This window comes from Lithobates pipiens, unplaced genomic scaffold, assembly GCF_037356315.1.
Source record: "Lithobates pipiens isolate NorthernLeopardFrog02 unplaced genomic scaffold, aLitPip1_a1.2 Scaffold_10, whole genome shotgun sequence".
NCBI lineage: Eukaryota > Metazoa > Chordata > Amphibia > Anura > Ranidae > Lithobates > Lithobates pipiens.
Window position 1 is genome coordinate 80,299,410 of NW_027507686.1, and position 133,988 is coordinate 80,433,397.

Consider the following 133,988-nt stretch of genomic DNA (forward strand, 5'->3'; position numbering starts at 1 on the left):
AGTCAACATTTTTTTCCCAGGGACAACAGAGGCCTGAAAAGGTCTGTCGAACAAAGAGAGGGGTTAGAGGGGGGAGGCGAGCCCAATCAACAAAAAAGAAAGAGGCCATAGGAACTGGGATCTTTAATCTAAGCAAACAGGAACTCACGGCTTCTGAAACCAAAATACTTGATAAGGGTTTGAAATTTGCTCCACCCAGATGTCTGAGCAAGTTCCAAACCTACATGGATGTACATAAGTTTGTCCGCAAATTGAATATAAAACGGTACATGATGGGTAACCCCATCAGAGAGAATACCACGAGAATAACGGAGTTTCAGCACTCCAACCTTTCAAATGCGTCCCTCTTTAATCCTCCAGGATCCCTTGCACCCAGTATTAAGGTATTTAGGGATGTGGTACTACGCGACCTGGAGGATATCAGGGTTAAGAAAGTCAAAATGCGTAGAGACTTGGAGATGGGCTTAGATACTTTGTGTAATAATAAGTCCCTGGTCATCAGACCGGCCGATAAAGGGGGGGGGATTGTGGTACTAGACCGATGCGATTACATGAAAGAGATGTATCGCATTTTGGAGGATAGTGAAACATACACTGTCCTTAATCGGGACCCAGTGGATAAGTACAAGAAGGAACTGGGTAGGATTGTGGAAGGAGGTCATCGGAGGGGCATTTTAAATGAAAAGGAAAAACTTTTTTTGATACCTTGTGCCCCCGTACACCTGTTATCTACTACCTCCCGAAGCTACACAAGAACCAAGTTTGCCCCCCGGGGCGACCTATTGTCAGTGGTATTGACTCGGTGACGTCCCGGGTGGGCAAATACATAGACCATTATTTGCAACCTTTGGTCCAAAAGGTCCCGTCGTATGTTAAAGATACTAAGCACATAATTAATCTTTTGTCTGGTATCACCCCTGGGGAAGGTCTATGGTTGGTTACGGCAGACGTTAATTCATTATACACCATCATCCCCCACTCTTTAGGAGTGGAGGCAGTGAGACTATTCTTGGAGAGGGGGTCGGGCCTTCCCTCACCCCAGATTGATTTCCTAATAGAACTCTTGGAATATGCGGCCGGACACAACTATTTCTGGTTCGACCAGCAATTTTACCGCCAGGACAGGGGCGTGGCCATGGGGGCAAAATATGCCCCTAGCCTGGCCAACCTGTTCATGGCCAAATGGGAGGAGGACGTCATCCATGCCCCTAGGAGGTCTGAGATAGTCCTGTGGGCAAGGTATATCGATGATGTACTCCTCCTTTGGGATGGAACAGAACCAGATTTGCGGTTGTTCATGGCCAGTCTAAATGAGAATAATAGAGGGATCAAATTAAGCTTTGAGGCCAGTCAGGATGAGGTCAATTTCCTTGATCTTAACATTAGGAGGGTTGGAGATGAGTTTATTACATCTACATATTTCAAATCTACCGATAGGAACTCGTACATCCCTACAGATAGTTGCCATTTTCAACCTTGGCTAAAAGCTGTTCCCCTGGGGCAATTTTTACGCCTCAGACGGAACTGTTCGGATATTGTAAAGTATGATGAACAGGCAGCGATTTTGGCAGGTAGATTTTTGGAAAAGGGATATGATCCCGTTTCCCTCGATGTAACAATAAAGACTGCTCGCACTAGAGATAGATCTTCATTATTGGTAGATAGACAAAACATCAGGGCTAATATACAGGGTGGTGTACCGTTTGTCACGACTTTCTCAGTCCAACATCGCGGTGTGAGAAACTTGATTCAAAAACATTGGCACTTACTCACTAGTGACCAGGTTTTGAATACAATGTTACCTGATAAACCTCAAATAATTTTTAAAGGGGCCTCTTCATTGGGGAGCAAGATTGCCCCTAGTGTACAAGACCCACCTAGGGCTAATAGATGTTTTTTTCAAAATCTAATTGGTTATTACAAGTGCAAAAACTGTCAGGTTTGCACCTTGAATTCATATAGGGGCTCTAAGATTTCTAGTATTGTATCCTCAAGCACTACTAGAACATATGAAATAGAGTCTTTTATTACTTGCTCTTCGGAGGCTGTGGTTTACCTTTTACAGTGCCCTTGTGGCCTCCAATATATAGGGCGGACCAAGAGGGCACTTCGCGTCAGGCTGAATGAACACATAGGCAACATCAGATGTGGGTTTGACAAACACCCTGTGTCCAGGCATTATGACCAAACACATAAGAGAGATCCATCAGGCACCCTATTTGTCGGTTTAGACAAATATAGGCCCCATTGGAGGGGTGGGTCCTTGGTTAGGGAAATATCCAAGCTTGAAATGGCCTGGATCCACAAATTAAAGACATATGCTCCGTTTGGCCTTAATGTGGACACCGATGTAAATGCCTTTATTAATAATTCTTGAGGTGACCCTTTCTGATGCAATGCTTTTTTACTGCGGTTTCTGTACTAGTTATTGTAAAATATTATTCTACTGTGCTTCTATTTTGTTGTTTTTTGGTACATGTTATTGTAGAATATATCCTTGTTTTTCTCCACTCTCTTTGGCCTCTGTTGGGTGGTAGGCCTAGCTTTGGGTTAGGCGGCCCTCTAGATGTGGGGATTCACGTTTAATTGTATTCCTCAACATTTGTTTGGGATGCCCAAGGCTAATCTCTGGGGCACATGTGAGGTAGTAAGGAATTGGAAATACATGTTTATGTTGCCCTATTTCCCAACTGAATTTGATGGACATGTGAATACATCAAGAAATACATTTTTTGGTGTATCTCTATACCAATTTGGGATACTTCACCTCATTTTATTCTTATTTTTATTTTATTGTTATTTTTTTATTTTATTCATTTTACATTTATATTTTTATTTTAGTTTATGCTCTATTCGGGACCTATACTCTGCCTTGTTTCTGGACACAGGAAAGGTAATTTAAAATAAGGGTAACTTGCTATGTCTCTCTTCCAATATGGCCATTACCTGGAAGTGAGGCTTGGTTCATAACCATATGACGTTCGTTGGGGAACGAGGCTTGGACCATAATCATAGGACGTTCGTTGGGGATATACATATACATATGACGTTCGTGGATCGAGAGTGAGGCTTGGCCCATGGTCATTGATTTCTAACGCTTATGTGACATCTAAGATGGCTGCTGACCCAAAGCGAGGCTTGGTTATGTTGTTGGTTATAAAAGGGGTGACGTCGCACGCCGCCCGTGCCCCTGGACGACGTAAATTATTACGAAACGCGTAGGGCGGTGCGAACGTGTCTACGTCACCCCAGTCGTGTTCGTTCTTTTTAGACCAGGAAGGACGGGTTGGTCTCTGCGTTGGCGTGTGTCCGGCCGGTGCACGCTTCTGTTTTGAACCTGCTTTTAAAGTCTTTTATGTAAGTGTATACGCTCGTTTTTTGCAAATTAAAATCATTGGTTTTACACTATCTGGAGCCTATGTTTTTCCCTATGTGATACCACGTTGAGTTGGGAGTGATATGTGGAGCAACAGCCATAGCCCTATTGCGTGAAAGATTCGGGATCGCCTGAGGGGGAACCGTTATCCGGATATCCTTTGATTGTTTTTGCCTGTGGTGACCCTCTGTAACGGGGGGTCGCTTGGCTCTGGTAAGGAGCCAATTCATTCATTCGGTGATGGGAAAAGCACATTACATTTCTGGAGAAGATTTTTAATTTGTGCACTTCTAATTCAGCTCTTTGAAGTTTTTCTTCACCGGTGTTTATTTACCATATGGACATTTCATAATATTTTGGTATATAATTATATGGACATTATATAGAGTGTTCTCAGAATACTTTTTGATAATTTATTTTATGTAAAAAAACAAAATAATTTTTTACTTTAGGGGTATATGCACAGAGATCTACACAATCTGTACTGCGTTTGGGTAATTCACATTATTGACACGTATCTGTGTCTCATTTTTGTATTTAATTTTATTTATTTGTACATATAATAGTATGCATTATATCTTTGAGGTGGTCTTAGAGACAATAAGATACTAAGACTCATATCGTGGGTTTGGCACATACACATACCCCATTCACTTTGGGCATTTGAGGTTAGCGCAGTTCTCTTTTTTTCTCTTCGTGGATTTAAACAACCAGATGCTACAGCCCTATTGACCAACTATTGTTTCTGGAATTAAAAAAAAATGGGATTTTTATATACAGCTTACCTGTAAAATCCTTTTCTTGAGAGTACATCACGGGACACAGGAGCTTCATTACATAGTGGGTTATATAGGCACCTCTGGTGATTGGACACTGGTTGACCCCAATTAAGGAGAATTCCTCCCCTATATAACCCCTCCCATATGGGAGGCACCTCAGTTTTGTAGCAAAGCAATAAGAAACCACGTAAAACCCAAGAGGGGCGGGAGCCCTGTGTCCTGTGATGTACTCTCAAGAAAAGGATTTTACAGGTAAGCTGTATATAAAAATCCCATTTTCTTGATCATACATCACGGGACACAGGAGCTTCATTACATAGTGGGATGTCCCAAAGCAATGCTCAGATTGAGGGGAGGGAGACACAGATCATAATTATAGACCGCCAGGGACCGGAGGACCTAAACTGCAGCCTGCAGTACGCTGCGCTCGAAGGCGATATTCTCTTGCCCTCTGACATCCACCTGATAGAATCTGGTGAATGTCTGGACTGATGACCAAGTTGCAGCCTTACAGATCTGAGCCAGGGAGGCCTGGTGATGCACTGCCCAAGAAGCACTTACAGACCTAGTAGAGTGTGCTTTCACTTGAAAAGGAGGAATCTTCCCCTTTACACTATAGGCCTGAGAAATAACCTGTCTAATCCACCTTGAGAGAGTGGATTTTGACGCAGCCTGGCCCTTCCTAGGGCCTTCCGGCAAAATAAATAAGCAATCCGTTTTCCTTATCTGAGCAGTTGCTTGAAGAAAAATACTGATTTCTCTAACCACATCCAAAGTGTGCAAAGATTCTTCTTCTGCGGACTGTGGGTCCGGAAAAAAGGATGGTAGGATTACGTCTTGATTCAAATGGAATCCCGAAACCACCTTAGGTAGAAAGGACCTGTTGGGACGCATGACCACCCGGTCCTTATGAATAATTAGATATGGCTCCTTGCTGGAAAGAGCTGCTAGCTCTGTAACTCTTCTAGCCGTGGATATGGCTACCAAGAAGACCAATTTTTTAGTCAGGAGAACTAATGAAGCCAGATGCAAAGGTTCAAATGGTTGCCCCTACAAAGCAGAGAGAACCAAATTCAGATCCCATGGGCATACCAGAGGTTTGACTGGCGGTCTTATCCGCATGGCCCCCTGGATGAAAGCCAGGGAATGCGATGCAAGTGGCTTTTGAAAAAACACTGACAGGGCCGAAATCTGCACCTTGATAGTGCTTATGACCAAATTCATTTCTAGGCCTGACTGGAGAAAGGCCAAGATCCTGCTAATGACATACTTTCTAGGATGCCATTTCCTGAGTTCACACCAGGAAACATATGCCCTCCAGATTTTGTAATAAATAAGCCTGGAGGCCGGCTTTCTGGCATTGACCAGAGTAGAAAGGACTGGCTCCGAAAGGCCACGGTTTCTCAGAATGTGGGTCTCAGCAGCCAAACCGTCAAATTCAGACTGCGTAAAGCAGGATGGTAGATTGGACCCTGTGAGAGCAGATCTGGCCGGAGAGGGAGGATCCATGGCCTGCTTACTGCCAACTTCATGATCTCTGCGTACCATGGTCGCCTGGGCCAAGCCAGGGCCACCCAAAGGACCGAATTTGTCTCCCTCTTGACTCTTCCCAGGAATCGCGACCAAAGCGGGCTCGGGGGGGAAGGCATAGATCAGATTGTACTGATCCCAGGGAATTGTCAGAGCATCTGACCCCTGAGCAAGTGTATCTCTTGTCCTTGACACAAAATTGTCCAGTTTCCTGTTGAACCTGGATGCAAACAGATCTACGTCTGGAGTACCCCACCTGTGACATATGTTCCGAAACACGTCGGGGTGCAGAGCCCATTCTCCTGGGCACAACTGCTGGCGGCTCAGAAAATCCGCCTGCCAATTTTCCACTTCTGGAATGAAGACTGCAGAAAGACACGAAACATGCTTTTCTGCCCAGACAATTATGCGATTCACCTCTTTTTGTGCCACCAGACTCCTGGTACTGCCCTGGTGATTGATATAAGCCACTGCTGTGGCATTGTCGGACTGAACCCAAACAGGGAGATGTCGTAGTCTGTAAGACCACTTTATGAGAGCCATATAAACTGCCCGGATCTCCAAGACATTTATGGGCAATAGCTTCTCGATCGCAGACCATTTCCCCTGCGAGCACGTCTCCTCCAACACTGCTCCCCAGCCTGTCAGGCTGGCATCTGTCGTGATGATCTTCCATGGAAGAGGAAGAAAAGTTTTGCCCTACAGCAAATTCTTGGTTTGTAACCACCAGATGAGACTCCTGCGTGCCCCTGGGGATAGACGCATAGGAAGATCCAAGGATTGGGGCTTCCTGTTCCAAGCCGCAAGGATGCATCTTTGCAGAGGCCTTGAGTGGAACTGGACGAATGGGATGGCCTCGAAGGAGGCGACCATTTTCCCTAACAGTCTCATGCACAATCGAAAGGGGGAAGATCTCCTGCCCAGAATTAGGCGCACCAGATCCCCAATGGCCAAGGCCTTTGGCCTTGGAAGAAACACCTTGCCCTGAGCGGTGTCGATGATCATACCCAGGTATTCCAACCTGGTAGCAGGCTGTAGGGATGACTTTTCTAGGTTTATGATCCAACCTAGGCGTTCCAGGTGCTCTAGCGTTCTGGTGACGCTGTGGTTCAGGAACGCTGCTTTTTGGTTTTCTCCATGAGAAGCAAATCATCTAGATAAGCCATGACGGCTATACCCTGAGCTCTTAGGTTTGCCAAGAGAGGGTCCAGAATCTTTGTGAAGAATCGGGGGGCCGTAGCAAGCCCGAACGGCAAGGCCACAAATTGGAAATGGCGCCGCTCTACTGCGAACCTTAGAAATTTTTGGTGTGCGGGAAAAATTGGCACATGGAGATATGCATCCTTGATGTCTATTGATGCCATAAACTCTCCCCCTTGCAGGGAGGAGACCACAGTGCGAATTGACTGCATTCGGAAGGACCGGATGTGTAAAAACCGGTTCAGAGCCTTCCAATCTAGGATAGGTCTGACACTTCCATTTGGCTTCGGAACGGTGAAGAGATTCGAGTAAAAGCCTGAACCCTGTTCTTTTGGGTCCACTTCTACTATCACCCCCTGGGATAGTAAGTGATCTAAGGCCAGAAATAGCGGTTTTTGCTTTACTGGATCCCTGGGGATCCTTGACCTTAGGAAACGAGAAGGTGGAATCTCCTGAAACTCTAGCCTGTAGCCCAGAGATACTGAAGAGATCACCCACTTGTCCCGGATCTCTTTCCGCCAGGCTCCTGTAAACCGCAGGAGCCTTCCCCCCACTCGGCCGAGCGGGGGCGCCCCTTCACAAGGAAGCTTTTGGGCTCTGCTTGGCAGGCTTTCACCCCCAAGTCTTTTTCTGTCCCTGGGCTCGGCCTTGAGCCTTTCCTGTAGAGGAGGGTTGAGAAGGCCGTCGCCACTGCTTAGAGCCTGATGCTCCGGGAGAGAGAGCACGCCTAAATGAAGGACGCTTGCTCCTTTTGACTGGAAGGAGAGTAGATTTACCTCCCGAAATTTTTTGGACGAATTTGTCTAATTCTTCTCCAAACAAACGTTCCCCTTTAAACGGGAACCCAATCAAATGCTTCTTGCATGACAGCTCAGCTGCCCAATTCTTTAGCCATAGGGCCCTTCGCATGTGTACCAACATGAGGGACAAACGTGATGCTTGTTGGACAGAATCCAAAATCGCATCAATCATGAAACACAGAATATGAGGCAGTTCTGCATAATTTTCTACTTCCTCACTGGGAAGGAGCCCAAGCATCTGCTTAACCTGTTCCTTGAGGAACTGACACAACCCCACGGCTGCGACTGTAGGTTGCACCACAGCGCCAGTCATGGAAAAGGAGGCTTTTAATAAAGTTTCCAGCTTTTTATTAGTTGGATCCTTAAATACGCGCATTATCCAAGGGACAAGTCAGGTTTTTATTCACGCAAGAAACAGCCGCATCAACAGATGGGACCCCCCACTTCTTGGTGAAACTTTCCTCCAGAGGATAATGCATAGAAAACTTTTTAGGAGGAGCAAACAGTTTATCGGGATGTCCCCAATCCTTATACAATTCATCCATTAAGGGATGAATTGGAAAGGAATAGGCAGCCTGTGGGGCTTTCCTGAGTCCCAGGGAAGAAACAGAGGACATAGCGACTTCAGCAGCAGGCATTCTGAATGTGGTACGCACCAATTCCGTATAATACTGCACCTGTTTTCTGAGCGCCTGGGAGGAGGGGACTCTCTCCTCTTCCTCCAATTCATCCGACTGCTCATGATCCCTGTCCCCAGACAGGGATCTCTCCTCATATTCAGAAGAATCATCTGAGAGAGGAATTTCAGCAGAGGGAGGGGATCTATCCCTTTTCCTGCTATCTTTCAGGGAGGCAGAAATAAAATTCATTATTCTCCCTTCAAAACCCTCCAATGTAGCCCTAAGGGAGTCCTCAGTGACATAAACCGGGGCTGGGACATTAGGAGAGGCTGCAAAACCTGACAGGGGCACTGACTCGTCTTGAGAGGCTGGCTCCAGTCTTGCAGGGGGGATGGTAACTTACAGGCACTTTTAGAACCCCTGGACCTAGGCGGTGATTTACCAGTGCCCTTGCTACCTCCCCCCGAGACCCTCTTACGAGGAGACATAGTCCTAAGCTACAAAGCAGAGGTACTAGTACAAGTGCAATCACTGTTGTGCTTAAAGTCTCACAATAAATATATATGCTTAAACTGCACAACCTGATGCTGAGCAGGTGTCTAATGTTTGCCTGGATCCAATCCCCACGGATGCTTACTGCCCACAGCTTCTGTGTCTCCACTTACAGCCCCCTGACGCTCTGGGCTTTTTAAAACTGCCGCCTGGTTCCTGCGCAGTACAGCGCCGTGCACACTGACGTGCACGGCTCACAACCACACTCCCCCCTCCTCCATTAGGCCGGGAACGCGCCCGAACCAGACAAATTCCAGCCTTCACCCATCACGGCGGGTAGTGTTAGCCAACCTTCAGGTTTATCTGGGGCCCTTTCTCGGAAGAGCCTCCTACCTGGACCATGTAAAAGACTCTGCCAGAAACTTTTGTGCGCTCTGTGTAAACAGTACACCAAGTCTGGTTTTCCCAGAGCCCAGTCTTCCAATGGAGAGGACTTACAGGCCAAACCTCGTTTCTTCGGCTGACGAGGCCCGGGTACCATACCATCTTGGGAGCCAAATATCGGCCCAAGGTATGGATCCGGTTTGTTGTAGCCCTTAGGCTAAAGTTTTACGTGACCAACCACCACAGACACTGGTGAAAAAACTGAGGTGCCTCCCATATAGGAGGGGTTATATAGGGGAGGAATTCTCCCTAATTGGGGTCAACCAGTGTTCAATCACCAGAGGTGCCTATATAACCCACTATGTAATGAAGCTTCTGTGTACCGTGATGTATGATCAAGAAAGTTGAATTTTATCCATACCATTTGGCCATGTATAATGTGTATAAGAAATCCCCCCACGAATCATTCACTATGATTGTGTAAGTCGACTTCATGAGCAACATTTTCCTGAACACATTCCACCCAGAGAAGAGACACCATTGTCCCCAACGTCCCCCCAACCAGGCCTATGTATCGGAGAATGCTTCAGACGTTATCACACATCCCTAAGTTATTAGTTCCCCTTATTTTTAACAGCCTGCCATTTCCCCCTTTCTAATATCTATGCAGATCATTTGCCTGCTGCCTCGATTGACCATGACTCTACCTTCCATGTTAAGACCCTGGCCTGTTTACGGACGATGCCTCTGCCTTCCATATGGATGGTTTCCAAATCACGTTTCTGCTTTCCACGTGCACTGACCTCAGCTTGTTAATCGACCATGTTTTTTGCCTGCTGCTTAGACTGATCTTTTGCCTTGCAACTGTAGTAGTGGAATGCAAGATAATACAGGGGTCTCACATATATGAGGGGCTTCAGCATAGTGTTCCGAGTAGAGAAAAACTGTTTTTGGCTTTCTCTGGGTTTTGTAATTCCCAGAACAGGGTCTGGAGACCTGAGTCTTCAAAGAGATTTGGGTGGGAGAAGTCTCTATGCCTGTCCCAATTCTTTCTTGACCAAGGCCCTAAGCTTGTTCTTTCCTGCTGATTGGACCAATACCTTGGCTGTACTGACCATATCTCTGCCTGCACTGACTATGGACAATATTCCTGCCTATGGACAATATTCCTGCCTGCTGCCTGGAAAATGCCTTTAGCTGTCACTGACCATGTCCCTGCCTACTGCCTGGACCTATGCTCTTCTATGTGGACCACTGCACTACAAAAACCACCGGTATTCATTTGTTTACCCTTTGCTCAGCAGAATGCATTTTGGGGTATAATTTGCACATGAACACATGCTATATGTTAGAAATATGAAGGGCCTTCAAAGGAAATTATGTGTGTAATTTATGTCCCTAGAACACCTGAGGTGCTCCTTGGATATTTTGGGGTGTCATTTTTGCTATGTGTTAGAAATATTGTATAAATTGACAATTTTGTGTAAAATAAAAATATGTTTTCATTTTCGTTCCACATTTTCCAAAAACTTGTCTAAAAAAAAAAAAAAAAAAAAAAAAAAAGACATGTTCAAAACACTCATAATGCCTCATTGAATATATGTTGGGGTGTTTTCTTTCCAAAATGGGGCTGTACCGGTTGATGATTTTGGAGTTTCACTATTTTCACGTAAAATAAATTTAAGGGTACTTTTAGTACGGCAGTTGTTGGGGTAATATTTTGTTGTGTAAATTTAGCCACTAGTTTATAGCATGGAAGGGTTCAGCAGTATAAAGATGAATTCATTACTTATTCAAAGAGCTGGACTAGCTGTAAAACAGCTAGCCAAACTGGACACATTACACAAGGAGAGGCTCCCTCTCAATATAATCTGCAGGTCTTGGTTATCTCAGCTAGTCTTTCTCTGTGTATTAAAAGTGCTTGATTCACAGAGCAGAGGCCTTTAAACATAAAAGGATTATTTCTGTTTTATCACCTTGTTTATTAAGGTCACAGTAACTATTACAAGCAATAAGAAAATAAAATAAAATAACCGAGACGGGTTTGGTAAAATTATTTTTATTTTTTAATGCATTCAGTTTTAATTCTTATCTCATCTTTGAGCCACAAAAACCTGTACTTGTCAGACCTACACGACCCACTGCAACAAGGAAGGTCCTTAAGGAACTCTTTCTTGGTAATTAAAATCTTGACATGTTCCCATTCATTTTTTTCCCATAATCATTATAAATGAGTATTCACAAACCCATTCCCTGCCTTGATCTGCCATATTGCTAATTACACCCAATCCAAGCTGAACACCTGCAGAGTACTGCCTAATAATCCATCCATGACACAGCCCTGCAGAATGTGATCTAGAAGCCACAGTATTCATGTACTGCACTGCTTCCCCCAGAAATGGGCATCTGCGCAGCTGATTTCTAGCATTAAGCACTCCAGTTCCTCTTCATCATCAGGGAATCGCTCTGTGACAGACTGGATAAGACCTGAAGGACTGCTGTCATACCGCAGGGCTTCTACAGCTGCCCCTGTAGAGAAAAATAAAAAATAGCATTTTTGTACTCACCATAAAAATTTTTTCTTAGATTGCATTGAGGAACACAAAGAGTCACATACTGCTTTATACAAGTATAAAGGAAGTAAAACAAAAACAACTAGGAACCAGAGCATGTATATGTACTGCAAGTCTCTGCAGTCATCATGCTGCATTATTTCTGACTTTTTTTTTTTTTTTTAAACTCTTACTTGCCTACCAACAAGTAGTGACATAGAACAATTCTGACAGCTGCAACATGGAGACAGTTGCAGCCAGAGGACTAGAGCTGCATAGAATTCTGTTTCTTTCTTGTCCATTGAGGGACACTGTATGTCATATACCTTTGGATTAAAAAAATACCTAAAGATTGGACACTGGCAAACAAAAAAATCTGTAGGTCAACTCAGGATAATCCTTCCTACTCCCCGTTTGTAGCAAGTGGTGCAAAGAGAAAGATCATAAAGATTTTTTGCTGGTACCTATCCATGGCAGCATACCCATGATAGAGCTCTGCCCCAGACTCATCCCTCAGGTGCAGTGAATAGCATAAATGACTAAGACATCCCAAGCATTCTGCTTTTTTCATTTGACCTCATGGTGAGCAAGATGTTCCTACATCTGCCTGGGTTCAGTCTCTCCTCGGCGCGGTCCCTGTCCTGGGGCTGCTAAATGCACTAATAAGGCTGGGAACCACTTCCATATGCCTTTTGGGGTCAGCAGGAGTCTCCTCACTAGGAGCATTTTTCTCTACCAAAATTTTAATATGGTATTAGGCTTTGATCAAGGCCAGGAGAGCAGCTCACTCACCTTCCTTTTTCTCCTTTCCCACTTTCTTGTACTTCTTCTTTCCAATTCTGTGGCAGACTCTGACCTATTTCAGCCATCGACTAGTAGCCTCCCTCTCCCCATGTCAAGGCAAACATCAAATTTCCAGAACAAAATTTTCCATAGCCACCTGGAACTACCCAATTCCAAGCACTTTGAATATAATTTTTTTACATTGAGCACAACAATTTTTGGATTTAAGACTAGCACACATGATTGCACCAAAATAAGGATTCAGAGCACCTCTCTTGTTACAACAAGAATGCCTGTTCCTTCTTTTTTTTAAACTTTAATTCTTTATTAAGATATTTATTTTGTTTACAAAATACATCAAAATTAAACATCCCCTCAGTCCCCCCATCCCCCCTCCCATCACCTTATCAGATAAGAATACAAAAAAAACAAGAATCGTTCATATCTTGGGTGGCCTAAGAGGGGATTGGTATCATGAGGGCCATCCTAGCTGATGTTCCATGTAATCTAGATTCCCATTCGATCACACTTCCCTCTCATCTCCATTCTCGCACTCTTCATTTGCCCTCTTACTTTAATGCCTATTGGGTCACTTTTCATCGTTAAAATATTTTTCCACACTATTATTATTCACATATCAATCCCTCTGGCTTCCCACCAAGGTTTCCACATCTTGTCATATTTCTTTAAAGTCCCTTGTTTTATATATAACGCTTTCTCTTTAAGAATTACCACATTCATGCTATTTATCCATTCTCTACCGAACGGAGGCGACACCGACAACCATCTTAGGGCAATCAGTTTTCTTGCCTGAAATAGGCATCTCAGAACCGCCGTCTGGCTGCTTCCCGGGTTTCCAACTCCTTCAACTAATCCCAGGAGACAATACATGCCTGTTCCTTCTTGATATAAAAGTCACATCAGAAACATAGAAAGTGTTGTCAGAAGGTCTCCATATCAGAAGACCTGATTAGAGAATATTCCCACAATGTAGGAAGAAAAAAAATCTATTTTGGAACAGTTGAATATAGCGCAAGAGAAAAGTGTTCACCAATGACAGGTGCCTCCTGAAGGTGGAGAGAGAACTCATTGAGAGTCCCAAAACTGAAAGATTAATTCATCAGTATAAAGACTACCTGATCCCCAGGGGCTAAAAATTCAATCAGAAACAAGACCTACCCCAGTGGATGCAGAGGCTGAGGTAGACTGAGAAGAGACTGGTGAAAAGGGGGAATTCTATAAAAAGTCACCAGGGCAAACACTATAGCTAACAATATGGAGAACATCTATGATGTATGGGCGACGCAGAAGTCAGAGTCCTGGTAGGTAGGAAAGTAATCAGTAAGTATTCATCCTAGATGACCACTCAAGTCAGAGGGTCCCTCTTGGGAGGGCCAGGGGTAGAAATTATTTCTCTATGGGTGATAACAATGGCCAGACTGAGTACAGCTCCTGAGACCGAAGTGTTGCAGAAACTAAAACAAGGGTCTTTTGGTTCAGAAGACCTAAAAAGAGCAGAGGTAGGTCTGCAAGTTTGTGCAGTGACACAATGAGGTAAAGAGTTAGGAACTGAAGAGAGTGCTGGCGGTGGAGGATTAGTCTATAAATCTGAAAAGGCACTACACCTGAATGTCCAAATGGAAAACTACTCTAGAGCCTGCAAGGATCAACAAACATCCCCCTACCTGGAAAAGTGGGGGTGCATCTTCTTGCTGAAGGCTTTCCTGACAGTCTAACAGGTTTCTTCTCCTGACCTTGTAGGTGGTTGGAGGACCAAGCTCTTAAAGGCCTAGTAGTCCCTTCTCCAGAACTAGGTGGGGAGAGGAAGGAGACTTTGACAACCTTTTTTTAGACCTCTAATACTGAGGCAGGTATACTGAATGTTCTGTTATCCAATGATATCCTTGATGTAGGTCTGAAGGGACTGGGTCACTCAAAAACCAAGCAGGACAGGTGCTCCTTGGATGCAATGTCCTTCCAGTACTTTAAACAAAGTGCTCTGTGCATTTGTATGACAGCAGACGTATACTAGAGACAAGTCTAGAGGTATCCAGCAGGCCATCTCCTCTGAATTGTTAGGCTTCAGGTGTTCCCCTCTTTCCTTTCTTTCCTTGGGGGGAGGTCTTGCTGTCTGGTACCTATGGTGTAACTGAGTTTAGATAAATTGTATTTTGTGTAGCAATTCGTTTTTACTTTTATTTTTATAATTGTAAGCCATTTCGTACAATATATTGTTACTAAAAATATTTTTCCATATAGAAGTATTGAACCCCAACTAAAAGGATATTCTCGTGTGGATGCATCTTTAGTATCGTCAGACAGTAAAACGATATCTAGTTTGTATTTTAGGGGAACCACTGGTAGTCCAACTTTTATGTCTGATGCTATATATGTACTGTAATATAGTGATATATATGTACCGTATATTAATAAATTTATTTTGTTAAAAAATGTATTTACGTGCCTTTAAAGTCCATCTTATCAAATATTGCAAATTCTATACCTGTTTGATAGATGCAACCAGGAAAGGATCCTCAGCTGCAGTGGAAAAATCTCTTTTGAGGGATCTTGACCATTCTGCCACAATTTGGCAATTTAAGGTCACAGCTAGAATAAGGTGAGGGACACAGTCTGCCAGTGAGAACTGGGGTTTAAAGAGGAATTGTTGTTGGTCTGTAGAAGTCTCAAATTAAGAATGCCCTCTACTGGTCAAATGGTTCCTCTATTAAGATGGGTCAATCGCAGATTTATGGTGGGTTTAGACCATTCCTTCCCAGACAGGAACAGATCCAGTAAATGCTCAGGGGGGTCCCTAGGCCCACTGTAGGGTTTTCAATCCCTATTCAAGAATACCTCAAAGAGCAGGTGTAACAGAATGTTTGCTGCAGCTGTAGGAGTTCTGAAAGACTGGAGACAACAGGCTGATTCAACAGATGCAGTGTCCTGCATCAATAGTGCCTGAGACAGTTTCCTGTAAATCTGAGAAAATGGCAGAAGACTGCAATTTATCAAACATAGTCATATCAGAAAGACACTAAGGTGACCCCCTAACAGAGTCAGATATGGTCCCTGCAACTGGTGGCCGGGCTACTTTTAAGAAAGATAGGAAACAATTTCTGCAGGGGAAGGCGCGGGAATGCAATTGTCTTTGCAGTCAGCACCAGCGGGGAACACAGTGGATTTGGCTGCAAAGTCTTGAGTGACTGCAGTACCCCAGAAAAAAACAGCAAAAGACTCACCTTCACCAGGCAGAGCCAAGGAGGACTTGGATGATGAGGCAGACCCTATATTTATAGGGCAACTGGATTACATATTGCAGACATGAGTGCCTTCAAAGGGCATAGAGAAAAGGAACCACTAGAGCACAGGTGTCAAACTGGCGGCCCCCAGCTGTTGTGGAACTACAAGTTTAGCTTGACACCCCTGCACTAAAGGAATGTGAGCTGAGATAATCTAGCAGTAATACTGTTCCCTCTGTCTAGCAGGGTCTGGGTACGGCAATCCATAGCTAGGCTGGGGAAAGGGCAGTTCAGAGAGCTGTTGTCGTAGAGACCAGCTCAAGCATCAATGAAGCAAGGAACCTTGACTGAAGAAAAAAATGCTAGCAAAAAATAAAATAAAACAAATAGGTTATACTTTTACAAGTTGAGCAGGGAAAATGTGTGCATCCTCTTAGGGCACTGACAAAATAACTGAGGAGAGAGGGAGAGAGGGAGGGAGAGAGAGAGAGAGAGAGAGAGAGAGAGAGAGAGAGAGAGAGAGAGAGAGAGAGAGAGAGAGAGAGAGAGAGAGAGAGAGAGAGAGAGAGAGAGAGAGAGAGAGAGAGAGAGAGAGAGAGAGAGAGAGAGAGAGGGAGAGAGAGGGAGAGAGAGGAGAGAGAGAGGGAGAGAGAGAGAGGGGGAGAGAGGGAGAGGGAGAGAGAGGGAGAGGGAGAGGGAGAGGGAGAGGGAGAGGGAGAGGGAGAGGGAGAGGGAGAGGGAGAGGGAGAGGGAGAGGGAGAGGGAGAGGGAGAGGGAGAGGGAGAGGGAGAGAGAGAGAGAGAGAGAGAGAGAGAGAGAGAGAGAGAGAGAGAGAGAGAGAGAGAGATCAGATTTGTCAGGCCGCAATGTCACAATCCAGCTAAAAATCTCAGATCGCCGCTATTACCAGTAAAAACAACACAAAATAAATAAAAAGTCCCTAAATCTTTCCCCTGTTTTGTAGACGCTATAACTTTTGCGCAAACCAATATACGCCTATTGCGTTTTTTTTAACCAAAAAATATGTAGCAGAATAACCGAATGAATACATTTTTTTATATATATTTTTTTGGCTATGTATTATAGTAGAAAGTAAAAAATATATATTTTTTTCCAAAATTGTCGCTCTTATTTATAGCGCAAAAAATAAAAACCGCAGAGGTGATCAAATGCCACCAGAGGAAAGCTCCATTTGTAGGAAAAAAGGACATAAATGTTGGTTGGGTACAATGTCGCGCGACCACGGAAATGTCAGTTATAACGATGCAGTGCTGTATCGCAAAAAATGGCCTGGTGTGGAAGGGGTTAAATCCTTCCAGAGTTGAAATGGTTAAAGGGCAAACCTGCTCAAAACGGACACCCCAGTTTTGGGCAGAAAAAAGTTGTTGAAGCAGGTGCTGAAGCCAGGAACTGTGATGGGCAGCTCTTGACACGGTGGTGCAGATAACAAGACTATGGGTATTATTAACATACTTTATTTTTTCATCTCACAACAGTAATTTGATATTTAGCTGATTGCAATGGCTGACTACACTTTATTCTATTTAATAAGCCTGCAGGCATTTCTATTGTGTCAAGGAGTTTACAGCCTTAGCATTACTCACCTGTCAACCGTGTGTTTATCTGAACAAATGATTTTCGCTCCTCTTTTCTTAAGATCACAATGTCTCGCAGTGTAAGAAACTGATAGGGTTTGGAGTCTGTAACTTTGGAGTATCCATCATACATCTCACGTGCCCTGTCTACATCGGCTGTGGATTTATATACCTATGAAAATCGGAGGCAATGTGGAATAATAGACATTAATATAGATGTAAACTAGAACCCATTTTATTTTAATTATATGCCTTTTTTATTTTAAAAAATATTAAAAACAACCACTGTGATAACTGGATACCACCAGTATACCAGAATATGTACAGTATTACTGTGTCACCAGGGAGATACCCAAAAGCTACTTGTGGCATTTCTGAGGTGGCATAAGAGACATGTCATCTGCCAGGTGGACAAAGTTTTTGAAGCTAATATAACTATAATGTGGGTAAAAAGGCAACAAATGGGACCATAGCAACATTTATATAGATTGCGTGGAGTTACAAAAGTATGCTGATGCTGAATATGTGAGATCTATCAGTATAGAAGGCGGCAATTGTATCAGCTGCTTTGTTGCTCCACGCAGGGTTTACTAAAGAGAAATAGACTTCACTTTGCAAGGGAGGTTGCGCCTGGCTAGGGAATAAGGTGAAGTTCTGCTGACCTTCATCATCCAATCGAGTGCAAGTAAAAATGCTGTTTTTTATTTTCCTTGCACATGATTGGGTATTCTTTGCATAGTTTAATGAAACTCTGTGAAAAACTCCCTTGCAAAATGCAGCTTCCCTTGAAAGGTCAACAGTCTTTTTTGCCATTTTGAAATCAACCCCACTGTGTTTACAAATTGTCTCAACAGCCCTCAATGCCTGCATCGTTGCTGCTTATACATCAGACTAATGCCAACATGCTCCTTTTGAACATATAAAATGCTCAAATGCAGATTTTGGGGTTGATATACTAAAACTGGAGTACAAAATATAGTGAAGCTCTGTATAGAAAACAATTAGCTTACAGGATTGTTGCCCACCCCTGATTTAAAGTGTTTTCAAATTGTGCATGTCTAGTTTGGTTCTGTATATAACAGAAAAAAAAGATAGATTTGGTGATTTTGTACACATATGCATGCAAATGGCTACTCTTTCTTGTATATATCCATTATAAAGGGGAACTGAACTACTGATACAGTATCTCACAAAAGTGAGTACACCCCTCACATTTTTGTAAATATTTTATTATATCTTTTCATGTGACAACACTGAAGAAATGACACTTTGCTACAATGTAAAGTAGTGAGTGTACAGCTTGTATAAATAAATAGTGTCAATTTGCTGTCCCCTCAAAATAACTCCACACAGCCATTAATGTCTAAACCAGTAGCAACAAAAGCGAGTACACCCCTAAGTGAAAATGTCCAAATTTGGACCAATTAGCCATTTCCCCTCCCCAGTGTCATGTGACTCTTTAGTGTTACAAGGTCTCAGGTGTAAATGGGGAGCAGGGGTGTTAAATTTGGTGTTATCGCTCTCACTCTCATACTGGTCACTGGAAGTTCAACATGGCACCTCATGGCAAAGAACTCTCTGAAGATCTGAAAAAATAATAATTGTTGCTCTACATAAAGATAGCCAAGACCCTGAAATTGAGCTGCAGCACAGTGGCCAAGACCATACAGTGGTTAACAGGACAGGTTCCACTCAGAACAGGCCTCGCCGTGGTCGGCCAAAAATGTTGAGTGCAGGTGCTCAGCATCATATCCAGAGGCTGTCTTTGGGAAATAGACATATAAGTGCTTCCAACATTGCTGCAGTGTTTGAAGGGGTGTGGGGTCAGCCTGTCAGTGCTCAGACCATATTCCATAAATTGCATTAAATTGGTCTGCATGGCTGTTGTCCCAGAAGGAAGCCTCTTCAAAAGATGATGCAGAAGAAAGCCCACAAACAGTTTGCTGAAGACAAGCAGACTAAGGACATGGATTACTGGATTCCTGTGATCTGATGAGACCAAGATAAAACCTATTCGGTTCAGATGGTGTCATGATAATGACCCCTAACACACCTATGATCACTGCCTTGATGAAGAAGCTGAGGGTAAAGGTGATGGACTGGCCAAGCACATCTCCAGAACTAAACCCTATTGAGCAGCTGTGGGGCATCCTCAAATGAAAGGTGGATGAGTCCAAGGTCTCTAACATCCACCAGCTTTGTGTTGTCGTCATAGAGGACTGGAAGAGGACTCCAGTGGCAACCTGTGAAGCTCTGGTGAACTAATCCCTTAACAAGATAGCCATGCGGATAATTCCTCGCCACATACGAACCAAATGAATGAAAGAGAAAAACCCCATAGCTGGAAAATATTTGAATGTGTTGACCCTTAATCCCCCTAAAATAAACAGCGCCTGCATAGGTAGACAAAGCTGAGTTTATACCTTAATCCAAACTACTGGACTATAGGGATAAGAAGAGCCCCTTCCAACCAACATCCAAAACTGTTCCTGTGGTGCAACTTACACTGCCTAACCACCTGCCAACTATATGATTTAGGAATTAGCCAACTTACCCCTGGAAAATGCCAGCATCCTCTGCTGAGAAGCAAGAGATAGGAATCCTAGTGCTATTACTAGAAACATTCTTCTGAGGATAGGAGAAATAAAGGAATCTAAAGAGACTTCCCCAGATGACTGCAGGTCAGCTACTGAAAGAGGATCTGTCTCCCATTGGGCCCAAAAAATACATCCAAGGCTTTTATTATTCCTCTTAGAAAGACCTTACAGCGGGGTTCAGTGAGCCCTGTCTGATGACCATCCTGGGGAATACAGGTGATGAAACCTTACTCTTCAACATGGGGACCAACAGATCCCACTGGCAATACATTGAATCCAAGAAAGAAAGTGGTCACGAATGACACACTCAGCTGTCCAGTGTAAGAAGCAGCAACTTATCATAGGAAGAGTGCCAAGGATCACGGCAGTTACATAGTAGGTGAGGTTGAAAAAAGTCCATCAAGTCCAACCTATGTGTGCGATTATATGAGAATATTACATTGTATATCCTTGTATGTTGCGGTCATTCCGATGCTTATCTAATAGTTTAAAAAACCTATTGATGCCTTCCACTGAAACCACCACCTGTGGAAGAGAATTCCACATCCTTGCCTACCTTACAGTAAAGAACCCTCTACGTAGTTTAAGGTTAAACGCCTTTTCTTCTAATTTTAATGAGAGGCAACGTGTCTTATTAAACTCCCTTCCACGAAAAAGTTTTATCCCTATTGTAGGGTCACCAGTATGGTATTTGTAAATTGAAATTATATCCCCTCTCAAGTGTCTCCAGAGAGAATAAGTTCAGTGCTCGCAACCTTTCTTCATAACTAATATCCTTCAGACCGTTTATTAGCTTTGTTGCCCTTCTTTGTACTCGCTCCATTTCTAGTACATCCTTCCTGAGGACTGGTGCCCAGAACTGGACAGCATGCTCCAGGTGAGGCTGAACCAAAGTCTTGCAGAGTGGGAGAATTATCAATTTATCCCTAGAGTTAATCCCCTTTTTAATGCATGTCAATATTCTGTTTGCTTTGTTGTTAGCAGCAGCTTGGCATTGCAGGCCATTGTTGAGCCTATCATCTACTAGGACCCCCAGGTCCCTTTCCATCCTAGATTCTCCCAAAGATTCACCTCCTAGTGAATAAATTGCATTCATAATTTTGCCACTCAAATGCATTATTTTACATTTTTCTACATTAAACCTCATTTGCCTTGTAGTTGCCCACCCCATTAATTTGTTCAGATCTTCTTGCAAGGTTTACACATCCTGGGCGGAAGTTATTTCCCTGCTTAGCTTAGTGTTGTTCGCAAATACAGAGTTTGAACTGTTTACCCCATCCTCCAGGTCGTTTATGAACAAATTAAACAGGATAGGGCCCAGCACAGAACCCTGGGGGACCCCACTTCCCACCCCTGACCATTCCAAGTATTCCCCATTTAACACCACCCTCTGAACTCACCCTTGTAGCCAGTTTTTAATCCATGTACTCACCCTATGGTCCATGCCAACGGACCTTACTTTGTACAGTAAACGTTTATGGGGAACTGTGTCAAATGCTTTTGTAAAATCCAGATACACCACGTCTACGGGCCTTCCTTTATCTAGATGGCAGATCACCCCCTCATAGAAGGTTAATAGATTGGTTTGGCAAAAATGGTTCTTAATGAATTCATGCCGATTACTGCTAATGATACCACTGTCCTTACTAAAATCTTGTATATAGTCCCTTATCCCCTCCAAGAGCTTGCATACTATTGATGTTTTGCTAACTGGTCTGCAATCCCCAGGGATGTATTTTGGTCCTTTTTTTAAATATTGGTGCTATATTGGCTTTTCTCAAATCTGCTGGTACCATTCCAATCAGTAGACTATCAGTAAAAATTAGGAACAATAAACCTTGCATAATATCATTTATAGAGGCAGAGTCCCTGCCTGCCCTGGTACCTCTATGCTTAACACCTCTCTTTCATTATTCCGCTATATTGTCACAAAGGTAACCAAACATACTTGGATAAAATGTGTATATGTTGAATGGTGTTGCGCTCCACACTTAATACAAATAAATAAATTGATATACGTATAAATCTATATATATAATACACAGATAGAATAACTACTAACACTTTCAAAATAGTGAATCATTGCCAACTCGGTAAAATCCAGTCGCATGCAATATAACGGTAAGGACCCTCTTAAATTAAAGTGCATCCAGGGACAGTAATCAATAAAGTGCATCCAGTGACAGCAATCAATGATTACTGTCACTGGATGCACTTTATTTTAAGAGGGTTATTACCGTTATATTGCATGCGACTGGATTTTACAGAGTTGGCACTGATTCACTATTTTGAAAGTGTTAGTAGTTATTCTATCTGTGTATTATATATTGATTTATACGTATATCAATTTATTTATTTGTATTAAGTGTGGAGCGCAACACCATTCAACATATACACAGCATACCTTCTTAGGGGAGTGTTTGAGCCCCTGCCGGTGTTTTAGCTGCAACCATACGTTTCTCTTTATTTGTTTAAATATTTTGGCGCAAGGAAAATTTATAATTACTATTATACTTGGATAAAATCTCCAAAAAAAAACCATATGGTTCAACCCTAATCTTTAGGAATGATTTTCCCTCCCGGGCCCCAATCGCTGGTACTCCAAGGGCGTTCAATATCTATGCCACCTGTGCAATGCCCAGGGTTTTAAAACCTTCTCCCAGCTACGCTTAGACTTTGACTTGCCAAGATCGTACCTCTTCTACTACTACCAGCTCAGACATGCGATCCACACACAGTTTGGCTCCCTGGACGACCCCACTGACTTGCCCCCGTTGAAAAAACGACTCAGACACCCAGACCCCACTAAACTAGTTTCCACCTACTATGCAGCCCTAATGTCTGACTTTAACCCCAGGTTTCATAAAGCACAAGCGAAATGGACATCTCTGGATATGTCTTTGATGGACGAAGACTGGCCAGAATTCAGAGATACATATAAAACCGCAGTTATTGCCTCCAGGGACCACATCATTCAGATCAAGATCTTTCATCAGACCCACCTCACCCCAGCCAGACTGCACAAGATGGGTCTCTTGCCCTCAGCTGCCTGTTTTCGCAGCTGTGGCCAGGAGGCCGACTTTCTACATTGCTTTTGGGCGTGCCCAATGGTCCAGGATTTCTGGAAAGAAGTGGGTGCTTTCACCTCACTGACGTTGGGTCTCCCAAATTTACTACACCCCAAGAATTGCCTTTTAGGCATCTTTGGTGATTGACCCATATCGTCCTAAGCCAAGAGACTGCTCCGCATACTCCATTTTTATGCTAAAAAAACTATTCTAATGTCCTGGAAGGGTGCACAGACCCCTCTGAAATCCTTCTGGATAAAACTTATTAATGATTCTATCCCACTTTATAAACTGACTTTTGAACTTAGAAAAAGGAACAAAACCTTTCAGTTAATTTGCGGTAGATTGTTGGCTAGTCCACTAACCCTATCCCAGGGCTGATTATACCACTCTCGGTTGTCCATTGATGTGCTGTGCCCCAAAGATTTTTAATACTTGGTTACACGCTCTTGCTCTGACTTGGTAGCATATTTGCACATTATACCATTATGCCTATGTTAAATCTTTTGCACCGATGTCTGTGTAATTTCCTATGATTGAGTATACTGCCTAAAATTGTATACCCCCTGTCCGACCAGACTGTCTGGCACTATTGCCGTTTTTTGTATTTTGTTGTTTGTGTTTTCTATGTTTGTTGTTTTGTCTAAAACCTAATAAAAAGTTCCCCAAGTACCCTCGGGTGCAAGCCATTTGGTCCCGGTGATTTATTAATGTTAAGTTTGCCAAGTGTATTTCTAATTCTGTCCTCTGTTAGCCATGAGGGTGCTTCCTGTGATGTGCCATGAGGACAAACACTGCAATTTTGGTTACTGAAGCCCCCCCGGATTCTCTCGTGAAGTCTGAGGAGAAGAACAAAATTCAATACCTTTGCCATCTCCCCATCCTTTGTAAGCAGATGTCCTTCCTCATTCTCTATGGGGCCAATATGGTCTGTCCTCCTTTTTTACTGTTTATATACTTAAAGAATAAATGCATAGGACCAACCTACAGAAGGATCTCCTGATTAATTCAGAATGGTCTATTCTTGAGAAAAATACTTAAGTTTTTTTTTTTTTATTCATACTTGCCTACCTTACCTCAGACCGATGCTGCAGCTGTTCCCCGCTGTCTCTACACTGAGAACTGAGCCATTGAACATTGCTCATGGCTCAGTTTTCACAGATCCGAGAGGTGAGTTGCTGACTGTCAGTCAGTGTCTCTCCTCTCTGCGTCTCCACGCTCATTGGAGTGCTGAGCTGTGGAGGGGCAGGGAGTGGCTGTCTCAGCAGCTCACTGAGACTGCCATCAATCAAGGCAGCTGGGGGATCCAGACTTGGGAAGTCGGGATGACGCTCAGCCTCGACTGATGGCAGTGACACTAGCGGAGAACGGACCGCTCTCTGCTGAAAACGGGTCACAGGAGTGCAAAACAAATTATACTCCTGTGACCCAGAGGAGAAGCCCAGCCTAAAAAGATCAGGCTGGACTTCTCCTTTAATTGCCAGAAAAGAGATTACTCCTGTCCCTTCCAGAGTGAGGGGAAGGTACAATCCCATTCCCCACCAGTGACTGCTCAAAAGTCTTTGGGGCGTTTTGGTAAAACAACATCTTGGTATCTTACCCAGGTTCCAGACTCCCTAACTGTGCTAAAAAGGAGGTCCGCCAACAACCCCAGAGAGGAGGGAACGGAAGAGTCTGCTACACATAAGAAAGGAGCCAAGTTTCTACAGGGAGTGGACTTTGTGAGTGAGGAATTGAGCTGAACAACCCCACTCAGTGACAACCTAAGGCTACCAACACTACAGTAGATACCTGGCAAAATGTCTCTAGATAAGGTTTGCAGATAATAGGAACTGCGCTAGCCACAAAATACCCAATATGATTAGGGTATATGAAAGTGCCAGACCCGCACTGTGGGTTTTAGTATGATGAACAGGCAGCGATTTTGGCAGGTAGATTCCTGGAAAAGGGATATGATCCCGTTTCCCTTGGTGAAACTATGGAGATTGCCCGGACTAGAGACAGACCCTCACTACTGGCAGACAGACAAAGTGCCAGGGCTGGCACACAGGGTGGTGTACCGTTTATCACGACTTTCTCAGTCCAGCACCGTGGTGTGAGAAATCTGATTCAGAAACATTGGCACTTACTTACTAGTGACCATGTTTTGAATCCAGTTCTGCCTGTTAAACCCCAAATAATTTTTAAAGGGGCCTCTTCACTGGGAAACAAAATTGCCCCCAGTGTACAAGACCCGCCTAAGGCCAATAGATGTTTTTTTCAAAATCTAGTTGGCTATTATAAATGTAAGAACTGTCAGGTCTGTACCCTGAATTCGTATAGGGGCTCTAAGATTTCAAGTATCGTATCTTCGAGCACCTCTAGGTCATATGACATAGAGTCCTTTATTACCTGCTCCTCGGAGGCTGTGGTTTACCTTCTACAGTGCCCCTGTGGCCTCCAGTATATTGGGCGGACCAAGAGGGCATTTCGGGTCAGGGTGAACGAACACATTGGCAATATCAGACGGGGGTTTGACAAACACCCTGTGTCCAGGCATTACGACCAGATACACAAGAGAGACCCATCAGGTACCCTATTTGTTGGCCTAGACAAATATAAGCCCCACTGGAGGGGAGGGTCCTTGGTTAGGGAGATATCCAAGCTCGAAATGGCCTGGATTCATAAATTAAAAATTTATACTCCGTTTGGCCTCAATGTGGACACCGATGTAAATGCCTTCATTAATAACTCATGAGGTGACCCGTTTGATGCAATGTTTCCCTACAACGTTTGTACTGTATTAGTTACTGTGAAAAACCACCTGTTTTCATTATTATTTTTTCTTGCTGTTTACTTTGGTGTTTATCACTGTAGAACATACTCTTGTGTGATAGGCCTGGCTTTGGGTCTGGCGGCCTTTTAGGTTACCGTTAGGTCTATCCCTCGACGTTGTTTGGGGCGTTCCAGAATAGTCCCTGGGGAATACGCGAGACAACAAGGCACTTTAAACACATGTCTATAGTAATCTCATTTTCTAACTGAATTTGATTGCTATATAAATACACCGGGTAAACGCACTATTTTTGAGGCACCTCTACACCTATTTGCCCATACGTAATGGGACCTGATGGCCGTATGAATGCACCAGGAAGCGTAGAATTTCTGATGCATTCTTGTTCCTATTTGGGATGCTTTATTCAATTTTTCTAATTCACTATTATTATCCTTTTTATCTTATTGATTTTTAATTTATTCTACCCCCCGGTTTCGGTGATCCACACTGTACCCTGTTTCGGGGTTCAGGAGGCGCACCGTAACGTGAAGACATTTGCCACGTCACTCTGCCGATAGGGCCAATACCTGGAAGCGAGGCTTGGCTTATGATCCTATAACTTTCATATGTAAACGAGGTTTGGCCCGCAACCATAGGACGTTCGTTGCGGATACGTACATCTGACGTTCGTGAGTGATAGTGAGGCTTGGCCTACGTTCCTTTGATTACTAATGTTTGTGACGTCTAAGATGGCCGCTGACCCAAAGTGAGGCTTGGTTAAATATATGGTTATAAAAGGGGTGACGTCGCACGCCGCCCGTGCCCCTGGACGACGTAAATTATTACGAAACGCGTAGGGCGGTGCGAACGTGTCGACGTCACCCCAAGTCGTGTTCGTTCTTTGTGGACCAGGAAGGACGGGTTGGTCTTTGCGTTGGCGTGTATCCGGCCGGTGCACGTCTTTGTTTTGAACCTGCTTTTAAAGTCTTTTATTTGGGAGTGAGTAACAGCCATAACCCCATCGCGTGGAAGATTCGTGATCATCTGAGGAGGAGGCGCTATCCGGATACCCTTTTGACTGCTACTGCTTGTGGTGACCCTCTGTAATGGGGGGTCGTCTGGATCTGGTAAGGAGCTGATTCATTCATTTCGGTGATGGGATAAGCACACCACATCTTTGGAGAAGATTTTCAATTCGTGTATTTGCAGTTTAGCCGTTTGGAACTTTTTTTTACTGCCGTACCTCATTTGAAGTTTTGTACCACTGGTGTTCATTCACTATATGGACATTTACTTTTTATTTTTATTTTAATTCAATTTTTCAATTTTTGATATATGACTGTATGGACATTACATAGAGTGTTTCTGAACACAGATTTACTATTTCTTCGATAGGTCATTTATGCTTAATAGTGAATATATATACTTTATATCCTTACCTTTATGGTTTAGGGGTTTATACACAGAGTTTGATACACATATATTGAGCTCGGGGAATTCACATTATTGATACACATTTATTTTTTTGTTTTTTGAATTCAATTGCACTTATCTGTATATGGTTTATACCACGCTTGGAGGTGGTCTTTTGAGACACTAGATACTAAAACCCACAGTGCGGGTCTGGCACTTTCATATACCCTAATCATATTGGGTATTTTGTGGCTAGCGCAGTTCTTTTTCTTTCTATTTCTGTTTGGTGTATTTTTGGTATACATTTGAATTGCAGCTTCCGTTCAACATCATTTGTTTTTTTTCCCGTAGCGCAGTTTTTCCCCTCTTTTCTCTTGCAGATAATAGGACCTTCAGTATTTAGTTTAACCAGCAAAGGGCACTAGAGTTAGTGCCGTGAGCAGGCTCGGAACTGCTGAAAGTCATTGGGAGTGTGGTCCCTACTAGAGAATAGATCAGTAAGGACTAATCTCTGTTGACTTTTAAAGGTCAATAGGTCCCTTAGGAGGGGTAAAAGACTGAGGAGGGTCAAGCCCTGCAAGTTGTACAATCTCTTGCGAGGGAAAAGCAATATCCTTGCTGGGAGCAGTGCAAGCTTGAGTGGGATACCAATCCAAAGCACAGGTTCCTACTAAAGTAGGAATCAGGGGGTCTTAAAATGCACAGAGCTGGAAAAAACAAACAAAGAGAAGACACACATGGAGTGCACAGTAATATCAAAAGGGTGAGGAGGGGCAGCTGGAGGAGGTGCCTGACTCAAGGATCAAATTTGGAGGCTACAGGGGAGAACTGAACAGTCAAATGCCTGGGAGGTAAACACACAGGATAAATCAGGATAAACAGCAACCACTTCCAGAAATTCGAGTGCACTTTCATGTCGAAGGCTAATCCGGGAAAAACGAAAAACTCTGGCTTTGAGTCCTGTGACTTGAGTGGGACGTAGACTGACTGCCTACGAGGTTCTACTGCTGTAGCAGATAAAGGAGAAGCATGAGTTTCTGCTGCCCCAAATACAGACCTCCTGTGTTGGAGGCAGGAGCACACTCCAGCCACTAGTGGCATTGTGAATTACAATGTCAATAGCAGATGAGAAGAGTCAACTTCCTTTGAAGGGAAACCAAGTGAGAGGTTAATTGAAATCATCATCGGTGTACCAGGCACATAGCTAAAGTGCCCTACCCATATGAACAGACATCATCCCCCGGTGGCACACATTTCTGTTACGTAAAACCTGGAACTAGGTAGGGAGTAGTATAACAGCCGTCAATAGAATTCCTAAAAGTAAGAACACTATCAACCCATTTATATGTATGCTTGTTAATATGGCTCACTGGAGTGTCTACAGTGTGCAATGACCACTTAGCAGCAGCAGGATAGTGCTTCCTCTAGGTGGAATGGAAGGAGAAAAAGCAAGGAGCACACTCAACACTTCACTACACTAATAACATAATTTGCTCAGGCCTATAAGTCTTCAATCTTACAATTATAAAACCAGCAGTGGTGCACAACAGTGCCACAGTGAGGTAGCTCCTGGTGTATAAGCCCAACCAGCCCTGCTCCCAAAGTGAGTCTTCAGATACAGTTCTCTTCTGAGACAGTCTCTGGTGTGTATTATTCCAGTTAAGGTTGAACTGGATAGACTTGTGTCTTTTTTCAACCTGACTAACTATGTAACCAGTGGCTGTGTTAAGGTTCTGGACCCAAATAGTGCTCTGCTGTGAACTAAGACAGTGCAAAAAAGGTATAGAGCATGCCAAAAGGCAGCACCCAGTGTCTGATGGTCAAATTTTAGGCTAGCCCTGCAATCTTCTAGCGTTCAGGGTATGACCTCCAAAAGTTGTTGCTAAGGACACACTAATACGGATATACGCTGTGAAAGACCATGAAAGTCTTCATGGAAGTCCTCAAAGAAAAAAAAAAAAACATGAAAACTGTAGATTTAAAAAGATTAAAATGATTTCTGAATTCTATTAAACATGTTTAGAATTTGGTTTACATCTACTTTACAAAATATTTATTGCAAGAACAGCAGACACAAGGCAGTTTTGCTACCAACAAAAATTAAACGTTAGCATATCCACAGAATTTCCCTGAACACACCTCTTAATTGCTGACTGGGAAACAACTGTTCAAGGAGTTTAGAAATCTGCCTTAGGCCGCGTACACACGGGCGGATTGTCTGCCCAACTAAGTTCGTCAGACAATCCGACAGACAGTCCGTTCAACTTTTGAATGAACGGACTTGACCACACACGATGAACAGACAGTCCGCTGAAAGCTTGCGCGATGACGTATACAGCACGTACGACGGGACTAGAAATACGACGTCCAATACACTGCAATGCAACCTTCGGCCGTGTAAATCCTTTCTGAGCATGCGCCATACTTAGTCCGTCCAACTTGCCTACACACGAGCGGACTGTCCGCTGAAACCAAATTCTTTTTCATACTGTGATAATATATACACACACCTGCAAACGCTGCAAAAATTTCTGGATTGCTGGTCGGCCCACACTCATAATCTTGCTTCTGTCCAGTGTCACCTGTGCATCTGGTCGTCCATCAACCCCAACTTTCTGGGTGAGAGTGACAAAATTTTCACCAGCTTCTAAGAGGACACGAAGAATGACAAATCGAGCCTGCATGTGAGCCTGGAAAAGTTAAACAAGCTGTGACATATATAATTTTCCTGATAGACACAGTTACCAGCAGTGGTGCTTGATTTAATATGTGTGCAGTAATGACCTTAAATCTAGCCATGCCACGCTTCCAGAACAATTACCATACCACTTATTTTACTGAAAAACAAGGACCTCTTTACAAAGGATAAGAGCACCAACCTCTCCCTATTTTATCTTTGCTTCATTTCTGAATTCAGACATGAAAAACTAGTAAAGACAAGAGGATCTAAAGGAACTAACTTATTCAGTACAATAATGCACTCTTATCAATTCTGCTGCAGCCTTCTGTTGGTATTGTGATTGCTGGCATCTTTGCTCTATGGCCATTGGTTGGCAACAAATAATTTAATTTCTGCACATGGACCTTGGAGTTACATCATCCGGGCACGTGGTTCCATTTGTGGCAGCTCATAGAAGCCAAGAGTATACACTACATCGTGCATAAACAGTTTTTTTGTCAAAATCTTTTTCTGTACTTCAAATGAAGGACACAACATAGATCTTGAAAATATATTTATACAATGAAAACAATGCAGCTAGGTTCCTTGTGGTAACATGGATGAGTCAGTCTCATAATTGAGGTCCCATTGGTTTAAGAAAGAGGTGGCCCACCCAAAACCCTGTGACCATGACGTCACTTCCAGAGCAATGTTTGTTCCACCACCAGGCAACTTCTGGTCGCCCCTTGCTCTCCAATGCTTTCACTGACATCTACAGGAACATAGCTGCTGTGGAATCAAGCCTGCCCTTCCTGTTTCCGGAGGAGCTGAGAGTCCTTCTGTGAGAAAATTCATCCCCAGCGGCTGACATATGTGTGTTTACACTTACATGCCTGTTATCACCATGTGTATTGTGTATGTTGCTAACTGTTTACTTAAATCAATGTTTTTAATAGCCACTAAACTCAGATGCGCTCTCTGCTGTCCATATCTGTTGCACTCAGGATTCTGCTAGTGAGATGTTTGTTTATAACTTCTGGGTCAGAACATATGTGGATGTATCTGGTGACTTGGCAGAAACTGTGGATACAGTTGCATTGGTCAGTGTTTATCCGTATGTTGAAGTGCACAGTTTGTCATCCCTGACAGATACTGTGGTATCTAAGAAGTTTGCATATGTGCTTGAATAGTCCATTGTTTGAGTAATGGGTGAAACAAATTGTAATTGAATGTAAAAAGGCAAGATTTTTTTTACTTAAAATACAAAAAGTTATACTTGCCTGCTCTGTGCAATAGCGGTGGAAGCTGTCTCCGTCGGGGGAAGACAGTGATTATTTATTGCTAGTGGCTATAGCAGCTGCAAGCGATAATAGCAAGTACAATCTGGCAGGCTGGTTGTACCCAAGTTGATTGGTCAACTTGGTACATTCAGCCTGCCCATACACTGTTTGAATCTCTGCTGGTACCTGCTGAATGAGCCGAGATTCAAACGGTCTATGGCCAGCCTCAGTCTACAGAAAAGTTTAAAGGAAGGTGGGACTTGGCTATGTTGTCTGGATCACAAAACTAGTTTAAAAAAAAAAATTAAATTTTCCAGTGACCCGTTTGTAGACAGCTCATTAGGGATTTTAGAAGGCTTTAGAGCAAAGCTGTAGCTTTTTGCTCATCAGTCTGGCTACTTCCTGGCTTCAGAGACTGAAGAAAAAGTGAATAAAAAAAGGGAATGAATGCTCTATAAAATGATCATGTGTGTAGCTGATTAGAACCAGACTGTTCAAAAATATGCATAATAGGAGTGAGTATATATATTAAGATGCATATATTAAGATGCCCCCTTTTATTTTAAGATAGGCAAATGTTACAAGCTGCCTGTGACTTTTCTGTGCTCTATTATGTGATTTTTTTTCCCCAGTAAGAATGTATTTACCTGTCTCCAACGCCCAGTCTCTGGTGTGTAGTATTCCAGTCCCATCAATCCAGCCCGCACCATGTTAAGCCAGTTAACATACAGAACATCTTTTGCCTCCTGAGATTCATGGCCGAATATCCTGTGGTTTGCACAAACGAGATTGTTAACAGATGGGTCTGTAGCTCTTCTCCAAGTGTGCCAGTTTATCGTATATTGACATTAAAGGGTTGATTTACTAAAACTGGGGAGTGAAAAATCTGGTGCAGCTGTGTATGGTAGCCAATCCACTTCTAACTTCAGCTTATTTAATTAAGCTTTAACAAAAAGAAAACTGGAAGCGGATTGGTATCTATGCAGAGCCGCACCAGATTTTGCACTCTGCAGTTTTAGTAATTCAACCCCTATATGCCCATTAAACCATGCTTCGAGCAAGTAAGAATTTGGCATTTTGCAGTAAGGACTGGCCAGAAAGGGATCAATGATGCAGTTGGTCAGCCTGAACATGTAGTGCAATATATTACAAATCAATTTCTGGCCTATTTCAACCAACACAATTATTTTTTTACATACAAATAGGATACACTATTTTATTTTAATGAACTTGTTCCACAGCTATTGTATTTCATCTCACCCTGCCAGAGCCATCTTGAATTGAAATTTTCCAAATTGAGTTGAATTGAATTGAATTTAGTTCCAAAAAGAATAGAGAATAGAGAATCCAAGAGAAATTGAGAAGGGTGCGGTGGAATACAATAGCTGTAAACCAGGTCTATAAAATAAAAATTATATATCCTATTTGTAAGTAAAAAAAATATTATGTTGGTTAAAATAGGCCAGAAATCTTAATTTTTTTGTATACAATAAACTTATGTATTTTAGGATTATTGTTGGTGCAAAATGTTTGGAGGCACCTTTACATGGTTATTTGTCGTGAGCATAAAAGCACGCTAAAGCTTAATCATGTGCAAGCAGTATATCAATGCGGTTGGAGTAGGGGTCACATTTAAACATTCACTGCAATGGTCCACTTTCTTACCGCAGCACCTCTTCATTGACACACAGAAAAAGGCCAACACACTCTGCTCTGCATTCCTCATAGCTAGAGGCAATTGTTGAGAATTTGCCATCCCAAGTTTCACCTGGTTTATACCAACTCTTTACCTGAAGGTAGAAACACAATATTAGGGACACAAAATAGGATATAGAAATTAAAGTGGTTGTAAAGGCTAACAATTTTTTTACCTTAAAGGGGTTGTAAAGGTTTGTTTTTTATTTTCTAAATAGGTTCCTTTAAGCTAGTGCATTGTTGGTTCACTTACCTTTTCCTTTGATTTCCCTTCTAAATTTTTTTTTTCTTAGTCTGAATTTCTGACTTCCTGTTTCTCCTCAGTAAACTTCACACCATCATCCGAGCGGTGTTTAGTCAGCCAGAACAGCTTACTGAGGAGGAACAGGAAGTGAGAAATTCAGACAAAGAAAACAAAGAGAAAAAATATTTAGAAGGGAAATCAAAGGAAAAGGTAAGTGAACCAACAATGCACTAGCTTAAATGAACCTATTTAGAAAATAAAAAACAAACCTTTACAACCCCTTTAATTCATTCTCTTCATTAAGGTAGAAAAACTTTTAGGTGCTGCTTCCCACCCTTCCCCCACCTAAAAACTCACCGAACCCAATCCGAGTCCAGCACTGTGCCCGAGAGAAGCAGAGCTGCGATCTCCCTCCTCAATGGACTCGTGAGAGCCACTGGCTTCTGCTGCTGTCGAATCCAGCGATGGGGGAGCAGGACCGAGCCGCATTGTGTGTAAAACACAACTACACACACACACACACACACACACACACAGGGCCAAAAGAGCTTTGGTCCTACTTCTGCTTTAATCAGGAAAGGAGGAACCTGGCCCTCGATCCCATAGGCCTGAGAAATGAGCTGACGACTTCACCTAGAAATAGTGGATTTAGAATCAGCCTGACCCTTACGAAAACTTTCAGGCAGAACAGGGAATAAGGCTGTCAAAGCTGTAGGCTTCAGATTTTGGCAAACAGCCCAAACATCCAAAGTATGAAGCACCTTCTATTTTGGATGCTTAAGAGTAGGACAAAAGTACGACAAGGCAATGTTCTTATTCAGGTGAAATGAAGAAACCATCTTAGGCAAGAAAGAGGGCAAAGGCCTCAACACCACCATATCCTGGTGAAGAACCAGAAAAGTTTCCTGGCCAAGCCTGAGATTTGTCTCTTCCCTCAAAGCAAATTACATCTCCAGATCAGACTGGAGAAAAGCTAGAAACTTCCCTTACAGCCAACTGTTGAGGATAGAGCTTAAGAATTTCAAACCAAGTGAAATAAGCTTTCCAAGTAAGTTATTACACCTTTTTGGGGGTTAAGCGCTAAGAAGGGTAGCAGAGCAGGCACCAGCAATAGGCAGGTCAGGCGGCTGCCTAGAGTGCCAGGGTAGGGAGGCAGCAAAATTCAGATCCAATACCTGTCTGTCCCTCCAGCAGGCAAACTAAAACTTCCACCCTGCGCCACATAGAAGAGAGGGCATGCCGCACAGCATGGAAGCATTCGTTTGGCTGCAGGGAATGGAATGCAGAGCTGGAGAAGGGATCCCAGTGGCCAGTGAGCAGAGGAGTGGCCGGCTGCAGAGGAGGGGCAGGAAGGACAGAGTGAGCGGCACGGTCTTGTGCGGAGAGAGAGCCCAGAGAGGAGGGCACTTTCAGAACCAGTGAGAGAACTCAGGGTAGGGGGTCGGCATCAGAGCAGCAGCATCACTGACACATAGGCGGCATGTGTGACTTGTTTTACTTCTGTCCCTACCTTGTGTCAATTAGAGCAGTGACGCTGAAGCCTCTCCCACACTGTTATCTGCATAGTTCTGCCTCCCAGCAGGAGGTTTGGCTGCTTCTTTACTTAAATGCAGCTAAAAGCTGATTGGTCTGCTGCTCTGTCACTCAGCTCTGTACCTGCCTTCTCTTCCAAGTCCAAGCTGTGCGAGAAGTACAATGTGCAGCTTGGAGAATGAAATGTCTGCTAGAGCAAGGGTGGGAAGAGTCAGCTCCCCCTCTTGTCACAGAGTTTACACTGAACCTAGTTTACCATCAATACTGAATATGTGCAGTAGAGAGAGTACAGCAATGTAACACGTGTGCAGTAGAGAGAGTACAGCAATATAACACTTGTGCAGTAGCGCGAGTACAGCAATTTCACACGTGTGCAGTAGAAAGTATACAGCAATGCAACACGTGTGCAATAGAAAGTGTACGGTAAAGTAACGTGTGCAGTAGAGAATACAGCAATGTAACGTGTGCATTAGAGAGAGTACAGCAATGTAATGTGTTTAGTAGAGAGAGTACAGCAATGTAACATGCGTGCAGTAGAGAGTACAGTAATGTAACGTGCGTAGTAGAGAGAGTACAGCAATGTAACGTGTGCAGTAGAGAGAGTACAGCAATGTAACTTGTGTAGTAGAGTACAGCAATGCAACATGGGTGCAGTAGAGAGTACAGCAATGTAACAAGTGCGTAGTCGAGAGAGTACAGCAATGTAACGTGTGTAGTAGAGTACAGCAATGGAACATGTGCGCAGTAGAGAGGGTACTGCAATGTAATGTGTGTGCAGCTGAAGTACAGCAATGTAACGTGCAGTAGAGAGAGAGTACAGCAATGCAATGTGTGTGCAGTGATGGAATATGCGTACAGGAAAGTACAGTGATGGAACATGGGGTTAGAGGTGTAAGGGGGGGCAACTTCTTGTCCCTCCTTGATAGCCGATTTATGCCATTGCAGTAGCACTGTCTAAATGCACCCTTACAGGGAGACCCTACAGAAAGACAAACCAGTGCAAGCGTAAGAGGGCCAGCCGAATCATCTGAAGTTCCTGGATGTTGATCAGCAACTCCCTCTGGTTCTCTGACAACCACGTTCTCTGAACCAGGTGGTTTCCCTAGGACACCTCCCCAGCCTGACAGGCTGTCTGTCATAGAGATTTTTTTTCATTAGAAGGAAGAATTTCCCTGCATCCAACATCTGCGTGTTGATATCCTCTGGTCTTGAGAGTCAGATGCATCGGCTGAGCCAGATTTAGCAAATTTTATACCTCTTTGTTTTATTTTAGCCTGTGCTTCCTGTAGAGCAATTCTACCTCCAACACCTCCCCAGTACACCTCTACCTCCAACGCCTCCCCCAGTACGCCTCTACCTCCAATGCCTCCCCCAGTACGCCTCTACCTCCAACGCCTCCCCCAGTACGCCTCTACCTCCAACGCCTCCCCCAGTACGCCTCTACCTCCAACGCCTCTCCCAGTAAGCCTCTACCTCCAACGCCTCCCACAGTACGCCTCTACCTCCAACACCTCCCCCAGTAAGCCTCTACCTCCAACGCCTCCCCCAGTACGCCTCTACCTCCAACGCCTCCCCCAGTACGCCTCTACCTCCAACGCCTCCCCCAAGTACACCTCTACCTCCAACGCCTCCCCCAAGTACACCTCTACCTCCAACGCCTCCCCCAAGTACACCTCTACCTCCAACGCCTCCCCCAAGTACACCTCTACCTCCAACAACTCCCCAGAACACATATACCTCCAACACTTCCCCCCAGTACACCTCTACCTCCAACGCATCCCCCAGTATACCTCCAACACCAACACATCCCCCAGTACACCTCTACCTCCAATTACTCTTCCCTACATATATCTGCCTCCCCCCAATCTGTGCTTTTAACGACCCCCCCCAGCACACCATCTTCTGACCTCCCCTCTCCAGAACACCTATGCCTCCAATCTCCCCCCCAATCCATCGCATTTATGCTTTCAATATTCTCCCCAATCCATCATACCTATGCCTCCAATTCCCCCCCGCCCAAATCTACCATACCTATGCCTCCAATTCCACCACGACTCCCCCCAAGCACACATCTTGTTTAATCCTCCATTGTACCAATACCTCCAGCACACTGTCATATTTACCATTTGGCAGCCATGGGGGTCAGTCATCACTGTGCACACTGAGGGCAGACCAAGGCAGTTTGAGCCTGCCAACCTAGGACAGCTCCATTACTTAGATGCACAGCAGAAGGGAGGCGGAGGGGGGCAGTCCCAGGCAGCTCTTTAATTCCTATTAAACAGGGGCAGGACCCAGGTCCCCAAACACTTTTTATGACAATACCATGCCTATAAGCCCTTTTTATAATAATAATCATTTTGATATAAGCACTTTTTTTGATATAGACTTTTAAAGGGTGTTCCGCGGCTTTCGAATTTGGCACGAACACCCAAAATAGTTTGCTGTTCGGTGAACAGCCAATGTTCGACTCGAACATAAAGCTCATCCCTGGTAAAAACACTTCAGAAAACATGATGGGCAATACAGGAACTCAAACTATAGCCCTGACTAAGCATTAATGGAGCGTGAAATGCATTAGCTGGATTTGCCGTATTTCTCATTATGTTTTGTGGAAATGTTTTTAACATGATGAATCATTAAATAGGAGGTGAATTTATTGGATGCACTGCCTACCATATTTGTAAGAGGGCACTAACCTGGAACCATATTTTGCTTTCTGAGCAGTGTTGGAAACTTGGCAGCACTGGCACATGTTTCTATTCTTGGAGGAGGGCAAAGGGCTGATGGCTGGAGTGGAGTGAAGGAGCAACACCTGGGTGTAAGCTTGCTAAGATTTCATTCTTGCACTTACCAGTCTGCATGGAGTCCCTGGTGCTCCCTTCCCCCCTCTCTTTTTTTTTTCCTCTTCCATCTACATTTTTTTTATTTATTTTTTTACATAGTATTCCCCAGTTACCTTCTTTCCTGTAAGGTAACAGTTTTTGCACTTTGACAAGACCCAACTATACAGCTTGACACTTGTATGTTTGTCAAATCTCTCTGCCTACACAATGTTTGTTGCATTTTTCTAAGAAACACTGTTTTCTTTTTCTTTTTTTTTTTCTTTTTATTGAAAATATAAAGATAACAATGACAAAGTGTCTTATGCTTGCATAAGTGCACAGGTAAACAGTAAGTCCAACATATAAGACAAATCAAAAACAGAGAGGGGGGAGAGGAAGTAGAGGGGAGGGAAGAAAGAGGAGGGGGGGGCCAGGATACTTCAGCACATTCAGTATATCCTCACATAAATTAACAATTATTTGCGGTACAAAACAGCAATCGTCACAATCAAATAGGCATAGGACAGTGAGAAGGAAATGTGGAAACTTAATTCCTTTAGAAGGGCATGAAATAGTGTGAACGGTCAATTTGAGCCTTAAACTCAGCGTAGGAGGTCAAAAATCAGAAGACTATATTAAGTAGCAGCATACAGTTTAGAGCGATACCACAGATCCCAAATCATAGAGAACTGAGGCATAGTGTCATGGACTATGGCTGTAAGCTTCTCCATACGGCCGATATGTTCTAGGTTCTGCAAGACTTGGGGGAAAGTGGGCGGAGTACATGATAGCCACCGTATAGGGATAGCTCTCTTAGCTGCTAACAAAATAAAGGTGGCGAGCTTCTGAGCATGTCTAGAGAGTCCAGGAATCGGTAACCCTAGTAGAAAATACAGAGGGTCTAATGGGAGGGAAATCTCAAACAAGTCTTGGATGAAGGATTGTATTGTAATCCAAAATGGGCGGATCAATGGGCATTCCCAGAAGATATGGAAATGGGAACCTATATCCCCTCGACATCTCCAGCACATCGCAGGGGTCTTGGGATCATATTTATTTAAAATTTCAGGCGTCTTATACCAAAAGAGCAGAATCTTGTAAGCCGTTTCCTTCTGTTCCACACAGCGGGATGTCTTAGAGACGGCTTCCCATATTCTCTGCCATTGTGGGAGTAGGATGGGATGTTCTAACACTTGCGACCACTTACGCATATATGAATGAGAAGATTCCGTAATGGGCACCGATTCATGGAGTATTCTATAAATGTCAGAGATTAAATGGGCCTGGTATGGGCCCTGAGCACATAAAAATTCAAATGGAGTTGGCTTGTCAAGACAGAGAGTGGGGGATTTAGAAGCAAAATAGTGTCTGATTTGCAGATAGGAGTGGAAGAGTTGTTTGGGAATTTGGTGCTGTTTCTGCAATTCCGCGAATGATAGAAGCCTCCTGGTGAGCGGATGCACTATATTGCGGAGTTGAAACAGACCAGCTTCGGACCAAGGAATCACTCTATCATATGCCAGGCTGTCTGGGATATCTGGATTAAACAGTATGTTTATCAAAGGAGGGCATTGGGAGGCCAGAGGAAACAACTTTAGGCATTTCCTCCAGATTTCCAAGGAAAACAGCATCGGGGCCAGACAAATGCTACGAAGTGGACCCATGGAGGTTTTAAGGTCTGCCCAAAGCATGGCACAGATGTGTGCAGGCCCGGTGATGCTCATCTCAATTTCAGCCCATACTGTAAGGGCTTTCCGGGATGACCAGGTAATAACTGGTTTAAGGTGTGTAGCATAGTAATATTTGATCAGATCTGGGGCTCCCAGACCTCCACGCCGTTTAGGAGCCAACATCACCGGACCTGCAACCCTATGTGCTCGATAATGCCAAATGAAGTTAAGAAAAGCTCTTTGAACAGCCTTAATTTGGGACATAGGGATTGGGATCGGAAGAGTATCAAAAAGATAGAGGAGTCTAGGCATCACTGACATTTTTAGGACATTAATACGGCCTAAAAGTGAGAGGGGAAGCGAATCCCATTGCTTCAAAAGCCTAGCAATGTCACGAAAAAGTGGGGGGTAGTTAGCCAAGTATAAGGTCGAATAGGAGGGAGTAATGTTAATCCCCAGGTATTTAATGGAGTCTGTGCACCAGTGAAAGGTATAGTTGTCTTGCAGTATGTTGAGAGCAGAAGAGTGAATGTGTATAGGTAAAGCTTCAGTTTTACTGGTGTTAATCTTGTACCCTGATATCGAGCTAAAGTCTTTCAGCAAGGACAAAAGGTTCGGAAGCGAGATATGGGGATTGGTCAATGTCAGGAGGATGTCGTCTGCAAATAGGGACATTTTATATTCCTTGTGGCGTAGGCATATCCCTCTAATGTCTGGGTGAACGCGGATGGCCTCCGCCAGAGGTTCCAGGCAGAGGATAAAAAGAAGAGGAGACAGGGGGCAGCCCGAAACACTGTTTTCAAGTTGTGAATGTCTCATGAAAAAAAAAAAAACTGTAAACATACAATATATAATCCCCTCTAGAAAGGATCTGCTATATGGGATCTGCTTCAAAAGTCTGACAATTTTGGTGACTAGATCTTTTGTATTCCACAATCATCAGGAACACAAATACATCAAAATTTAAGCATGTATTGGTATCTACTGCAAGAGGCATTCCCCTGCCTTGGCAGAATAATCAGTCACCACTGTGGCCCTACACCATCTTTTCAGCAGCTGATCCTTTGCCCATGTTAATTTTCATGCAGAGCACAGGAGTCACATACAATCTCTGTTTGCCCTAAAAAGACACACAATTTTATTTATTTTTCCTACTGGGTTTGTTTTCCCCTAACAATAAAGCAGACTTTTAATCCGCTTATAATGTGCTTTCTCTGGCTTCCACCCCAACTCGCATCAACATGCCAATTAAAGTGGATGTAAACCTGATTCATTAAATTTGAGCTGGGCACATATATCTGACATGTTTTCTTATCTCTCTTCAAAGCACTATGTCCCGTAGCTGTCTCCTGCTCCATTCTTCTGTTATTAGCATGATAACGTTTGACAAGTTCTCCATCAACTGAGATAAAACCAGCCTGAAATTTGTGTAGAGGAAGTTGCTATAAATAGATTAGAAAAAATAAATAAGCTGAGGCAGAGACTCTCGGAGCTGTTTCTGTGAATAATTTAGCTCTCTGCTAGATAAAAAATAAAAAGAAACTGCGCTAAGGTGAATCACAAATTGAATATTAATTGGTCTCAAAGGCCCAAGTTCAGCTGCGGCTTCACTGTATCACATAACTACAGAAATCAAACTAGAAAAAATAAATAAGCTGTGCTAAACCATACGTATACCAAGGTTAGGGCCTTGGTATACCATGCATATACTTCACAAATAATGTGACAAAAATTGTGAACTTTATCTTACCCCTAACATATGGGTAATAAAAAAAATCAAGCTTAATCATAAAACAGTGATCTAACAAAAAACTGTGTAATAAACACCCAGTGTATTAATTGAATATATTAATATATATAAAAAGAAAAAAATTGAAAAAAAAAAAAAAATCAGAAAAAAGTCCTTTCAAATCCAATTAAATGCAGATGAAGGGATGAAGTCCTCCAACAAGTGAATAGTGCTTGATCCACCACCATATATCGGGATAATCTTTTTATATAGATTTTCAATTAATACACTGGGTGTTTATTACACAGTTTTTTGTTAGATCACTGTTTTATGATTAAGCTTGATTTTTTATTACCCATATGTTAGGGGTAAGATAAAGTTCACAATTTTTGTCACATTATTTGTGAAGTATATGCATGGTATACCAAAGCCCTAGCCTTGGTATATGTATGGTTTAGCGCAGCTTATTTATTTTTTCTAGTTTGATTTCTGTAGTTATGTGATACAGTGAAGCCGCAGCTGAACTTGGGCCTTTGAGACCAATTAATATTCAATTTGTGATTCACCTTAGCGCAGTTTCTTTTTATTTTTTATCTAGCAGAGAGCTAAATTATTCACAGAAACAGCTCCGAGAGTCTCTGCCTATGTGGAATGAGGGTGTGAGCCTTTCCTCCAATCAGCTGTCTTGGCTGTGCGCCCAGACTTCACACTCAGTGCTGAACAGGAAGGGAAAGTCTCTAACACAATGTGAACTGTCTAAAGAATATATAAAGCTGAAGACAGCAGATATACATGTAAAACTTATGTAGGGAGATTTGTTTCATCTCTGTTTATCATCTGAAGCGGTTCACTTCACTGGGTATATGTGAGGGATTACAACCACTTTAAAGTTTTAAATAAAACATATCTTATTTTAGACCTAGTGGCATTACTGGATCTTTGAGGTTCTCTATACAATGCAGGCAGATCTTAGCTGGTGGGAAAGGGGGGGGGGGGGGGGGTGCTGGAAATAGGTTTCTGAAAACAGCACTCCTTTCATTGCACACATTTCAAGAGCTCTAAACCCTGATGCAAAAAAGTAAGTTAGCTCTTGGGAGGATTTATACAAATATAAAAGAGCCTTGATGTGCAGATATCAATCCTGATCCATATGCGATATTGAGCCTTCAATAAAATCCAATAAATGGAATGGGCCAGGGACAGTAAGGCTGGGGAGGAAAGAGCTAGACACGGTTGGACATCCACCAGCCCATAAACAAGGTGGGCCATATTCCACTTTCTGCAGTGAAATCCCAATTTCAGTACAAGAGATGAACCTGTACAACTGTGTAAGACTCAAGGCAAGGCTGGAGTTAAAGGGGTTGTAAAGGTAAATGTTTTTTCACCTTAATGCATTCTATGCATTAAGGTGAAAAAACATCTGACAGTCCCGGCGCCCCGAGCCCCCCCCCCGTTTTACTTACCTCACCCCTCGAAAATCCCACGCTCGCCCCGGTCGTCCTTTCCACCGTTCAGCCTGGCCGCTTATTGGCTGGAGTGGATGGATAGAAAGCAGCGCAGCCATTGGCTCGCGCTGCTGTCAATCACATCCGGGGGCGGTGCGTGTGATACAGCAAGCGGCTATAGCCGCCGGCTGTATCATGGGAGCGCGCCCGCAGATGCTTCTCACCATGCGAGGGAGCTCGCATGAACGTGAGAAGCATCTGCGGGAGAAAGCAGAGACAGCCGCCGAGGGACCCCAGAAGAGCAGGTAGGGGGCCACTCTGTGCAAAACGAGCTGCACAGTGGAGGTAAGTATAACATGTTTGTTATTTAAAAAAAAAAAAAAAAATCACTTTACAATCCCTTTAAGGTGTAACATTCACACAAACTAAAATTCAACTGCATTTAACATTTAAAAAAAACACGTCTCTCAAAACGTTATACTCACCAATTCCCCAGTTTCTGGGTTGATAACATGGTCTTTATCAAAGTTGAATCCTCCTTTTGCATCCTGCAAAATATCAAGCTTAAAATTTAACCCCGATTGCTCACATTTGGTTTGTTAAATGTACCATTTAGCCCTGGTTCACACTGGAGCATTTTGACATGCGATTTGACACGTTAAATCTGCGTCAATTGCCGTCAATGGCACTGTCCTAATTGGTGCGACTCCGAATCTGCGGCGCTGCACCAGTTTCAAAAAGTAGTTTCTGTACTACTTTTTGTGATTTCAGGCTGTGATTTACATTATACCTGCCATATTAAACCTGCCTGACCAAGTATAAAATAATAGGAATCAGTACATTTTGGCCTATAAAAGGGGAAAAATCCACCTCAGAACAGCCAGGGTAGGTGCCCCCTTAGGCCTAATGCACACTGGTTTCTTTTAAATGCTGTTTCTTCTAACAGGAGAGAATCAGCATTTTAAACTCACCTAAGCTGTTTTTTTTTCAAACCAGTTTAGGCGAGTTTAACAGTGTTTGGATGTCTATTTAATTAGCCAGAATTCTAATTTATTCTGGCTCCTGAAATAAATGCTGAAGTGCTAACTGCACCTAGCATTTAACAACGTTTAAACAGGCGGAAGTTACACTTACAAATGCAGTGTTCCAACTTACGAACAAACCTAGTCCTTATGGTGTTTGTAACTTAGGGACTGCCTGTGTGCGTATATATTTATTATAATTGAGGGGAACTGACAGATACTTCCTAGGATATGTCTATGCAGGCGCAGTAGAGAGCGGGAGGTGTAAACCCTTTATGCACGGTTTGACAATTTGTTATATAGTGGTCATATGGAGTTGGTAAGAGTCTTGTGTATTTGTTGTGTGGAGCACTCGCTGTTATGATTCCTTCCTGATAATATTACCATCACATGAAGCAGACTGTTGGGTGTCTCTCCTGATCAGCACTTTTGTACACACGGTCGGAATTTCCGACCACAAAATCCATTGGATTTTTTCCAACGACAAAATCCGTTGGATTTTTTCCGATGGATTTTGGCCCAAACTTGTCTAGCATACACATGGTTGCACAAAGTTGTCGGAAAATCCGATTGTTCTGAACGTGGTGACGTAGAACACGTACGACGGGACTATAAATGGGCCAGTAGCCAATAGCTTTCGTCTCGTAATTTTTTTTAAAAAATTCCGATCGTGTCTACACAGGATCGGAATTTATACGATCGGATTTTTTTGTCGGAAAATTTTAGATCCAGCTCTCAAACTTTGTGTGTCGGATTTTTGACACGATCGGATTTTCTGACAACACGTTCCGATCGCACATTTTCCATCAGAAAGTCCGACCGTGTGTACAGGGCATAACACTTTTCCTTCAGACTTTTATGGACATGATGAGTTGGCGATTTATGTTTTAATCAATCTTTTATATAAAATTTATAATTGGATGTACAATATATAGGATTATTGAAATTTCATGTTTATACGTTTGTTTCCCTATATATTGGATATGATATAATTTGTATTACATATTTTAACACTGCACTTTTTATTGCACATAAATTTGGTATCATAAATTTTAGTGCTGGAAGTTGATAGGTATTCTACCCGAGCATGGTGACTTTTCTCTTGATTCAGATTCCAGGGAAAATCGGAAGTTGGGCAGTAGAGAGGGGGTTTGATATGCTATAAATGCCTTCACATGGCTATTCACTAGAGAAGTCACAGGGTAGTTTATGCCATAGCGCTATACTTTGAGAGCACCCTGCAGCTAGCAGTACACAGAGGTCTAGAAAGTGCTAAAATGAAGACTCAGTGAGTGAAGGTCACATACCACACAAACCCACAAATTACCAGTCCAGTGGGGTACAAGTAGGGGTGCCCAAGCTATGTTGAGAAAATAAATACCCATGTGCTTCAACTGTATGGCTTTGTTAACAAAGTAAAAGTATTGGTAAAGACAAAACTTTTTTTATTCAGTTTTGAAAAGAGTGGAGAGGGATAAGAACCCCTGTCAGTTTTTATGGTGGTCTGTGCCCCTGTTAGGGAGATCTCACTCTAATTTTCTCAATTTACCATTATCATCGAAAGTAAAAGAAAGTCCCTAATTTTGTGTTGTCCTCAGAACAGTAATAGAGGGGGAATCTTCCAATGGGGACACTAGTTCTGATGACAGCCAGGGATTCCCTCTCATTTTCTGTTTTGGCTTTGGGACAGGAAGTGAAGGGAGTCCGATGGCTGAAGGTCACGATCCAATCTAGGCCCGCAATCTTCAGTCCAGCAGAGCTTATCGTGACTTCAACGCTGCTGTTGAGGATATCCTGATTTGAATAACTGCTGTGAAGAGATTAGCTGAAGAAGCAACCAAATAAAAATATCTATGGTGCAAAAAGTCTTGTATGAAGAGAAGAAATCATAAGAAAAATATATTGTTTTCCACAGCAAAGTTGAGGAAAATGCATTAAAACTTCTAGGACACTAGCAAAAACTTGGCATGACATTTTTTGTCTCCAAACCTCTTGTAAGCAACAGTATAACTCACACATTCAAAAAATAATATATAATCAAAAAAGACAATTTCATTTATTTTTTGTTGTTGTGAGCTCCCCTCAACCCCTGTGTGCAAATATGTTGTCAGGAGGGCAGAAGTGAGGGGAAATCTATTTAGTGGAGCCCCAGATAAAAGGAAGGGTTAGCATTCTATTCAACACTAAGAAAAAATGGCTTGACATATGCTTTCCATTCAGTATACATTTATATGTAGGCCATAACACTAAATACTTTAATACATGTGCAATGCAAAGAAACAGTGTAACATTTTGTAGCAGTTCCTACACGGATTTCAATACCAATTACAAATACAAATTTAAGCATAATTTTATCAAATATTTTAGGCGGTATATTGATAACAGGATTCATGTACTAGATGAACATATGTGGCGTGTGAGAGCATGAAGAATATGCCTATAGTCACATACCTGAACAAAAAGCTTCCCACTGCCATGACCGAGTAATTCATGCAGACCAACCTGAACTTCAAAAGATGGTCCACGATACTTGATGAAAACATCCTGTAAAGAAAAAAATACTCTGTCACCATCCAATTACATTGCGTAAAAAGGAGTGTGAAAGCAAAGAGCAGGGACTTCAATGTTTGGGCAATTTGTATTCCTATGAAAACTCAATAAAAAAAAAAAAAAAAGGAGCAGGGACTTGAAATGTATCTCTAGAGAATGTTTTTTTCCTTAAAGTGGAGTTCCACCCACTTTTGAGAGGTGGTCTTAAATGAAAGACCACCCCTTTTTCCTTCTATAGTACCTTTTTGGAAGTACTGAGGGTACGTCTGATCCAGCCGGTCATCCAGCCGAGGACGTCCCATCCTCTTCTGCGGTGAGCCCCCCGTTGTGTGTCCCAGAAGACAAGCTGGCCATTCACAAAGTGCTACGTATCTCACGCATGCGCAGTCAGAAACCGGCAGTGATGCTGCAAGGCTCCACTGCCGGTTTCCCTTAGTTGGCGCCTGCACCCTATCAGATGGATGGATGGAGCTTGGGGGCCCGAAATCGTGTGCTTCCTGGACAGGTCAAAATCAACGCATTTCGCAATAATCACTTCTTGTGCTGAAGGTTATTCTTGGTCATCATTTTCAACAAATATAAAAATTACCAAAAAACACTGCGCTATCTCTAGCAAACCAGCCGCGACACACTAAAAGTGGAAATCTTAGTAAGGTCAATTGTAAAAGAAAGTGCCGCGCTAAATAAAGTAATATAATGATGAATGTGCAAACATAGACCTCTACACAAAAATTACAAACATGTATACAATTATCAGGTGACCCCTATATCAGTTGAATATGTGTATATACATTATACGTGAAAAAACAATACAAAAAATAAAGGATTAGTGCAATGTCCATGCAAGGGATGAACAACAGTCCCCCACTTTCACGTGAAAAGTAAATGACGAAAGTCTTTCAGGAAATCCAAAAAAGTGCACAATACACCCTTGTGTGAATGCCACCACCTAGAACAAATTCAAAGCTTACCAGATGCCTTTGACCCAAACGGACATATGCCCGAAGGATCAAAACAGCTTTGATATAAATCGATTAGATGGTCTCCGAGGAAGAATGGAACCGACATAGTGTAATTCCGTAAAAAATTGAAATTTTACTAAAACAGTATCACACTTACATTTCTGTAGTTGACATAGCGCTTTTTCAAAATAGTCACAGCAGTGAGGTTCTCCCGACGCGCTTCGTCTCCTCGGACGTCGTAAGTGTGATACCGTTTTAATAAAATTAAACATTTTTACGGAATTACGGTATGTCGGTTCCATTCTTCTTTTCTGTATGATCGCTTTGGTGGAGTATGATCTGCTTCTCTAACTGGAGGATATTTTGCATCGAGTTTGGTTTTGCATTGAGTTTCTATACCAACTACTTCCATACCTCACGGTTCCTCGGAGACCATCTAATCGATTTATATCAAAGCTGTTTTGTTTCCTGAAAGATTTTCGTCATTTACTTTTCACGTGAAAGTGGGGGACTGTTGTTCATCCCTCGCATGGACATTGCACTAATCCTTATCAGAAGGACTCTGTCAATTTATTTTTTGTATTGTTTTGTATTTTTTTTTCACGTATAAGGTATATATATCACCCGATAATTGTATACAAGTTTGTAATTTTTGTGTAGAGGTCTATGTTTGCACATTCATCATTATATTACTTTATTTAGCGCGGCACTTTCTTTTACAATCATTTTCAACAGGGGGTGAGCTTACCTAACTATCTTGGACCTAATCTAGGATACATCTTGCATAGATTATTTGGTATCATCCTTATTGGGATCTGTATACTATTATGAGAGAGAGAGAGAGAGACTGAGGACTCAAGTTACTAAGAGTTGAGATTAAAAAGTAATTTTTTTTCAACATAATAAACATGTTCTACTTACCTGCTCTGTGCAGTGGTTTTGCACAGAGCAGCCCAGATCCTCCTCTTCGCGGGTCCCTGCTTGGCGCTCCTGGCCTCTCCCTCCTGCCGAGTGCCCACACAGCAAGCAGATTGCTATGGGGGCACCTGAGCCGAGCCACTGCTCTGTGTGTCCATTCAGACACTGCCGTCTCTCTCTCCTCATTGGCTCACTGACTTTGACTGACAGCAGCGGGAGCCAATGGTGCCAGCTGTTGTCTCAGCTAATGAGGAGGGAGAGTCCCGGACAGCCGATGCTCTCGTGCAACATTGCTGGATCGAGATGGGGCTCAGGTAAATATTAGGAGGGCTGCTAAATACATTAAGATAAAAAGCCTTCAGCCTTTAAAACCACTTTAACTGCTTGCCTCCTGCCCACAGTCAAATGGCGGAGGGGGGGTGCGGCCCTCGTTCTGGGATGACATCACATGACGTTGTCGCAGAACGGCTGCGCAGCGATCGCGACCACGCCGTGTTGCTAGGTCATGGCGCGACCCTGATCTCTGTAAAGAGCCGCGGCTCTTTAAACCATGTGGTCAGCTGTGTCCAATCATAGCCGGTCACATGTAAACACGGAAATGGCACTAATCATCTCCCATTGCCTCACACTGACAGAGTGTGTGGCAAGGAGAGCTGATCAGCGGCATCTCCTCTCAGGGGACATCTAGACGTGTAATCAGGGCACTGATCATCACTGCCCTGATTAAAATACAGCCCCACCAGTGCCAGCAATCAGTGTCCACCAGTGCCAGCAATCAGTGCCTATTAGTGATGCCAGTCAGTGCTGCCCATCAATGCCCATAACAGTGGCATATTAGATATAAAAAATTATATTTTTTTTTGTAAAAAATTTGAAAACAGTGATTAAATACCACCAAAAGAAAGCTCTATTTGTGTGAAAAAAAATTATAACAATTTCACATAGTTACAGTGTAGCATGACCGTGCAATTGTCATTCAAAGTGTGACAGTGCTGAAAACTGTAAACGAAAACGCCACACAGCTTTTGACAAGTCTTATCAAAAAAAAAAAAAAAAAAGTCAAATAGATCATGATGAACGCCACCCATACGAGAAAAAACTAATAAAACCTGCTGCTTGCCCACCCAACTACGCTCACGCTTAGCGTCCGCAGACTGATTGACAATGGATGTACATTGGGGGATATTTTTTATTTTATTAATGACTTGTGTTTGTTTCCAGGGCACAACTATTTTTTTTTAGTAGGGGTACTAGTAGAGCTTAGTCATTCACATAAGGGGGCAAGGATTTGGGGGCCCCTTTGTTAAAGAGGGCTTCCAAATTCTAACAGACTATACCCCTGCACCCTCTTGTGTTCATCAACATGTGGACAAAGTGCTTTGCCAGTGTGCCCTCCCGACAAAGTGCCAGCTCCATGTTAAGGGCACGTGGCCCCATATTACACCCCCCCCCCCTTCCTGGGCCGCATGCTTGGATAAGAGTTTGTTGTGGATTTTGGAGGGTGGGACCTTACACTATTTTTTCCTTTTCTTTTTTGGTGTTATGCACCCATCAAAATCCATACCAGACCTCAATAAATTGAAATGGATTGGTGGTGGGGGGGGGGGGGAAGAAGACGACAGCATGCGGTTTTAAAAAAATAAAAAAACTGTTTACTCTCAGCTTGTTTGTTTACATTCTACTCTCAGTGGATGAGTCAATGGTTGTTAAGAATATGGTGGGTGCCGGATCTTTAACAACCAGCAAGTAATTACCTATATTTGAATATTTATTATTATACAGGATTTACATAGCGCCAACAGTTTGCACAGCGCTTTACAACATGAGGGCAGACAGTAAACTTACAATACAAATCAATACAGGGGGTATCAGAGGGTGTGGCTAGACTTTTACATAGGATTATCTATTAATATGCAATATTTACAGAACATTTCTTAGGTTTGCTGTAAATACCGCATCATTTCTTTCCACAAACAAGTCTACTGGAATGCAGCTCGAACATGTCAAATGCAAGTTAAAAGGCAGTTAAATCAGCCCTATAAATTAATTCTGAATTATCTCAGAAGCATTTCACCCTGATATCTAACGCAAGCTGCATTTTCCCATTGACACAAGCCCTTACAAATTATATATATTAGCTCAATTCCTTTACTATATTATGATACTTTACAACATAGCTCATTCAGAAGCAAACCAAGAAAGCTTCCATTTAGCTTGTCACGAAAAGGGTCAACACAGAGGAATCAGGGGGAGAGGAGGCAGAAGCTGGAACATATTACAAGTTCCACCCTAAATATAGGTGGCATATTTATCATGTTCCAAAAGTGAACTTGGCCTTTATTACCACTTTAACTAGCGTAAACCAGAGGGAAGCGAGCCAGCGTCAACATTCAGCGAACCTCATCCTCACCATCAGAAGCTCTGGGGAATACGACTGACCCTTTGACTTCAAGCCCTGGGCAATCCTGCGTCACCTGCTCTTACAATGGACCAACTTCGGAAGAGCCCTTCAGCGTGGTTACAGTTCCGCAGATTCAATTCCAGGTCTGATCTGCCCCATGATGGCCAGACTCTATAGGGAACTGGCTGTCAGACAACACTTTTTGGGTACACCTACCATCTCCCTTGGGTATCCTTTAGGCCTCATGCACACAGGATGTTAGAAAAATGCCAGTAGAGTTAGCTGTAATGTGAGTTTTGCAGTGTGTCTGCAGTAGCGTTTTTTATTAAGAAAAACTAAACTCCCACAAAAGCTTATGGTTCAAAAACGCTCAAACACCAAAAAGCCGCATTGTTCAGCTTTTTTTCAGAGTTAGAGCATTTTTACAGCTGAACTACTCCTCTCAAAACCACTAGTTCTGGGTTTTTTCCAGGCAAAAAATGCTCCTGTCAAAAACACTAATGCCCCATACACACGGTTGGACATTCCAACCACAAAATCCGTCAGATTTTTTCCGACGGATTTTGGCCGAAACTAGTCTTGCATACACACGGTTGCACAAAGTTGTCGCAAAATCCGATCGTTCGGAACGAGGTGACGTACGACGGGACTACGTAGAGGCCAGCAGCCAATTTTTTTCTGAGCATGCGTGGCTTTGTTCGTCGGAATTCTCTACACACGATCGGAAAAAGATTGGATTTTGTTGTCGGAAAATTTTAAATCCATCTGGCAAACTTTTTCCGTCGGAAATTCTAAAAAAAAGTCTGATAGAGCCCACACACGATCGGATTTTCCAACAACATAATCCGATCTGACTTTTTCCGTCTAAATTTCCAACAGTCTGTATGGGGCATAACAGTCTATGTGTACATAGACACATAGGATAACATGCTGGGGAGTTTACTAGCTGCAGAAAAAAACACCTGAAGCCAGAAAAAGCAGCTGTAAAAACATTCAGTGTGCATGAGGCCTTATAATTTAGCTAGAGGGTCCACATCAGTATGTCACCTTACACAAAATACATACACATTTAAACATACAAATAAAAGCAGACCTCTGGACTGTTCCCCATTTGAAGTCAATATGTCTATATACTGCACCTTGTCTTCCTCTGATAAAAATGTTAGCTTTTCACGCTCAGTGATTGATCCAACTGATAAAACATTTCCCAAAGAGACGTTCTTAAATCCAACACTCTGCCTGATATCATCATCTGAAACAAAGAAAGAATAGCACCCATGACATTCAGCATATTATAACAAAACAAACCATGCCAAACTATGTGATTTTTTTTGTATAAATACACTCCTAATGCCGCGTACACACGACTGGGCTTTTCGGGGGACTAGGTCCGACGGACTTTCGGCAGAGTTCCGACGGACTTTCTGAACGAACGGACTTGGCCACACACAATGACACCAAAGTACAACGGATTTGAAAGTGATGGCGTACGACCAGACTAGAATAAGGACGTTTATAGCCAGTAGCCAATAGCTGCCCTAGCGTCGGTTTTTGTCCGTCGGACTAGCATACACACAAATGGATTTCTGGGTCCGGCGGAATTCCGGTGGGAAAATCTAAAACATGTTCTATTTCGGTCGTGTGTACGTGGCATAAATGTTAGAGAAATTTTAACTGTTAATTCTAAAATTATGTTATGTTTTAGGGCCTGGAAAAGAGGAGGGCTGTGTGTTAAAGGATAAGTTCGCTTTAAAAATAATTTTTTTTTGCAGGTAATAAAATGTCCATTTATTTTCTTAGGAGCCTGTAGAGCATATCAGGCTCCTGCAAGCTCTCAGTGCAGCTGTCTGCCTGTACCTCCCGTATAGACAAGACAGTTACTAAAGCCGGGGAGGAATCAATGAACTACGAGAGCGCTCACCAGCACCTTTGCAGTTCAATAAGGTACAAAAACAGCAACTGAATACAGAACACTGCATGGTACATGCAGTCTGTATAAAACAAAAACAAAACAAACAAAAAAATCCAGCATTTTCCTAAGAAAAAAAACAAACAAAAAAAAACAAAAACAAAACATAGCCCGTGACCAAGACAGCATTCTCCACATGCAAGGAGAATCCAGGATACAAACCCTCTCCAAATACAACAGACAGAGGCAACATAATGATACACTCCATACACTAGCTCTTATGATGAATGGAGAAAAGCAAAACTAATAGTTGGATAATCTAGGCGGTAAAAGGAAAACACATTTTTAATTCAAATGAATGGACAAAAAACTTTGCATAGTAAAGGAAGAACAAAGTCAGAGACAGTGAGAGGACCCCTTCATGCACACTTTATCAAACTTATGGGGTACACCTCTATTGGAATAAGTTGCTTTATAAAAGGTAAGAGACCTATTAACTAAAAATCTCCAAACTGCTGATTTCGGGGCTGCAGCCATGCTGTTTTTAAAATGGTATTAAACCCAAAAGTAAACATTTAAATTGCACTTTACCATTTCTTAAGTTTGATGCATTCATTTTCATTTTTAGACTTCCTTCCTTCTATTTTCACCTGGTGATCCAGTCTGCTTGTTGTTTTTCAAAAGAACAAGCTCTCCAGCAGAATGTATCAGTTATAAAGATGAGACAAACCATTTACCACCAACAGGGGTGTGTACAATGATCAACTTAATGTAAATGTAAAATTTTACAAGACGTTAAAGTGCTGTCTGGAGTTTGGCTTTAATTTATTAGTGGAACTAAATCCGCCAGTGTATCTAACACTCCTCTCCCCCCAGACTGACAATACTTCTATTCAAAGGTGCCCCCTGTGCTCTTTCATCCAGAGTGGAGGCTCTCTAATACAGGGGGTGTGTTACTGGCCAGATCAGCAGGAGGAAAAAAAAAAAAAAGACTAAAATAAGAAAACAAATGCAGCCACCACATCTAATTATTGTTAAGCTGTAATATATTACATTCATGGATTTGGGTTTAATACCACTTTAAATAGTGACATCGGGTGCAGGGAGACGATCCCTCACCCACTGTCACAGAGAGGGGGGGTGCTGAACATGTTACACCCCAAATAGGGATGTAACATGTTCAGAAAGGTGAACTTATCCTTTAGGGTCAATTGAAGAGTAAAGGGTAGGGGTTAAAACATGCTACAAAAGCAGGTTTTCAGCACTGAAAACCAACTTGCTATCAATTTCCGTCCATCTCGTATTCACCATATACTGCTCTGTGGTCTAAACAAAGCAGATACTGTTGGCAGAAGTTTAGAAACTCACAATTCGGTATGTTGATTCCAGCTGGGATGCCACTTCCACTGAATGTTACAACATCCAAGGAGGTGAAGTCTGGACGGAGGAAAGCATCCTTCTCATATGAAGATGGCCATGGAAGACTTGCCACAAGGCTCTCTGCTGCTGACACAAGCTGAGCAAAGCGAGCACTTACCAATTTGTTAACTACTGCTACAAAGCCTGTGAATACAGCAAAGTGTTTGTTACCAACAAGGAAGAAACAAATGAACGTTGCACAATAAAATTATACCCTTCCAAGTTTTAAGCCCTGTATTTACCAAAACATTGAATCAATATCCCATCCAAGTACTGATGTTAAACAAATCTATAGTGACAAGCAGACAGTCTAGGTACCTCTAGGCCCTTTTCATAAGTTTAGGAGATTGCATTTGCAAAAACTCACCTCTCATTCTACATTCATAAAAGTTAACATATTTTCATTCCTTGTGTCAGGTATTCTCCCCATGTTTCTCCTCATGTTCCTCACACCTGCCCTCATTTCCCCCAAAAAGGGCATGTTCACAAATACATAGGTGGAATAATTACTGTTCCAGCAATGCTATATAACAGCCATCATTGTATAGTCTCATTTTTTTTTTTATTAAAAATACCAAACATTATATACTTACCTACTCTGTGCAGTGGATTTGCACTGAGCGGCGCTTCTCGAGTCCCTCTTCGGTGCTCCTGGCCCCTTCCTCCTGATGAGTGTCTGAATGGACACAGGGAGCTGTGACTTGGCTCGGGTGCCCCCATAGCAAGCTGCTTCCTATGGGGGCACCCGAGCCAAGTCACAGCTCCCTGTGTCCATTCAGACACAGAGCCGCAACCTGGCCCCATGCCTTTCTCTCCTCATTGGCTGACTGACCAATGGCGCCACGCTGCTGTCTCAGCCAATGAGGAGGGGAGTCCAGAGCAGCCGAGACATTCCTGCAAAACCGCTGGATGTAGAGGGACCTCAGGTACATATCAGCGGGGCTGACGCACACAGAAGGCTTTTTATCTTAATGCATAAAGATAAACCTTCTGCTTTTAAAACCACATTAAATGGCCGACCATGGTCCAGATGCGGACACTTTCCCATCTGGACCTGCTGTTGCCCCATTTAGGAGTCATTTCCCCCAGCCGTCTCCACAGTCATTATCACCGCAGAGTGGAGAGCAGGTGGCAGGACAATTCAGGATTGAAAGTAGAAGGCCCAGTAGCACTGAACATAGGGTGGGAGCTGCCCAAGTTACCCAGCAGGTGATTGGTTGCTAGGTTGTAGGGCAGTCCTAGCAACCGATCACCAGCTTGTTAATATGAAAAGTTCACCCTGGCTGCTCCTTCTCTTGCCCTCTGTCCAGTGCTGCTGTGCCTCCCACCGTCAATCCAGAATTTTTCTGCCTCCTGATCACCACAAGGTAGGAGAGTGAAGGGGGGCAATGGACATATTTGGGGGGGGGGGGGTTGATATGAAGGGAGGCAGTGCTGTCTGTGTGGTCTCTTGACCTAATAGCAACAGAGACCCATTTTCAACTAAGTGGTCATATTGATCAGAGCTCCAATTTTTATTTTGTTTTTCTATAGAATGTATAAACATTTTTTAATTTTTTGTAATAAAGAGATTTAGTATCATTACGCAGAGATTATCCTTCTCTGGTACTAGTAAAGTCCGATCAATCTGTCCAAATTTTCAAATAAAAAAATCACCAATGTTCTACTAAACGGTATGTTATCCGGGGGCCCCTTTGCAAACTCACCTTCAAATTCTCCACGGGAACCGAATGGATCTCTATAGCTCTCAATGAACCCGATGTAACTGAAAAGAAAAATGTACTAATTTTCCAAGAAATACCTACTGTGGGTTAGAAGCTCACACTTATTTTTCTGTATAAAAGCAAGTTTACAGCTAAAGTCTAGGCAAAGCAAAAAACTAAACACACAGTCAAAATACACATTTGAGAATAGTTTTTGCCAAAGAATTTGTATTTTGCCCATCCAGGCCTCAATTTTCCTAGCCTAATAGCGAAGGAGCAGCAGTTCCCCCCTTTGCTTACATTAAAAAAACTCTCAATATGATCTCCAATACACCTAACTGAAATAAACAAATGTCAAAATGGCATACGTCAAGAGCTGCTCACACCAATACGTGCGATCACTGCCCTCTTCTCCTGTCAGCAAATTCTTTTGCCCACATATACATGCAGAGCAAATGATTGACTCCCAATTCTGCGATTCCTCCCCCAAGTCAGAGGGCTATAGTACAAGGGATTATAAGAGGCCGATATCAAGTCATATTCAGGTACTTAAAGCAAAACTAAAGTCCAGCTTTGAAAAACTGCAAGCAGACAGGCTTTTTATTGCAGAAGACACAGGCAATGTCTCTTCTGCAATAACAGAAACCTAGCTGTTGGCTTGCAATCTTCTCTGGAATGTACACTGAGCTGTGCTTGCACATTCTGGCACAGCGCCCAAGTGCCAGGATGACTGCACTTACAGGCATGTGCAAGAGTGATATCAGCCCTTGCCAGTTGCCAGCCAATGAAGATGGCATGTAAAAGAAGACAGATAGAAGATGCTAGCGCCAGCGAAGGATGTCAGACCATTGAAGGAGAGGGAAGTTTTATGGAGTTTTGCAATAAATAAGCTGCATTTAAAATAGATTTTTTTTTGTTGTTAATGAACACATAACTGCATTAATCAGTGTTTTTTTTATGAACTAAACACATATTTTTGCAAACATAGGTACCTGGTTGTGTTCTTTCTGCTGACTCCACACAAATTGTTACATGAACCTCATTTAGAGGTTCATGTAACATTCTCTGTGTGTGTTTTATTTTATAACGACCGTTTACTTTTGTAAATACCCCCCCTTTTTAAATTGTTCAGATTAAACCTTGTATCACATGGACTATGATCTGAATACTATTGTGAAGTTTGATACCATTTGGGTTCTACAAGTGAATCACTTTTTACCACCCAATATTGACCAGCTTCTTCACTTGTCATGCTTCCCACATTCTAACCCTCCTTGTCTCTCTTTTTATCTTTCCCTCTTTATTGTTGTACTTTCTTCCATGTCAAGAATATAACCATCACATCCTCACTTTCCAACCTCTAAATCGGGGTCTCCAAACTGTGGCCCATTGCTTGTCTTTATCTGGTGCTTGCGGCACTATTCCTCCAACTGACATAAAAGATGAGGCACTATTCCTCCCACTTACACCAACAATGGGGTACTATTCCTCCCACTGACACCAACAATGGGGTACTATTCCTCCCACTAACACCAACAATGAGGCACTATTCCTCCCACTGACACCAACAATGAGGCCCTATTCCTCCCACTGACACCAACAATGAGGCATTCCTCCCACTGACACCAATAATGGAATTTTATTTGACTCCCACTGACCACCAAGTCTTTAGCATTTTCTACTCCCACTGAACACAATCTGGCCTCCCTAAAATTTGAAGGGCAGTAAACTGGCCCTTTGTTTCAAAAGTTTGGAGACCCCTGCTCTAAAAAGTTAGCGATCTATATGGTCACATCACTGAGTGACCTATATTTCCACATCCTGTATGATTGAGACTAAATGTATTTAGATCATGGTATTGCCAATGAGACAGAACTACTCCACATTTTAACCTAGATGTATAATTTCTTAGAACACTCAAATAGCGTATAGACATTGACCTTGATGGTTTGTCATTGTTGTACTTTACGCGTAAACCCCTTGAAAACTTTTTTTTTTTTTTAAGAAAAACTATTTAAAAAACTTTTGTATTTGTTTTAATCAGGGAAATATGAAAAACTGCACATTCATATTTACAGCTTGCAGCCTGCAGGTTGTGAATTCAAGGCATAAAAAAATAGAGCTCTGCTGAGTTATTATGCTACTGCACCGTGAACCTGACCTTCAGTTTCAGCTCAATTCACAACGCACACAAGGTTAATAAGTCAGGCAGGAAACGCTCTGTCTAGCAATATGGCTTTTAACATCAAAAGAGTGACCAACCAAGTCTAGGCTTTCTTGTTAGAAAGCCCAGCAGCCGCTTTTAAAGTGTAAGGCTGGGTCCAACTTATTGTGAATTGGATGTGGGTTTTCCACATCCAATTTGCATAGCAGGAGATTGTGACCGGCTCTTTATGGAGCTAGTTCACACATCCCCGGAGTGGCTCCAATGTGAAATGCACAGGTGCCCTGTGTGTCTTTTGGACCGTTTCAGGTCCGAATTCAACCCAAAATTCGGGCTGAAATTGGACCTGAAATGGTGAATGGAGAAGCACCAGACTCCTGTTGTAAACTGCTGTGATCTCCAGAGTGAACCCAGCCTTAAAGGTAGTTTATTTGTGAAATACAGTTTTTATATAAAAACAAAAATGATGTATATAATCTGTTTACAAACTTCCAAACACTAAAACAAAATTAAAGTGTGAGTACTTAAAATCAAAAAAGTGTAGTTTTCTTTAAATTTTTAATAGAGTGGGAAAGGGTTAGAAGCTATGCAAAGTTTTTATTTAGGCCGGTGTCCCTGTTGATGAGATTCACTCCTTTATTTGTCCTGGTAAGGATTGTCAATGAAACAGAAAATAAGCGGAAACACTACATTTTAGAGTTGTCATGAGAGCAAGAAGTTAAGGGAAGTCATTCAATGGGAACACATTTTCTGATTAAAACTGTTGAAAATGCGAATTCCCCTCACCATGTGGACACTTCCTCTAACCCCCTGTTGTGTCTTCAAGACAAATACCTTGATAGGAATTTAACCCTTCCCGACTCTATCCAAAATAGAATGAAAACTTAGTTATACATATACTTTAAAAATTGCACAATTAACCAAAAGATGGCCTTTAATGACTATCTGTTACCTTTCAGCCCTCAGTCTACTTGGCCTTCAGGTACCCACCTCTCCACTATTGGTCCTTTGTCCTGCACCCAGTGCTTGGACCCTTCCTTATGAGCTTGGATGGATCCTTCCTGAAAACTGCGGCCATATTCATCCAGCATCTTTCTCTGGTTATCATTGGAAGCATAAGCCTAAGTATTTTGGATTAAAAAGAAAACATTAAATAATGAGGATTACAGAATCCAAATGACACACCAAAGTGTGCAGATGATTGAAAAGGTTCCAACCATGCTTGACAATCTTTATTTCCTGATTAAAGGTCTCTGTGAGGTCCCAAAATGTCTTTCTACGTGATCATGTAATAAAGAAGAAACAAGCTTGTCGGTGTGCAAACGACATCTTATCCATGTTATACACCATGACCAATCAGGAGTCATTGCAGCATCCCCTTAACTATTTGGTTATTTTCAGTATGGTGTGCAAAATTAATATACTTATTTCAAAGGGGGGGCACCATAAAGGAAGGAACCATTATGCTAGGCTAGCCAACTAAAGAGTCTGTTGCATTTTATTGAGATTATAAAAGAGTTTTGGGACTGGATTTCACAGTAGCCACAGACATTTTTCTTATAATCATATAACCATTTGTTTGGAAAAGGGTCACAAATAAATTTGGAAGCAATATAGTTGTACTTCTACAATATGTTGACAATTACAAAGCAATTTTTATTTAGTCTCAGTTTACATGTTAAATAATATCCTTTAAAGTTCCACACAGAAATGGTGATTACCTTTGCCTTTTCCAAGTTTTCCCTCACTCGAAGTAGTAAGGCAGAGTAATCGCCCCTTGTGACAACGATCTCATGGCCCTCAAACTCAAATGATCCCAAAAGGCTTGAAAGATCAGAAGACTTATCTGCAGTTCCTGGTTTGTGACAAAAGGATAATGTGAGTTTATACAAAGAAAATCTAGTACAGTACAAATAAAACACGTTAGTGATCCACACTATGCCTGGAAAAGTATTGATCAATTATGTATTATTTAAAGCAATGCTGCACCATGTTGGGAAATCTTGTAAATAAGAGGACTTCTATTCAGCAGTTAGACTAAACAATATAACTGTATTCATGAAACCCCTACCTTCTTTAGTAACAGATGCCAGTCGAACTTCATACTTAGTCCTGCCTCCTTCATCCTGAGTTTTAAATAGTCTAGTGTTGTAGGCACTAAGATTCTGGAGAGCAAAAGAAATATGAACAGAAGGAATTTTCAAAACCTTCCCACAGACAAATGGTAATGTGAGCTGGATTGTCAACAACTAATAAAACAAAAGCACAATTGTAACTGTATACCTTTGAGTCGAGGAACCTCTGAATCAGTTTTGCATCTTCTATAGTGCAATTTCCAGAGAAGTAAGTGGTAATTCCCTATGACAAATGAAAAACAAATATTACCATGCATCCTGGTTACACAGTCATTAAAAGGCTACTCCATGCAATGCAACACGGTTCGAAAGGGGAGAAAAGCCTCAAATGTAAGAAGAATTAGGAACTGAAAACTTGTTTGGTTCATTCTGGGACTGTGGCTCAATCTTCTACTAAAGATACTTTTTGGTGCACAGAAAACCATGTGTTAAATTTACCTCATGGGACAAGGAACTTACCGGTAACTCTATTTACAGTAGTCCAGGACAGTTCTGGAGACAAAGCTCTTCCCCCGGGACAGGAAATGCGTTACCCCACTAGAGGATAGGTCCAACATGGTAGTTTCACAAAAGGTGAAGAACCTGGACCAAATTTCCACTTTAAAAACCTATTCTGGTGTGGCACCAGCGTTCTCTACCCAGGAGGTAGACAAGGCTCTAGTTGAATGAGCCTTAATAAAGAGAAATGACTGGCTGCATATTTTGGTATGGTTTGCATATGTCCTGTCTGATCAATCTCGCTATAGAGGATTTAGAGGCTTGGGTCCCCTCATTGGCACCCACAGAGCAAACAAAAAGGACTTCCGATCTCCTGAAATGACCAGTAGTGTCCAGATAAGCTAGAAGACATCTCCGAACATATAATATCCTGAGATCTTTGAAAAGAAGAAGGCGTCTTACAAAGGCCTAAAAGGGTGAGGATAATAGCCTCAAGGACTAAGGATAGATCCCAGGCAAAACAAGTCCTAAGAACTACTGGTCTCATTCTAGAGACAGCTCTGAAAAATCTGGATATTGTTGGATCCTCCAACAGGGAGCATTGTAGAAAAAACACAGAGTTGCTGCCTATACTTCCAAAGTGCTGAGGGTTAGACCTTGCTCCATACCAGCTACCAAATCGCTGCAAAACATGAGACGAGTTGGGATTTTGCTGCGACTGTCACATGGCAAATCGCAATGCATGACACTGTTGCCCAAAAGAAGCTCACTTCCTTTCTGAGCGACAAATGTAGCATGTAGCGATTGCAATTGCAGAAAAATCGTGGCACGATTGGAGTGCCATTAGATGTAATGGCATCGCAAACACATCCCGCGTTTTGCATTAATTTAAAATCACGGACCGAAAAGCAGCTATTCCACTCCACTTGATCATGTGTGCATGGAGCCAGAGACTTTAAAATTTGTTCCTCAGAAACCACACCACCAGCTTTAAGGCTCTTACTCAGGGATGCAGAATTGGTGCTTAAGACAACAGGTCCTCCCTCAAAGGAAGGAATACCAGATAAACTGTGGCTTTGCCCTGAAGAAGGATAAAACACATCTCTTTGGCCAAAATGGTGTTATCAGGATGATATTTGTTCTTTCCTGCAGAAACTTCTGTATTCGTTTTGGCATTAGTCTGTATGGGGGAAAGCCATTTCTCTCTCTCTGTTTCCCTGATTTTTTTTTGGAGGCAAATAGATCTACTTCTGGCTGCCCCCCTAGATCTACCAGAAAAGGACACAACCTTTAGATTGAGGAACCAGACCATTTATCCTGCAACATCCGAAGAAGACTGTGTTCCTTTCTGGTGATTTGTTTAAAGAGGCCAGAGTGATTTCTGCCTAGTCCAGAATGTTATGAGCCATTCTTGGCAGGGCTGGACTTCTTGTACATCCCTGCTTGTTGATATAAAAACTATTGTGGCTATGATGTCTGAAAATGCCTGCTTTCATTGCCAGTGAGAACTAGGCAGAAACTAGCTAGGGATATACACTGCATAAATACTCCACTCCAATATTATCTCAATATTTATATGTAAGCTTTCAAAGTGGAACTTTACCCATAACACCCTGATATAAAATAATGTTCTTTAGCAAGGAACATATATTTTACAATAATAATTATGCCACCAAAAATTCATCTATGCTACAAATTGCCTCCAGCATTGCTCCTGTTTCTTCCTACTGGAGGCTGCCATTTTGCTGAAGCCAACAGCCCCTGAGCAGAAATAAATCATAGTGGAACTAAAACCACTGATTTAATGGTTTCAAAAAACAGCTACAGGAATGGAATGCCAGGATTACAGACTGTCATATTTGCTTGTTTCCGCAACTAAACAGTCAAACCATCAAATGGCTGGTGTAATAACTGATCACATGTGCAGTGCCATAGCAGTTGCAGATCAAACAGAATCAGCTTCCTTGGCTACAGCCAAGCATTGAAGGGTTTAATTCTGTTTTAAGGCAGACAGAAGATCGGCCACAACAAATTCAGCAGTGCCTTAAAACAAAGGGCAAATGAGCAGTGTATTACTAGATTTTAAAAAGTATAGGTACTGATTTTTTTTTATATTTTACATAGCTGAAGAGGTCCCCCAGTAGGGGCTGCTGAGTGTTGTGGTCCATCTATCACCCTGCCCAGGCAGGCACACTGTTCTCATTCACCCACAGGCAGAAAACCAGTCCTTGAACCCTGTTTTGTATTTTTACTGAGAGGAATAAACTTGGATTGGGATTGGATACTCATGAGATGCCCAAACTGATTACAGGAGATATATATATATATATATATATATATATATATATATATATATATATATATTGTAAGATTGGGGTTATCAGACTCCAACGGTAGGTGCGTTTTCCAGTGAGTACGCCAGTAGAAAACTGTATTTGGTAGCCCACTTTTATTTAAAAGCACAGGGAAGTTCACAAAGACATCAGTACCCATGCAGGGGGGTCCCACCATTAATGTATCTTGCACACTCAATACTTTAACCTCCTGGCTTACATTCTTCCCATATGGCTGATTCAGGCCTTTAGCCTAGGCTTTAGGTCTGCTCCTCCTACCAAAAAGAGTTTCCTAGAGTTAAGCTTTCTCCTAGCTCATTCCTAGCTCATTCCCGACCAGCGTCTTGCTGCTCTGTCACCAAGTACGTCTGCCTCCTGCAGACATGCATGCACCTCCGTGTGTCATGAGAAGGGTCCTGTCTGCACCCGTGCCCCAGGCTCAAAGTCACCATCCCACAGACTGGGGAGCTTCCCCCCAAGGCCACGACAGCCTAGCACTCCAGCTTCCTCCTGAACAACTCCTCCCTAGCTGGGCTGACCCTGGGTATTTAAGGAGGCCTGCCCCCTGCCAATCCAGATTAGGGATTGGTCAGGGCTCCTCAGGACACCCCAAGCAGCTCCACCTTCCCACCTCTCTTTCTAGGAAACAGAACATTCTGGAAAGAAGTGGTAGGTCTTGATGATGATGCCTGTGAGTCACCCAGCTATATTCTGAGTCACTCCCAACCCAGATCACAACACACCCAGGCTTGGCTGCCAGCCAAGCCTAGAAATTTACCTATATTTTACATAGGTACAGAGCATGGCTATTTAGGTCATGCACAAAATGGATGCAATGACCTCCCCAAACATTGAAACACAAGTATGTTTCCACGAGTCTACACACCCAAAATATCTTCCATTCCAAGAAATGTCTTTTTAACAAGACAGAGAAGAAAAAGGCACACACTATATTGCTAAACTTTATTCTGGTACTGACCTGGTCACCCAGTCCTAGCTGCCTCTCACGTGGTTCTAGTGAGTACATATGTTCTTCAACAATTTTCCAAATGCCTTCCATTCCCTCTGGATCCTTAGCAAAAGCATCACTTGCCCGTAGTAACTTCTCAAATTTATCCTGAGGGCAAAGAACAGTCAATCATACATTTAAAAAAAAATTTTTTTTTCATGGTCTGTGGAAAACTTGTGATTGTCATTAATGAAACAAGAACTTACTTTGGAGACGTTGGGGACAAACTTAGTATCCCCAAAGGACTTGTAGTTTCCCATGTTTGCAAAGAATCCAGCAGCATATACCAACAGAGCCTGTGGAATTAATGGTAAAAATATAAGTGAATACAAGACATACACTCGATATATATATATATATATTTATTATGTAAAAAAAATCCTCCCACTGGAGCAAAATGGATCTTGCTTTTTTTATTTTTATTTTACCCTCCCCTGGATCAACTGAAAAAATAGTATTGTGTATACGGAGGTTTTCTATTACAGGGAGTCCCCAGGCTACGAACATGATAGGTTCTGTAGGTTTGTTCATAAGTTTAATTTGCATGCAAGTTGAAACAGATACATTTTATTAAGTGCAACTCCAGGCAAAAAATATTTTTTTACCTTTTGGACAGTATCTGGAAGGGTTAACTGGCCATGCAGTGATGTGGGATTGCTGACAGGTCTGCCGGACAGTAGCTGCCAGCATGCAGTGAGCAGCAAGATGGCCCTCTGGCAGTTTCCAGGACCAGTGTGATATGACGCTGCCTCCAGTCTTAAGTATGAGTCAAGTGTAAGTCGGATGTTTAACTCTGGGATTGCCTGTAGTTCTTTTTTGTTTGGTTGAACTGAGGTCTGAATATACACCTGTTAGAGCTTGAAAAATGTCAGAACAGTGGGCCATGTGATGCCCTTGCAAATGTGTAATAAAGAAGCTGGATGCTGAAAAACCTAAAGATGCCAGCAGCCATGGTGGAATGGGTTCGGATAGGATAGGGAGGAAAACAATTGTGTTAGAGCTGCACCTTAAGAAGCAATCTTTTCCAAGATAAGACTTAGGTACTCCAGACAGTGTGAGCGATGGAGGGCTGATTTTGGAAAGTTGACTATGAAGCTAAAAATGTTTAAATTTACATGGAATGTCCTTTAAACATTGGCAGATACAGGTAACCTGTGACATGAATGCCCTGGGTTCGTAAAAGAGACAGAAGTGGGACAAGCGCGTTTGCGCATTTGATTTTGGGACTTTGAAAGGGTCTGGGCAGAAACTTTGAAAGCTGTTTTTCTGAAGGAAATAGTACAGCCATTTCTTGTGCTTGAAATTGATGCAAAGCGGTCTTTATATCTGCCTCTTTGATCTGAAGCTGGCAGGTTGGAAAGTAAAAAAAGCAAGGGAGGGTAGGGTCAGAAAGTCTATTTTGCACCCTTCTGAAATTACAGATTGCACACAGGGGTCCGGGATGTACGCGATACAGACTGGCTCAAAGGCCAACAGATGTCCCCCCAGTTCGAAGGTGGGCACCCTTCATTGTAGGGAGGATTTTTGGTAGTTCAAGGGTTGCAAAAAAGGAAGTGTTAAACCTTGGTCTAGAGGTTAATGCTTGGTGGCAACAGAAAGCCCTTTCTATGAGTAGAGGTAGAAGCTAAAGGAGTAGGAGGCTTAGGCTTTTTCTTGTGTAGTAGAAGTACTAGTTACTTACTTGATGAATTTCTGAATGTATTCCCCAGACATTCACCATCAAAAGCCATACACAGAAGAGGTTTCTTACAAGCATGTGCAGCAGACTTTTAGCCACAAAATCCTGCACATGTGCACAGAAATAAGAGCAGTTCTTGAGACTTGTCAAATTACATTGTTAAGAGCATCAAAACAAAACTACAGGGATAAAGGCATCAAATATAATTGTTCTGAGGCTGCATTCACACCTGAGCGTAGAGTTTTCAAGCAGAAAATTGCGTGAATTTACCGCAATTTTGTGTCGTTTTTACCGCGATTTGCTGCATTTTTTTACCGCGATTTTGTGCAGGGCAAAAGGTCACCAATGTTAAAAGAAGAAAAACGCCCAAATCTGCTCAATTCGAGTGACAAAAAAGGGTCTGGAACTTGTTTGAGCTTCAGGCATTCGGCTTCAGGTGACATGGAGTGGATATGTGAACCATCTCCATTGAGAATAATAGATTTTTTTTCCCCTCTAGCGTTTTGTAGCTTCAGGCTTCAAGCTACAAAACGCTCAGGTGTGAATGGGGTCTAAGAGTGCAGTGTCTTCAAAGAAAGGGTCCTGGTCTCTGTTCATGCTTTTTGACCAGTTAGAAGATAGTCTTGCAAATAGATATGGCAGCGATTGCCAGCTGCAGGGCTAGACCTGCAAGAGCAAATAAGGCCTTTAAAAGGGGCTTCAAAACACCTATCAAGAGAATCCTTAAATGAGAGAACACCCTCAACAGGACTCAAAGGTGTTTATTGGGAAAATAAATGTATCCCACTACTAGAATATCCTTTTCCCTAGTATATATGTCAGATAAAAAGCTTAAGATGGGTATAAATGTTTCCAGGACAAAGCCAGTCTTCATGAAGCGCATCTATGGGAAAAGTTTTTTTAGTTATAGCCAGTTTCTTAGTACCCATAGTGGTCTGTTTTAATTCTGGAAAATCAGATGCTGTTACAGTGGAGAGTATTTGGTGCAAAGCCATAGCTTGTACCTCATAAGCTTCATGGGAAGGAACATTCTCTGTTGCGTCTACTACAAACTTATTGTCCTTAGTACTTTCCTCCATATATTCAAGTAAAGAAGGTTATGCTTCTGAATCCTGAACACGGGCAGTGGAAATGGGAATGAGTAGTATTGTTGGCCTCTGGAAACTGAACAGAAAAACCAAATGTTTTTTCAAAAAATTCTGCTTTTGTCTGAGGGGCCACATGCTGCATGCCTGAGAGGAAGTCAAAGTCAGATGAGGGGAGCAGTATAATAAGACATTGCTCCATGACAAGGGAACAGCCATCACCCTGTGCCATGGTCTGTGTTTCCTGTAGGCGGTCTGCAGAACTCATGCTATTCAGGCATTTTTTTCAAGCTCCCTTGCACCTGTGATCTGCTATTGCTAGTGAGGGGACCCTCAGTGGCATATTCATGGTTTAGGAAAGGGTTTTGTGTGTCCAGAGAAGGAGCTGCTATAACCCAGGCACTGACTTCAAGTTCATGTGGCTGTGTCTCTGTAGAAGATGACCATGGGTATACAGCTTTACTGCACTCCTGTGCTGCCTTACCTCATTCTTCTAAGACTACTGCCACGTACACACGATCGGAATTCTCGTCGGAAAAAGCTCTGATGAAATTTGGCTCAAGCTGTCTTGCCTACACACAGTCACAACAAATTCCGATTGTTTATAATGCAGTGACGTACAACACGAATGACGGGACTAGAAAAAGGAAGTTCAATAGCCAGCAGCCAATAGCTTCTGTCTTGTAGTTGAATCTGAGATTGCGTGATTTTTGGCGTGTCGGAATTGCATACACACGATCGGAATTACCGATAGAAAGTTTTTCCGTCGGGAAAATTGAGAACATGCTATCAATTTTTGGCTGGCGGAAATTGGGACAGCTAAATTCTGATGGAGCATACAAACTGTCATATTTTCCAATGAAAAGCTCTCATCTGTCTTTTTCTGGCCGGAATTCCGATCGTGTGTACGTGGCATAAGTCCAGATAGGAGGAAACAATTGGCAATTTTAAAACTACTCACAGAGAGCCGTTAAAAGACAAATATACACGATAAAGTGAATAACACCCAAATTCTCTGCACACTAAACATAGTGTGCGCTATGCTCTGCAGATAGTGTCATATACAGGAAAACTTTTGTACTTTATCCACGACACTGGGCCTACAGTGGGGATCAAAAGTTTGGGCACCCCAGCTAAAAATGTGCATTAATGTGCATAACGAAGCCAAGGAAAGATGGAAAAATCTCCAAATGGCATCAAATTACAGATTAGACATTCTTATAATATGTCAAAAAAGTTCAATATTATTTCCATCATTTACACTTTCAAAATTACATAAAACAAAAAAAATGGCATCTGCAAAAGTTTGGGGACCCTGCAGAATTTATAGCATGCACTGCCCCTTTTGAAAAGCTGAGACCTGCCAGTGTCATGGATTGTTCTCAATCATCATCTGGTGATGTCAATCTCAAAGGTTTTAAATGGCCAGACTCATCTGACTTTGCCCCAACAATCAGTACCATGGGTTCTTCTAAGCAGTTGTCTAGATAACTGAAACTGAAAATAGTTGACGCTCACAAAGCTGGAGAAGGCTATAAGAAGATAGCAAAGCTTTTTCAGATGTCAATATCCTCTGTTCGGAATATAATTAAGAAATGGCAGTCATCAGGAACAGTGGAAGTTAAAGCAAGATCTGGAAGACCAAGAAAAATATCAGACAGAGCAGCTTGCAGAATTGTGAGAAAAGCAATTCAAAACCCACATTTGACTGCACGATCCCTCCAGAAAGATCTGGCAGACACTGGAGTTGTGGTACACTATTCCACTATAAAGAGATACTTGTACAAATATGGTCTTCATGGAAGAGTCATCAGAAGAAAACCTCTTCTACGTCCTCACCACAAAAATCAGCATTTGAACTTTGCAAATGAACATATAGACAAGCCTGAGGCATTTTGGAAACAAGTTCTGTGGACCGATGAGGTTAAAATAGAACTTTTTGGCCGGAATGAGCAAAGGTACATTTGGAGAAGAAAGGGCACAGAATTTAATGAAAAGAACCTCTGTCCAACTGTTAAGCATGGGAATGGATCAATCATGCTTTGGGGTTGTATTGCAGCCAGTGGCACAGGGAACATTTCACGAGTAGAAGGAAAAATGGATTCAATAAAATTTCAGCAAATTTTGGATGGTAACTTGATGCCATCTGTGAAAAGGCTGAAGTTAAAGAGAGGATGGCTTCTACAAATGGATAATGATCCTAAACACACCTCAAAATCCATGGGGGATTACATCAAGAGGTGTAAACTGAAGGTTTTGCCATGGCCTTCACAATCTCCTGACCTCAACGTTATTGAAAATCTATGGATAGACCTTAAAAGAGCAGTGCGTGACAGACAGCCCAGAAATCTCAAAGAACTGGAACACTTTTGTAAGGAAGAATGGGCAAAGATACCTCAAACAAGAATTGAAAGACTCTTGGCTGGCTACAAAAAGCGTTTACAAGCTGTGATACTTGCCAAAGGGGGCAGTACAAGATATTAACTCTGCAGGGTGCCCAAACTTTTGCAGATGCCATTTTTTTGTTTTCTGTAATTTTGAAAGTGTAAATGATGGAAATAAAATCTAACTTTTTTTGACATATTGTAAGAATGTCTAATCTATAATTTGATGCCATTTGGAGATTTTTCCATTTTTCCTTGGCTTCGTTATGCACATTAATACTCATTTTTACCTGGGGTGCCCAAACTTTCGATCCCCACTGTATTAAGGTCCATGTTTTGCCTGTCATGGTAGTCCTACCCCAAAAGGTGTCTTCAGAGTCTGGGAACCAGAAGAATAGACCTTGGCTCTGGACCTGTATAGAACCCTGCTGTTTCACACATACTGCTCTATACCAAGTTGAGTGCTTTATGCAAAATCCAGTGCCCAAAGCAAAAAAAAACAGGCCTGCCTCAAAGACACAACCAGGATAACCATGGAAGGATGTACACCGTTAAGTGGTACACAACAAGTGTAACAGATTTGGAAACTGGTAGGTAGCACAAGGTTATGCATTGTCAAATGTTGATAAAAGATTCAGATGAAGAAAACGTCTCTGGAGGAGAACAGGTCTATCACTTAAAATGGTTGTACCCTTACAAAACACTTTTTACTACAGATAAGCCTATAATAAGGCATACCTGTAGCTACTGTGGATATTTTCCACGCGCATGCCAATCACAGCGCCAGAGCCCGCAATACCCAGAAATAACTCTGGGAGACATGGTGCCGGGCAGAGCAGTGTGTCATAATGAACTTAGTACTAACTATGCATACTAGCTCCTTATGCTTATGCCTTTGTCTTGCGTTTTTTTTTTTTTTTTTTTTGCCTGTCAGGCCAATTCTGACATCTCTCTCCTACATGTAAAAAATCATATTTTTTTGCTAGAAAATTACATCGCACCCCCAAACATTATGTTTTTTTTAGCAGATACCCTCAAGAATAAAGTCATTACAACTGCAGGCATCATTTAGATATCAAGTCGTACACTCACTACTTTACATTGTAGCAAAGTGTCATTTCTTTAGTGTTGTCACATGAAAAGATATAATAAAATATTTACAAAAACGTGAGGGGTGTACTCGCTTTTGTGAGATACTGTATATGTGTAGATTATGACACCTGAAAATCAGTATTCATCGGTTGCGCAGTTGTCAGTATCTATAAACAAACATAAATTTGAGCCTCCTGATCTGTCCATTTTGGTGGATTGGCCAACAATCTCATGCCTACGGGCAGCTTCAGACAGCCCTGGTTGAGAGCTCTTGGGGATGAAAGTGATTTTACAGGATTTCACCTCAGGCAAAAAATTGAACTCCTTTGAAAATATATGTACCCCACTTCATTTTTTGAAAGCCACAGCTGCCTCATCTGTGCCCACCAGTGCCACATATATCAGTACCCACCAGTGCCCACCTATCAATGACCATCAGTGCAGCCTCATTAGCGCACATCAATGAAGGAGAAAAATTACCTGTTTTAAAAATTTTATAACAAATTATGAAACTTTTTTGGGGAGTTTTTTTTTTTTTAAATGTTCTGTCTTTTTAGCAAAAAACAAAAAAACAAAAACAGCAGAGATTAAATATCACCAAAAGAAAGCTCTATTTGTGTGAAAATTTTAATTTGTATAGAGCGTTGCAAGGCCGCGCAATTGTCATTCAAAGAGTGAGAGCACTGAAAGCTGAAAATTGGTCTGGGCAGGAAGAGGGTTTAAGTGCCCAGCAAGCAAAAGGTTAAAAAAAAAAAAAATAAATAAAAAAAAAAAAAACCTTCACAATCACTTTAAGTATTTGTATGCAGTCCTTATTTCCAATAGTGTGGATAGAATCCTTTCTTTGCTATATCTTTCGATATCTTACGAGAATTCGAGCAGAGTGACTAAATTGTTTCATAAATGGATGGAGGATATACCTGCCCTTGCTGAAGAAGAATGGGAGAAAGGGATCTAACATTATACATCCCATTGAGGATATTGGCTAGGGACAGATATAGTCAACTCATGTTTCTTCACAGAGCATACTATATTCCTCAGAGACTCCATATACCCAACTCAAACTGATAGATGCCCTAAGTGTGCTAATGAATTGGGTACATATCGTGTGGTCTTGCTCCTTCATCCAGCAGTTTTGGACAGAAGTGGTTACCACGATAAAATCAGTTGGAAGCTTGACTGTAGGTATGGACCCCATTAGCCTTCATCTGGGTACCTGTGATACTATTACACCAAATACACACAAGCGGTTGCTTATATTTTATGGCTTGTTTTATGCCAGGAAGGCCATCCTGATTAAATGGAAGAAGCCGGAGCCTCCCACGGTTTCGCAATAGAGAGCTATGATTGATTCTACCCTACCACTTTATAAACTTACATACATGAGCCACAAATGTCCCCAAAAAAATAGAAAAAATATGGGGTGATTGGGTTAAAGCGGGAGTCCGCGTTTTTTTTTTTTTAAAGCCAGCAGCTACAAATACTGCAGCTGCTGACTTTTAAAATAGTGACACTTACCCGCCCAGCGCACCCGCGATGTTGGCACTCGAAGCCGATCTCTCGATCGTCTCTCGGGTGCTGCCGCCGCCATCTTGGGTATGGGAATCAGGAAGTGGATCCTTTCGGCTTCATTTCCCGGTTCCCTACTGCGCATGCGCGAGTCGCGCTGCGCAATAAGGATAGTCCCCGCTGTCTCTGGGATCCATGTGTTTCCCAGCAGGCAGCGGGGGACTTTCGGAAAGGGGCGTAGATTCTGCGGAAAGGGGCGTGCCTTCTGCAGAATCTACGCCAGAAGTGGGTGCAGATACCTGTACTGTACAGGTACCTGCACCCCCCTCCCCCCTGAAAGGTGCCAATTGTGGCTCCGGAGGGGGGGGGGATTCCAATGAGCGGAAGGTCCACTTTAGGGTGGACCTCCGCTTTAAGAGTTAAAGATTTGCAAACGCAAGGACCTCTGACCAAAAAAGTGAATATATGAGGAAATAGAACTATACCTATCCATCCCCTTTATTAACACATCCCTGGCTCCCCCCACTTTTTGTACCCCCTTCCCTTTTCCCCCTATCCTACTCCTTTTCCCTTTCCCTCCCCCTCTCCTCTTACATTCCAGGGGTAAATGATAATGTTTATTTATTCCAGATAAAAGAAAGAACTGAACTACTAAGCTAGCGTAATTTGCTTACTGCTTTCCTATGAGAAACAAGTAGATCAATTTAATGACTTGCAAGAATATTGCATGTACATGTGTAGTAGTAAAAGGATCTCTGAAATAATGGCTGTTCCTAAATGTATTTTCATATATCCCTCAAGTTTGGTCAGGCATACCCATAAAGAAAAAAGTAAAGTCACAGAAATGATTGCTTAATCAGGCAGTGCACAACATTAGTATACCTGGAATTCATCCTCAGTTAGTCCCTGGGTGAGAGCCACTCCATGTAGCGCTGAAGCATCCTGAGCCCTGAAAATCCTATTCAGCAGAATATATATGGCTGGAGATTCCGGTGAAGTCTGAAACAAAACTATTAAACCACCATAAAACGAGGCTCGAGACATGAAATGGGTATAAAGCTTCTCCTCTGCTGAAAGGAGTGAGAAGGCCTCTTCACAATCCAACAAAGCAACTGGCAAATCGTTAGGGAGAACATATTGAGATGGGGGTACCATGTTGCTTGTAGATGTTCTTCCTGAAGTAAAGAAGGAATAATTATTGTAAGTACAATAAGTACATGGAAACATTTTTAAAGCTGAACTTCAGGAAGCCTAAAAATCTTCTCTTGCATTGTTGGCTGCACCTGCAGTGTAATGCCCTGTACACACGGTTGGACTTTTCCGACGGAAAATGTGCCAACCCGATCTTGCTGTCGGAAAATCCGATCGTGTGTGGGCTCCATCTGACTTTTTCCGTCGGAAATTCCGACACACAAAGTTTGAGAGCAGGATCTAAAATTTTCCGACAACAAAATCTGATTGTTTAAATTCCGATCGTGTGTAGACAATTCCGACGTACAAAGTGTCATGCATGCTCAGAATAAATTACGAGACAAAAGCTATTGGCTACTGCCCCTTTTATAGTCCCGTTGTACGTCATCGCGTTCTGAATGACTGGATTTTCCAACAACTGTATGCAAGACAAGTTTGGGCCAAAATCCGTCAGAAAAAATCTGACGTATTTTGTCATCGGAATGTCCGACCGTGTGTACAGGGCATAAGAGTTAACGATTTGTTTAGGTCAGGGTGATATGATAAAGCACTCTTCTCACATGCCGCACCCCCCATGGTAAAGCACTCCTACTTACCTGATCCTCTGCTCCTGCAGGCTGCCCTGCACCATTAGATCAGTCCCCACAGCTTCTCCTTCCCTATGCTCTGGCAGTCTAAGGTCTTCTTACATCATCCGGACTGATGCCAGGGATCATAGCCCTGTACTTTAAGTGAGGAAGAAGCAGGGCAATCCACTGCTAAAATGTGGTGCACTGACTACTAGGGCAGCAAAGGATCAGGTAAGTAAAAGTTCTTTTCACCCCCTTACACTGAAATGAGCAGTAAACCCTTGAAGTGCGGGTGCAGCCCCAATGCAAGGTAGAGTTTATTAGGTTTCATGGAGTTGGGACTTAAGGATTATTACAAATTTAAATAGGATTTCTTCTACTGAGTTTTTTGTTTTGCATTAGTAAACCATTGTTATATTTAACTAAAGCAAAAAAAAATAAAAAATCACATGGATCTGCCATTGTGTAGACTGGGCACATATTACAGTTTATTGAATGGAATCCTGCTTCTCATGTCTGGTCTTATTTTTGATTACAGAAACTCAGGCCGGCAAAACAACAAAAAAGATTCACTATACTATTTTCTTATAGGCAAGGCTATACTGAGCACCCTACAAATGACGAAATGAACATCACAAATTATGAAATGTGAAATTTCACAACAGGTTCAAAGAACAGTTTTGGGCGGTTTGTATAGTAAAAGAGTAAATATATTTTATTGCTATGGGGCAATACAGAAGGTCTATGATCATTCTTCTTTCAAAAGACTACTAAAATCTTCATATATACTATAGACTAGCAAAAATTTACCCATTACAGTTTGGGTAATTTTGTGTATAACATTATTGATTGTTCAATGGTTTTATTGAGGGCTTTTTTTTGTTTTTTGTTTTTAAACAGAAAGCAAACAAAAAAGGTACACCCAGGATTATACCCTGTACACACGGTCGGATTTTTTCAGACGGATTTTGGCCCAAACTTCTCTTGCATACACACGGTTGTCGGAAAATCCAATAGTTCTGAACACGGTGACGTAGAACACGTACGACGGGACTATAAAACGGGCCATTAGCCAATAGCTTTTGTCTCATAATTTATTCTGAGCATGAGTGGCACTTTGTCTGTCAGAATTGTCTACATACGATAGGAATTTAAACGTTCGGATTTTGTTGTTGGAAAATTTTATACCCTGCTCTCAAACTTTTGGTGTCGGAAATTCAGACGGAAAAAGCCTACACACGATCAGATTTTCCGGCAACAAGATCCAATCGCACATTTTCCATCGGAAAGTCTGACCGTGTGTACAGGGCATTATTAGTTGTACACAGATTCATAACAATCATAAAAGCAAAATCTGCTAAAATTACAAAAGGAATATATATTTTAGACCATACAGCAATATACAGATCAGTGTATTCTCGCGAGGTGATCCTTTGATACTAAAAGGATCCATATGTGTATGGTCTTTCACGGCTGGTAGAATAGGAAATGAACATAGATTCAAGATGGGCCTTGGGGTGCTCATATACAGTATCGTTTCTGGAGTGTTGCAAAGGGTTGGTAACTACAGAAGAAAAGGAAAAGAAAGGGAGAAAGGAAAAGCAATAGGAAAATGAAAATAAAAATAAAAATAAAAATAAAAAAAAGGAAAAGGAAAAGAAAGGAAAAAGAAAAGAAAGGAAAGGGAAAGAAAGAAAAAGGGAAAAGGAAATGGAAAGGAAAGGAGAGGGAAAATAAAAAAGGATTTTTTACAACAGCTTACCTGTAAAATCCTTTTCTTGGAGTACATCACGGGGGACACAGAGTGCCATAGTAATAACTATGTGGGTATATAGGCCACCTTTAGGTGATGGACACTGGCACGTCCTAAGACAGGAAGTTCACTCCCTATATAACCCCTTCCATTATTGGGAGTACTTCCGTTTTTGTAGCAAAGCAATATATGTGTATCCAAAGAGGGGAGGGACTTCTGTGTCCTGTGATGTGCGCCAAGAAAATTATTTTACAGGTAAGCTGTAATCCTGACAGGATAATTCTGCAATATGAATGTCCAGGCCCTCAGGGACAAGCGTGCTGCCAGAATCTCTAGAATATTGATGGGCAAGGTCCTTTCGGTTCTGAACCAAGTCCCCTGGGCAGTCGACTCTTCCAGGACTGCTCCCCAACCCAAAAGGCTGGCATCTGTTACCACTTTCCATGTAATTGGTATGAATGATCTCCCCTTCTGCAGATTCTTGGTTAACCACCAACTGAGGCTCTGGCGCACCCTCTGAGATAGATGCATTGGGAGGTCTAAGGCTGGGACCTTTTTGTTCCAAGCGGATAGGATGCTGTTTTGCAACAGTCTCGAATGAAACTGAGCATAGGAAACGGCTTTGAACGAAGCCACCATCTTCCCTAACAACCTCATTCAAAGGCGAACAGGAGGGTCCTTTTTTGCCCTGACGACCTGGACCAGCTCCTTTATGGCACTATGGTCAGACCTAAGTATTCTAGCCTTCTTAATGGTTTTAAGGAAGACTTCTCTAGGTTGAGGATCCAAACTAGGTTTTCCAGGTAGTTAACTGTGGTGACCACGCTTTTGTCTAAGCGGGCTACTGACCTGTCTATCAAGAGCAGGTTGTCTAGGTATGCAATAACTGTTATACCTTGAGCCCTTAGTCTCGCCAGAGGAGGGACCAAAACTTTTGTAAACACTCAGGGTGCAATGGCTAGACCGAAAGGCAAAGCTACAAACTGAAAATGGAGCTTTTCTATCTTGAAACGTAGATATTTTTGGTGAGCGGGGAACAAAGGCACATGCAGGTATGCATACTTGATGTCGATTGATGTCAGAAGCTCTCCTACTTGCAGGTTGGAGACTACTGACCTGATTGATTCCATGTGAAACGAGCGGACATTTAGGAATCGGCTCAGATCCTTGAGATATAAAATGGGTCTGACATCTCCATTTGATTTTGGCACCGTGAAGAGGTTTGAATAAAACCCCATCCCCTGCTCTTCCATGGGAACCTCCATGATATCACTCTTTGGAGACAAAAGCCGGTCTAATGCTTGAAAGAGTCTTCTTTCTCTCTGGATCTTTGGGGGTGTTTGATCTCAGAAAACGAGGAGACGGGAACTCCCGGAACTCTAGTTTGTAACCCAGAGCTACTGTGGAGACCATCCATCTGTCCCGAAACTTTTCCTGCCAGACTGTTAAGAACTGCAGAAGTCTCCCCCCCCCCCACTCGCGAATGGTGGGGCCCCTTCATAAAGAGGCCACAGAATTCTGCTTTGTAGTTTTCCTTCCCCAGGACTTTTTGTCCCTGGGGTTGACCCTGAGGTTTACCTCTTGAACCTGACGGTGGAGGCCATCGTGACTGCCTATAGGCTGACCCTGGAGAAAGAGTCCATTTAAATGAAGGACGTTTATTCCTTTCTGAATTGGCAAAAGGGTACTTTTTTCACTTGAAATTTTGTGGATGTATTTATCCAAATCCTTACCAAATAGCCGTTCACCGTGAAAAAGAAAACAAGCCAGGAGTTTTTTGCATGGTGCTTCATCTCACCATTTTTTCAAACATTAGATCCTACGCATATGTACAAATACAAGCGTAAGGCGTGAAGCCTGAAGAATAGAATCTCGAATAGCGTCAATAGCAAAACATAATGCCCTTGGCAGCTCGTGCCTGTTGATCAGGGATGACCTTGAGCACTTGTCTCAACTGGTCCTTCAGGGATTGACATACACCTATTGCCACCACTGCAGGTTGAGTTACAGTTCCTGCCAAAGAAAACAAGCTTTTTAACAGGAATTGCAATCTTTTATTGGTTGGATCCCTAAGCATTTGAGCATTGTCAAGGACAAGTTACATTTTTATTCACAGAGGAAATAGCAGCATCAATTGCTGCTTTACTCCACTTTTTTGTGAATTTTTCCTCCATAGGATAAAGTGTTGATAATTTTTCATGAGGGAGAAAATGCTTATCTGGGTGATCCCACTCAGAATACATAAGCTGTTCTAACAACGGATGGACAGGAAAAGCATGCATAGCTTGGGGAGGCTTTATGGAATCCAAAGAAGAAGCAGGTTTTTCAGCTGACTTATTTAAGGGTAGCTTAAATGTGGAGCGAACCATTTCTGTAAGCGATTGCACCAGCAATTTTTCAGATTGTGAAGCTGAAAAAGGTTATTCCACAATTGATTACTCAGAAGGGGAGTCAGACGCCTCACGATCCCCTGAGGGGGCCTCATCCTCCCCCATCCACCGATCCTCTATTTGAGGGTCCTGGATGGTAGAAGGGGACCTATTGCGTTTTCTCCAATGCTGGGAAGATGCAATTAGAGGAGTCAATATTTCCGCCAACCCCACCAAGGCTGGAGGAGAAAACTGCCTTAGTAATGTAGACATGGAAAATTAGAAATGGGCTATGGCGCTAAAACCCTGTGCATGTGCAGCTCTGTGCATACAAATATATGTGCATTGGGTATAACCATGCAATCAAAAATATTAATTATCTAATATATGTATAAAGTGCTAGTGCTGCAGTGACCTATATATATTCTGCTATTCATAAAAACTTAAGAAATTCAAAGTGAACATAAAATTACAAAAATGCAAAAAGTGCTACTTAAAATCTAAGCAATCCAAAATGTGCTAATCAATTAATCTCAGCAATCTTATAAAAAATCGTGCAAAATAATTTAGTCCCAAAGAACGTCCTTCAACACAGGAAAATTTTTCAGAATCGCATTCAGAAATCGCTGAAGAGTCGCATACTGCAGTATTTCAAGAGGTGGTAGTAAAGTAAAGTGACTAGTGCAAAAAGGCAATGTAGAGAGAAAACACTCATCCCCGATGCGCCACTCAGTGTTGTGGGAATGTGATTGCTCTCACCAGATCAAACACCCCCGTGGGGTTAAACGAGCCTTAACAGTATAAACCACTGTGCTGCTGCTTGGACACAAAACGTATGGCTCACCCTGATCAGCTTCCCATTGATCTTCAGGGAGAGGTGGCACTGCTGAGGTGAGATTATGTAACAGCAGAAAAAGTGGCCATTAACGCTCAGCTGCCAAACATGTCCATATACAATAAAAAAAGCAAACTGAGCGCAAAGATATATGTACCTCTATACACGAAACAATGTCTGTAAAGAACACAGTCACAGTTCCTTAGTCCATAGACTGAACAGATAACAAGTCCTAAAAGAAATGGTGGTGGGTTTCAGCTATCCCTAGAGAGAAGCCAGTTCTGTAATAGGAAGACAAGGGAATAAGAAGGAAGCGCCACCTAAATGCACTTAGGTGGCGCTTCCTTCTTGTTCCCTTGCCACACATGTCCATGGCAAACTGAGGTTGTGTGCTGAGAGTGTACTTACTGTACTGCGTACTCCCAGCACACTAACCAGGAATCCTGTATGATTCTTCACAGATATTTTAGGGAAATTTAGGGAGCAAATAAGAGAAATGTATTGTTAGCCCACGTACACACGGTCGGAGATTTTGCCAACCAAATCCGTCGGATTTTGCCCGTCGGATTTAGTCCGACGGATTGTGTCCGAAACTGTTGCATACACACGGTCGGGCCAAGTTGGCGAAAAATCCGATCTTTCAGAACGTGATGACGTAATTTCGTTACGATGGGACTACATTCAGCTACATTCAGGCTAGTAGCCAATAGCTTTGATGTAGGAATTTCATCTGAGCATGCGTGGCACTTGGTCCGATGAAAATGCTCTACACATGATCGGATTAGGTCCGTCCGGCCCAGTTGGTTGGGAAATATTTCCAACATGTTGGAAAATTGGGTCGGACGGAGATTCGGATGGAATCAGTCCGATGCATACCACACACAGTCGGATTATCTGACGACACGGTCCGATAAGACTCATTCCGACAGATTCTCCGACCGTGTGTACAAGGGCTTAGAGTTTTCATACACACATTTCAATCTGGTTTAAAGTCTCTGTACAGTTTTCCTTATTAGCAGTGAACTACAAAATTTTTGCTCTGCCTGGATATTTTTTACACAGATTTGTCTGATGTGTGCAGAATCACACAATTCAGGAATCCTGTATGAATCCTCACAGATATTTTAGGGAAATTGAAGAAAGGGTGCTGAAACACCCGATTTGCGAATCAGTTCTACCTTGTACAACAGCAACCATGCAAACACCACACAATTATCTACTTAGTCTGGGCAAAAGGCGGGTACTGCCAGTAACTGCGTGCCATGTATTGGGTAACTAGGAGTGTACTTAAAATTCACAAACACATTACTTGTTTCTGTTCAATCCATTTTTAAAGACTGGAAAACCTGGTACTACTCGATAGGCAACAAACAAGCTCAAACAGACTTTTCTCTAAAAATTGCAGATTGCAGTATCCAGTCTGCATATATGTAAAAGACATATTTCTCAACTCAATTTGGATTTTCACCTGCTTTCTGCTACCTCGTAGGTTTTTGAGGTACAGTCAACCACAATAACTTTTCTTGACTGTCTTGTCTTGCCTATTTGTCAGGAGTCTTAAACTCTTGCCGGTCACATAATTCATGTATGCGACTGCAGAAAAAGTAGGCTTTAAAGCTCAGCTACCACACATGTCCATGGCAGACTGAGGTTGTGTGCTGAGAGTGTACTTACTGTAACTGCGCAGAGAAAGAAATTTCTCCTCAGAAAAGTTGGGCCTTTTTAGGCTCAAGGAATAAGCAAAGGTCAGGCACAATAAACAGTGAATCAAGGGAGGTGCGCTGGGATCACCTGGCATGGACAAAGAGGGAAAGGGGCATATATCTCACAAGTAAGGTGCTATATGAATAAAATTACATATTAACCACTTACCACCCGGCCTATAGCAAAATGACGGCTGGGCAGTGGTACAGTTATCCTGACTGAGCGTCATATGACGTCCTTCAGGATAACAGCCAGAGCACGCCCATGGTGGCGATCGGGGGTGCGGTGTGTCAGTCTGATACACTGCTACACTGATCTCGGTAAAGAGCCTCCGACGGAGGCTCTTTACCACGTGATCAGCCGTGTCCAATCACGGCTGATCACAATGTAAACAGGAAAAGCCATTGGTCGGCTTTTCCTCACTCGCACCTGACAGACGCGAGTAGAGAGCCGATCAGCGGCTCTCCAGGCGGGGGAGGGGGGGGGGGTCTGCGCTGATTATTTATCAGCGGACCACCAGGGAAGCTGCCCGGACCACCAGGGAAGTGGGCAACATGTGGATGGCCAGGTATGTACCCCATGGCCATCCACATGTGCCCAATCTATGCCCACAAATGGGCACTGACTGGCACCATAAAGTAAGATACAATGACTAATGCCCAATTCCACCCATCAGTGCCACCCATAAGTACCCATCAGTACCGGCTACGAGTGCCCATCACTGCCACCTATTGGTGCCCATCAGTACTGCCTCATCAGTGCAAGTCAGTGCAGCCATATCAGTGCCCATCATTGAAGAAGAAAACGTACTTATTTTACAAAAAAAAATTAAAAAATAACAGAAACAAAAAGGAAAACTTGTTTGTTTTTTTTCACAATTTTCGTTTTTTTTATTTGTTGTGCAAAAAAAAAAAATAAAAAAAAATAAAAAAAAAATCGCAGGAGGTGATCAAATACCACCAAAAGAAAGCTCTATTTGTGGGAACAAAATGATAAAAAATTTGTTTGGGTAGTGTAGCATGATCGCGCAATTGTCATTCAAATTGCGACAGCGCTGAAAGCTCAAAAATTGGCTTGGGCGGGAAGGTGTCTAAGTGGTTAAAGATGAAAAAATCCTCAGCCTACGGAATAGCCTTTAGATCTTTTAACCACTTCCCACCATATAACAGTATGACGTGCGCAAAGTGGTTGCGTTATTCTGACGAACGTCATGTGGCGATCGGTGGTGCTGTGTAGAGGACTGAGGTTGTGTGCTGAGAGCGTACTTACTGTACTGCGTACTCTCACCACACTGACCAGGCTGTCGTCGACAGTTCTCAGTCATGCCACCTGATCATGTAACTGCTGAGAGCCAATCACAGCAGTCAGACGTTAGAGAAGCCATGCAGCCTCTTGGATATTAAAGTGCCTTTTTTATTCTGCTGTGATCTGACTTACTGGTGATCAGAAGTGGAATGTGACTTCGCCATCAGAGGCAAGTGAGACATACTGTCTTATGACACCCCGATTATGGCCACATTTCAATGAACCCTAGTGCCGTGGGAGCACAGCAGATAGGTCTGTTTGAGCTGAAGTAGCTCACAGACAGATTATTAGCCTAGGAAAATTTAAATAGTTGTAGGAATACTCCCTTCAACCTGTTAAGAGTGATATGCATGTTTTGCTTATTGTGCTTTTGTTAGATTGCTTAATGTCCTGTTAGAATGAAATGTTAAAAGTTTTGTGCTCTTGATCTTTGCAAGACACCCCACCCCTCTGGCTAGGCTCACACCATTGACCCAGAGAAAGGTGAATGCAAGTGGCAGAGAGACGGAGCGTTAAGGGTATTCTAATTTTTGCTCGCTTTAAGCTATAAAGCTCCTGTGTTGTTGAAAGGCATTGTCAGAGGCTCTACTTGAGTGTTGTACAGCCATTTCAACACAGAGTAGTGAGTAATTATTACAATACTAGGAACCGCTTGCATAATCACTCTTTTGGATCCAAAGGATGGGAAATACCCTAGGGTAAGGGGAAACTCCCAGACCCACCTAAGCCTTCTAGAAAGGTTCTTAGAGAAAGAAAATAGTTGTGTAAACTTGGTAAAATGTCAGAATCCACTCCAAAACCAAATCCTGAAACTGTAACATGTAAAGAGCATGTTGTATGAACATATGGGATTATTGAGTTAATGCATAGTTCCAACTCCTTTCCCAGATTGAGCAAACAATGAGTTTGATGTAAATTTGGCGAAGGGTCTGTGCCTGGGAGACAGGGAAGCTTTCCCATGGTTTGACCCAATCCAGAATGGGATAAAAAGTATATGATGGCGGAAGGATTAAACTGGTTAAAATATGCACTGAGATATGCACCTTCAGGACCATCCCAGGCAGATAAAAAAAAAAATCTAATAATAATAATCCTACTGCTCCACTCCCTGGGCCCCCTAATTATACACAGATATACCAACAATTACCTCCAGCATCACAGGTAATAGAGGATGAGGATGCTGCAGTTTTCTGACTACGTACAAATCGTCCTCGGCCCCAGCATCCCAGGACCCCGTCCGTACAGCGGGATGGGGTTCCCCAGCAATAGGTTCAGGCAGGTAGTTCTGCAGGAGCCACGGCCCCCTGGGTAAGGGATGAACAAATTGGAAGAGCCCAAGAAGGTATAGCAACATCCTCTACTGAGGGAGGGAGGGAGGAGCGGCAGCTAGCACAGAGGGGAGATTTGTTAGTCAGGTTCACTAGTTCTTGTGGTGTGGATGTGGTACTTTAATTAGGCCCAGTGCATCCACTCTCATCGATGGACCCAGTGCCTCTTCCCCATTGCATGCCGCATCCCATCTGCAGATTTAACAGCACCTTATATCATAGTTAGAAATTATGTTATGGTTAAACCAATGGACATGCAATACTGCATGGACATGATCAAGAATTCCCCAGATCCTAGAAAAAATCCTTCAGCTACTATAAACTATTTAAAGAGTGCTACAAAGGGTAGGCAGTGTTCTATAGAAAAAACGATCAAAAACAGCGCATCAAAAGGGACTAGTAGATTGATGTGAAAAAGACTTTAAAATGTCATTTATTAAATGTAAACAATGAACACAGACATCTGATCCCTGCAGGATCTAAAACACATAAAAAACACCAATCATAAAACGGACAGATGTTTGATAATGAAAAGCTCCTCAGATCTCTCAATTATAACTTTGGAAAGGTGAAAACCAAAGACCAATGTGCACAGCTATCGAATGCCTAATGAATGCAATCAATCATCTGAAAGAACCCAGAGCGTTGTATGAAAAGTCAGTGTAAACGAATGGAACAACGTTCCTAGGGACACTCACTTCATAGGTGTTCAATGGGCTGCAGAGCTGATGAGTCCAGTCTGATGACCGAGGGGGAGGTGTTTATTTCAGCTCCATCTGAAGCGTTCGGCTTGGAGGCAGAGGTGTAATGCTGCACGCTGGGTGGTAAGGATCAAGCTTAGTCACCAGATGATATCAGCTGTACACATAGGCAGCTTAGAGAATGCTGCACTGCTTGCAGCGCCGCTTGTCCGAGCGGCTGTGGATCACATGAGAGGCTTGTCACGTGGAAGGCTGTGAAGGGGAAGGTTGCTATGCCGACTCTCCTGCTTACATGTTTCGCGCTCCTGCGCTTTGTCAAAGCTGGAGCGGCATACAGCAACCAGAAAGATAAAGGCATCGGGTAGTGTGTAGGGGCGGGAACTGTCAGAGTCTCTCAGGTTAACCCCTAATGTGTCACTAAGCCTCCTGCAGTTAAAACCTTATTAGACAGGGGTCTGTGTCAGTGAAAGAACTGTTAGAAAACAGATCATTAGACAGATCCCCGTGAATATAACTATAATGAATACATCTAATAGGAAATGTGGATTGAAACATATGGTAGACACAGTGGTGTAGTGGTTAGCACTCTCACCTAGCAGCAAGTAGGACGCTGCCAATGAATAGACTGATCGATGGCTTGATTATGTCCTACAAGTTGATATAAGAAAAAAATCACAGACTCTATGATTAAGCTTGTGTAATATTCTATTTCACAACAAAGACCGTCACCAATCTTATGGACTTTACATGATCGTTTTTTTGTTTTTTATGATAATTGTCATGTGGAAGCTCTGATGTTTTTATGTGTGTATACATATAATTAATAGTATTACTTATAGTATTGTTTTTTTTTAAACAGATTCATATTCCATTCCACACCATTTTTATTCTCAGTTGTTTCCTTTTTCTTTTCCCCCCTTTTTTTCCCACCCCCTCCTTGTGCCCCCTCCCCCCCTTTTTTTTTTTGTTTTTTTTTTTCTCAATGGATCGCATTAATCGTTTACAATCTATATTTAACAAATTAGAAGAGTCAAGGGCAGACAGTACTATTGACGTGACATCTAAGTCCAGTTCCCCTAATAAGGACCTTCCACATACTGAAGCATTTGAAATACAAATGCGTAAGGCCTTTTTAAAACTCCAAGACGCCAAACAATATGAAAACGCACAATGGTGGGATTTAGCGTTTTTGCAGAAATACCTGGAACTAGGTATTACCCCTAGGGGTCTCCGGATAAAAAAATGTAGTTTTTTAGACGAAGACCTCTCTAAGGAATGGCAAATGATTTCGGAATTTTGCACCACCAAATGGATTAGAATATTAGTGCAACAACGAGAACGTAAACTTAGAATGGCAGAGGAATCAGTTAAAGCCAAAACTCAGGTTATTCAGGAGTTTAGTACATCTTGTCTCTTTTTGAAATGGATGGAAGTCCAGGACAAAAACATCAGGAAAGATGAGGATGCAATGATTCGCACAAAAACCAGTAAATTAGAGAGAGACATTGGCGATTATAGATCAGGCCACATCTTTGAGTGGAAGAAGAGAAACCCCACTCCCACCATGAACCGCATTCAACCACAGACAGGAATGGACCATGTATATACACCCCATAACACCATGGTCCTACACAATAATACTAGGACTAAATCTAAAAACCATAAGACAAGTAAGCCTCACAAAATTAAAAATTCCTCTAATAACACGGGAACCAATAGGACCAGTAGGCCCTATCATTCTAAATTTGAGCACCACAAGGTGACACGTGGTGCTCCTGATCCCCCCCGAGGCCCAAGCGATTACACAATCACCCATAAGAAGGATGGCGCTGACTGCAACCCCAATATAATAGCCAACCCTCTATTGGTTAGCACTTCGCCTACTGTTGCCCCATCCCCCTCTGGCCTATCCGATTAACCGGATGTTACTGAAAATAGACTACCCATTTTTTCGGTAGTCACATCAAATAAGTATAGCCCTCTGGTGAAAGATTTGGACAAGTACATTAAGGAAGGAGCTCGCCCTAGATCTAGTAACAAGACATGTGCACCCAATGAAAGTAAGGTAAAAGACAGTACTTCAGTGACACCTCCCAATTTTGAGGAAGGTTTTTTAGCCCTGTCTCCAAAGGGAGTCATTTTTACAAAAGAAAAGAGAAAACTAGAAGAGGTTGCAGAGGAGGACGTAAGCTTAAGGCAAAACAAAAAAGAAAGGGTGGAGACATAGTGGAAGAGAGTACCATAAAAATCTTCAACCTTTCATCACACACCCTTAATCCATATGAATTAGCATTATTGAAGAAAGGTCTAAGCTTTTCGCCATCCACTGGACCAAATAAATTTGGCCTCTTCAAAGATTTAAATAAATTTATTCGATCTCTTACCCTGAAAAGACATTTTGCAAAAAACAATTATTAATAACAACAAAAAAGGAGATTCAACACCTGAAATCGATAATATTGATATGAATGTCACCCCTCAGGATGACATTTTGAGAATTCTCGAAGACTTGTGGAGCGAGTGTCATATCTCAAGCCAAACACAATATCCCTTTACAGAACCAGCGATAATTCATACTCATCTGAAACCGGCGTCCACCTTTAACCCAACCCATTCTAAGGGCCCCTTTATTGAGACCTTTTATCAAGTGGTTTATAAAGAGTTTATTGAGTTATGTAATACAACCAATAACAAAAAACAAGCTAATCTAAATAAATTTGAACAACAGGCTCTTCAAAACCTTACCACCAACAAGAACATTGTGGTCAAACAAGCCGATAAAGGAGGGAGTCTAGTCGTGCAGGACATGGGCGACTACCTTGGCGAAGCCAATCGCCTGTTATCTGATACGACTACATATCAAAAACTTCAAACCGACCCCCTTCCAATTTACCAGCGTGATTTAATTACGTTGGTAGACAAAGCTCAAAAAGATGGGGTGTTAAATCCCCAAGAAAAACGATTCCTCCTCCCCAAAGTCTGCAGCACCCCTTACTTTTATCATCTCCCCAAGGTTCACAAGTCCCTTACTAACCCTCCGGGTAGACCAATAGTGGCCAGTACTAATAGTTTCACTAGCGGCCTTTCGGCCTATATAGATCACATCTTACAGCCATTGGTGGTGCAACTTCCTTCCTATATTAAGGACTCCAGTCAGGTGATTGAGGTTATGGAAAACTACAGATGGTCTGACGAATATATGTGGGCCTCTTTAGACGTCAACTCGCTTTATACTTCTATACCCCACGAAGTGGGACTGAATGCAATACAACACTTTTTGAGCATTGATGCAAGCATGAACTCAAAAACAGTCTGAATTTTTATTATTGAGCATAGAGTTCTGCTTGAAACATAACTACTTCACCTTTTTAGACCAATTTTTCCTCCAGCGCCAAGGTACAGCCATGGGAGCCAGTTTTGCCCCGGTATACGCGAACCTCACCATGGGCTTTTGGGAGGAACAAAAAATCTGGAGAAACAATCCTTTTGCTGAGTTTATCGTATTTTATGGTCGTTATATAGATGACATTCTGCTCATATGGAGTGGCGGAGTTGAGACTTTTTCCTCCTTCGTCACTTATTGTAACAACAATTCTATGGGTCTATCTTTCACATCGGTCATTGACCAAAACCATCTGGTCTTTTTGGACCTTGTACTTTCTCATAATGAGCATAGTGTCACCACTAGCAACCATATTAAACCCACGGCAGGCAACTCTTACCTTCATTATAAGAGTTGCCATCACCCTGCTTGGAAGAAAAATATTCCTAGCGGTCAGTTCCAAAGGTTACGCAGAAACTGTACCTCAACTGAGGACTACACACAACAAGGCCAGCAGATGGCAAAAAAATTCTTAGAAAAAGAATACCCAGATGATTTAGTTACACAGGCCTTTATGGAACACGCAACCAAGCATTCACCTACAAAAAAACGTCCCAAAAATTCCACTAATGACTATACTACAATTAGGTTTATTTCTACCTTTAACACACAATATAAATATATGTCTAAAATAATTCTTAAACATTACGATATCCTAAAGCTGGATCCGATTTTAGCACCACTCCTTCCGGTCAGACCCCAAATCACTTTTAGACGCTCTCGTACAATCAAAAATATTATTGCTCCCAATAAACTTACAAAATCCAATAGAAAGGATAATAATATATTCCCTGATATTAGGATGTACTTTGATAATAGATGTGGGATTTTTAAATGTCGTAAAAGAGGTTGTTATACTTGTCAGTCCATCCCTAACGGCCAATCCACCATCACTACACCCAAAGGAAAAACCTTTGAGATTAAACAATTCATCACGTGTTCTACTGAATACGTAATATATGTTTTACGTTGTCCCTGTGGCCTCCTTTATGTAGGCCGCACTATGCGGGCCCTACGAGTCAGGGTGGGGCGAACATCGCCGCCTGATTAAAGAGGGTTGCATTCAACACAGCGTGCCGCGCCATTTTCGCCATTGTCATGATAAAAACTTTAAAGAAATGGAGGTCCTTGCAATTGAGGCTATCCCCAAGGGTACCCTAACGGCCAACGAAAGATTCTCCCACCTTTGTCGCAGGGAGACCTTCTGGATATATCTTATGGGGTCTCTCTCGCCTGATGGCCTCAATGAAGACATTGACATCCTCAGCATAACTTCTTGATATAGGTTACTCAGATATAATCGCTACTCATCGTTCATGACCGCCACCCTACATTTTTTATAGAAAATATCTTCTCAGTTTTTTTTTTTTTTTTTTAGTTTTTTTTTTTATAAATAAATTTTTTTTTTATTATATATATATATATATATTCCATTATTTTTTGAAACTTTATTTTTTATTTCTTTATTATTATTATTATATTTTTTTTTTTATGATTATTTATAAAAAAAAATTATTTTTTTTTATATTTTTTCAGTTTTATTTTTATTTTAATTTTAAGTTTTTATTTTCATTTATTTTTTCATTTCTCTATTGTATCAATTTTTATATATATATATATATATATATATATATATATATATATATATATATATATATATATATATATATTTTTTTTTTTTATTTCATAATACTATTTTTATGAACGAAGAGTAGTTAACCACTTCAATACAGGGCACTTAAACACCTTCCTGCCCAGACCAATTTTGAGCTTTCAGCGCTGTCGCACTTTGAATGACAATTGCGCGGTCATGCTACACTGTACCCAAATGAAATTTTTATCATTTTTTTCCCACAAATAGAGCTTTCTTTTGGTGGTATTTGATCACCTCTACGGTTTTTATTTTTTGCGCTACAAATAAAAAAATACCGAAAATTTTGAAAAAAAAATGTTTTTTTTTGTTTCAGTTTCAAAACTTTGTAAATAAGTACGTTTTCTCCTTCACTGATGGGCACTGATGGGGCTACACTGATGGGCACTGATAAGGTGGCACTGATGGGCCCCAATGTGGCACCAATGAAGTGGCACTGATGGGCGGCACGGATGGGCGGCACGGATGGGCGACACGGATGGGCGACACGGATGGGCGACACGGATGGGCGACACGGACGGACACTGATAGGTGGCACAAATTGGCACTGATAGCTGGCACGGATGGGCGGCACGGATGGGCATGGATAGGCGGCACAGGTGGGCATGGATAGGCGGCACAGGTGGGCATAGATAGGTGGCACAGGTGGGCACTCATAGGCGGCACAGGTGGGCACTCATAGGCGGCACAGGTGGGCACTCATAGGCGGCACAGGTGGGCACTCATAGGCGGCACAGGTGGGCACTCATAGGCGGCACAGGTGGGCACTCATAGGCGGCACAGGTGGGCACTCATAGGCGGCATCGGTGTTATAGTAATGGATGCCAATCAGTGCCAAACAATAATGCATGCCAATCAGTGATGCCCATTGTGGCCACTGATTGGCATCCATTATGGGCACTGATTGGCACCCATTGTGCTGACTGGCACCCTGGTGGTCTAGGGAGAATTATGGATTTTTATTACCTTTTCCCTGGTGGTCTAGTGGTGTCCCTGGTGGTCCAGTGTGGGCATCCTCGGGGGGGCTGTGCTGATAATCGATCAGCACAGACCCCCCCCTGTCAGAGGAGCAGCCGATCGGCTCTCCTCTACTCGCGTCTGACAGACGCGAGTGAGGGAAAGCCGATCACCGGCTCTTCCCATTTACACTGTGATCAGCCGTGATTGGACACGGCTGATCACATGGTAAAGAGTCTCCGTCGGAGACTCTTTACCGAGATCGTAGTTGCCGGGTGTCAGACTGACACCCCGCAACAACGATCGCCGCGATGCGCGCCCCCGGGGGCGCGCAGCGGCTCATAATCCTAATCACGTCATATGACGTCCGGTTAGGATTATGAAACCACTTTGCCGCCGTCAATTTGTAATAGGGCGGGCGGCAAGTGGTTAATATATTTATTCCAACTATCCTATAGCAAAGGACTTAATAACATATCTAAAATATATCTTTTAAATAATTTGTTTTTTTGCCCTTGGTCTCCGCAATTTCCCCCCCCCCCCCCTTGGGTTTTTTTAACTTATAGTGTCCTTTTATCCATAGCACTCTTCTCCCTTCTGTATATCCTTTAATAATATACCTTTTTGATAACATTCTCATTCAAATATTTTTTTACTATAAATCACATAGTAGTTAGTTTTTTTCATAGTTGGTTGGGTTGAGTGTAGACACCAGTCCATCAGGTTCAACCTGAGTGTCTGCAGTTGGCCCTGTCCTTGTGCATTGGTCCCTGCCCTTAGGGAGCCCGCAATCCGGGGTCCCCATTTGTATACCATGGCCAATTTTTTTTTTTTTTTGCCAGAAGCTAATTGGCCTGCCTGCATGTCTTTGGATTGTGGGTGGAGACCGGAGTGCCCGGAGGAGACCCGCACAGGCACAGGGAGAACATGCAAGCTCCAGGCGGGTGGTGTCGTGGTTGGGATTCGAACCGGCATCCTACTTGCTGCTAGGTGAGAGTGCTAACCACTACACCACTGTGTCTACCATATGTTTCAATCCACATTTCCTATTAGATGTATTCATTATAGTTATATTCACGGGGATCTGTCTAATGATCTGTTTTCTAACAGTTCTTTCACTGACACAGACCCCTGTCTAATAAGGTTTTAACTGCAGGAGGCTAAGGCCGCGTACACACGGGCGGACTGTTCGCCCAACCTTGTCCGCTGAACAGTGTTTGGGCGGACAGTCCGCTCGTGTGTGGGCTTTCAGCAGACAGTTTCAGCGGACAGTTGGACGGACAAGGTCTTTCGGAAATTCCGAAAAACTGTCCGCTGAAACTGTGTTTGAGCGAACAGTCCGCCCGTGTGTGGGCCTGTCCGCTGTACTTTCGAAATGAGCGGACTGTTCCCGCTCGGAAAGTCCGCCCATTTCGAGCGCGTGTACAGGTAGGCGGGGCCCGCGAAGGAAACGTCGCGGGCTCCGCCGCCTGGAATGGGCTTAAAGGGGAACCCCAACGCCGAAAAAAATCGGCGTGGGGGTCCCCCCCAAGTCCACACCAGACCCTTGTCCGAGCACGCTACCCGGCCGGCCAGGAAAGGGGGGCGAGCGAGCGCGCCCCCCCTCCTGAGCCGTACCAGGCCGCGTGCCCTCAACATGGGGGGTGCCTTGGGGAAGGGGGGGCCGCGCGGCCCCCCCACCCCAAAGCACCTTGTCCCCATGTTGATGAGGACAAGGGCCTCTTCCCGACAACCCTGGCCGTTGGTTGTCGGGGTCTGCGGGCGGGGGGCTTATCGGAATCCGGGAGCCCCCTTTAAGAAGGGGGCCCCGGATACCGGCCCCCCACCCTATGTGAATGAGTATGGGGTACAATGTACCCCTACCCATTCACCTGTGAAATAAAGTACAATAAAACACACAACACAGAGAAAAAGTATTTTATTGCACAGCCGGGGGTCTTCCGTCTTCGGGGGTCTTCTCGCCGGACTCCTCCGCTATGTGTGTGTAGCTCTTTTGCTAGCGGAGGAGCCCGGCTTTCTTCCTCCCCGCCGCCGGCCTCTTCTCCCGACTTCGGGGGTCTTGTCCCCCTCTTCGGTTCTTCTGCCGGGCCACCGCGCCTGGTCCGGTGGCCCGGTCTTCTGTCGCCGTCTTCGGTTCTTCTGCCGGGCCACCGCGCCTTCTTGTAGCTCTTTTACAGGCGGTGGCCCGGTCTTCTGTCGCCGCTGTCGCCTTCCGTTCTTCTTCTTGTTCTTCTCCAGGAGATGTTGACACGTCGCTCCCTCCGGCCGGAATGCCAGAGCCGCCCTGCGCTGTGACTTATATAGTGACAATGGGGCGGGGTCACATGGTATATGTCACATGGGTTGGTCACATGGGGACTATGACATCGTAAGGGGGCGGGGTCACCATGTGACCAACCCATGTGACATATACCATGTGACCCCGCCCCATTGTCACTATATAAGTCACAGCGCAGGGCGGCTCTGGCATTCCGGCCGGAGGGAGCGACGTGTCAACATCTCCTGGAGAAGAACAAGAAGAACAAGAAGAAGAACGGAAGGCGACAGCGGCGACAGAAGACCGGGCCACCGCCTGTAAAAGAGCTACAAGAAGGCGCGGTGGCCCGGCAGAAGAACCGAAGACGGCGACAGAAGACCGGGCCACCGGACCAGGCGCGGTGGCCCGGCAGAAGAACCGAAGAGGGGGACAAGACCCCCGAAGTCGGGAGAAGAGGCCGGCGGCGGGGAGGAAGAAAGCCGGACTCCTCCGCTGGCAAAAGAGCTACACACACATAGCGGAGGAGTCCGGCGAGAAGACCCCCGAAGACGGAAGACCCCCGGCTGTGCAATAAAATACTTTTTCTCTGTGTTGTGTGTTTTATTGTACTTTATTTCACAGGTGAATGGGTAGGGGTACATTGTACCCCATACTCATTCACATAGGGTGGGGGGCCGGTATCCGGGGCCCCCTTCTTAAAGGGGGCTCCCGGATTCCGATAAGCCCCCCGCCCGCAGACCCCGACAACCAACGGCCAGGGTTGTCGGGAAGAGGCCCTTGTCCTCATCAACATGGGGACAAGGTGCTTTGGGGTGGGGGGGCCGCGCGGCCCCCCCTTCCCCAAGGCACCCCCCCATGTTGAGGGCACGCGGCCTGGTACGGCTCAGGAGGGGGGGGCGCGCTCGCTCGCCCCCCTTTCCTGGCCGGCCGGGTAGCGTGCTCGGACAAGGTTCTGGTGTGGACTTGGGGGGGACCCCCACGCCGATTTTTTTCGGCGTTGGGGTTCCCCTTTAAGCCCATTCCAGGCGGCGGAGCCCGCGACGTCTCCTTCGCGGGCCCCGCCTACCTGTACACGCGCTTGAAATGGGCGGATTTGCCTCCTCCTTACGTGGGCGAGTCCGTTCATTTCAAAAGTTGAGCGAACTGTTTGCCCAACCTTGTTCGTCAAACAGTCCGCTCGTGTGTGGGCAAGTCCGCTCATGCAAATTTTGAGCGGACTGTTTGACAAACTGTTTGCCGAACAAGGTTGGGCGAACAGTCCGCGCGTGTGTACGCGGCCTTAGTGACACATTAGGGGTTAACCTGAGAGACTCTGACAGTTCCCGCCCCTACACACTACCCGATGCCTTTATCTTTCTGGTTGCTGTATGCCGCTCCAGCTTTGACAAAGCGCAGGAGCGCGAAACATGTAAGCAGGAGAGTCGGCATAGCAACCTTCCCCTTCACAGCCTTCCACGTGACAAGCCTCTCATGTGATCCACAGCCGCTCGGACAAGTGGCGCTGCAAGCAGTGCAGCATTCTCTAAGCTACCTATGTGTACAGCTGATATCATCTGGTGACTAAGCTTGATCCTTACCACCCAGCGTGCAGCATTACACCTCTGCCTCCAAGCCGAACGCTTCAGATGGAGCTGAAATAAACACCTCCCCCTCGGTCATCAGACTGGACTCATCAGCTCTGCAGCCCATTGAACACCTATGAAGTGAGTGTCCCTAGGAACGTTGTTCCATTCGTTTACACTGACTTTTCATACAACGCTCTGGGTTCTTTCAGATGATTGACTGCATTCATTAGGCATTCGATAGCTGTGCACATTGGTCTTTGGTTTTCACCTTTCCAAAGTTATAATTGAGAGATCTGAGGAGCTTTTCATTATCAAACATCTGTCCGTTTTATGATTGGTGTTTTTTATGTGTTTTAGATCCTGCAGGGATCAGATGTCTGTGTTCATTGTTTACATTTAATAAATGACATTTTAAAGTCTTTTTCACATCAATCTACTAGTCCCTTTGATGCGCTGTTTTTGATCGTTTTTTCTGCTGCATCCATTTTTTGCCAAGTCCATAATGGGTTAACAGCCGCACATTGAGACCATCCACAGGACATTTATTTAAATAAACGAACATCCCACGAGATAGTCAAGCGCTCTTAAAGAGTCCAGTCATTTGTGCGCCAACTTTATATTGTTTTGTTTTACAGTGTTCTATAGAAGACTATAGACTAATTAAATATGGACTATTGGGAAATGACATGGAATCAGGATTGAGCTGGGATAATGTGGATAAATTAGACTTAATAGCACCAGGCGGTAGAGCAGCAGATTATCCTTTGTTAACAGATGCCCATGTTGAAGAAATGTGGAGGTAAGTTGAGGCAGAAATTAAAAGACTATTGTAGGATAAGAAATCAATTTCTACAGCCATTGACTTTATTAAAAGGATTAAAAAGGTGTAGGTGTAGAAAGAAGAAGCGGGAATGACTATGGCAGGTGATATGGGCATGATATACACACAGATCATTATGCAGGCATTTAAACTCTCTTGATTAAGCAGCTAGTTGCTAAATGGCCTGAGCTGGATACAAAGGGATTGGAGAAGGAAGTTATGTTAAAAGATTCCGCAGTTTGTTTAGATATTCCCAAAACTTCAAAGGCACAATTCCAGGGACTTCAGCATAATCCAGGGAAATTTGATAATTCCTGATATGGAAATAGAGGTGGGTACAGAGGAAATAGAAGAGGAGGTTCAGGAGATAGAAATTAGAGATGTTTCAATTGTGGGGAATTAGGACACTGGAGGAACCAATGCCCAAAGTCCAAGGGTGGTGCTTCAGGATATAATCCTGGAAACTACCCCCAACAAAGACAGCAACTCCAGGGTAATAATAAGCAGCATACCATTAAATACCCATTACAATGGCAGGGAAAACAATAGGGTTACCTGGAAGATAAACCCCTCATGCTCCCTCAGATATACTCTCAATATTCTGTTCAGCCAACAATACCGATAACAGTAGATGGCATAGTTCTCCATTTTCTAATAGACACAGGTGCAACCCGGTCCACCATGTGATCAGAATTAAATGAAGGGTACCTTTTAAGGGTGTGAACCTTATGTGGGAATAAATGGGGTATGGGCTTGTACCTGGGAAACCCCACTTTTTGAAGTAAACAACCCCCCTTATGGTACAGGTAACATTTTACAACATTCATTCAGAATTATCCCACACTGCCCTGTAAATTTACTTCAAAGGGACTTATTAGGCAAATTAGAAAGCAAAATAGGAGGTAGACCCTAATGGTGGCATACACATGGAATCACTGTATTGCTTCCTAGAAGCTGGTGAACTTGATGATATAAATCTTTAGGTATGGGCAAAGGACAAGTTAGACATAGGGTTCATTCCATGCACACCTTATAAAGCTACACTGAAGCCCTTCACTAACCCTGTGTACCAGAAACAATACCTTTTGTCACAAGAGAAAATAGAGGGAGTTGGGCCAATAATTGAGTCATTCTTAGAACAAGGTATATTAAGGCCTGTAATATCTCCCTACAACATACCAATAAATCCAGTGAAGAAGCCTGATGGCTCTTATAGATTTACCCAAGACCTTAGGACTATTAATAACTTGATAGTCCAAGTTGCACCAATTGTCCCAGATGTACTGTCATTGATTACCTCTATTCCCTGTACCACTCAGTATTAAACTGTGCTGGACTTGTCAAATACTTTTTCTTCTGTCTCAGTGGGCGAAGAGACACAACTACTATGGAGTTTCATATCTGATGGCCGCCAGCTTATCTGGCAGAGAATGCCTCAAGGCTAAATTGTCACTGGAGTGCAGTGGAGCTCGGGACGTTCGTTTAACTGCCGTGTAAAGGTCAATCATTGGGAACTTTTGACCATTTGGAGAGGAGGCTTATTCCGATGTGGGGACGTGGGGAGCTGGTGGGACCATGCCTTTTCCCCCCTTTCGGGGATCCCGTGTTGCCACATATAAGGGTCGCCATAGAGAGAAAGTCAGGAAGATCCTGTTGACGTGAACTCTATCCATCAGGCAATTGCCCAATGTGTGGTTTACCTGAGCTCCCGGAGTTATTTCAATATATCCTTACTCATTTTTTGGTGAGAGGTATTATATTTTGTATGGCAACAAGGAAATGTTGTAGCGAATCTATCCCTCTCTACGGGTTTTCTGGCTGTTTATGGACCAAGTTTTGGCTTGTGTGTATAATGGGATCTCTCGGGAACCTACTCTGTACTGGATTTGACCCACATGCCCCCCTTGTTGGAGTTATATACATCTAAAATGGATCATACTCTCTTGTGCATTTAGTAAAAGTAGTCTGTGTCCCTTTCCTGAAGAAGCCACATAGGTGAAACATGTCAAAAAAATGAGAACAGAATGGTTTATACATTAGAATGCTGTAACTTTTTGTCTCTTTGCAATAGGTTATATGTATAGGCCTATGTTAGTAGACATGTTTACAGGAGTTTTTTTGTCTTTTTTTTCTTTTTTAATTTTGTGCAAATAAAAAATCTTTTTGATATCATAATTGACTATTATGTGATATTTATACTATTTAGGTACCTTTAAAGTCCCGTATCTCCAAGCTTTTCTATTTACCTTCGACCAGTAACTTGTCTGTTAAATATGCTTCCCCAACTTAAGGCCCCATAGTTATTCTTAATGGAAAGTTAGGTGTTAAGGGTGTTAAGGGTGAAGAAGATTCCCCACCAGAAGAACATGACTATGTACAGGTTATTCATGAGGATACCACACCAACAGCAGACATGATGCAGGATCCCCAACCAGGTAGTATAGACATTTTTTGTAGATGGCTTGTGTACTATACCAAATGACAACACATACTTAAAGCGGAGTTCTACCCAAAAATTGAACTTCCATTTTAAATGTAGGTGACCCCCTTGACATGTAATTTTTTTTGGGCAGGGGGGCAGCGGATACCCTCTTTTTAGAGGCATCCAGCTCCCACTTCCTCCCAGGGCTCAGGAACAAAGGTCACCTCTCCCCCCTCCCTGCAATTTTCTGGGACATGTCACAGGTCCCAGAAGACTGGCCAGCCATTCACAGCACGCAGCGCGACTTGCGCATTTGCAGTGCATGCCTGGCTATGAAGCCACAGCCGGGCTCCCACATTTACAATGCTTGCACCGCAGAGAGGAGGGTGGAGAGGAGCAGGGTTTTGTTCACCTGCTTCGCTGGAACGTGAGACAGATGAGTGTCCGATTATTAAAAGTCAGATGCTCTCTTTTAAATGGATGGAACTCCGCTTTAACTGGGTATGCTGTAGTACAATTCTCAAACATTGTGTTGGAAGCCAAAGCCATTTCCCATTGTTCAGAACAAGTAGCAGAGTTGATTGCTTTAACTCGTGCATGTCAGTTATTTGAGTGACAAGATGTAAACATTTACACGGATTCTAAATATGCTTTCGGAATGGTACATGATTTGAAAATGTAGCAACTGATGGTAAGGGAATTTCACACGTGCCATTGGTAAATTATTTGTTAGAGGCCATACACAAACCCTGTTCTGTTGCAGTGATAAAATGTAAGGCACATACTAATTCTAATGACCCCGATGCCCTAGGTAATGCTTTGGCTAACAAAATGGCCAAAGAAGTAGTTGCTTTTGTTGCCCATGCAGGTTCCCTTGCCCCAAGAAATCCCATCTTTGTCCTTTCAGAGCCACCCACAATTCCAGAACACCAGGTTTTGAAAGATCTACAGTATACAGCCACTGAGGAAGATGTAGAATACTGAAAAAAAAAGTTTGCGGATGAAATACGGACATACATGCATTCCTATGGGATAGCGGGTGTCTGCGGATGAACATCCGCAGACACCCGCTATCGTCCGCTTCCGCAATTGTCCGATTCCGCAAACAGAGGAAAATCCTATTTTTCTATCCGTCTGCAGAGCGGATCGGATGAACACGGACAGACGGTCCGTGCTCATCTGATCCCCCATAGAGGAGAGCGGAGAGCCCTGTTATCCGCCGGCTCAGCGGGGGCAACGGAGCGATCCCCGCTGAGCAAGTGGATCATCACAGGGCGGATCATTACTGATCCGTCCCGCGTGAAAGGGGCCTAAGTGGCCGGAAGTTTTTGAAACCCATAAAGAGGACGCACTTAACCACTTCCCGACCAGCGCACGACGATGTACGTCGACAGAATGGCACGGGCAGGCATATTGGTGTACATGTACGTCCAATATTCGTTGCCGCCATGCCATCGGGAGCGCGCCGCCGGCGGCGTGCTCCCGCGCTGGTCGGGACCCCCGTGAGTCCGGTCGCGGGACCCGCGGACTCGATCGCCGCGGGCATCCCCGCGATCGTCTCACGGAGCGGCCGAATGGAGGAAATGCTGTATAAACAACATTTTCCCATTCTGCCTAGCAACTAGTGACGCTGATCTCTGCTCCATGTGATTGGAGCAGAGATCAGTGTACACTAAATGAAAGCCCAACCCCCCCACAGTTAGTAACACACCCCTAGGAACACTTAACCCCTACACTGCCACCCACTGGTTAACCCTTTCACTGCCAGTGTCATTTACACAGGAATCACTGCATTTATATAGCAGTAATTACTGTATAAATGACAATGGTCCCAAAAATGTGTCAAAAATGTCTGATAGGTCCCCGACAATGTCGCAGTCACAATAAAAAAAATCGCAGTTTGCCGCCATTACTAGTAAAAAAATAAATAATAAAAAATTATTAATAAAAATGCTATAAAACTATCCCTATTTTGTAAACGCTATAACTTTTGCGCAAACCAATCAATAATCGCTTATTGCGATTTTTTTTACCAAAAATATGTAGAATACGTATCGGCCTAAATTGAGGGAAAAAATTTTTTTTTTTATATATTTTTGGGGGATATTTATTATAACAAAAAGTAAAAAATAATGCGTTTTTTTCAAAATTGTCGCTCTATTTTTGTTTATAGCGCAAAAAATAAAAACCGCAGGGGTGATCAAATACCACCAAAAGAAAGCTCTATTTGTGGGAAAAAAAGGACGTCAATTTTGTTTGGGAGCCACGTCGCACGACCGCGCAATTGTCAGTTAAAGCGACGCAGTGCCGAATCGCAAAAAGTGGTCTGGTCTTTGACCAGCAAATTGGTCCGGTCTGAAAGTGGTTAAAGTAGCCAAAATTGTGTATAAAGAAATGATCCCAAGGGTTGCCCATTACCCATTGATTTGGACAAAGGTCCCACATTCAATTCTAAAATTTTTCAAAATATTGCTGAATTAATGGTGATTAATTGGAAGTTTCATATTCCATACCATCCTCAGAGTTCAGGGGTGGTGGAAAGAAAGAACCGTACAATTAAAGAAAAATTGTGAAAAGCTACAGGAGGCACTTATGTTAGGTGGAAGGCATACGTGCCAGCAGTACTGGCGGAAATAAGGATGACTCCTAAAAAAACTACTAAAGTGTCTCCTTTTGAAATTTTGATGGGAAGACCCTTTCCTACACCTTAATGCCAGCTTATTTGGAGCAGATTCAGGAAGAATATATTGTGAATGCGGCTTTTGAATGCCATCTACGGTGATGTGTCTCTCTCTCTTTTCCTATTCCTTCACAGGATCCGACACATCCATTTAACCAGTTAAGGAGGCGAATCGCCGTAGCTGTATGTCAGCCGCTTTAAGAGCACTAGGGGGCCTGATGACAGAGACTATGCGCGGCACCCACAATGTCCACCGGGTACCCACGATAGCTCCTGAGAGACAGAACTGAGATCTGTCAATGTAAACAGACAGATCTCCATTCTGTCAGGAGAGAGGAGACAGATCTGCTGTTCATACTGCTTATGAACAGCGATCAGTCTCCTCCCCCAGTCCCATCCTCCACAGTAAAAAAAAACACTCCATAGGACACTCATTTAACCCCTTAATCACCCCCTAGTGTTAACCCCTTCCCTGCCAATGACATTTAAATAGTAATCAGTGTCTATTTTTAGCTCTGATCGCTGTATAAATGTCAATGGTCAAAAAAAAGCGTCAAAAGTGTCCTGAATCCTGCTAAAAATCACCGCCATTATTAGTATAAAAAAATTATAATACTAAAAATGCCATAAATCTATCCCCTATTTTGTAGACACCATAACTTTTGCGCAAACCAATCAATATACGCTTATTGTGATTTTTTTTTACCAAAAATATGTAGAAGAATACATATCGGCCAAAACTGAGGAAAAAAATTGTTTGTTTGTTTTTTTCAAAATTGTCACTCTTCTTTTGTTTATGGTGCAAAAAATAAAAAATGCAGATAGAATCAAATACCATCAAAAGAAAGCTTTATTTGTGGGGGGGGGGGGGAAATGACGTCAATTTTGCATGGGTACAGTATGGCCGTATAGCCAAATCTTCCAGGCCTGAAGTGGTTAAACACTCACATTTATTTAATTTTTACTGGCACAAACTTCCAGTCGGGGGCCGTGAACTCTCAGAACTAAATTAGGAGAACTTACTAGGACTGTAGCAGCCAGAATCTGGAGCATCTGTGCATGGTAACCAATTAGCTTCTAGCTTTCATTTTCAAAGCTGAACCGAATAAGTTGAAGTTACAAGCTGAATGGTTAATATGTACAGCTGATCCAGATTCTGTCTGCTGCAGTTTCAGTAAATTCCCCCTTAGCTTCTCCTGAATATCCTCCCTGGGATTACATGACCGATCATTCCTAGCGCCAGCACACGTGTGCCTTTTGATTCCTCTGTGTGTGTCCGGTGCAGGCAGAAGCTGCACGTATACTGTGAACAAGCATGCAAAGGGTGGCTCCAGCAGGGCTCCATAGGTCACACTTACAATGGAAATCTTGGCAGAGGACAGGAGTGTGTGAAAAGGGAGGATAGCAAAACAAACTGTAGAAGAAGAAGAAAAAAATAAAATAAAAAGACACCCTCAGCATCGCAAATAGAAAAAATGAGTTTACTATCACTTTAATGCATGTCAGATGAGGCAGTCATCGACAAGCAAATAAAGGAGGTGTTCAGTCAGTCATGGCACGGATTTTCAGTCTTGCTTTGTATGCTCCTATTCCGGCCTATGATCCCCAAGACTTAGATGTGTTGCTGACGTCCCTGAATGTCCCGGTGCTGGCTGAGACGGATAGGGACATTTTGGAGGCTGACATAACTGAAAAAGAAATTGAAACAGCCATCAGGTCCTTCCACCCTCACAAATCTCCCGGACCTGACGGTTTTTGAATTGAATGGTATAGGCTACATATGGAGGACCTGGTCCCTAGACTTAAAGCCCTGTTTGGCTACTGTCTTAAACACAAGTGCCTCCCCGACTCATTATCAGAAGAGTAGGTGATTCTTCTGCCAAAGCCGGGCAAGGACTCCTTGTTATGCTCATCATATAGGCCTATAGCGTTGCTGAATCAGGATCTTAAAATTTTAACGAAGGTGCTAGCTATCAGACTTTCCCAAGTTATTACTACCTTGGTTGACACAGATCAGACAGGCTTTATACCGCAAAAATCTACTAACACTAACCTTCACAGACTGTTTACTCACTTACAGATTGAACATGACAGGACGGGAACTAGGGTAGTGGTGTCCCTTGACATGGCCAAAGCCTTTGACTCTGTGGACTGGCAGTATATGTTGGCAGTTCTACGGCACATTGGCTTTGGATACGTTTTTATGACTTGAATCTCTATGCTCTATAGTAAACCCCAAGCGGCCATAAAGATAGGCACCTCGGTCTCTTCCCAGTTTCGAGTGGGCAGGGGCACGCGTCAAGGGTCCCCGCTGTCCCCATCCTTATTTGCTCTAGCAATAGAGCCCTTGGCTATAGCTTTGCGGAGGTCGCCTAAGGTTGGAGTATTAGAGGTGGGGGGTATCCGGGAATGCATTGCACTTTACGCGGATGACATGCTTCTCTTTCTGCGAGGCGCAGGGCCATTCCTGGAGGTGGTGTTCGGAATACTTGACAAATTTGCCACGTTCTCCGGGCTGCAAGTCCAACGAGATGGCAATTGACACAGATGCCCAGGCTCTGGCGACCAACAGGGTACCCATCGAATGGGTGAAGGAGTTCAAGTACTTGGGTGTACGAGTATGAACCCAAGTTGGTGACTTTATGTCTTTAAACCTTCTTCCATTACTAGTCAGGGTCAAAGTGCAACTGGATGCGTGGAAACATTTACCATTGTCCCTGATTGGTAGGGTTAACCTACTTAAAATGAAAGTTCTGCTGGGTTTTCTATGCCTCCTACGGAACACGCCAATTAGGATTCACTGTTCCTTTTTAGGAGGGTGAATAGTCTATTTAGCTCCTTTTTATGGGCCGCCGCACACCCCAGAATAAGTCTTCATACCTTGCAGGAGCCCTGGGGTCAATGTGGCTTGGCACTACCAGATCTTTTCAAATATTTTATAGTAGGGCAGTGTTCTGTACTGTATGTGTTGAAAAAAAAACTGTTAATAAACAAAAATTTACAAAAAAATTATTTTCAGTCTTACAGAAACTTTTATTATGAAAAAAATTTCATTGTGCTACTGATCTTTAACAAAGAGCAATGGGAGTCAGGGGTTCTATGGCCAGGGTAAACTCAATTGGGGACAGCAGGCATTCTTCCTTTGTTGCCAATCCCCTTTCAGGTATAATCTTTACAGGGCTGGCATGTGTGCTGCTCTGCATTTCAGAAAGGTGTCTACACACTTGTAGCCGATTCCCCCAGTGTCTTTAGCCACTTCAGCCCCGGAAGAATTTAGCCCCTTCCTGACCAGAGCACTTTTTGCGATACTTTTGCAATACTGCACTGCATCACTTTAACTGACAACTGCATGGTCGTGTGATGTACACAAACAAAATTCACATGCTTTTTTTCCCACAAATAGAGCTTTCTTTGGTGGTATTTGAACACCTCTGCATTTATTTATTTTTCGCTATAAACAAAAAAAGCATCAATTAAAAAAAAAAAAAAAGCAATATTTTTTACTTTTTGAGATAGATAGATACACACACACACACACTTTTTTCTCAGTTTAGGCTGATATGTACTCTTCTACATATTTTTGATAAAAAAAAAAAAAAATATTGCAATAAGCGTATATTGATAGGGGACACTAGGGGGTGATCAAGGGGTTAAGTGTGTCCTAGGGAGTGATTCTAACTGTAGGAGGGATGGGCTCACTACAACATGACAGAGATCACTGCTCCCGATGACAGGGAGCAGTAGATCCCTGTCATGTTGCTAGGCAGAACAGGGAAATAAATGCCTTGTTTATATTGGTATCTCCCCTTTCTGCTGCTCCGTGTCATGATCGCTGGCCCCCTGGCGGACATCGAGTCCGTGGGACCACTCATGGAGTACACGCGGGTGTGCGCGTGCCCCACCGGCGGCGTATGCCCACAATGCCGCATCTTAAAGGGGTTGTACTGGTACGCCCATTTGCGAAGCCATGCCATTGTGCCGATGTACATCGTCGTGCACTGGTCAGCAAGTGGTTAAAGGGATTGTAAAGCTAATTTATTTTTATTTTTTAAATAACAAACATGTTATACTTACCTCCACTGTGCAGCTCGTTTTGCACAGAGTGGCCCTGAACCTGCTCTTCTGGGGTCCCTCAGCGGCTGTCTCTGCTTCCTTCCGCAGGTACTTCTCATGTTCGTGGGAGCTCCCTCGCATGGTGAGAAGAATCTGCGGGCACGCTCCCGTGATACAGCCCGCGACTATAGCCGCTCCCTGTATCACACGGCCCCGCCCCACGGCGCTCCGCGTCAGTGGATGTGATTGACAGCAGCGCAAGCCAATGGCTGCGCTGCTTTCCATCCATCCACTTCAGCCAACCAGCGGCAAGGCTGAGTGGTGAAGAAGGACGACGGGGACGAGCTTGGGATTTTCGAGGGGTGAGGTAAGTAAAAAGGGGGGGCTCCGGGCGCAGGCACTGTCAGATGTTTTTTCACCTTAATGCATAGAATGCATTACGGTGAAAAAACATTTAGCTTTACAACCCCTTTAAGCATTCTCAGTGTTCCTCTGTGCAGCTTTTCCCTCTAGTGTCCATCCTGCTCCCGTCATCTCTCTTCAGCTGCTTTCACACTGCTCCATTGCAAAAATGTGGACAAAATGCAAATGCGTTTATCACATTTTTGCTGCATTTCCAGTGTGTTTTGCACCTGTGAAAAAAAGTAATTTGACTTCAAAACCGCACCAAAAAGGGTACGTTTTTGATGCATTTACATTCATTTCAACGGTGAGCTACATTTTTGGTGCAGTTTTATACTGTACCAAAAATGCAGCATGCAGGACTTTTAAAATGAAACGGGCGTGCAACTAACCATTGTGGAGAGCTCCATAGGATTTAAACGGTCATGCATTTTTTTGATCAGCGTGAAAGAAGCCTTAAAGAGACCCTCAGTGACTACCTGTGTATACCTGCCTACAATCACAAAGCCAGCACAGTGCTCTGAGGATACTCGGAACACACAATTTTTACCTGTGGCTTTCTTGGATACCAAAGCCAGCCCCCGGTCTTCCTGCATCCAAGGGATTCCCCGTGTATTCCAGTCAGCTATCTGCATCCCATCACTTGTGTAATTTCATGTGAGTTCCAGCCAGCCACTTGTGTACTCCATTTATTAGCCTGCTTCAGCCCCGGTTCACACGTGTGTGCTGCAAATTTGCAGCGAGCTCCCGTTCACAAACCGCAGTGCAATTTGCAGAATCAAATCGCATGGGTGTGAAATGCAATCTGATTCTTGTGTGGCCAAAAAAGGGGTCCTGCAAGTTTTTGGTGTGAATTCAGTGCCATTTGAGTCATACAGAATAATGTCTCAAATCGCACTGCTGAAGATTCGCATGCAATTTCTGTTTAAAAATCACATGCGGTTCCCCACGCTTCCAGCTGTTTCCGTGTGACCCAGGAACCCCTGCCAACCTACATTGTACTCTCTGACCTGTAATCCCAGCACCTCTGCATTGCAAGACACTTACTGCATACTTAATCCTGTCCTAGATAGCTGCCTGCTTGGGGGAGTTAGAGTGCTGCAACCTGTGAGCCATCAGCTGTAAAACCCATCACCCCTTGCAAGGTGCTCTGGAGAAGATAAGACAGCTTCTTAGGCTCTGCACTTCTGCCATTTTAAGACGTTACCCCCACTAAATGAACAGGCACCCCAAGTTCTCTCCCAATGGTGCCAGCAGGTATCCTGCCACTTCAAAACTCCTTGAAGCTTACACTACTGCCCCAGTTGCTATAATCAAATCTTGGTTAATCCATCTACCCCCATAGTGGGAAAGACTCCAGTCTGTAAAGCCTTGTACCTTTAGCTAACAGTTCGTTTTGCACTCCTGTTACCCATTTTCAGCGGAGAGTGGTCTGAAGTCCGCTATCGTCACTGCTATCAGTTGAGGCAGTATGTCACCCTGACTTCCGAAGTCTGGATCCGCCAGCTGCCTTGATTGATGGCAGTCTCAGCCTCTCAGCGAGACGCCGAGATGGCCTCTCCCCGCCCCTCCACAGCTCCGTGCTCCAATGAGCGTGGAGAAACTGAGCAGGAGATGCTGACTGACAGGCAGCATCTCTCTGCTTGGGGAGGGGAAGAGAACCGAGCCATCGACGGTGTTCGGTGGCTCGGATCTCAGTAAAGAGACAGCAGGGGACAGCTGCAGCTTTGGTCCGATACTCCATCTACATAGGTGAGCATGAATATATATATTTTTTTTTTTAATTTATATATATATATACACACACACACACATATACATACATACATACATACACACACACACACTTCTCTTATAAGGTAAAATCCTAGCTTTTCAACCACTTTAAACTCGCAATATCGTCCTATTATCGCTAGAGAGAGGTCTGCATAACATGGGACATACTTTATTATAGGTAAGTTGGGTCGATAAAGCTTTTTTTAACCACTTTCAGACCGGACCATTTTGCTGGTCAATGACCAGAGGTCTTTTTACAATTTGGCACTGCGCTGCTTTAACTGGTAATTGCGCGGTCATGCAATGTTGTACCCAAACAAAATTTGCGTCCTTTTCTTCCCACAAATAGAGCTTTCTTTTGACGGTATTTGATTGCCTCTGCGATTTTTATTTTTTGCGATATAAACGTAAAAAGACCGCAAATTTTGAAAAAAAATGATATTTTCTACTTTTCGTTATTAGAAAAATCCAATAAACTCAATTTTAGTCATACATTTAGGCCAAAATGTATTCAGCCACATGTCTTTGGTAAAAAAAAAGTCAATAACTGTATATTTATTGGTTTGCGCAACAGTTGTCACATCTACAAACTAAGGTACGTTTTCTGGAATTTACGCAGCTTTTAGTTTACCACTGCCTATCTCATTTCTTGAGGTGCTAAAATGGCAGGGCAGTACAAAACCCCCCCAAATGACCCCATTTTGGAAAGTAGACCCCCTAAGGAAATTGATAAGTGGCATGTTGAGCCCATTGAATATTTTATTTTTTTGCCTCAAGCGATTGAATAATGACAAAAATTTTTTTTTTTTTTTTTTACACAAAGTTGTCACTAAATGATATATTGCTCACACATGCTATGGGCATATGTGAAATGACACCCCAAAATAAATTCTGCTGCTTCTCCTGAGTACGGGGATACCACATGTGTGGGATTTTTTGGGAGCCTAGCCGCGTACGGGGCCCCGAAAGCCAAGAACCGCCTTCAGGTTTTCTAAGGGCGTAAATATTTGACTTCACTCCTCACTACCTATTACAGTTTTGAAGGCCATAAAATGCCAAGATGGCACAAAACCCCCACAAATGACCCCATTTTAGAAAGTAGACACCCCAAGCTATTTGCTGAGAGGCATGTTGAGTCCATGGAATATTTTATATTTTGCCACAAGTTGCGGGAAAATTACAAACTTTTTTTTTTTTTTAACAAAGTTGTCACTAAATGATATATTGCTCACGCATGACATGGGCATATGTGAAATGACACCCCAAAATAAATTCTGCTGCTTCTCCTGAGTACGGGGATACCACATATGTGGGACTTTTTGGGAGCCTAGCCGCGTACGGGGCCCCGAAAACCAAGCACCGCCTTCAGGCTTTCTAAGGGCGTTACAGTTTTGAAGGCCATAAAATGCCAAGATGGCACAAACCCCCCCAAATGACCCCATTTTGGAAAGTAGACACCCCTAAATTTAGGGGTACACTAATGAGACTAGGTAATAAATGGCGGGTGCCCTGAAACTATAAAAAAATAACTAACCAACCAGCGTCACCTGTAACAGTTATATGGTGATCACTGGTGAAAGGGTTAACTAGGGGGCAATAGGGGGCTTTATGCGGTAGTATATGGGGGTCCCTGGCGCTATAAAAAGCTGCGGCGAACCTAAATACCTACCTGCCTAACTAGCGTCACCTGTGACACTAATACAGCGATCAGAAAAATGATCGCTTATTAGGCTGGGTTCACACTGGAGCGATGCAGGAACGCCACGAATCCGCGGCGGGTTCCCGCATCGCATGCCTCCCGGCGGCAGTTCACACTGCCCTATGCGAACTGCTGGGAGTGTCAGTGAAATGTTAATGACACCCCCAGATCAGTTCGCATATCGCAGTGCGATCTGCAAACTCGGATCGCATGGTGTGAACACCCATGCGATCCGATTCTGCTGCGGACCAAAAAAAGGGACCCGTGCGAATTTGCGGCGGGTGCGGCGCGAATTCAGCCATACTATCTGTATGGCTGAACTCGAATCGCACAGAGATGGGATGTGATTTGCACTGCAGTGCGGTGCGAATCACATTCGTTCTCATAAACCGCTGCAATGTGAACCCAGCCTTAGTGACACTGGCGACGGGGGGTGATCACAGGGTTAAACCTTTATTGGGGGGGTTAGGGGGGTACATTAGAACTAAAGGGGGCTAACCCTAACTGCCCTAACAGTTATTACAGTCACAAATGACACCAATGCAAAAAAATAAATAAAAAAAAATGACATTTTGACATGACATTCGGTGTCGGAACGAAAAATACCGACACGGAGGAGAGATTACATCACTTCCTCTCCTGTGTTTACATTACAGGAGAGGAAGTGATGTCACGGAGCATTTCCATTCGTCGGGAGCGATCGCGAGGGGGTGGCCATGAATGAATGGCCGCCCCCTCATCCCGGATCGCTCCCGAACGAATACCGACCGCCGCGGGAAGGCAGGGAAGCCCATATGCCTGCCCGTGCCATTCTGTCGACGTACATCGTCGTGCGGCGGTCGGCAAGTGGTTAAATAGCTATATATTATTTTATTTTTTTTTTACTGAACTTCAGCCTAAAGTGGTTGTAAAGCCTAAATATTTTTTACCTTAACTCATTCCTTGCATTAAAGGGAATGTAAGATTATATATATATATATATATATATATATATATATATATATAATATATACCCAGTCCATTGAGTTCCAGGGATTTGAGGTCCCTTGCATTAAATGCTCCTTAGTATGGTAGTAATGGAGTCACACTATTATATTGTGCAAGGTTCTTTCTCAGGTTATTCTTCTGGAGCCTGTCAAACTCAAGGCGTTCTATGGGTATCTCAGGCACTACTACTGGAACAGGACGTTTAACTGTGAATTGAAGGGCTGTGGATTCTGCCAAATTCCTCAGGTGCAGGTTTGACAATCATGGTTTTCAGAGTGCTCAAGCTACATCAACAAAAAAGGGTTGTGCAGACCTAGTCTTTTTTCATCTTCATGTCCTTCCAAGACCACTGTTTTATCATTGCAGCGCATCTCTATGGTAGACTTGTGTATGTCAGTCCTTTATTGCTTTGATAAGCTAAGTTGTCATTTGTTTAGAGACCTTGTTAGGAATTTTGTTTAAGGAGTCTTCAAATTGCACCATTAGGGCCTCAGAGTTCACCGACTAAGGCTGTGACATTATCTTTTATCATTATGACCACGTTTTAAGTTTATACAGTATCTCACAAAAGTTAGTACACCCCTCACATTTTTTTAAAATATTTTATTATATCTTTTCATGTGACAACACTGAAGAAATGACACTTTGCTACAATGTAAAGTAGTGAGTGTACAGCTTGTATAACAGTGTAAATTTGCTATACTCTCAAAATAATTTAACACACAGCCATTAAGTCTAAACCGCTTGCAACAAAAGAGAGTACATCCCTAAGAGAAAATGCCCAAAGTGTCAATATTTTGTGTGGCACCATTATTTTCCAGCACTCCCTTAACCGTATTGGGCATGGAGTTCACCAGAGCTCCACTCCTCCATGAAGACATCACAGAGCTGGCGGATGTTAGAGACCCTGTGCTCCCCCACTTCCATTTGAGGATTTCTCACAGATGGTCAATAGGGTTTGGGTCTGGAAACATGCTTGGTCACTCCATCACCTTTACCCTTTAACATGATCTGTCTGACCCAATCTGACCCTCCATTTACCTCTATGGAGTGGCAGATGTAAACAGACTTGTGTTCGTTTACACCTGCCTCCTCCCAATCCGATCTGCTAAAAAAAAAAAAAAAAAGGAAAGTGGATCCCTCACCTTTCATTTGATCAGATGAGAGGGCCCATAGAGTAGAGTGGGCTGTGTCTGTGTCCACTTTGCATATGCAGAGTGGATGCAGAACTTGTCATCTGCACATTGTGGCCCACGACTGGTTACTAAGTTGCTTAAGTAGCCCTCGTTCTTCAAAAGGTTGGGCACCCCTGGCCTAGGCAATCTTTATGTAGACCAAAAATTCTTTAGTTTAGATCCTCGGAGAGTTCTTTGCCATGAGGGGCCATGTTGAACTTCCAGTGGCCAGTAAGAGAGAGTGAGGGCGATAACACCAAATTTAACACACCTGCTCCTCATTCACACTTGAGACCTTGTAACGCTAATGAGTCACATGACCCCGGGGAGGGGAAATGGATAACTGTGCCCAATTTGGACATTTTCACTAGCGATTTAGAAATAAATGGCTGTGTTGAGTTATTTTGAGGGGACAGCAAATTTACACTGTTATACAAGCTGTACACTCACTACTTTACATTGTAGCAAAGTGTCATTTATTAATTGTTGTCACATGAAAAGATTATTACAAAAATGCGGGGGGGTGTACTCACTTTTATGAGGCATGTAGCCTTTATGAAGGAGATGTGATGCGGCCCCTGAAACTAATTGGATGTTTTTATATGAGTTATTTACCAACATTTAAAGTTATCCGTGGCTCTCTCAACCATTTCTGGTCTATGGTTTGCACTACTATTGGATTCCCATTGAGCTTGAAAGTTCCCAGCGCCTCTTTATATATGTTGTCTTGCTGTTCCTACAAGGTATCTTCAATTACTTAGCCCCCTCTTATTTAATTTCATAGTGTTCCTTAGGTCTGACTTTATAATTAAGACTTGTCAATTTCATGTTCAAAAAGTCTGTCCAGTGAGGGCAGTCTCATTGGATAGAGAAAAGGGTGGCGGTAGGCTGACTATTGATGGAATATAACGATATTGGGGTGTCCAAACTTTTTTCAAAGAGGGCCAAATTTGATGAAGTGAACATGCGTGAGGGCCGACCATTTTGCCTGACATTCTTTGAACCATTAAAATTCGGTCTAAGTGTGTTCATTCGAGCACTAATACACTGCCCAACAAGAATTCCCTTGCCTTTGTGGCTGTGTGTGAGTAAAGAGATGAGCTCAGGCGTGTTATTTGGATGTACCTATTTATTAGCGTATAACACGCACCTTCACTTTAAGAGGAAAGTTTAAGGAAAAAGAATAACATTTTAAATAAAAAACTGTGAAGCAAAATAAGGGTCAGTGCCCATCTGCAGCCTCACAAGTGCCATGAATGCAGCCCCACCATTGCCAGGAATGCAGCATCCGCCACCCACCATTGCCAGGAATGCAGCACCCACCATTGCCGGGAATGCAACCTGATTGATGCCCATCCATCTGCAGCCTTGAAGGGAACAGGGAGGGGGGTGGGACGAGCGCCAAAAGACTACATACAGGACAAACTCCTGCTTTTTTTGGCCATCTCTTTAATACAAAGTCCCGCCTTTTTTTGATGGACAGAACAGTTGTCCAATGGCAGCGCAGGAGATGGAATTTCTATTATAGGCTGCCGTGTAAACAGGAAATTCTCCTGTGTGCACGACACTCTTCCCGCATCCTCCCTGTCCCCTCCAAGGCAGCCGGCATATACATCTTTTATGGCCCCGACCCTGGGAGATTGTTGGGGGGCCACAAAAGATATATATGTACAAATAACCAGGCAGCCGTTCAAAACCGGAACTCGGGCCGGACTTTGGATATGCCTGACCTGACCAAGAAATCAAAGAGAAGAAAAGAGACTCTTCTCATTAAAGGGAGGGACTATGTTACTAAAAGGGAGGAAATTAAAGAAAACCCAGGATGTAAGATGAATGCACACAGCACGACTCAACAAGGAGGATGGGTATGCTCATCTGAATGAGCTGCTAAAGTGATTGTAAAGGTCATTTTTTATAAATAACAAACATGTCTATACTTACCTGCACTGTGCAACGGAATTGCACATAGCAGCCACGAACCTTCGCTGGCACTCCTGGCCCCTCCCCTGCTGACACCTAAACATTTTTTACCTTACAGTGGATGTAAACCAGATTTAATGAAATTTGAGCACATATTGGGCACATATCTGTAGCGTTTTCTCTCCAAAGCACTATGTCCCGTGGCTTTCTCCTGCTCCATAGCTCTGTTATCAGCCTGATAACTTCTAACAAGTTCTCCGACACAGGAGATAAAGGTAGCCTGAAATTTGTTTAATCACTTTCAGACCGGACCATTTTGCTGGTTAATGACCAGAGGTCTTTTTACAATTTGGCACTGCGCTGCTTTAACTGGTAATTGCGCGGTCATGCAATGTTGTACCCAAACAAAATTTGCGTCCTTTTTTTCCCCACAAATAGAGCTTTCTTTTAAAGGTATTTTACTGACTCTGCGATTTTTATTTTTTGCGATATAAAACGTAAAAAGACCGCAAATTTTGAAAAAAAAAAAATGATATTTTCTACTTTTTGTTATTAGAAAAATCCAATAAACTCAATTTTAGTCATACATTTAGGCCAAAATGTATTCAGCCACGTCTTTGGTAAAAAAAAAAAGTCAATAACTGTATATTTATTGGTTTGCACAAAAGTTGTCACATCTACAAACTAAGGTACGTTTTCTGGAATTTACGCAGCTTTTAGTTTATGACTGCCTATCTCATTTCTTGAGGTGCTAAAATGGCAGGGCAGTACAAAACCACCCCAAATGACCCCATTTTGGAAAGTAGACACCCTAAGGAAATTGATAAGAGGCATGTTGAGCCCATTGAATATTTTATTTTTTTGCCTCAAGCGATTGAATAATGACAAAAAAAATTTTTTTTTTTTTTACACAAAGTTGTCACTAAATGATATATTGCTCACACATGCCATGGTTATATGTGAAATCGTACCCCAAAATACATTCTGCTGCTTCTCCGGGGATACCACATGTGGTCGACTTTTTGGAAGCCTAGCCGCGTACGGGGCCCCGAAATCCAAGCACCGCCTTCAGGCTTTCTAAGGGCGTAAATTTTTGATTTCACTCCTCACTACCTATTACAGTTTTGAAGGCCATAAAATGCCAAGATGGCACAAAACCCCCACAAATGACCCCATTTTAGAAAGTAGACACCCCAAGCTATTTGCTGAGAGGCATGTTGAGTCCATGGAATATTTTATATTTTGCCACAAGTTGCGGGAAAATTACAAACTTTTTTTTTTTTTTTTCACAAAGTTGTCACTAAATGATATATTGCTCACACATGCCATGGGCATATGTGAAATGACACCCCAAAATAAATTCTGCTGCTTCTCCTGAGTACGGGGATACCATATGTGTGGGATTTTTTGGGAGCCTAGCCGCGTACGGGGCCCCGAAAACCAAGCACTGCCTTCGGGATTTCTAAGGGTATATATTTTTGATTTCACTCCTCACTACCTATCGCAGTTTTGAAGGCCATAAAATGCCAAGATGGCACAAACCCCCCCCCCCCCCCCCCAAATGACCCCATTTTGGAAAGTAGACACCCCTAAATTTAGGGGTACACTAGTGAGACTCACAGGTAAAAAAGCACCTAGGCTGTCAGCGACTGTATCAAAACGCTACAAAAAAAAACTGTTAGCGATCGCAGGGATCAGGCCTGACTCTGCGAACGCTGCAGTTATGTGTGTTGTGTTTTGTAAGTGACAGGTGCTAGCAGGTATCTGGGCTGATCCCGCTAACAATGCGTTTTGGGAAACCTAAACTGCTGGCGACGCTAATATAGATCTGATCAGATACTATATTACTAAGGGAGGTGTATGCTTTGCGCGTGGGTGTTAGCGGTACTGGCACTAACCTGACGCTGCCTGGGGCGACACAGACCCTATCTGACCCTTAAACTTATATCACCCGCCGGGTGATCAGGGGGTTAAACCTTTATTAGGTAATAAATGACGGGTGCCCTGAAACTATAAAAAAATAACTAACCAACCAGCGTCACCTGTAACAGTTATATGGTGATCACTGGTGAAAGGGTTAACTAGGGGGCAATCAGGGGGCTTTATGCGGTAGTATATGGGGGTCCCTGGCGCTATAAAAAGCTGCCGCGAACCTAAATACCTACCTGCCTAACTAGCGTCACCTGTGACACTAATACAGCGATCAGAAAAACGATCGCTTATTAGGCTGGGTTCACACTGGAGCGATGCGGGAACGCCACGAATCCGCGGCGGGTTCCCGCATCACACTGCCCTATGCGAACTGCTGGGAGTGTCAGTGAAATGTTAATGACACCCCCAGATCAGTTTGCATATCGCAGTGCGATCTGCAAACTCGGACAGGAATCGGATCGCATGGTGTGAACACCCATGCAATCCGATTCTGCTGCGGACCAAAAAAAGGGTCCCATGCGAGTTTGCGGCGGGTGCGATGCGAATTCAGCCATACTATCTGTATGGCTGAACTCGCATCGCACAGAGATCGGATGTGATTTGCACTGCAGTGCGGTGCGAATCACATCCGTTCTCATAAACCGCTGCAATGTGAACCCAGCCTTAGTGACACTGGCGACGGGGGGTGATCACGGGGTTAAACCTTTATTGGGGGGTTAGGGGGGTACCCTAGAACTAAAGAGGGCTAACCCTAACTGCCCTAACAGTTATTACAGTCACAAAATGACACCAATGCAATAAAAAAAAAAAAAAAAAAATGCAATTGGTGTCACTGTGACTGGGGGTGCAGGGGTGATCAGGGGGTGAAGGGGGGGGGGTGAGAGTGTGCCTGGCATGTTCTACTGTGTAGTGTAGTGTTGGTGCAACTCACCGATCCTCTCTCCTCGGTGCCGGAACGAAAAATACCGACACGGAGGAGAGATTACATCACTTCCTCTGCCTGTGTTTACATTACAGGAGAGGAAGTGATGTCATGCTGCACTTCCATTCATCAGGAACGATCGCGAGGGGGTGGCCATGAATGAATGGCCGCCCCCTCATCCCGGATCGCTCCTGATCGGATTCCGACCGCCACTGGCACCGGGGGGGGGCCCGATCGGGCCCCCCACCCGCGGGAAGGCAGGGACGTACAGGTACGCCCATATGCCTGCCCGTGCCATTCTGTCAACGTACATCGTCGTGCGGCGGTCGGCAACTGGTTAATGGGAGGTTGCTATAAATAGATCAGCAGACAGCTTGACTTGTCAGAGCACAATGTGCACTTTCTAAAGATATATACAGCTAAAGACAGCAGATATACATGTAAAACTTTTGCAGAGAGATTTGTTTCATCTCTGTGCTGTTCACTTCACTGGGTAATATATATATATATATAGGCTTACATTCACTTTAATGCGAGGAATGAGTTAAGGTAAAAATGCTTAGGCTTTACAACCACTTTAAGCTGAAGTTTAGTAAAAAAAAAAAAAATAATAATATATAGCCATTTAAAAAAAGCTTCATCGACCCAACTTACCTATGATAAAATATGTCCCATGTTATGCAAGCAGCTGGATCCTGTAAAAATCTTCTGTGCAGGGAAGCCCTCTTCTGTTTCAATTGCTCAACAGTCCCAAGTCTTAAAGTGATACTAAAGTCTCCTTTTATTTTCATTTATGCTGGGTTCACACTATAGCTATATCAGACATTGCATGTCATTCGCACCGTATTGCTGGGCGGATCATATGCAATGTCTGTGTGATGCAAACTCAGCCATACAGATTGTATGGCTGAATTCGTATTCTGACCAAAATGGTGCAGGACTTTTTTTGGTCCGCACTGGAATCGAATCCCATGGGTGTTCACACCAGTGCGATCTGATTCCTGTACCATTTGACAGTTCACACTGATCTTCGGGTGTCATTAACTTTGTATTGGCAACCACGGTGGTTCGCATTGGCATTGCCTGCGAGACACATGTGATGCAGGGACCTGCATTGGAATCACGCTGATTCCCACATTGCAACAGTGTGCACCTAGCCTTAGGACTGGTTCTGGGTTTGTTTTTCACAGGATAGGCTTGGCCCCTTAGTTTTAATGAAGGGAACTTTTAAGGTGTTAACATACCCAGACAATATATCATTTCATGCTCCCAACTTTGTGGGAACAGTTTGGGGATGGACCTTCCTAATCCAACATGTCTGCACACCAGTGCACAAAAGCAAGGTCAATAACGACATGGATGAGCGAGTTTGGGGTGGAGGAACTTGACTGGCCTGTACAGAGTCCTGAACTCAACCCAACATGATAGAACACCTTTGGGATGAATTAGAGAGCAGACTGTGAGACAGGCCTTTTCGTCCAACATCAATGCCTGACCTCACAAATACGCTTCTGGAAGAATGGTCAAACATTCCCATAGACACACTCCTAAACCTTGTGGACAGCCTTCCCAGAAGAGTTGAAGCTGTTATAGCTGCAAAGGGTGGGCCAACTCAATATTGAACCCTAAGGTCTAAGACTGGGATGCCATTAAAGTTCATGTGCGTTTAAAGGCAGGTGTCCCAATACTTTTGACGTGTGTGTAAATAATGTCCTGGACAGGAATTGGTTATACTATACACTTGCAACCATGATCCTGCTATTACATTTTTCAGCCGGGATCAGCTTTCAGAGAATAGCGATCCGAGTGGCTTTACAGTCGCACAGGAACATCTGTTCTTCACTCTAACAGACTCTCCATAAAAGAAGTAGATGTCACTGTCAAAGCCATTACAAAAGGATGATTTTCATCCCTTGTGTAAGCAATAAAGTTGAATGTAAAAGTAAAAGATATGAAACCAAAAAAATAGCCCCACCCCAACCGTTTTTTTTTTTTTTTTTTTTTTTAAATGCAGAAATCTTCAAATGGGGACAGTAGCTCTGGTGACCTGGGGGTTCCCAAAAGATTACCTTAATTTGCATGGATTTCCTCTGACTTCCGGTTTTGGCTATGGGACAGGAAGTGAAGATAAATCTCTCCAATGGGACACAGATGGCAAATATAAACCTTACAGGGGCTATAACCCTCACAGCAAAATTAAATAAAAAAAAGAGTGGGTGTGCCTATATTTCTATGGCAATAATTATATGGGTGGAGTTATACTACAATATTATAATGGCACCATCCCATAAAAGCAACAATTAAACAGAAACTCAATTACTCACACTATATATGAAAGTGTGGAGTGAGACAAGAGATTTTAAGGCTCGGTTCACATTGGGGCGACCTGTCAGGTGACAGACGCCTGACAAGTCACGCTCCATTCAGTGCAATGGATCCATTCTAATAGGAGCGACTCAAGGCACTTCGACTTAGAAAAAGGTTCCTGTACTACTTGGGGCTGATTTCAGAGCGGCTTGCATTGACTTCTATTAAATTCAATGCTGAGGTCGCGCTGTGCGGGGCGGCTTCAGATTTGGGCGACTTTGAAGCCGCTCGATTTTAAACTGAGCCTAAATGTGCCGCATGTTTACATAGCAGAAAAAACAATTATAAAACATAAGTTTTATTCTATTACATATTCAAATCTAATTAAAAAAAATTTTAAAAATTGAAAAATTAAAAATGTCAGCATAGAGTCTGATAACTACAAGACTCAGTACTTTCAAACACCACATTACAATATGTAACACAAGCTCAAGCGATGTTCACAGAAAATACGCATGCAGGATTGACGTGTTTCGCTTTTCAGGGCTTCATCAAAATCCATGCCAGCAATAATGATCCATCAGTGCAGCCAAATAAAATAGCATCAATAACCACTAGGGTAGACGAGAGCAATGTTATAAGGGCCGCTGGAAACGGCAACCTGCTGTCCATGCTCCGTTGTCCAATTACAACAGACATAATGGAGCATGAAAAGCGGGTGCCGTTTCCAGTTGTTGACCCACTGGATTCCAGCTCTAATCTGCAGGGTAATTTTCTCTAAACTCTGACCATTGAAATGTGTGGGCTCTATTGGTAAAAATCTGCGTCATAGCTTTGATCTCTTGGCAGTTAACTGCTTGCCTGTGAAGTGGCCCCTATAACATTGCTCTTGTCTACCCTAGTGGTTATTGATGCTATTTTATTTGGCTGCGCCATTCCTTATTGCTAGCACAGATTTTGATAAAGCACTGAAAAGCGAAACGCATCAATCCTGAATGCGTATTTTTTGTGAACATTACTTGAGCTTGTGTTACATATTGTAATGTGTTGTTTGAAAGTACCGAGTCCTGTATTTATCAGTCTCTATGCTGACATTTCTAATCTTTAGATTTTATTATGTAATAGAAGAAGGCCTCTTTCACACGGATGGACCGGTCAGGCCTGCCTGTCAGTTTTTTAGGCGGACCTGAATGGACGCTCCATAGACCTCTATGGAGTGACGGATGTCAGTGGTGACATGTCTACTGTGACATGTCCGCTGACATCCGACCCAAAAAAGTGTGACGGAGGAAAACCTGATTTTTCAATCCGTCGGCGGATCGGATGAAGATTGACTCTACAGTCAATCTTCATCCGATCCCCCATAGAGGAGAGCAGCGCTCTGACAGGTCCATCCCTGCACAGTGTTCAGAGACAGACCTGTCATCTGCCTGCTCAACGGAGCAATCCCCCCTGCTGAGCAAAGCGGAGCCCGTCCGTGTGAAAGGGCCCAAAATCTTATATGTTTTAAACTTGTTTTCCTTTCTGTTATCGGTACATTTAAAGGCCCTTATCTCACTCAACACTTTCATATATAGTGGAGTAGTTCAGCCTCTCTTAATTTGTTGCCTATAGTTCTACATTAAACACTTAAGGACCGAGCCTCTTTTTGAGGTGTATTGTTTACAAGTTAAAAACTTTTTTTCTACTAGAAAATTAGTTAGAACCCCCAAACATTATACCTTTTATTTTCTAACACCCTAGAGAATAAAATAGCGGTCGTTGCAATACTTGCTGTCACGCCGTATTTGTGCAGTGGTCTTGCAAGCGCACTCTTTTTGGAAAAAATACACTTTGAATTAAAAAATAAGTAACATTAGCCTAATATTTATTTTTATATTGTGAAAGATAATGTTACACCAAGTAAATTGATATCCAACATGTTACGCTTCAAAATTGTGCCCGCTCGTGGAATGACGACAAACTTTTACCCTTAAAAATCTCCATAGGCGACGTTTAACAAATTCTACAGGTTACAGGGTTTAAGTTACAGAGGAGGTCTAGGGCTAGAATTGTTGCTCTCGCACTACCGATCGCAGAGATACCTCACTTGTGTGGTTTGAACACCATTTGCGGGTGCTACTCACGTATTTGCTCGCTTCCACGCGTGAGCTCGGTGAGACAGGGCGCGTTTTAAAAAAAAAAAAATTTTCTTATTTGATTTACCTTTTATTTTTACACCATTTTAAAGAAAAAAAATAAATAATTGTGTCACTTTTATTCCTATTACAAGGAATCTAAGCATCCCTTGTAATAGAAAAAAAAGCATGACAGGACCTCTTAAATATGAGATCTGGGGTCCATGCTATAGCTGAAAGACGGCTACAGCACAGACTCAATTTGCTGGGAGGGTGTCCCTGGACTTCCAGCCGTGCTTGAGTGGCCTGCGCACCCCCCTGCAGGGCGCGCTGGGCGATCAGCGAGTCTATGAGACTCGCCTGATCACAGATCAGAGTAAGGGGTCGATCCCAGCCCTTTACGACGTGACAGCTGACCATGTGTTGCAAACAGAGCTGGTAATCGGCTATTTTTCCTCCTCACACTGATCCCGGCCACTTACTACGTGATCGGCTGTAAGCCAATGACAGCTAATCATGTGATGTAAACAGAAGATCGGTAATCTCCCCCCCCCCCCAAAAAAATAAAAAATAAAAAGCAGATCGCCAGCTTCTGTCATCGGTCCCTCACACAAAGAGCCACAGCTGCCTCATCTGTACCCACCAGTGCCACCTACCTTTGCCCAACAGTGCCACCTATCAATGCCCACCAGTGCCACCAATCAGTGATGTCTATCAGTGTCCCCTACCAGTGCACATCAATGAAGGCGAAAAATACATTTTATAACAAAATTTTAAAAAAATTGTTTTGTTTCCCCCCCCCCCCCTTTCTTCAAAATTGTATTTTTTCGTTTTTTTAGCACAAAAATAAAAAGCCCAATAGTGATTACATACCACCAAAAGAAAGCTTTGTGTGAAAATAAAAAAAATAAAAAAGGTAATTTGGGTACAGCGGTGCATGACCACGCAATTGTCATTCAAAAAGCGAGAGCACGCTGAAAGCTGAATTTTGTTCTACGCAGGAAGTTTTAGGGGTATAAGTAGACAAGTGGGGTAAAGTCCTGATAGAAGTAACAAATATAAAATGGCATTCCAATAACACAGCACTGAAAACCATCCTCCCCATCACCCTGCTTATGAATGAACCCATTTAGTCATGTCCACATAATTCTCCAGCATAATATTACAAATATTGGCACTCCTGTCCTAATAGAACCATACGAGCTCATGCTATGGATAGCACATGCTCCATGAGATCCCCTCCATTCACTCTTTCACTCACCTGCTGTTGTCCCAGATGAGGCTGCTAAAGTAAAGCCACATCCGGGTTACACAGCTATTCAATCGGCGCCACGCCCCCTTACATATACACTTCAACCAACCAGCGCCCTCAAAGATCGTCCCAGTCAATGAAAGAAAAGGGGCGTGGTGTTTAGTAGCCATATAGGCGCAAGAGTATCTAGGCAGGCTGCGTTCAGCCAATGAGTGAGAGTTGTGTGAGACTGACAGTTTTTGAGACCTATTGAGGAATTGGAATTATATAGACAGGATCCAATGAGAGCATCAGGACATACGGCGTCTTTGTCAGCGTAGAGGGGAATTGGCTAGTAGTGAGGAGGAAGTGGCAGAGCACTTGTAATACAATGGGAATTGTGCGCAAAAGTGGGAGCATAAAAGACGATCTAATCCCTGACTGAATGACATTCAGCAGAAGCATTGTGTATTCTAATCATAGTTTTTATTCTTTCAGAAAAAACGTCTTCACCTTTTGACATGTATTGTGTCTCAGAGCCTCTGATCTCCTTCAGCCAAATGTGTGTTGTGAGCTGTGATAACAACATGCAGCTTTTTTTCTTTATTTGGTACATTATGTAGGCCATTTAAATTTGGCAGCCCCAATTATCGCAATGGGCGGCCAAACGCACAGCAACGTTCAAAAAGTTGTGCAAGCATGACATTTATAGATCACGCCACACCGAACAGCATGGTTGGTAAGGATGAATGGTACCCATACTCGTTTTCCAAGGGCGGTGTGTTCATGTGCAGTGTGGGAAACACACCTTTCCTGCACCAGGTTCCAATGTGGACATGCGCTTAGGCTCCGTTCACATGTGAGCGATCCGAATTGAGGCGAATCGAAATAGCAGCAAATCGCGGGACGCCCGTGCGATCCCTGTCACTCACTTCCAAGTGCACCCCGATCACGGCGCGATTTTTCCAAGATTGATACCTGAATTGTTTTGAACAACAGGCACACCTCGATATTGGTCGACCGAATTTTACCGTGATTTGTTGGCGAAAATTGTGCCACGTTTGGGTGGAAGTGATGGGGATCACACAGGCCTGCTATTTGGCACTTTTTCGAATGGCGGGCAGAATCACAGCGATTCCGCCCGCGATTTGGTTCGCTCAGATGTGAACAGAGCCTCAGGCTCTTTTGTGCTTTTCGGGCGTTTTTGCACAGACGTTTTGAAGTTGACAAGTTACATAGTAGGTGAGGTCGAAAAAAGACACAAGTCCATCAAGTCCAACCTATTTGTGTGATTACAGGCATACCCCACTTTTAAGTACACAATGGGTTTTATTTACTAAAGCCGGAAAGTGCAAAATCAGGCTCACTTCTGCATAGAAGCCAATGAATTTCCAGGTTTTATTACCAAAACTTAATAGAACAAGCTGGGGTTAGAAGCTCATTGGTTTCTATCTAGAAGTGAGCCTGATTTTGCACTTTCCAGCTTTAATAAATAAACCCCATTGTTTACTTAAAAATGGCATATGCCTGTCTGTATATGTCAGTATTAAATTGTATATACCTGTATGTTGTGGTCATTCAGGTGCTTATCTAATAGTTTCTTGAAACTATCGATGCCCCCCGCTGAGACCACAGCCTGTGGAAGGGAATGCCACATCCTTGCCACTCTTACAGTAAAGAACCCTCTACGTAGTTTAAGGTTAACCCTCTTTTCTTCTCATTTTAAGTGGCCACAAGTCTTGTTAAACTCCCTTCCACAAAAAAGTTTTCTCCCTATTGTGGGGTCACCAGTATAGTATTTTTACATTATAATCATATCCCCTCTCAAGCGTCTCTTCTCCAGAGAGAATAAGTTCAGTGCTCTCAACCTTTCCTCATAACATAATAATAAATAATATCCTCCAGACCCTTTATTAGCATTGTTGCCCTTCTTTGTGCTCACTCCATTTCCAGTACATCCTTCCTGAGGACTGGTGCCCATAACTGGACAGCGTACTCCAGGTGTGGCCGGACCAGAGTCTTGTAGAGCGGGAGAATTATCATTTTATCGCTGGAGTTGATCCCATTTTTAATGCATGGCAATTTTCTGTTTGCTTTGTTAGCAGCAGTTTGGCACTGCATGCCATTGCTGAGCCTATTATCTACTAGGACCTCCAGGTCCTTTTCCATCCTAGATCCCCCCAGAGGTTCTCCCCCCATTGTATAGATTGCATTCATATTTTTGCCATCCAGATGCATTATTTTAAATTTTTTCTACATTGAACCTCATCTGCCATGTAAGTTGCCCACCCCAAGGTTTCCACATGTCACCAATGAAAAGCAGTAAAACGCCCGTAATCTGCCAAAAAAAAAGAAGCTTGTGTACTTTTTTGAGCTACAGGTATTTTGCCTGTTGGGAGTTTTTAGCTGAGCCTTAGAGCAGAAAATTGCCTGAAAATGCCTAGATGTGAACGGAGCCTTATGCCGCATACACACGAGCAGAATGTCCAACAGAAAAAGTCAGACGGAACCCTTTCATCGTATATTCCGATCGTGTGTATGCCTCATCGGACTATTTAAAAAAAAAATTCTGACGGATCTAGAAATAGAACATGTTCTAAATATTTCCGACGGAACCAATTCCTATCGGGAAAACCGCTCGTCTGTATGCTGTTCCGATGGACCAAAAACGACGCATGCTCTGAAGCAAGTACGAGACGGAAGTGCTCGGTGTGGTAAAACTAGCATTCATATTGGAGCTAGCACATTCCTCACGCTGCTAATTCTGTGATCTTTTAATGCAGCGCATTCTTTTCTTCTTTATAATGAAAGAAGAATGAAGTTGTTTTGCTGCTCATATCCACACAGAGTTCTCACAAACTGATTTCTTCATTATTTATCCTCATCTCATGAATTATATTTTATTTTTTAAAAGCCCGATCTCCATAATAATGTTTACAATTATTTTTTATACTCATCTTTTATCATTTTTTATTTCATCAAGATTTATTTTACGATTCGTTAAAAATTATTTTATAGTGATCCCCATATAATTTTATTTTTTTAGTGTCAAGTTACCACAATAACATTATTATCTTGTATTTTCTATTAACCTCAAGGAGGTTTGTGTCCCTTGTTAATTTTACATCGTCTTTTTGAAATTTACCTGCCTACTCACAAACAAACTGTCCTTTTTGAATAAAAACACATAGGAAAGTATTTTGTGAAAATAAAATATCCATTTATTCTGGGTAACAAAATAAAGAGGAAGTCAACGCTGGAGCAACTTTTGCGATTTACGAAGCCTTTTGTCCCCCATGGCACACATCAAGTCTTTGAAAAAGAAAATTGAAAGCTGGAGGAGTCCATATAATAGGGAGCACAACCTGGTCCAGGAATCCCAGAGATCAGGACCAGCAGCAGATGACATATCTGTCCCCAGGCTGTGGTACTACAACAGCCTGCATCTTCTGTCAGACCAGACTGAACCCAGGCCATCACTTTCTTGTCTTCCCTGCAGACTTACCTCCACGCTTCCCTGCAGCCTTCCTTAGAGGCTGTGGCTCTGGTGGTGGACTTGTGGCAGGATGAGGAGGAAGAGGATGGGCTTGCCCATATATGTGCCTGCTCTCAGTCAGCTGGCCCTTCAACCCCTTCTGAAGGGCATCAGATAGCAGCCATAGGCCTCTTCAGCGTTGGGGGGGGGGGGAGCTGCTGAGGAAAACGCTGGGTTCCCTAATGAGGCCCAGTGCTGCCACCTCTGTCATTGTCCCCTTCCTGGGCCTTTTGGTGATAAGGCAGAGGGGAGGCACCTGGGATTGGGTGAGGCTCCTACTGGGCCCAGCCACCTCCTGGCTGCCACTGGGTGCAGGCTCCTCCTGGGCACAGCCTCCCCCTGGCTGCCACTGGGCATGGCCTCCTACTGGCTGACGCTTTCCAGACCCTCCTCCTGGCTGAGCTCATCCTGTGTATAAAAGAGGGACATAGTTGTAGTTTTTGCTTCATCAATCACACAATTTTCAGCTCATGACTTGCAAATTGAATGTTAATAAATAGAAAAGACTATCATTCTGACCCCAGCATTTTTCAAGCTGGTCATCAACATTTTTTGGCCACTACTGTCTAGTGATATGTACACAGCTAATGGTAAAATCAAAAGCAGCACCATTTGGACAGATATTGGATGTGGGGCCAAAAGGAGAGTTCACATTCTAACTATTTGGAATATGTTTTTATTTTTTTAGGGAAGCAGGTACCTTTTTCAGTAGGTACTTGCTCCCACTTCCTAATTTCTCATGACAGCCGAATTCTGAATCCATGATGGCGGCATAGGAACCTAAAGAGCGCTGAAGACTTTGGGTGCTAAAAACACAGATTTGGACCCAATGGATTGGTAAGTTTTTTTTATTTTTGCAAAGGTGAGTGAAGTTCCTCTTTAATAGGGATGAGCTTCGTGTTCGAGTTGAACATACGTTCGACTCGAACATCGGCTGTTCACCCGTTCGGCGAATTCCAAACGTTATGGGCCGTTCGCGCCAAATTCGTGTGGCGCTCACGGCCCACAATGCACTGCAATGGCGCAGTGCATTGCTGGCTCATGATTGGCCAAGCATGCACTGTGACCCCGCATGCTTGGCTAATCACAGCGCCGGCAGCGAGGAGAGCCATGATTGGCCACAGGCAGGATGCCTATGGCCAATCATAGCTCAGACTGTGTAGTACACGCCCCACACTATATAAGGCCGCCAGCGCGGCGGCCTTGTGTAGTGTGTTGGCGTCTGAAGCAGTTAGTGGGTATTCTGTGTACCTTCAACACAGTATACACCGATCGTTATCGGCCGATTTTTCGATCTTGCTCTTCTGTAGTGGTTGTTGTCTGCGTGCCCTGACCGCAGTATACACCGCTATATTCACCTCACCTATATAGCTAGCGATATATCTATCTTTTATAATAGAGCTTGCAGTCAGTGTTAGGAGCTTGTGCGTGCTGTCTGCGTGCTCTGTACCCAGTACACACCGCTATATCCACCTACATAGCTCTTCTCTATTTGAGCCATCTGCCATCTGCAGGAGTTATTGGAAGTTGTGTGTGCCTCCAGCACAGCACAGTATACATCTGTATTTACCCTTTATTGCTGGTGTTCTATAATAAAGGCATCTGCAGGAGTTAGTGGGTGTTGTGTGCCTCCAGCCAGGGGCGGACTGACAACTCATGGGGCCCCCGGGCAATAGAAGATCATGGGGCCCCCCTTGGTCTCCACACTCAAGCCAAACCTGCACAGGGAGACACTGGAGAGAGAACATACACACAGGGGGACACGAGAGGGAGAACGTACAAACACACACGGTGACACCAGAGGGGGAACGCACACACACACAGGGGGGGACACTGGAGGGAGAAGGCACACACACACACACAAACGCACACATGGGGACACTGGAGGGAGAAGGCACACACACAGGGGGACACTGGAGAAAGAAGGCACACACACAGGGGGACACTGGAGAAAGAAGGCGCACACAAAGGGGGACACTGGAGGGAGAAGGCACACACACAGGGGGACACTGGAGAAAGAAGGCACACACACACACAGGGGGACACTGGAGGGAGAAGGCACACACACACAGGGGGACACTGGAGGGAGAAGGCACACACACACAGGGGGACACTGGAGGGAGAAGGCACACACACACAGGGGGACACTGGAGGGAGAAGGCACACACACAGGGGGACACTGGAGGGAGAAGGCACACACACAGGGGGACACTGGAGGGAGAAGGCACACACACAGGGGGACACTGGAGGGAGAAGGCACACACACAGGGGGATACTGGAGGGAGAACGCACGCACACAGGGGGACACTGGAGGGAGAGCGCGCACACACACACAGGGGGACACTGGAGGGAGAACGCGCACACACACAGGGGGACACTGGAGGGAGAACGCGCACACACACAGGGGGACACTGGAGGGAGAATGCGCATACACACAGGGGGACACTGGAGGGAGAACGCGCACACACAGGGGGACACTGGAGGGAGAGCACACACACACACAGGGGGACACTGGAGGGAGAATGCGCACACACACACACAGGGGGACACTGGAGGGAGAATGTACACACACAGTGGGACACTGGAGGGAGAATGCGCACACACAGTGAGACACGCACAGAGGGGGACACATGCGGGACACGCACACAGCACAGGGGGACATGCACACGGGGGACGCGCACACAGCACAGGGGGACATGCACACAGGGAGACATGCACACAGGGGGACACGCGCACACAGGGGAACACTGGAGGGAGAGCACACACAGGGGTACACTGGAGGGAGAGCACACACAGGGGTACACTGGAGGGAGAGCACACACACACGGGGACACTGAAGAGAGAGCACACACACGGGGACACTGAAGGGAGAGCACACACACACAGGGGGACACTGGAGGGAGAACCCACACACACAGTGGGACACTGGAGGGAGAATGCGCACACAGGAGGACATGCACACAGGAGGACACGCACACAGGGGGACACTCACACAGCACAGGAGGACATGCACACAGGGAGACACGCACACAGGAGGACACATGCACACAGGGGGACACGCACACAGCACAGGGGGACATGCACATAGGGGGACACACACAGCACAGGGGGACATGCACACAGGGGGACACGCACACAGGACACTTACACAGCACAGGGGGACATGCACACAGGGGGACATGCACACAGGACACTTACACAGCACAGGGGGACATGCACACAGGGGGACATGCACACAGGAGGACATGCACACAGCACAGGGGGACATGCACACAGGGGGACACGCACACAGGACACTTACACAGCACAGGGGGACATGCACACAGGGGGGCATGCACACAGGAGGACATGCACACAGCACAGGGGGACATGCACACAGGGGGACACCTGCACACAGGGGGACACATGCACACAACACAGGGGGACATGCACACGGGGGACACGCACACAGCACAGGGGGACACTCACACAGCACAGGGAGACACGCACACAGGAGGGACACACACACACAGGGGGACACGAACACAGGGGGACACGCACACAGCACAGGAGGACACGCACACGGGGGGACACGCACACAGCATAGGAGGACATGCACACAGGACACTTACACAGCACAGGGAGACACGCACACAGGGGGATACTCACACAGGGAGACACGCACACAGGAGGACACATGCACACAGGGGGACACGCACACAGCACAGGGGGACATTCACACAGCACAGGGGGACATTCACACAGCACAGGGGGACATGCACATAGGGGGACACACACAGCACAGGAGGACATGCACACAGGACACTTACACAGCACAGGGGGACATGCACACAGGGGGGAGGGACACACACACAGGGGGACACGCACACAGGGGGACACGAACACAGGGGGACACGAACACAGCACAGGAGGACACGCACACAGGGGGACACGCACACAGCATAGGAGGACATGCACGCAGGACACTTACACAGCACAGGGGGACACGCACACAGGAGGACATGCACACAGGGGGACATGCACACAGCACAGAGGGACATTCACACAGCACAGGGGGACATTCACACAGCACAGGGGGACATGCACATAGGGGGACACACACAGCACAGGAGGACATGCACACAGGACACTTACACAGCACAGGGGGACATGCACACAGGGGGGAGGGACACACACACAGGGGGACACGCACACAGGGGGACACGAACACAGGGGGACACGAACACAGGGGGACACGAACACAGCACAGGAGGACACGCACACAGGGGGACACGCACACAGCATAGGAGGACATGCACGCAGGACACTTACACAGCACAGGGGGACACGCACACAGGAGGACATGCACACAGGGGGACATGCACACAGCACAGAGGGACATGCACACAGCACAGGGGGACATGCACACAGGGGGACATGCACACAGCACAGGGGGACATGCACACAGGAGGACATGCACACAGGGGGACATGCACACAGGGGGACATGCATACAGGACACACACTTACACAGCACAGGACATGCACACAGGACACTTACAGAGCACACAGGGGGACATGCACACATGGGGACATGCACACAGCACAGGGGGACATGCACACAGGACATGCACACAGCACACAGGGGGACATGCACACAGCACACAGGGGGACATGCACACAGCACAGGGGGACATGCACACAGCACAGGGGGACATGCACATAGGACATGCACACAGCACAGGGGGACATGCACACAGCACAGGGGGACATGCACACAGCCAGGAGGACACTGTGGGATTGAGGGACCCGGGGCCCATGCATCTGTCTGTACCCCCCCATCATGTGTGGTGGCCCTGGTGTCTCGGCTTCACTCACCGAGTCACTGGATGCTGAGCCTGAGAAACTTCTAATGGTGCGCTGCTCCCCGCCGGCCCCTCCACTCTTCTGGTCCATCCCAGGTCAGGTGATGTCACGACGCATACAGTACAAGCACCTGGCCTGGGATGGACGGGGGGGAGGAGGGGCCGGCGGGGATCAGCGCACAGTTAGCATCTGCATCGCGGCATGTAATTCAGCCGCTGCAAGTGGCCTCTCATATGGCCGAGTCCGGGCCCCTAATGTCCGCGGGCCCCCGGGCAGCGTCCGAGTGACCGACTGGTCAGTCCGCCCCTGCCTCCAGCACAATATACACTACCCAATTGCTGTTTTACCCAACTCCCTTCAGGCCATTACCATGTCTGGAAGGCCAGCAAGGAGAGGTTGACAGGCGCGAGCCGATAAAAGAGGGCAAGCAGGCTCTGTGTCTAGAGACAACAGTGCTGGTCGTGGACGCGGTGCATCGTCATCATCAGCACGTGTCCATGGGACACGCTTGTCCTTCTTTTCGGCAGCTGGACATGTTGAGCCGCAACATGCCAACGACTTGGTAAAGTGGATGACCAAGCCCTCTTCATCCTCCTCATCCTCTCTCACCCAGTCTCAGGGTACTAGCAAAGCAGCTGCCAACGCATCGTCTTCCCTTGTCTCAATGTCATCATCAGTGACTCCTTCCCTAAACCCACCACGTCCTCCTGAGGAGTCTCCTGAACTCTTTGAGCATAGTGTTGGGTACATGCTCCAGGAGGATGCCCAGTGTTTTGTAGGCTCTGATGATGATACCCAGCTAGAGGAAGGCAGTAGCGTGAATGCAGAGAGAGGGGATGCTCAAGAAGGACAGCAATCTGGCAGTCATGTTCCACAAGCTGCAGCATACTGCCAGGTTTGCTACAGCGATGAAGAGGGAGGGGATGATGAGGGCACTGACTCCACGTGGGTGCCTGGTAGGAGAGAGGAGGAGGAGGAGGCACATGTCCAACGAGGCAGGATGCCCTCCGGGGGCCAGTTTAGGGGCAGCACACCGACTGAATCACACCGCAGAGCTCCACCTGTGCAGGGCACTGCCTCTGCGCGTTATTCTAAAAGTTCTTTGGTGTGGGCCTTTTTTGAGACGAGTGCATCAGATCGCACCGCTGCAATTTGCAACATATGTCTCAAGCGTATCTCGCGTGGGCAAAACATCAGCCGCTTGGGCACCACATGCTTGACCAGACATATGTTGACCTGCCATTGGCAAGCGTACCTCAAAGACCCACACCAAAGAACAAAGCGGACCTCTCCTTGCTCCTCATCAGCTGGCATCTCCAACCCCACTAGACCTTCAGTCCTCTCTGAAGGTGCTTCCGGGCACTCTGCTAGCAGTACACCCACGTCCGATTATAGCAGGCAAATGTCCCTGCCCCAGCTGCTGGACCGGCGAAAGAAGTTCACTCCCAGCCATCCACATGCTAGCTTGGCTAAATTGCTAGCACTTCAACTGCTGCCTTTTCAGTTGAGTTTGTACAATGTGCGGTTCCTCAGTGGCAGGTCCCCACTTTTTCTCACGGAAGGCGATTCTGGCTCTCTACCGGCATGTGGAAGGCAATGTCCTTGCCTCGCTGGACAGGGCGGTCAGCGGTAAGGTGCATATTACCACTGACTCATGGTCCAGCAGGCAAGGACAGGGACGTTACCTGTCTTTCACGGCCCATTGGGTCACTCTTCTGGCAGCTGGGAAGGATGCAGGACAAGGTGCAGTAGTGTTGGAGGTTGGTCCGCCACCACGCCTCCAAAATGCTACTATTGGTTGTGACACACCTCTCGCCTCCACCCCCTCCTCTTCTTCTTCCTCCATGGCCTCTTCCAGTGCTCTGTCCTCAGAACCAGCGGTGCTCCATAGGCGTTCCAGGGGTTACGCAAGTACGCAGGCAAAACGATGCCATGCCGTGCTTGCGCTGGTTTGTTTGGGGGACAGAAGCCACACTGGGGCGGGTGTTTTGTCAGCTCTGCTGGGGCAGGCCGAGAGGTGGTTGACGCCACGCCAGCTTAAGCCAGGAATGGTGGTTTGCGGCAATGGCATCAACCTCCTCTCCGCCCTCCGACAGGGACAATTGACCCATGTGCCCTGTGTAGCTCACGTCCTTAACCTGGTGGTGCAGCGGTTCTTGGGCAGGTACCCGGGCTTACAGGATGTCCTGAAGCAGGCCAGGAAACTCTGTGTGCATTTCCGCTGATAATTTAATGCCTGTGCTCGGCTGGCTGAGCTCCAAAAGGAGTTGAACCTGCCCAAGAACCGCCTTATATGTGACATGCCCACCAGGTAGAACTCAACGTTGGCCATGCTGCAGCGGCTGCACACGCAGCAGAGGGCCATCAATGAGTACCTGTGCGACTACGGCACCAGGACAGGGTCACGGGAGCTCGGTTTTTTCTCACCACGCCAGTGGGGCATGATCAGGGATGCATGCACTGTCCTGTCACCGTTTGAGGAGGCCACAAGGATGGTGAGCAGTGACAGTGCATGCATCAGTGACACTGTACCTCTTGTCCACCTCTTGGAGCATACGCTGCGTGGAATAATGGACAGGGCACTTGAGGCAGAACAGAGGCAGGAAGAGGAGGACTTCCTTGCCTCTCAAGGCCCCCTTTATCCAGACAGTGTTCCTGCTGTGCCACCCATCACACAGGAAGAGGATGAGGAGGAGGAAGAGGAGGAGGAGGATGATTGTGTCAGCATGGAGGTGGAGGCTGGCACTCAGCATCAGCAGCAGCAGTAGCAGTCTTGTAGGGATGATTTACAGTCCCAAGAAACACGTGGACTTGTACGTGGCTGGGAGCAGGTAGCTGCGGATCATGTTGTCCTTAGTGACCCATAGGACTCCGGACCGAATGCCTCAGCTAACTTACGCTGCATGGCCTCCCTGATCCTGCAAAGCCCGCGGAAGGATCCTCGCATTCTTCGGATCAAGGAGAGGGACCATTACTGGCTGGCCACTCTCCTTGATCCATGGTACAAGGGTAAGGTTGCCGACCTTATCTTGCCATCGCAGAGGGAGCAGAGGATGAGACATCTCCGGGAGGCCTTGCAGAAAGGTCTGTGCAACGCGTTCCCAGAGACTGGGAGGTTACAAACTCCTGGTCCTGGACAACGTGTTGCTGAGGCATCGGTCAGAAGGAGCGGTGGAGAAGGTGGCCGTCTGACTGATGCTTTCAGACAATTTTTTAGTCCGCAGCCCCAAGGTATAATCGGTTCCAGCAACCATCGCCAGCGTCTGATTTACATGGTGCAGGAATACCTAGGGGCAAGGTCAGACTTGGACACCTTTCCCACCGAAAATCCTCTGGCTTACTGGGTCTTGAGGATGGATCACTGGCCAGAGCTTGCACAGTATGCAATTGAGCTACTGGCCTGTCCTACATCCAGCGTTCTTTCGGAATGCACCTTCAGTGCTGCTGGTGGCTTTGTTACCGATCACAGGGTGCGCCTGTCCACCGAATCAGTTGATCGACTGACCTTCATCAAGATGAATGAGTCTTGGATAACCCACAGCTACCAAGCACCTGAAGCTGATGTAACCGAATAATTTTTTTGAAATATCACATCCCTTCAAGACTGCCTATGCTGATGCTGAGTGACTGTCCTGTTATGTTGATTGTCTATCCTCTTCCTCCTCTGCTGATATGTTGGAAGAACATTTCTGGTTCTGGGTGATGCCATCAGCCCAATTTTTCTGCCCCTGTTTAACAGGGGGGTTTAATTACAATTTTTGATGCAATGCTTTGCAGCAGGGCTAATTCCTGCAATAAAACTAGAGTTTATGGGAGAGGTTGCAGTGTGGTGGCACCAGTGCCTAAGGCCCAATTTTTCTGCCCCTGTTTAACAGGGGCGTTTAATTGCAATTTTTGATGCAATGCTTTGCAGCAGGGCTAATTCCTGCAATAAAACTAGAGTATATGGGAGAGGTTGCAGTGTTGTGGCACCAGCACCAGTGCCTAAGGCCCAATTTTTCTGCCACTGTTTAACAGGGACATGTAATTACAATTCTTGATATAATATTTCACAGGAGGGCCTGTTCATGTGCCCACCCAGAGTAACTGTGAGGACTTATAGTGTTGTGGCACCAGCACCACAACCACCAAAGGTCAATTTTTCTACCACTGTTCAACAATGGTATGTAATTACAATTCTTGATATAATCATTCACAGCAGGGCGCTCCAGCGCCCACCAAGAGTCACTTTGAGGGCTTACAATGTTGTGGCAAAACCAACACCTTGTTCCGCCATTTCTGCAGAGCATATAGGGCAGGCCCCTACTTTCAAACATCTAACTTACAAACATCTCCTACTTGCAAACGGAAGGAGACAAAAGCAAGTGAGATGAAAAAAGATGGACGACGAAACAAATTATACAGGGGTGATAACCCTTCCCTATGTTTTCCAAAAAGCTTAAAAATAGTTTTTTTGACTGGAGCTACACTTTAAAAATGTACCAGTTGAAAATTACAAACAGATTCAACTTAACACAACAAACCTACACAGTCCCTGTCTTGTTTGCAATGCCTGTATACTGCTGTTCTGAGTATATAGGGCCTGGGGGCCACACGCATTTCCTTTTTTTAATATGGGTACGGGGTTCCCCTTAATATGCGTACAAGACCCAAAGGGGCTGGTAATGGGCAACCATATTGCAGGAACCAGATATAACATTAAAAGCGCAAGCAGTTTTAAATGATGTTATTTCCGTTTAATGTCATTTTGTGCAGGGACTGTTGTAAACACGGGAAACACGTGGCACTTCACAGGCATACTACAGACACCCTCCAGGCACGATATTTAAAGGAATATTTCACTTTTTTTCTTCACTTTAATCGTCATTAAAATCAGTGCTCCCGCCAAAACGGCTATTTTTAAAAACATTTTAGGCATGGACCCATGTCCCCTGGGGCAGGAGCCAGGTCCCCAAACCCTTTCTAGGACAGCATCTTGCATATTAGCCATTAAAATTAGCACTTTTAATTTTGAACGTTCGAGTCCCATAGACTTCAATGGGGTTCTAAAGTTCGTACGAATTTGGGGTCCGTTCGAAAGTTCTGGTGCGAACCGAACCGGGGGTGTTCGGCTCATCCCTACTCTTGAACTTCTCCACCTTTTGCTCCAGTTAGGTCTCCTGCACACAGGCCAGCGTAGCCCATCCAGCGTAATTGTCCAGGCAGCCCAGGTGAAGTGTACAGGTTAGGGTTCCGGGTTCGCAGGCTCCGGCACTGTGATTGGCCAGAGCCACGATCACGCATGCATGGGAGCCTCTGGTCACAGCACGGCTGCTGAAGAAACGGCACGAGCGAGCGTTTCTTCAGTGCACATGTGCCGATGACTTTGGCGTTGGCGTATATGGTAAATATTTTCTAAACTGTGCAGGTTTCGGAGATATTTCCAGTACCTACAAGCCTTATTATAGGCTTACCTGTAGGTACAAGTGGTGTACAGTGTGTGTACCAAACCTGGTCCGTCTCATCCAATATAGCATACAAGAGAAAACCTAGTGCTCAAGGCACGGTGTTACCCCTCTGGATTTTAAAAGGCGGTCCAGGTATTAATATAAAAAAAAAATATTTATTGAAATCACACAATAAAATTGCATTAGCAAAAAAGTATATTAATCATGGATATATTTACATTATGCAATGTTAGCAGCAAAGGAATTGGATACATGGGTTGCACCCTCCCAATCCCTGCCGCCGCCTCCCTATCCATGCCCCAGCCCCTTTCAGGACGCCGGACATATGGACTCCTATGGCAGCGTGGAAGGGGGTGTTTTTTCTTTAAGCACCTGATTAAGTCCCCTTTAAATCGCGGCATTGTGGGTGCACGCGTGTTGCGTACTCTGTGACTGCGCCCGCAGGTCCTGCGGACACGATGTCTGCCAGGGGCCTGCGACCGCGTGTCATGGAGCTGAACAACGGGGAAATGACTTTGTAAACAAGACATTTCCCTGTTCTGCCTAGTGACATGACAGAGATCTACTGCTCCCTGTGATCGGGCGCAGTGATCGCTGTCATGTCAGTGAAAGCCCATCCCCCCACAGTTAGAACACCTGCCTAGGACACATTTCACCCCTTGATCGCCCCTTTGGTGTTTAACCCCTTCCCTGCCAGTGTCATTTAGACCGTAATCAGTGCATTTTTATAGCATTGATCGCTGTCTAAATGACAATGGTCCCAAAATGGTGTCAGAAATGTCCGATGTGTCCGCCATAATGTCGCAGTCACAATAAAAAAAGCAGATCGCCTCCATTAATAATAATAATAAAAAAATTATAAAAATGCCATAAATCTATCCCCTATTTTGTAGACGCTATAACTTTTGCACAACCAATCAATATATGCTTTTCCATTTATTTTACCAAAAATATGTAGAAGAATACAAATCCGCCAAAACTGAGAAGGAAATGTTTTTTTAATATATTTTTTGGGGGATATTTATTATAACAAAAAGTAAAAAATAATGCTTTTTTTAAAAAAAAAAATCACAATTTTTGTGTTTATAGTGCAAAAAATAAAAACTGCAGAGGTGATCAAATAGCACCAAAATAAAGTTCTATTTGTGGGAAAAAAAGGACACCAATTTTATTTTGATTTT

At 43.8% G+C, this 133,988-nt stretch overlaps 1 protein-coding gene across 1 annotated transcript; it reads right to left on the minus strand.

Annotated features, from left to right (window-relative positions):
- Window positions 1–11,224: 11,224 nt before the first annotated feature.
- Window positions 11,225–119,145, minus strand: DPP3 (dipeptidyl peptidase 3). The gene is made up of 18 exons (XM_077456167.1): window positions 119,012–119,145; window positions 71,854–72,146; window positions 63,430–63,519; window positions 63,194–63,331; window positions 59,592–59,666; window positions 59,380–59,473; window positions 59,030–59,163; window positions 58,299–58,429; window positions 55,148–55,206; window positions 53,391–53,585; window positions 51,253–51,365; window positions 45,734–45,826; window positions 42,746–42,808; window positions 32,788–32,912; window positions 31,770–31,890; window positions 29,694–29,873; window positions 17,360–17,522; window positions 11,225–11,710 (listed from the first exon to the last, which is right to left on the minus strand). Exons 2-18 carry the CDS (start codon window positions 72,124–72,126, stop codon window positions 11,553–11,555), a joined length of 2,205 nt encoding a protein of 734 aa, XP_077312293.1. The 5' UTR covers window positions 72,127–72,146; window positions 119,012–119,145; the 3' UTR covers window positions 11,225–11,552.
- Between the last annotated feature and the right edge of the window lie 14,843 nt (window positions 119,146–133,988).

What these genes read in the sequence shown, in the direction of transcription:
- DPP3 (XM_077456167.1), bottom strand. Translation starts at nt 72,126, where the DNA reads ATGGTACCCCCATCTCAATATGTTCTCCCTAACGATTTGCCAGTTGCT. An exon ending in GTCAATGAAGAGGTGCTGCG is followed by an intron (nt 31,891 to 32,787) that starts GTAAGAAAGTGG and finishes TGCAAACCACAG; the next exon opens with GATATTCGGCCATGAATCTC. An exon ending in GATAAACACACGGTTGACAG is followed by an intron (nt 11,711 to 17,359) that starts GTGAGTAATGCT and finishes TTTTCTCTACAG; the next exon opens with GGGCAGCTGTAGAAGCCCTG.